General features: G+C 39.7%; 3 protein-coding genes and 1 long non-coding RNA gene across 11 annotated transcripts in view; all 4 read right to left on the bottom strand.

The window, feature by feature from the left end:
- Positions 1–24,690: 24,690 nt before the first annotated feature.
- LOC146333200 (uncharacterized) lies at positions 24,691–25,418 on the bottom strand. Its single transcript, XR_014770697.1, has 2 exons — positions 25,198–25,418; positions 24,691–24,879 (listed from the first exon to the last, which is right to left on the bottom strand). It is a non-coding gene; the product is annotated as an uncharacterized LOC146333200 (long non-coding RNA).
- A 1,676-nt stretch (positions 25,419–27,094) lies between these two features.
- LOC146333199 (retinoblastoma-like protein 2) lies at positions 27,095–39,036 on the bottom strand. The gene is made up of 14 exons (XM_084720743.1): positions 38,855–39,036; positions 33,779–33,901; positions 33,284–33,390; positions 32,808–32,911; positions 32,443–32,580; positions 31,784–31,948; positions 31,355–31,424; positions 31,132–31,241; positions 30,579–30,755; positions 29,780–29,851; positions 29,587–29,647; positions 28,848–29,008; positions 28,562–28,723; positions 27,095–27,880 (listed from the first exon to the last, which is right to left on the bottom strand). Exons 2-14 carry the CDS (start codon positions 33,850–33,852, stop codon positions 27,638–27,640), a joined length of 1,644 nt encoding a protein of 547 aa, XP_084576869.1. The 5' UTR covers positions 33,853–33,901; positions 38,855–39,036; the 3' UTR covers positions 27,095–27,637.
- Positions 39,037–40,940: 1,904 nt separating this feature from the next.
- Positions 40,941–136,609, bottom strand: chd9 (chromodomain helicase DNA binding protein 9). Of its 5 annotated transcripts, none has more exons than XM_084720696.1 (39): positions 136,457–136,609; positions 128,680–130,368; positions 99,102–99,511; positions 82,842–82,947; positions 78,941–79,087; positions 78,057–78,125; positions 77,522–77,577; positions 76,683–76,800; positions 76,244–76,330; positions 75,832–75,969; positions 74,378–74,499; positions 72,189–72,432; positions 69,944–70,120; positions 69,512–69,655; positions 67,392–67,647; positions 66,618–66,828; positions 64,534–64,729; positions 63,527–63,709; positions 62,127–62,312; positions 61,890–62,000; positions 61,573–61,772; positions 61,187–61,386; positions 60,887–61,046; positions 56,659–56,748; positions 55,681–55,784; positions 54,510–54,627; positions 54,326–54,383; positions 54,194–54,242; positions 53,734–53,980; positions 53,445–53,650; positions 51,013–51,888; positions 50,265–50,434; positions 49,289–49,519; positions 48,170–48,347; positions 47,205–47,353; positions 46,771–47,001; positions 46,410–46,559; positions 46,100–46,204; positions 40,941–44,977 (listed from the first exon to the last, which is right to left on the bottom strand). In XM_084720696.1, the coding sequence occupies exons 2-39, from the start codon at positions 130,258–130,260 to the stop codon at positions 43,976–43,978; spliced, it is 9,066 nt and encodes a 3,021-aa protein (XP_084576822.1). In that variant the 5' UTR covers positions 130,261–130,368; positions 136,457–136,609; the 3' UTR covers positions 40,941–43,975. The 5 variants fall into 5 exon arrangements, with proteins under 5 accessions (XP_084576822.1, XP_084576830.1, XP_084576839.1 ...); XM_084720704.1 differs by having other exon boundaries at positions 49,340–49,519; XM_084720713.1 differs by having other exon boundaries at positions 48,170–48,344; positions 49,340–49,519.
- A 1,582-nt stretch (positions 136,610–138,191) lies between these two features.
- The window catches only part of aktip (akt interacting protein), a 9,089-nt gene continuing 3,101 nt past the window's right edge, over positions 138,192–144,179 (bottom strand). For all 4 annotated transcript variants that reach the window (XM_084720655.1, XM_084720674.1, XM_084720664.1 and 1 more), the window contains exons 5-10: positions 143,783–143,883; positions 142,523–142,611; positions 140,822–140,920; positions 139,620–139,727; positions 139,406–139,466; positions 138,192–139,231 (exon numbers count right to left, since the gene is read on the bottom strand). In XM_084720655.1, the coding sequence (XP_084576781.1) occupies positions 139,124–139,231; positions 139,406–139,466; positions 139,620–139,727; positions 140,822–140,920; positions 142,523–142,611; positions 143,783–143,883 (566 nt within the window). In that variant the 3' untranslated portion in view covers positions 138,192–139,123. The remainder of the gene's footprint in view (positions 139,232–139,405; positions 139,467–139,619; positions 139,728–140,821; positions 140,921–142,522; positions 142,612–143,782; positions 143,884–144,179) is intronic.

The raw sequence follows: 144,179 nt of genomic DNA, 5'->3' as shown, positions 1-144,179 counted from the left end.
TGTACGGTACATCAACCTTCCACCCACACTTTGCAGATCTAAACAGACACTCCGCTTGTTGTTCGCCGTGTTGCCACAGCAATATTTCTATTTATCCTGTGAGACAGCTATACAAATAGATGAAGTGCAACAACATGACATTTTCTGTACTTCAATTACTTTGCGGGGCTGGGCCACGTGGGTTAAAAGCCAACAAACCATAACTTTCCCTGACATTTCCTCCCCCCACAGTGACCGTTGATGGATTCTCCCTGACAAAGCATTCATTATCGCGGAGAACAGAGAGTGCACTAAAATCTCTTCTCTTTTCTTCTCCCCTCCATCCTCTGCCTCCCTGTCCAAATCGAGATGAACTCAGCTGCAAGAAGCAGAATGGGCTCCACGCTCATCGTCAGAAGGGAAAAGCGTTGAGTCGCTGCAGGATATTCACTGGCAATCAAAAAGTATATCCTTATTGCGGGGCAGCCATTATGGTGCAGTGGGCAGAGGGGCATATCAAATGGAAACAACTGTTCTGTGCCAGCTCAGATTTGATCCTGCTACAATGAGAGGCTGCTATGGAAATGAGCTATGATGGCATGCCATTGAAGATTAGCTCCCTTTTATCATTTATCGCAGAGTTCAATGCACCGAGGCTCAGTGGTCCAAGATGCATCAAGTCACCTTATGTGGCAGGCATTGCCCCAACCCCAACCCCGCCTCAAAAGCCCTCTAGAAGGATGTAGCTAAAATGTAATATTCAGACAGCTCAATCAGTGCAACAGTTTGAACAGATAAGATGGAATATCAGGTAAAACCTGCGCCGCTTTTTAGATATCCGTTATGTGACTATTTAACCGGCAAGAATGCATAAGGGAACACTTTACATGCCACAGTTGGTGTCTTAATCACAGCTCTCTTACATGGATGCGAACACACAAGCCCACACCCACAAACATAGACAAACACACACACACAAGTCTTATCCACCCACAGGCAGGGGACTGATTGTCTGATAGCATTAGCATTCCTGTCCAACCCTGATAGAAGCAACACAGGAATCAGGCTCACTTCAAGGGGTTCACATCACAGACAGAAACACATCCATTCACTGTGGACAGGCTAATAAATAAAAGAGTAACCCTGTGGCAGTAACAAGCCTATAAAGTATAGCTATGTTTTACAAGTGAATGAGACGGACGGCCAAGAAAGATGGTTACCTTGCGAGAGCCGGGCGCTCCGTACTTTACAAGGCTGAGAGGAGTGTGTGACTCTATCCAATACTGCACTCTGCTGCAGATTGACTCTCTTCATCATGATATGAAAATCTCAGTGTGTCACGGCATGAGTTATCATGTTTACACTGCAGAGATGAAATACGTCTCTTCAGGTGATGTGCATTTTTCCAAAATATGAATTGGAGTAGAAATACATTGTGGTCTGAAAAACGCATTCAAACATCTTAATAAATCAGTTTTGTATCCACAGTCTACACACACAAGCACAGATTTACATTTTGTATGAAGGGTACACAGCAATATATGATATAAATTTCTCAGTTGGTTGAGAGATATAGATTGATTTCAATTATTTGCTTCAATGAGGACACAAAACTAGAAGTACAATGAGAAGATCACTTGATGAATTTAACTGTGGTTAATCATAGAGTTGAGCGATTGGAAGACTATATTGTCTATCGATGATGGGCTGAATCCATCACCGATTGCTTTTTTTGGCCGAGTTTTAGGGCGATATTTGTCATTTTATTTTGCTAATGTAATAGTCTGCAGAGTGACAGCCTCTGCTCTGCACCGCGCTTTCATCCAGCGGCGCAGTACACAACCATGAACTCAGAATGTGAATGGTCACAGAAAATACGTGTGAATACATGTCATTTCTAGACACTTTGTGAGTTTATTTTGTCTATTGGACGTAGTGGATGTATGCATGCATAACATAGTGACGGGGGCAATGATTTCGCCAATTTTGACGTATTGCTCAACTCTAGTTTAACGGTTCTGATACCGTGCGATTATTTTCTCAATAGATTCATCTGTAGTCAATAAAATATCAGAAAATAGTGAAAAATCTCAGAATTTCTCAGATTCCAAGTTCACATCTTTAAATAGTTTTTTTAATCAGACTATCTCATAGAAGACTAAAGCCAGCAGACTGTATTGATCTTAACCACCAAATTGGTCAACCACAACTAATTTTGAGATTGGGATGAATTTCTGCCTGATCAGTCGTTGTTTGACATTCAGATTGAGGGCTGTGACACCAAATTAATTGCCTGAATGATTACTGACCTTGAGCTAGGAAAATCACATGGATTTCTAGTAGCTATGAAATTTTTGTTGGCTGTCTTGCGGGTTTGAGCAGTTCTGTTTCCCACATGGCTGCTGTCCTGTGAACTTTTACAAACTGCAGAGAGCTTGTTTTAATAGTACTGGAGTCATATTTTAGTCATATGTTGTGGCTAAAACTGTAGTGGTGACACTGCTGTGATATTAAACAGAACTGAATTGCAGAATAGACAGATATTGTCCACATGTTCCAGCCATCTGCAGCTCCATGTTATATTTTTTTGTGTGACGCTAGCCTTCTCTCTTTTCAGTCTACATAGCTGAGGAGGCAGCCATCTTGTTTGTATAAACGTAGCTGGATTTGTCATCAGACAAAACAGACCAGGGGCCTGCATAGTAGGTGTTGCTGGTGTTACCCAGTGTTTGGACATATACAGATTACATTACTTACTCCCACCGTCTAAACTCATCATCGACATGCAGTTGGGTGACAAAACACAATTATAAACTGAAAGTTTCTTCTTTGTACAGCAGAAGCAGGGTTGCAGCACATAGTAGCAGAAATGAGATTTGCAAACCAAACGCTGTAGACTAATCACATCACAGCCTGAAGTTGCTTGACAACTGGATATGATTGTACAGACCGAAACCCACTAAAAGGGCAATTCTACATTACCATGTAGTCGTTAGCTGGTGTTGATTACGCTTAACTAAGGCTAACTTTGCTAAACCCAGTCAGCCTCGACAAGGAGCTAACATTACAACCAGCGTCTACTTTAGTGTTACTCTACATCTCATCTGTGAGATTTAGGGCCACCCTCTACGCAATGTTTTTGTTCAAAGAATGGGAAAAATTTTAAAGTCTTGCATTAAAGATCAAAGTAAGCACGCTAACACTCGTATAATGTCTGCTTTAATCATTACCAATACCAGTGTTGTCATGAGTTTGTTAACGGTGTGAGAATTCCCTCACCATGGCGTCATTACTGGGGGCTCACATCTGTGGGAGCTAAAAGTTTCAGGTTCTGGACACACAAGACGGCAGAATAAAACATGCAGTGTGAGTCAACACAACATACAAGATCAATAAAAAATGAACAGAGTTTAAGAAAAGCTGGACCAACAATATTGAACTAATTTTTTTAGTACAAGGAACTCATATCACACATTATCATACATTACACATTATACAACCATATATTGTGTATTAAATAGGATTTCAATTTATTTAATATACTGTCTTTGGCTCCAACTTGCTATTTGGACTGCCTTAATCACTTTTGCATGCACAATTACTCCATATTGCTCCTTTAATATGCATATTTTCTATATATCGGTCCCCGTAAATACTAACATATACTGTGCATACTGTAACAAACACATTGCCACAAAGACACAAGCGTACCCAGAAAATAACCAAACCAGAAGTGGGTAAAGGACAGCAGAGATTGCCGCGAGGCTCCAGCCTGGCTGTCATGCCACATCCACGCCTGGTGGACACAGCACTGCTGAATAAAATGACTCCATGTCGGCTCCAGCATATGCACGTCAAGTACTGGATCAAAAAACGCGTCTGGTGGACACAGGCCTTTATATTTACACAGCGTCTGTTTTACAAGAAGAAGCAAAAGCCAACCAATCAGAGCAGGCTATCTCAGCGGCCTCAATTACAGGGAACGTTTGAGCAGCCAAAACACTGGCCTCACCATGTCAGCGTTAGCCTTACTGCAGTCCACAGAGACTGCAATCAGCAGCACACAACACAAATATAAACACATTAGCTTTAATTAGATTGTGGCCAGCGCTTTGACTCCATCAAATCTAATACATATTATACTGGATGTAATCCAGCTGGTTGCTATGGTATTGTTGCTTCTGCTGTGGAGGGGGCTGGGAGAATATGTGCTGCTGGGGAAACAGCAATTTGTTTAACTGGAAATCAAGATGTAAGTGAGTCAGTCTCTGGTCTATGTGAGTGTGAATATATGTGCATAACAGTGTATTTATGTGTGAATATATGTGTGTTAGTGGTTATTTCCAGGTGGTTTAGAGACGGTGTGTATGTACGTTTGTGCGTGTGGTTAGGGAGGTAGGGGGCTGCTGTTTGTATAAATGCATGGCCACGTACATGTGTGTCGGTGCAACCATGTGTCACATCGAACATATGCTCCCCAGCAGCTCTACCTTTGGAGGGAGGCTGAGCTGTGGCACACAGCAGGACTCTGCCTGACATGATCCAGGGGGACAACATGGAGCATGGTCCCCGGGGCCACATAGCTCAGCCTGGAGCCTTAAGAAGGCTCGAGATCTGTTTGTGTCCATGCTGTCACTGTTAGTGTGCTTATGTGTACAGGGAGGCAGACTGCACCTCACATATGGACACATACAATCATAAATACATTCCAACATATTGAAATGTATACACATTACAGTATTTTGATACACATACACGAGTTAATATGTCCACATATTGATGTGTTGGACTGTTGGACTATAGGCTTTCATAATGTTACTTCCATAATGAAGGTTTTTAGGGTTAACACATTTTTAAAAAGAACGGTTTGATCTACTTTGACAGTCTCAAATATTTGATACTTAGCAGCTTAGAAGTTTATTTTCAGAAGGTGCATACAAACTACACACATGCACGCACAGTGAAACTACATGCGTTCCTACACACAAGCTTAACTGTTTGCAAATGCATATTAAGTCATGCTTACAGCCATGTTTACATACAAGCAAGCCTGTACATGCTCATGTTCTGTTCATACACAAATATATAAACATATATTCACCCTGATACATTGATGTATTAATCAGGTGATCGAAGGGGACAACATGCAGCAGTTGCCCACCATAGCTTCCTATCCCCCAAAATGACATTCAAATTACTGTGGTTTATCCAAACAGTAATTCAAAATACAAAGATATTCAGGATCCAGTCACAGGTGACAAAGAAATGATTCACTGGGTTGGTGTTAGGCTGACCAGATGTCCTGAAATATTTGGGACAATCCCAGTTTACAAGCAGCTTTCAGGAAGCACAAATCCCATCCTATTTGTCCCAGAAGTTAACCGTTAGCTTACAGTGATAGAACAAGCAAAAAAGACCTGTCAGTGTAATTCCTGGTTTTAGTTATTGAAAAATCTAATGTTAATTTTTGTAAAAATATTGATGTGTTTCCATTTGTGTATTGCACTGATTAGGCAATGATAACAAAATAGATTGTTGATATCTTTTAACCTGTTTTAAACCAAATGGCAGAGAGTGTAGCCACACTGTGGGAGGATGTGATAAAAATATCTAAAATGACAATCTTACCTCCTGAAAAGACATTTGAAATGACTGCGACACACCTGTAACCTGTGTGTAATGGTTCATGCGTCTTGTAAACACAGCCTTATCCCCAGACTTTTTAAACGATCTTAAATGATCTTAAATGATCTTAAATGATCTCAGATGATCGGAGTTAACATCTGACGTTACTATAAATTATTCTATACATTTAATCCTTTTGACATAACATGACACCCCAACCCCCAGCTCCCCGTTTCATTCTTATTTGATCCCCCTAATCAGGGTTAGCTGTGAAAGTATTGTCTTTCATAGCTCAAGCCATTTTTAAACATCCCTCATGGCATGTGGATTAAAACTGTGTAGCGATATTAAACAGCAACAATTCACCTCATTGGTGAGAGAACATCTTGCATCTGCCATTGTTAACTTTACATGACACTGGGCAGTCAAACAGCTCCAGAGTTACCAGTGCTGACACAGACCAGTGTCTCTCCAGCCTCCTAATGCCCCTACAGACATCTCAGTCCCCTCTGTCTACAATTTATTAAGACACCTCAGGCTGGCGTGTCCACAGCTCCGACCATCCTTCTTATCCATTAGGACCTCAGGGAAAAACTTGTGTCAGGTTTAAAGCTCCCTCAGTGCATTATGATGCCCTCACTGTCGCCACAGCTCTGATTTTGCTTACTTGGTGATTTAATGGGATGAAGCTTTAGTTATTTTTTCCACTTTGACATGTCCTTTGTTTTCAGTCTGTTATGCAGGGAGTCGAGTGTTTCCACTCGTATCGAATCACTGAAAGTGTGACAAGTAAAAAAAATCTTAACCTTTCGGTACTCAGAGAAAAAGTTAGAGAGTGAGAAAAATAAAAGTTAATATTGTTATTTTTAAAGAAAACCTGAGAAATATGAATATTGAGTTTCTTGCTGAGAGTTACATGAGAAGATCAATACCACTTTCATGTCTAATATGGAGTTAGAGCCAGCAGGTAGTTAGCTTAGCAGAAGGATCGGAAGCATGGGGAAATACTGTAGCTAGCCTTCCTTAAAGTCAAAAACATGCCGACCAACTCACTAAATCTCACTGATTACAAGATACAAGATAATCTAAACAGAAATTTAGAAAAACAACATGCAGTTTTATGGGGAGTGACATGCTCTATTTCTTGGCAGAGTGACCAAGCAAGCCTTGTCATCACTGTGAGGTTGTCAGGCAACCAGCACAAACTCAAACATTAGTTCCAGGCCATGTTCCTTCTCGGCAATACATTTTTACTATGTGACACCATATTATAAGCTTATCCAAAACACTTGTCAGACATAATATTGCTACATGACAGTATGCAAATCCCAAGATTATGTCCTCTGACAATGATTTTGGACACTGTGTTGAAAGTAGACCTATTGATTACAGCTATGCTGGCCCCACTCTACAGGAGTTTTGGGTTGATCAGGTTCAGTCATGATAATATCCTGCAGTGTGCCATTATTTTCAGATTTTGTAGTGTGTGGGGTTTTTGAGGTAAGAGAGAAGAGAATCTGCGAAGTTTCTCCTGGTGTGTGTGGTGTAACCAGCTTTAATATCTTTTAGGATTTTAAATCTCCTGTGGCGTGGGACCAGCATAAGGCAACAAAACACTAAGTTAAGGTGAAAGAAAAATAGATGTCACTATAGAAATGTAAAAAAAATACAAATGGGGTATGGGCAGAGCTTAGGTGGAGGGTATCACTTCCGTAAACATGTTAGCTAACACTCGCTACCAAGATTTGTTTGCTTCTTTCTTAACAATGGCTGATGAAAATGCAGTCTCTTCTAAATACGTATGGTCAGTCCCACTCCAGGACCATGTGTGTTAAAATTCACATTAACCAATGGGAGCAGGTTGGTTGATCCATACGTGCTCACTCAATGGATGAATGATCTTTCTTCAGTTGCCGTAGGGTTGGGTGATTGGATGAATATATTGACTATCAGTGATCAGCTCCGTCCATCGCTGCTTGTTTTTTGAGGCGATTTTTGTCATTTTTTAAGCTAATTTAATGGTCTGCATGAATGACTGGTACTGCTACACAACCAGGGGCCAGAGGCTGGTGCACTGAGCCAGAGGATGAGTGAATTAAGGATTTCGACCAGACTAGACTTATTTAGACTAGTTTTATTTTGTTTCTGTCTGTCAAGTTTAAATGAAATGCGTTTCACAGAGTTAATAAGGCAGTTAAGTTGGTCTAAGATTGGCTAAAGAGAATTAAGAAGGTGATAGGTTTTTCTGTTTAATAAGGTGAGAATATTTCCTATCTTGACATTTTGTGATTTTTCTTTTTTTTTTTTTTTTTTTCGTGGCTCACACATATCTCCCTGGCTTTCTCTTATCTCGTTTAACCATTGTTGTCTTTGTTTGTTTTGACTGTGGCAGTGGCAGCTGGTATGCAGTGAAACTTCAGTTTTGAGTCATCATCAGACAGTAAGATGACATTTTTGCTAGGAAATGTGGCCTAGTATTTTGAGGGAATTTGTCTTTGCTTGCAGTTTTTTCTGTTTTGTCTTCAGCTAACACTATGATGTAATGACATAAAGATAGTAAGAGTTTGAAAAATTAATGATGATGTAATTATACATTCCTTGAAGCATCCTAGTATGATCCACTATGTTACTTGAGGGGGTATTTATTTATTTAATTGGGAATGACTTGACAACTATTCCTTATTTATGCCCTTGTTACTCTGCTTATTTATAATCTTTTAACTTAATGCAATTCTTGAAAACAATCAGGCTGCACAGTAAGCAGTTTCAGGGTTTTAACTTGTGGTCATGAGGGGTAAGACTATAAGGCCTAAGATGATCTTTTTGCAGTGTGGAATAAACCCACACAGAGAGAACCCTCAAATGTCACAGCCGCAGCCTCAGCAGATCTCTGGCCAATGGACACAATGAGTGACGTACGGGGCTTTTGCTGCTGTAATGTGCAAACATCACTGTTTGAGCTGTTCTGGCTTCAGCCTGCACTAGTCTCTCTGCCTCTCCAAACTTGGAGAGCAGCACCCAAAGCTGTGTGCAGTTACACGTCTCTAATCCTGTAATTACTGGCCCATCAGCGCCTAGTAAAACCATAATTGGAACCAGCTGTCTATTTGTTTTGTCTTTTCCTCTCCCAAGCTGCACCATGACCAATTTGACATTTGCAAACGCATCTCTGGACCTCCAATAGAGCCTCTTTTTTAACAAGTGGGGACAGTTTGGTCCAGATTACATTTGTCCAGAACCACGGGCCAGAGAAGAGGGAGGCACCATCAAGTATGGCAACCTCGTATCAAATATCCCATAATTCCACAGGGCACGGCGGTGGTGTTTGGCAATGTATGAGTCAGCCATGAGGTCCAGCTGTACAACAAGCAAAACAACAGACCTGGCTGAAAAAAAACATGACATTAATTGTCAGGCAAGCGCACAAACTCATGGACATGGTTAAAGGGAGATATAAAGATTACTAAAGAAACAAACTTACAGTAAAGAAGAAAACAAGGAACTAAAACAGAGGTCTGACAGAGAGAGATTGGAGTTTTATTCATGCAAACATTTCTAAGAGGCAGCTATTCTCTAGGCAAAAAGAAGCACATTGGTTATTTACTTAGTATTTGTTTTATTAACAAATATGTGCCTTCATACCATCAACTATTAAAACCACAAAGAAATCTTTGCAGTGTAATTAATTTACACCTCAGCAATGTAATCCAGTTTGTCCTATATTTGACAAATATACAGTGTACTTCCTGGTTCTAGACAGGAGTTGGGTCTCTCCTCTGTAATGTTTTTGGCACAGCTTTTGTCCATACTCTGGGTTTTGTCCAGTATTTGTTTACTATTTAACTATGCCTTTGTTTGTGTACTTTGTCCTTTGCCCTATAAATATACAATTACATTTCTGTTGACCCGCACTGGGGATATTATCAAGTGGTGGAGAGAGCACTTTGAGAAGCTCCTGAACCTCACCAACACATCCTCTGAGGGCTCAGGGGAAGCCTCACCCAAATCCCTGGCAGAGGCCACGGTAGTAGTCAAGAAGCTCCTCAACAGCAAAGCACAATGAATGGTGAGATTCTCTCTGAGATGCTGAAGCTTTTGGACATTGTTGGGCTGTCTTGGCTGACACACCAGTCTTGGTTTACTGAGGGAAGTTTGGGTGAGTACCTGTTGAGTGGCAAAATGTGGTGGTGGTTCCCATTTTCAAGTTATCAGGGTATCACTGCTCAGCCTCTCTGGGAAAGTGTACTCCAAGTATTTGAGGTCTCGACTGATTACGTCCTGGCCGTGGAACGATGGATCAACTCTTAACCCTTGACGGGTTGCTAGGGTGGGTCATGGGAGTTTGACCAAGCAACCTAAATGTGTTTTGTGAATGACCATGTCCTGTGGGGGGGCACTGTGAAAGTACGGGGTACCGAGGTTGTTGCTGCAAGCCATCTATCCTTGTATATTCAAAGTGAGCGCTGTGTCTGTATGTCTGGCGCAAAGTCAAACATGCCTTCAGTGGCTGTTGGACTCCACTGACGTTGCCGCTTCTTTCCGATCCTGTTTGTGATACTCACAGACAGGATCTCACGGCGCAGCCAGGGTGAGGTTTTGGGAACTTCGGAATTATATTGTCACTTTTTGCAGATGACACGGTTCTGTTGACTTCATAAGACTGAGTTTCATTTGCCTGAACTTTTCAGTTCCATAACTATAGAGATGTCAAACAATGTTTACCTGAGTTGTGAATGGAAGGCGCTGACAAACATTGTATTGTGTAGGTATGAAGACCTGCTTTGTGCTGGAAGCACACAAATGAACCTGGTATTGATCAGTCTCTCAGACTGTGGGTTTGGATCAGTTCCCAGAATGGTGAAAATAGTCTACTGTCAAGGGTCAAGACTTTAAAACATATATACATGTAGGCATGGGGGATATAGTGAAAAGCCTGTCACTATAGTCACGTTTCATATCAGACAATATTGATAATTAGCAATCGTGTGAAACATAATTAACATGTTGTATATGGAAGGTATTCCTGCACAGTTTACCCACAATGGTGTTCTCATTATTGTCAATCCATCCATTCGTCCATCCATCTTGTTTCTTCCACTTCCCCACGGTTGGGTTGCAGTGGCTGCAGGCAGAGCATAACATCCCTCTTCTCAGCAAAACTTTTCAGCTCCCTCACCTCAGCTGGCACGACACGAAGACACGAAGAGGGAGTGGTTGTACCCTGAGCTCCTCTGGTTGTACACTTATTTTGCACAATGTTTCTGTTATGTTACGTGTCAGTTACGTTTGTTGTCTCAGATGTCACTCCATGCTGTTGTCTCTTATATCAGTGGGGCAACCGTACAACACAGCTATTAAAAGACTGGGTGTTTGCATGTCTTTCTTTGCACCTAGGGATATGATAGACAATTTATGAGCCAGGATGGAAACGCACAGAAATATTTTCTGTGAAATTATTAAGACTAAGATTATGTGCTTTCATGATGGTTTGCATTTAAAGCATTTAACTGAAACTTTCAAACATTGTGTCAATCTACTTTCTTGTTGCTGCTGATGACGTGTCAAATACCAATACATATGGCTATCGGTTTATTGCCCAGGCCTGTGACAAATATTGTATTGTGTAGGCATGAAGACTTGCTCTGCGCTTTAAGCACACTGATGAATCTGATATCAGTCTCTTAGATTGAGTTTTGGATCAGTTCCCAGAATAGTGAAAAAAAATCCTCTGTAGGGTAAAATTTAAATGACAGGGATTTCTTTATTTTGTTTTATTTTGACAACATAATGCTAACACAGGTTCTAGATGGCAATATGAGGAGACAAACAAAGTATAAAAATAAAAGTTCCTGGGCCACACAGTTATAGCAGTAATAATAAGTATAATAACTGTACCAACCCTTGATGTTTTGGCACTCATTCCCTGGCCATAGATGAGTGTTTGCTACTTCAGAAAAGATGTTCCACATTGCCACGCTAACCTTCATTGTCATTCTGTTTTCCTTGTGAAGGTCATTGTTTGCTTTCCTCTCTCTGTATACATTACATTTCACAGTCTGTTGCTTCATTCTCATCTAATGACTTGCAGGCTGCTCTGTCTGATTTGCCAGAAATGAAAGCAGACATGACAGACTAAATGACTTCAATTGTACTCCGGAGCAGAACTACATACCCTCAGTGAGAAACACATAGCAGATAAATAACAAATAGAGGAGCGGGCAGAACTATCAAGAAATACAATCATGATGCAATAAAGCTGCACAACAACAGAAAAGACATGATTAAAGTTGTTTATGGAATCAAAATGGAAGCAGTTATCTTATTTTTGAATTGTGCTTTTATAAAATTGCGTCCTCAAGTGCATTTTGTCAGAGACTGTACATGATTATGAAAAAACTCTCTCTGCAATGTTATCTCCTACAAATTATATTCAAATGCAAGTGTTTTGCATCGGCAAATTACATTTAGGAGGGAACATAATGCCACTCAAATTATGTTTGTTATTCTTTTCTTCACTGTATTAGACAGAACCTTCATACTGAACATAGTGTTTACCAGTTAGATTGACCTTCTGCAATATCTGATATCTGCAAGAGGCAACTAACTAACTTACTATTTAAAGCAGTGATTAAATAAAAAGAGAAGTGTGAAACAGACAGAATGCAAATTTCTTTGTTTCTTTGAAAAAAAATGTTATAAAGTTCTCCTTTTTCAAAGTGGAACAATTTCCCTTGGAAATATTGCATATTTCAAATCCTTTCCAGAGAAAAGACAGGAACAACCCTCTTATATAACTGAATCACGGCTCAAGATAAATGCTTTTCCATTTCTTTTTCTTGCCAAATAAAGTTATTTTGATTCCTATTTATGATCTTAAGGAGGAGGGTAAATTTAGCAATGGAGCGTTTCCCCTGTGATATAATATTTAAACATTTTTAAGCACCCACAAAGATGGAGTGCTGCTTTAATGCTCTATAAAACATTAATGTGAGATAATAGTATTACTTTATCTCAAATTCAATAATAACATCATGCTATAGAGTTTACAGGTTTTCTTCACGGTGTTTGATACTGTAGCTACCTTTAGCCAGCGTTGCCTCCGGGCTCATATTTGAAATGCTACAAATGCTGTAGCAACACAGGATAATTTAATAGGTTTCTGACTGCCAATCCCCAGGAGCCAACATGAGACAGGGAAAAAAGGCAGCTATTCTAATGTGTGCTTGGCTCTCTTCCTTGACTCGGCTGCAACTAGCACTGATAGGAATGATGGTTTTTATATGTATCGCTTTCTGAGTGGCGGCAGATGTTCCGCATTCTCCAGCAGCGCTCCGTTCCGGGGGGAAATCAGGGAAAACTACGCACTATAAAATTAAACCACTGACACTTCACCGGCCCTGAAACCAAATAGGGCCCGCAGCATCAGCAAGCTGGAGCGAATCCATCATTTCTCATTTTTAGAGGGTTCCATCTGTGCTAACTTTCATTAACACTGGCTGTATCTGCAGTGAACTGCCATATAATAGATAAACACCATACTACTTATTCACCAGGGCCCATTGTGTTTGATATAAACATACAGAGTGTGTAATGTAGGATTAGGGAAACCCCATATGGATAAAAAGCAAACATTGTCTGATTTCATTATGTGCAAAACAGCAATAATTATTTACATTAGTGTCTGCCACACTTACTTAGACTGTATGGACACATCTGAATTTCATAATAAACCCACTTTTCAGAAATCATTTACTGCTCTTTATAACAAGAGCTTTTGTTTTTGGATCTTGTTTTGTTGTGTTTTTCTTTTTTAATTCTGTTTTGTTTTTTGATCTTTGTGGCGGTGAACACTTGAGGCAACACATGTAATGGAGCCAGGATATTTTACAGTTTAACAATTATATCTGGGCACTGAAACTGTACATTTTCACTAGTATTTTTTCAGGATGCATAATATTTATTTTTTGCCTATATTTTCTGACTCAATTTGGCTGATTGCCGGTTCAGATACTGATATGTGCACATATATTTTTCCACCTAATGTCAGAGAACGTCAAGTCTCTCTTGTATTGGGATTAACATACTTTTCTGCCTACTCTTATCGTGGTGACCCACTGGCAGATGCAGACATAAAATACTTTGCTTTTTAAAATGTACATATTCACTGACTACTGCTGACATTTTTTTCTTTTTGTTCTTCACAGATTTGTTGTAATGATTGGGATGACGGCTCATGGATGGATGAATTAAATTTGTAGTGTTGAAGGAATGTGATTTTGCTCCTCCTCGCATGACCAGTGCTGAGCGGACACTGCAAATAGACACTTTGATATCATTTTCAATTTTATCAAAAACCTCATAACAGCAGAAATATCTGCATTTTGAGCCAGTGCTGATATTTCATTTGAAGGCTTTTATCTTCAATAGTGATTATGTGCTAATAATATCATGCATCCCTTGTATTTTTAATAATTATAAATAACTACAAATAAAACACACAAGTAGAGAAAAAAATGAATTAAGTAATAGATTAAATATTCATAAAATGCTGCCTATAAAGCGAAAACCAAAAATCAGAAACCATATTTTTCTGTTCAGAAGGTTTCAGATAGACATATATCAGATATGTTTGTCGATACAAATATAGACTGATATATTATCTGGCCAACAATATTAACCAACCGATATGTCCTTCAACATACTGTATGAGTAAAGGGAATTGTTTGCTTTTACTTTGAGGAAAAATTCAAGGTGAAAAATAAAAAGAAGAGAAATAGGATGCTTTTCATCCATCCACTGACCTCTCTGGGCATGTAAAAGGTTACTGAAAAGTGATTTTGTGTGGTTAGTGAATCCTTTTTTAGTTCAGTAACTGTATTCTGATCTCTTTTTTTGTATTTTGTAATCTGTTAGCCTCCACCAGTAGCCAGTCACACCCAGTTGAACCTGGATAAGGGGATTAGACCTCAGGCATTATGGAAATAGTAAAGATCAAAAGAGGACCAGCAACGGTCAGACTGTTCATGCAGGTAGACTGGTGGAACAAAGCCTTTTTAATTACCCTTTTAATTGCCCCTTTAACAGTATGAATTAGCATTTTAATGATGGGTATGTAATTAGGGTGGAAAAGGCTACGAGAGCTGCAGGCTGCTAATAATGCCTCTCAGCTCAGAGATCACAGCAACAGGAGACAAGAGCAGCTGCACCTGAGCGCCGACACACACTGCACCACTCAGCCAACAATGAACAGATGCTGCATGTACAAACGCATACAGAGAGGCACTTTCTGCACACAGACACACACACAGGAACACACACACATGGGCACATGTATGGGTGCATACACACAAAAATTCAGCAGTCACTGGGGTGAACAATTGGTGGACATCCAGGAAGAGAGAGAAAACGGTGACAAAAACAATTTTCATACACAAATCCACACGCACAGCCAAGCCTGTCCAAACGCCTGATTAAATCATTAAGCTGGTCATTAAAACCATTAAACATTAAAGTGATTGTATCCTCAGTCACCACTGTGTATTGGAACTCACATCTGATGATTTACTTTGTTTGTGGTGGAGACAATGGTGCTGTGGTGGAATCAATCACCATGCTAACAATATGGTACTGTTCACATTTGAGCCAATACAGTACCAGTACCTAGTATTTGGTACTGGTACGCATCGGTACCTGTTTTTGGTACTTTGCTCTCGCTGTAATAACAAGAATCTAATTTCAGTTGTAAAAAAATAAGTCCAGATTTCTCAATCTCAACATAGTTATTTATTTAGAACATTTTACACACCGCATGAAATAAAATATCACCCACTGTTTTAGTACTAAATAGGAATAGGAAAGGAATTTCAGATGTAGCTAGTGGGTGATTGTTGGCTAATGCTAGTAAAAATGGCTAATGCTAGTAAAAATGCAAAGTCAATGTCCACCAAGACAGTGAAAAGTAGCCCAGTCATTTCCAACAAGCTAATTAATGACCTGAAGATGTTGATGAAGTTGTTGGTGTCTCACTTGAAGTTGACAATTGAGGGTTTAACGTTGGTGCTGGCACCACACAACCACAGTTACGACCACTTTTGGCTCGCCATTGCCCTGACTCACTGTGACGTGTACAAGCTTTCACTTTCTCTCTCTCTCTCCTGTTTGAAGTGGGAAGTTGGAATTTTCACATTCCCTGTTGGAAATCTGAACTTCACCAACCCCAGCCTCAAAATCCAACATGGCCGCTCTGTGCATCAACAGCAGTGAAAGTAGTGTCTATTTGTACTTGTGTCTCAGTCGTACACACAATGCTATCTGTGGGCACATTTCTGTCGTGTTTTTATATGCAAACAACAGTGGAATGTGTTGTTATCAAAGACAAAAAAGTTTGATGTCATTTCCAGCTCCAACTTCCAAACTCCAAGGTAAATGGAAGGCACTATTACTGTCTCACGCAGATGCGCTTTCAGGTACTGTTTAATTTAACGTGCATTCGGTCGGTACCATTAAAAGTACAGAATTTGGTACCAAACCCTAGTTAACAACGAGAAGTCCTTCTATACATACAGATATCCACATGGAGAGAGATGCACATGCAAATGGACAGTTTACACACACTCTCATGAGCACAGACACACACATGTACTCTCAGACTATTTCGAGCATACAGCCTATCAGTGTAGCTGCCTCACAGAGGGAAGCTTTGAGGACCTTGGCAATTACAACATTTACAACAGGCTCCCCTATCAACTTGCATGTAGAGATTGAAGGATGGTAAAGGATGAGAGCGGTTTGGCTAAAGGCTTTCCAGCTAATTAAAAGACTAATGTAGCCTCCAAATGACCATTAGGATTCATTGGGCTCATATGCAAAACAGGCAGAGATGTATATCTCATCATGAAATGGGCACAAGATGAAAGCAAGCAACATCAAATATGCTCTTCATGTGTGCCAATCATTTGTTGTAACAGAAACCTTCACCTATGTTTACATGCGAAGCAAATTGTTCAACTGCACAAGCAACATCAAAGATGTTCTAGTAATGGTTTGTTCTCAAGGGGCGTGCAGTTTTTTTTTCTCATATGAATATATAATGCTTTAAATAGGCCTAAAGGAGACACAATGCAGGCAGTAATTATGTGACATAATGGCACCACATTAAAAACAACTGCGGCACATATCTCATTACTATCCAGTAATGATATCTGCAGTGCAATAATGGAAATCTTTTCTAATGTAGCTATAGAAAACCTCATATATTGTGAATTCAAAGCATTCTTTTCTTTTGTACGTGATCAAATACAAATGTTCTCCCTGACATTGACCCTAGCTTTATGCTTTATAACAGTCGTTCAGCAGCTTGGAGTATTTATTTATGACTGGACAGTAATAGCATGCTGCAACAATGAGCCACATCTTTATGAGCTGAAAAGAGATCAAACCTGACATGTAGCCTTTATTTCTGTGAAACCTGTAATCAGCCTTTTACATTCAGTCTGAAAACTGTCTTCTTCTGGCTAATCTTACTCTAATTGCAGCTGCCCTTTCACCAGACACAAACTTGGTTCTATTTAGCACCCACATTAAGATTATTTAGCCAGAGCCTAGACATAAATATCAAGGCAGGGGTAGTATCAAGAACAGAGGACTGTCTTTGTGCAGTGTTGCTTCTGGGAGACACAGAGGGGGTTTCTCAGTATGCTCTGGACGGCTGTCCTAATTATTTTTTCCCAGAGATGAGGTCACATTCCTCATGGCCCAATCATGGAGAGAGGAGAGCTTGTTAATAACAATCTGCAGACAAACAAACATGCTGGTTAAAAGGCATCCATTCAGCCCTTAGTTTTTTGTTTTGCTCTAGCTGTAATGATCAAATTCAAACAAACAAATGCAGAGACACAGTTAGGTAAACAAATAAAAAAAAATAATCTTAATAATTTGGCCATGAGAGTTTTAACTTGAAACAATAGAACAGATTTTTCTCTTTTCCCTTGAGGCATGCAGGACTATGGCATGATGACACAGCGGGCAATAATGCCATTAGCACACTATTACTGTTATTTGATGTGCGTTAAGCAACCCTTCTACAGATGGTTTAGTAATGTTCAGGGGTATTAGGCCTGTTGTCATGGTGAACATGAAGGCTCCAGCAAACTGTCCGGGAAAATTATTGTGATAATTAGACTTTCTTATCCTAATGGATTTGTTTCACACCAAGCCAAAAAAAAAAGACATGACAAACCAAACAGGCAAGCACATCCATTCAGATAAACATTTGCTTCAAGTTCCCCTTTGATATCTGTCAGACAAGCAATATGTATGATTGTTCATGTACAAAGGAACATTTTTCTCTTGCTCCTCTTGCTAGGGAGGTCAGAGGCTAGGTTCAGCTGTAGAGCTAGAGTCCTAGAGTTGGTGATTTTTTTTTTTCCCATGATGTCAAAGGCATGACCCACTCTACTCTGCCTCTGATTGGCTTACTCTGATATTCTTATCCTAACCCGGCCCAATCTCACTCCTAAGGCTTAAACCTAACTAACTCAACTGATTAGCCAATCAGAGTTGTGCAGGTCATGTCTTCCTCATCCTTGGGGGGAAAAAAGGCCTACATTTGGTAGGATTTCCTGTTGCCTGTCCTGTAGTCACTGGGCACTGCTGCTAACTGTGCTGTAGCTGCCATTAGCCAGTTTGCTCACTTAGTTGTCTTATCAGACTAGGACACAGCCTTAAAGACCGATAGAGGCCAGTTTGACAACAGGCAATACAGTATCATTACTGAGGTGACTGACAGGACTCTGACTTCGAGGATGATAAAGACACAGCAGGCTCAGGCAGGCTTTTTTTTCTATCTGTCATATTGTTGCTTTTATATTTTTTCGTATTTATTTTCAGTTTTTCATTCTCTTTCTTTATACTTCTTGTCTTGCAGTTGGCCTTTCATATTTATTTATATTTTCTTTTTCTATATGTTTTATTGTTAAGCACTTATATAACATGGCATTGTCCTTGTATGTGAAAACCTACTTGGCAATAAACCTTATCCATTATACTTCCTTACAGCTCATAAGCAAGATGAGCAAATGGTCAGTAAAAGCTATTTCTACTACTTTTGCCCTCTTTGCTGATTGCTTTGTCGGTGCTTCGGTTCTGAGCAAAGTGAGCGCTATTGTAGTTAAACGTGGTACCCATTAAAAGTTGAAAAAAAAAAAAAAAGACTGCACGTAGCGATTATCACTATATTCACAAAGGTTATCCAATGAACTAAAGCAAAGCAACAACACAGAATTCACAATAGTGTCCCTTCCATGTGTGCAGATAAGAGTCACATCTGAACCCGTACTGACCATACAGTGGCTACCATCGCAGGTTTGCTTTCACACCGACTTTTTTTCTTATCAAATTTGATATTTTACAGAGCCCACTCGTCCACGTTCACAATAGGAAGAGCTGATTCTGCTGAAGGTCATCCTGACATCCGAGCTGAATGAATGACATTTAGAGTACAATTTCCTATTTTTCACCATTTTCTTTGAAAGGCGTTACTCTACATGTACCCACCATGCACGCATGCACAAATTCACACACATCCACGTTTGTGCACACGACCATACAGCAGGCTTTCAGCTGCCAATAGGCTCCTGTATTTTACTGCCATGAGTATACAAACAGTAATGACTCGATGGGTCCCAGAGTTACTCCCTGCTCACTGTGGAATGTATTAGATACAGAGACACTGCCAGCTTGACCGACTCCTCAAACATTTATCTTTAATTTAAGGATGGATAGTTTTTATGGTAGTTAACCTGTTGTTAATTTAAAAAATGATATGGATTTACCAAGTACAGATATTTAATTTCTTAAATAATGTTAAATTACAGAAACATTTATCTCCCATATCGCGTGCGGTTTACAGCATCAGGATTCTTACATCATTCAGTACTTTCTTTTAGGAATTTACCAACTTATATAAATTTTCAGACATTTATAGCTGGCACTTTGGCTCCTGTTAATAGAAGATGGTATTTCTTCTAACCCTGTTGCAAAAGGACATGTCTCTTTGTGCTCCCATCCAGGATAATCAAGTCATCTTTGTCCACATGCCTCCCTGTATCTCTCCTCCAGCACCCTGACCTTTATCTTCAGCTAAATCTTATTTGCCTTCAGGACTTTATAGGGTTTTCCACTCGTTCATAATCTATTTGCAGTGTCCTACAGACTTTTCATTGCTATGACATTTGACAAAAAAACTTAATGGTAAGATATTTCAGTCCCTGTATTCATTTGCGGTCGACTTTGAGTGAATCCTTTTGGAAGCAGTGGGGAGATGGATTGTGAGCAGCTTTGCTCCAGGGACATTTTTTTCCATAGTTCAAGGAGATTACCTTTTTGGATGTGTGCTCCATTAAGCAGCTCCTCAAATCATAAAAATACTCCCACAAAAAAAACTTTGTGGAGTTGCTGTTGTTTACTGTCCACTAAAAGGAGAGTCTAATGGACTACATAACAGACTGATGAATCACCAGTGTTTCCTTTCTCTCTTTTCAACAAATGACATGATGACTATTTCTTCCTCACCATAGACACTGACTGACTGACACAAAATACAAATGATTTAAAAGGATAGTTTAGAATATTTGAAGTGGGCTTGTACGTAAGTACTTGTACAAGCACTTATTGATAGTCATTTTATTACCTACAGTAGATGCTGGTCGACACACCCCATTTTGGAGAGGAGAGAGAAGAACCGGCATGGAAGCTAAGAAATGAGGGTCAGCCATCTAAAAAAAATCAGTTAATACTATATTTATCATATTTTCACCACTTTACCTTGCTGTATTTTTCCTGTGGTGTTTTCCTCTAGTGCTTTAAAAGGTGAGTTTGGATTCACAGCATTTGCAGCTATAGACCAGTAACTCCTGTGGTTGAGTACAAAAGTGCAATTTTTGGCTTAGCCTATGTAACACTGGTCTCCTGATGGAAAATTAAAGCAGCAGGATATGAGTTCCTTGACTGTGTTGACCATAGTTGCTATCACAGGCTGTGGTAATTTAGTCAAGTATGTTGTAGTTTGATGTTTCTGTAGTGAAAATTTTTACTTTAACTGACAAATATGATGATCCAGGTTACTATTTTTTAGTGTTGTCTGCATTCTTCATAAACTGTCGCTAAAATATCAGATTTTTGCTTTGTTGACCAAGACGCTGATTCATAAATGTAACTTTTCAACAAGTATTTGTTTTAGCATTGAGATCAGAGTTAGTGGTGTTTTACTAGTTTACCTCAAGTCCCACCAAATAAGAACAAAACAATCAGTACAACACCATCTTTAAAGGGCCAGTTGACCCCAAAATTCTAAATACATATTTTTTCTCTGGCCTTTAGTGATGTTTATAATGAGACGTGTTGTTGTGAGTTGCAGAGTTTTGGAGCTATCAGCCATAGAAATGTCTGCTTTTTCTCCAGTATAACGGGACTACATGGCACTTGACTTGTGGTGCTAAAAGAAGAAAGTAGTTTATTAGATTATTATAGATTAGATTAGTAGATTATTTTTTGGGCTTTTTGCCTTTATTTTGGATAGGGACAGCTGAGGATATGACAGAAAGGAGGGTAGAGAGAGGGGGAATAACACACAGTAAATGGGTCACAGGCGGGAATCGAACCAGCAACCACTGCAGAGGACCAACGGGCAAACACTCTACCAACTGAGCTATGGGAACACCCCGGGGACACTGGTTTTGAATTATTCAAATTCAATTTTGTGGCACTTTGAGCACCACAAGCAGACTGCCATTTAGTCGCACAATACTGTCCTATCAATTATGTCGTCAGCATTAAATTTACACATTTCCAGCACTGTCTCCAAAACGGAACATTATGAGCTCTGCAAAGATATTTGTTATGGCAGGGCTCTTGTATTGAATTAACCTACATTTAATTGAACAGCTGTACCTAATAAAGTGGGCATATTAGAAAACCACAAATACCAAAACATTCTGATCAGTCATCCTGATTATTACAACAGCAAGATGGTGCTGTGTGGGTGGAGATGTGATCTAATTAGTGCCACTAGGTTAATAGTGGTCAATGTTTGTAAAACTGCCGTGGAACAAAGTCTGTAAATTTGTTTGAGCTCTGACAGTCCTTAACGCTGTATGTGTTATTGTAAAACTTGCAAGGTGATGACATCATTTCATTACAGATGGTCAATGGGGTAATCCATGGTATTTGTCTTGAAACTTATTATTATTATTGTTATTATTATTATTATTATTAATTATTATTATTATTATTATTATTATTATTATTATTATTATTATTATTATTATTATTATTATTGATAACAACAACAACAACAACAACAACAATAATAATAATAATAATAATAATAATAATAATAATAATAATAAATTATTATAATTAGTGGTAGTATTAGTAGTAGTATTGTTGTTGTGTAATATTCATGATATAAATATTTTTCCCAATCAGTGTCCTGAATAATTATTGTACTTAGCGATAATGATGATATGAGATTACATTGATCAGTATACCACTGTTATTATGCTATTAGACTCAGCATTACTGACTTTTTTTTTTTTTGGCTCAACTAGACTAAACTAAAGATCAAACTGTGAGCACATATGTTCATGAAAATAGTTCTGTTCCAGACATCAAGGAAACCAAAAATATATGACTACACCTAAAGTGACCAGCCTGCAGATCATCCCACAACAGAGAGAAGATGTCTGTGCACAAATTGCCCTGACATTGAAACACTTTGTCTTCCACAGAGGTCAAAAAACAAATTTAAAAGGGGGCTAGTTCATTGAGAGAGCCTTTGCTATTTGTGTTCAATCAACTGTTTATGAATCTGCACTCCAAAGGCCTCAGTCACACGTCAGGATCAGATTGTTGTCAGACATTTTTATGAATATCTGGTGATTTTTTTAAAAAATGTGTTTTAAAACTCAAAATAAAGAAACCCACACCGTTCTAAACAACCAGAGATGCGTTGCTGCACCGCAGTATGAATAGCATGGTCTCTGTAGCCCGCAGTGGTGATGGGGGTAGAGGAGCAAGAGGAGAGGGGGGATTGGAATCAGTGACATTCTTCAAGGCCAGTGTAAGATTAAAGACCGGGGCTGTCGTGCCTCTGATCATATATTCACAAAAGATACCCTGTGAAGAACACATCTTTAAAGAGAGGCTGGCTGAAAATAAGACCACTACTTGTGAATATTTGTGGCAGCCCATTATACATATCATATAAATGGTCCATTACTGAATAAGGAGATTACACCCCGGAGAGTTTTTTTTTAGTTACCCTTCTCATTTTCTGTTTGCCCTCTTTTTTTGGCACAATCCTGCGAGCAGCTGCCTCCAGTGGCACGAGTTTGTCCGCTGTGATGTTTTATGTGTGGAAGCATCATGGATCCTAGGTTTGGATATAGCCGCAAGAGTTCTATCTTTTCTTTTCTTTTCTTTCTTTTTTTTTTTTTTTTGATTGTACAGAATCACTCCAACATTATAGCATTGTGGCATTGAGCTCAAAGTGCACTGATAAAAAATATATATAAAAAAAACCTAACAGCCTTGGGCATAATGTGCAACCAGGAGCATTTATGCAGAAATGAAAAATGTCAATAGCGCTTCCTTCCATAATATTGCCCATTTCACTGGCACATAACACTGGCCTGTGACTCATGAACATAAATTCAGCGCACACAGTACAGTAAACCGAATAATGATTAATATAACTTTCATCTTGGGTTTGCTTCACTTGGTGTGGCCTTGGGTCCTTTAATAGTCATGGCACAGTGGAAAAATTTAATAGCTTGCTATTTTGCATGTCCTTCAAATAACATATATATATACACTGTATATATACATACACTGTATATATACTGCACCATAAGTCTTGCCCTTTTTGTATCTTTCATCAGAAAAAGTCTGATAGATCACAGGATTGCAGCCCCTGGAATGCGACAGCAAATGGCTAAGCTGCTGAGAAGTATTAATATAATAATCAAGTGTCTCAGGTTGCTCTTAATTCAATTGTCTCTCTTAACATTTCCCAGCTATGTCAATCAATGCGCCTGCCTTGTCTTTAAAGCAACAGAGAAATTATCCATTCTGGCACCATTAAAACATCAATGTCTCATTTCTGCTAAATGGCAGAGGAAAGATAATTGGCATGTGTGCATGCATATTAATTAACTGATAATGAGACGATAAGGCCCCCTCTCTATCTGCAGATGTGGAACCACTAATCAATTGGCAGTGAAATGGGGTAAAAATGCGCTTCTTTTATCCCACTACTGAAATTAAAAACCTATTTAGTACCACGTTTTCCAACAAAGTGCTTTTCATTTATCTTCTCCAGCACATTATTCAATCACACTTTCCATTTGTATAATGGTAATATTTTCATGTAATTTCCCACTGCCTCTGAGATGGGTATTTTTGATATGGCTTTGTGAAATGGCTATTCCATTCCAGCTCCATTCACTAGCTGGTAATAAACTTACAACCTATATTTCAGATTAAATGTCTTCAGCAAATGGAGCCAGCCTCAGATGTCTCATAGCAGCATGGAAAGATCACTTCTGCTCCCTGGTGGCGGCAGAGAGAACTGCTTCAGTGTTTGTCTGTGCCCCCTGGTGGCAAAGACCAGGAAGTGCCTGAACATCTTTGTAACCCAACTCTTGGCAGCATTTCATTATCTTCTATAAAGCACTCAGTGTCTCTGACTGTTCAAATGAGCAGCAGTGACGGTCTTCTGATATGCAGAGCATGCGATCTAGTTGGAGAGCTGCAAGGTATCTACAGCTGAAACATAAGCTGACTATCTTAAAGGGTTGCTGCTCTAGCCTGCAGCACAATTGGAAGCGTTTGAAAGAGTGTGTTGTAACTATCAGCCCTGACCAGAGGTGTGTGAGCGCTTCAGAGGAGGAGGAGAGGAGAATGAACATATAACCGCTGAGAAAACAAACAAAGGCGATGCAAAGTATGCCGCAGGGGGCTGTGCAGAGATCTAAATGAAGGCTGAAAAGAAATATGAAAGAAACACAGGTACGCAAGAACACAGCACAGTGTTTGAATCAGAAAATTTATCACAAAATAGTTTCTGGAATATGAACATAAGAGCTGGATCTCATCAGAAGTGTGTGTATTTGTGTGTATGTGTCTGGCCCAGATGACACAGAGGTTGATGGACAGTAGTGCAGCATCGCCTGCTCCTCCTGCTGACAGGCCCTCCTTCACCCCGGACAGGCCAATCTGTACACACGGCGACACAGACACACAGAGCCCATCTCAGTCACCACACAGCCCATTTGTCATGTCAAATAGCCTCAGAGAGACATGGCGGTCAAGTTATAGAGGTGATTGTATCAAAGTGACCCCAATGCGATGGTCATAAATTGCTTGCTTTATGGTGAGGTACTATATCCTTGTTCCATTGATCGAATTGAAAACAGCGAAAGGACAAAGTCAGCCGATAAGCAAAATTGGAAAACATTTTTCATGCAGACTGTGAATAGTTGATATTTTATGAGAAGGATTCATAGTTTTAAGGTAATTTATCGTATTTCTTACGTTGTGGGGTGTAAAGATGGCACTCAGCTGGAAGTCTCTGTTTTTTCATCCTTGTCTTTGTCTGCAGTCCCGTTGGTTTCCTCTGTAGACCCCTCCTTGGTGGAAGTGGCGGTCTTTGGCCTCTCGTCCGGCTTTTCAGAAGGGTCCACCACCGTCTCACCCCGGCTTGTGTTGCAACCCATGATTTGGCAAAATCTAACAGTCCGCAGTGTGCTGTTGAGCTGATGGGAGTCCAAAGGCGTATAGAGTGTTAAATCACCAGTCATAACCTTAAAACCTGTGTAAGTGTTGTGAGCTCAGGTGCTTTTGTTCTCTATGGCAACCTCGAGACTTCCTGTTGAGTTTGAGTGCCTGACTGTGTGTTGGTTTTATTTTACCAGCCTTTGTCTGCTGGTCATGCTACCTTTTTGTAATTGCCTCCTAAGCAACATTGGTTGAGCATTAACTCGGGAGCGTGCCAAAACATAGTTACTGATAAACACTGAAGGGGATTGTGTGTCAGTCACAGGGCAGCCATGGTTACCAGCTTGATGGTAGAATCTGCTTTCATTCAGTCAGAGGAATTTCTGAATTGTTTTTATCACCAGTCATAACAGATTCTTATTTACAAGTCTACTAGGTCTTAGGATACAGTAAAGGGAAAACAAAACCCGCAGATCATTAGTGTGGTAGTTACCCACCTTTGTATGTGGAGTGTGAGACTAATTTTATGATTAGTTAGATAATATTGTGATCGTTCTGTCAGATATTACAATGTGAATCACGATTAGTGGTAATGATCATTTTTGCATCACTTTTGCATTTCCATATTCACTGACAGAAACTATTAAAATCATGATGATGTGAAATTTGCTGCTGCTTTGTCACACATTTTTCCTTTATCAAAAACTTGCAGCTTCTGTGATTCAGATATTACACTTTGCCATATTATGGTTTTAATAATATTTTGATTAATAGTGCAGCATTAGTTCTTATTATGAGTTATGGAAGTGAGTCCCTTGCTGTTTTGTTACTAGATACAGTAGTACTGCTAAGTAAAAACTTACTGGTTGCTTCTCATTAGCTCTCTAAAAAGAGACAGCAGAGTGAGGATAGAAACCTGAGTGTAAACCAATTCTCTCCTAATTTTGACATTAAATAAAGAGAATGATTTAATGAACAAAAATATTGTAGAGACACACATTATCATTTTTATTGTCTATAGTGACACACAGAAGATGTAAGAATATATTGGAAATATTTCAAGTCAACAACTTCTTTTAAAAACATGTAAAAATTCCAGAGACGTGTTTTAGGACATATGAAAATACTCTGCTTTAAATAATAATTTGCATCTGATTCTTAGCAGAAAGAGAAGAATCTTTGAATATGAAAAAAACAAATTGAAAAGTTGAACTCTTTAACACATGATGTTTCCTTCTATGTTGTAAAGTGAATTCTCAGTCTGTTCAGCAGAGGTTTTGATGTTACCTCGCATTTGTGAAAGTTGTATATCGGTCCAAAATTGGCTTTTAAGCCAGTTGTGATGTCACAAAATCCTGTTTGTACGCATGTCTTGAATTCAAATTTAATATACATAAACTTAGTCCTTTCAGCTGGTGATTGTGAAAACAGCCTTCTGTCAAGGTGCACATACATCATTCTGCACAGTGAAGACCAAATACCTATCGACATACTTAAAGTGCACTTGATTAAAGTTTAATACTGCTGTAACTTCTGCACTTTCCTTTCATTCCTGTGAAGAAGTAAATAATCATGTTTCACTGTTTTCAACAGTCTCAACTTGAATATATTTAACATTTAAAGAGATAAGCTAAGAAAGCTTCATTACAGCATAAAAATGGATTAAAAATAGCTTTCGAGTGGCTTTCACTGATCACTTAGTATCATCCCTCAATCAGAATCTAGTCAGTTACAATCAAGTATTCATGAAGACCATAGACACTAGTGAAGCTAGACATATGCTTGCCGCCATGAGCTCTGTAAGAGGCAGACAGTCTTGTCCCACTGTTTTAACTGTAGTTCAGTTGGCACGGCAACATTCTCTCTGTCTAACCTTTATTTATCCAAGGAAAGTCAACGGAGCACTTTCAAGCGTCGCCCTATTTCAGATTCATACAACATCATACACTTCCACCAGGGAGCTGCCCAGGACGACCACAATCTTCTACCATTGGCCACTGAGCTGAGGGCCACGTACCTTATTCAAGGACAGTAGGTGTCAGAAATAGTGCAGAACAAAAGAGCAAAGAGGCATAATTTTAGCTTAGACTACAAGACAACTTTGAGGTGACAAAGAATCTGGCCCAGAGGATTTCTTACAGTATCAGATACCTGTAAGGGAAGACAAAGCTGCTCTGTGCTTTCTCCTCCGACACCTGACATTGTTGTTACAGTCTCAGAAACGGGAGCAGAGTGAGACCACATGCTCCTCTCTGTTCTAGTGCAGGTTAGACTTTGTAACTGGAGACTTTGGTTGGTCTTGGTCCCTTCTTGTCACGCGATCGTTCACCACATTCCTTAGCCGTCTCTGCAAGGCCGAGTCATCATCCAAATGGAGCCTCTTCGCTGAAGGACCATCTTCTCCCTCCTCCCCGTCCTCTTCTCTATCCAGTGATACTGCAAAGCTGCGCCTGTTAGGTGACCTGCCTGCCCTGATCATGTTATTGATCTCACGCAGAAGCTGTGGAACCGAGAGGAATATTTGTAGGACTGTTTAAATGTGACTTAATCACTCAATCATGATGAAATCAATAATTCAGTATACTGAGTACATACAGAAAATGTACATCCACTATCTTTGATATACACAGAACAAATACTATAATGTCACACTTTTTAACATGAAAAAGTTGAGAAGACTTCAAATTTCAAGGCAACTTAAGATTTGAGTTTTGAGTTCAACTCAAATATTTTCCCAAGTATTAATATTTTGTTGAGATAATTCACTTTTCTTAAATGAACTTGAATCTTTGATTTTCAAAACTCCAAAGAAATTTTGATTCAAAAAATGACGTAGGTTTTTTTGAAGTGAAAGTGAATAATATTTGCAGTTAAAACATTTAATTTTCAGGCACCCAATAATGACAAAAAAGGTTCATCGCCCACTCTGACCACTTTTTGAAGTGTTCCTAAATCTTCGATACAATTTTATCTAAAGAGGAAAAGTAAATTATTGTGACTAAAGATGATAGGTCAGCAAAGATTTTTTTAAAGGTTTAATGAATTAATTAAACTTTATTAATTAAAACTTAAGAGTTTGAGTTGGGCTAAAAAACTCAAATCAAATGCAGTAAGATGCCTTTTAATTTTGAGTTGTCTCAATCTGATCACCAAAATGGTTTCCAACATCATGTCCACAGACCTCTCGGGGGCTTGAGTTGAAGTAGTAGCAGAGTCCAGATGGACGGGGTGAAGTAGTTTCTGTGTTGTACGGTGAAATGTAGATGGAGTGGCTGCTGGACAGCCTGCGTCTGTGTGGAGACACTTTCCACTGTCGGGGGTATGGAGACAAAGGAGTGTCTCCCTAGACCAGAGTGACACAGCATATGGAGGAAAATCCCATTGTGTGCGGTGAAGTGATACAATATATTATTACATTTTACATGTCCATGAATTTGGGTTTCAGAGAGTTAGAATGGTTCACTTACCCCGTATCTTGGGGCAAACCGCTTGGCAAAGTGCTGCATCTTTGTGGAGTAGACCTGGTTGTAAAAGAGAATAAGATTGCCCCTCTCCTCCTGACAAGGTCCTGGATAATGTGTTGATGGAGTTTTGGGGGTCAGGAAACTGCTGCTGTGGTCTCCATTATCTGTAATCAACAATGTCATAAATGGCTGCTTCTCATTGTGGAAGAACAGTGTATTGGCTCCACTTACATTACTGATATAATGCAGGTAATAGCCTATATTGTGAGTTATTATTGTGACTTATTATAGTACCTTGATATAGGCATTGCTATAATGTAGCTCTCCAGCCACATACAGTAACACTCGACTTATGGCTGACCCTAGCTGTGCTGCCTAAAGGGGCTCAGTCAAAGGGAAATGGTTGCCATCCTGGCTTCACCACCAGCAACATGAGAAATTTGGCCCATGTACCTAGAACTTCTTAAACATGGTAATGGTGAGGCCGTCATATTGGTGAGTCCAGGTCTAGATGTATAGAGTTGATGCGATATTATTTATAGGCCATATCACCCAGCTCTAGTTTAGATGTATCAGTGTAAATCAACTGTCATTACACCTAACTGGATAATAATCTCATATCCCATATCAACCTTACACACTGATTCATCTCTGGGTAGTAAGAGCAAGTCGTAATTCATGCTAGTTCTCCTGCATGCAGATGAGTGCGTGTTTTTATATGTTGTTTTTTTTTTTTTCTTACTGTTGTTTCCAGTGAGAGATTTTTCTGTGACTTTTCCGGAAATAAGCACATTTTTACAGACCTGTGAACAGAAAAAGTATGCGTTCATAACTACTGACTAACGTACCCATAAATACCCATGAATTCTCCAAATTAAAACAAAAAAAGATCTGCTCAAATGATAGAAGAAATTATCTAAAAAATGACAACTTACACTTTTACTGGCAAGTGGCTGTGAGTTGTAGCACTTCATTATCTGTTTGAAGGATATATCCTCCTTTGTAATCTGTAAAAGTAATGAAAGTTACACAAATTAATAACTGACATAATGATTTTTAAGCATTAGTGTCACATCCAGATCAGTTATTTTATTAGCAGGTCTTCTGTCATAGTCAGAGTGGTGAGAGTAGAGACATGTGCATGTTGGCAGATTAAGACTCATAAGATGCCCTTTAATATGTACTAATGAAATATATTTAAAAATACAAAACGGTCACTGACCAGCAATGAATATTTTATAAGGGGTGACAGTGAAAAAGCAGAATGATTGAAAATGAATGTAATTGGTAATATCCTGTGCTTCTTATTCTTACAAGTAATTTAGTGTTAGTTAGTGTGACAGTTTTTAGTGTATTTCTAACCCACTGTCACATACATTATCTGTCAGCTATTTAATAATAATTATTATATTCATTTAATAATGAGGTTTTAATAAAGGACAGTGATCCAGTCTACTGCGGCCAACACACAACAGTACATTGCTTAGCTTCAGTGCTGGGAGATGTCAATCAAACGTGATCTACCTTGAGAAATCTTTAGAAATGACAGCAAATGATCTGTTTTTGAACTAACTTTTCTAATAGTTATGAACATTTATTTTCACTTAGATCTTTGTGTGTGCTTAATGTGAAATTAAACCTGATATCATATTGCATTGTTACCATTTAAAACCACATTTCCAGAGGCTTTAAAAGTGCTGAGACTTCTCTCAGATGCAGTATATGAAAACCCACTCTAGCCATGATGTAGATGGCACACAGGAGCAGCTGGTCCAGGTGACGGTCCACCATCAGGTCAGTGCAGTGGACCAGAGAGTGCTCAAAACAGGTCCAGATCTTCAACCTCAGCTCATCAGAAATGTGCAGAGTGGAACACAGCTCCCTCAGACGCCTTCCCATCAAGCTGTAAACCTACAGGAGGCAAAGAGTTTTCTCTTGACCAACCAATTATAGTGTCTATATCCCAGATGTGGAATATATACATCTAAAATTCTATGATACTCCAGAAATTACATAATGAAGAAGAAAAGTGGGGAAAAAATTCAGTTCAAGACGTAATGAGTATAAAAATAACAGAGGGATAATACATACAGCTGAATCAATTCATGTTAGCCAGGACCAATGTATGTCAGCAACATAAACACTCAGTACGATTGTTTGATGGCATGACTCTAGAGACTGCGTCTGAGCTAAACGGTGATTGTGATGATAACTGTTATTTGGAGCCACATGAGAGAATATCCTTTTACACAATAGGAAAATGCTTTGGTGCTGTAGATTGACTGACCTTGCGAGTGAACAGATGGAAAGAGTTGCTTCTCTGAGGTCTGTTTACAGCTGACATGGAAGATTGTTGGTCAGTGCTGCTGAACAGTTCAGCTCCCAGACTGGGACCTGCTGGCAAAAAGAACTAACCAGTCAATCCATAATAAGAATACCATGTATGGTGATGTATTAAATGAAATACTTTCATGTAATCAGAAATTAGTTTTAATAGACTGTATGTGTACCTCCGGACAGGTTTCCATCAGGTCGCAGGTCTGTTCTCTGTGGATCTTCCATCTGTGTCGGAAGCATCACCTGCATATGTCATTAAAGCCACATATGTGTGAATAAATACTGCAGTCATTTTGATGTTTTGATAAAGATCTATCATTCAGTCAGTAGAGAATAAAACATTTTAAAGAAGTGGCAGTTTTTATGCATTTAGTAAGAGGTGTCAGTATTAACACCAACATTATGTTTCATCACAGTACAGTAATCTAAAAACAGCTCAAAAAACAGGTTTAGGTGTGCAGTACCTCTCATTTATACTCATATTTCTCATTAAATCTTACTCAGATATTGTCGCCAGCGTCACCTTGAAAGAAACTTTATTATTAAATCTTAGATATCTTGTGGGTTGCATATTAAGTGTTTTCATGTGTTTTATTGCCAACCTGTTGGCAGGTAGGCAGATGTCCCTCGTTGGCTCTGATGTCTTCCCACAGCAGTGAGTCGCTGGTCCAGGCTAAACTCTCCAGAACTTTCTCTTCCATTTGGGCGAGGTGTCTGACCACAGAGCGTGGCGGGCCACCTTCATCCCGCAACACCAGCTCAATCACCTGTCAGAACACAGGAAGACAATATTCAGGACAGAAATGTCCTCAAAGTTAGAACTTAGAAGAAGCTGTTGTGGAGCTTCTCCCATAAATTAATTCTTAAAATTCTGTTTTAACCTTCTCCATCCCCAGTGCTCTTCATACAGGCAATTTGGATAAAAAACTGACTCTCCCAGAAGCAATGGTGCTGGAGGAGTGGGGCCACAGGGCCACCCCCACTACAGAAACGCTAAAAAATTTGATAACTTTGATTATTTTAAGTTACTTGAATATTTTTTTATTTATTATTTTACTATACAAATGTGCAATATGAACTGAACTTTATAGTGAAAGAGCAGCCTTATTGATTATGGTCGAAGCCTCTATACTGCAGGAAATGGCACTTTCAGATGTTAGCTAGATGCAAAGTTTCCACTCCTCTTTCGGTGAAGTTTGGAGTTGAATTGATTGACTTAAAAAACTTTGACACAGATTTGTTAACAAGCTTGGGAGCTCACCCTCCAGATGTGGTATGGTGCCAGTTTGAAGATGCGAAGGGTCAGAGGGAAGTCACACGGTAGATGGTTTAAGAATATGGTAATCTCCATACAACAAGCTACCAGACATGATTGGAAAAGTTCAGTCTCCATGATGACCTGCAACAAACACATGAACATCACAATCATGAGAGCTTTACTTAGAAAAGTGCAACATAAACAAGAGATCAAAGCTTTGACTTGATAAAGGCTCCAGCGGTACACAAACATGTAGTCTAGCAGATTCTTTGTCATCCGGTGGTCATACAGTGCTCCTAGTGTGCATAAAAGGCACTGCCTGTCTGACACTATTTCCAGGTGTGACCACAGGAGGGCAGTACACTCACTGAGATGTCACTGATGCCCAGCCTTTTCCTCTCTTGACTGGCATGGCTCTCCAGCATCCTGTAATACCAGATCCCAGCTTCACGGCAGCACTTTGCTGCCAACCCTGTGAACAATATCACAGGGATTATATGTGCCATGTATCAACAACAAGGGCTTCTTTCCAGAATATGATACCTGCCATTAAAAACCAACCAGCTCTTTAATCATGTTGGGATTTAAAATAGTGTAGGTGTGCAGACTGTGGTTTCCTGCTGTGTTCAAAGAGACTGTGTTGCCTCTGATAGGACCAGTTAATATTAAAAATGTGGTCTGTTGTGTCCCTAAAGACTAACAACATTCTGGGCTCTAAACCAGGAAACTCCGTGAGTGACATAATCGAGGCCTTTTATTTTGTTCACTAATAATTTCAATAATAGTTTTCCTCTTTAACATTCTTCCATTTGTTGTTTGAGGATCATTGAATATATTAGTATACCGTTGGTCTTGTCGTTTCCTTCATTGTCCCTGTGGTGTTGCAGAAATGTGAGCAGCATACGTCTGAGTCTGGCTTCAATCGCCACGGTTGGATCTCTGGAGCAGGCCCTGAATCAGATCAAGCAATACTATATAAGCTGTATTAAAGAATTTAAAGAGGGTGCACAAACTTCTTCAACTGAACATAATATTTAGACATAGTGAAAGAATCCTTAGTCTCAATTCAAGCCTGACTCTGTGAGCCTTTTACCAACATGCCAGATGTTAAGAGTCAAAACCAAATATGGTGATTTTGCAGTAATACTACAGAGATAGTGTTCTGTCTGTGACACTAAAATATTTAAGGTCTGTTGTGTTTTATTGCAACTATCAGTAACTTTGTTAAAACTTCTTATTGTATACTAACATAATGTGCACAGATAATCTCGTAATACTGAGGCTCCATGCAAACAACATGGCCGCTGTATGAGTAATACAGTGAGACGGTAGTGCTGACCTGAACATAGCGATCAAGCGGTCACTGGGGCCAAACCTTGGGTTTCGCGGGTTACCCTGAGGCTCAGTTGCCATGGTGATGTCCACACTCACACCGGATGAGAGTCAGAGTAGGAATGGGCACCTAAACAAGGAGCACATTCAAAACAAGGGAGAGACAATTAGGGCATATAAAAGCTTGCAGTGCAGAACAACCAGAGACCAAATTAAATCAATTAACCACTAAATAAATACAATGGTAACACTTATAAGAGCATCACTCTATTAGATGATAAATTGATAGTTAATTAAACTTAAATAAACATTCAAATGATGTTTATATATGCTTTATAAAACCATTTATTAAGCATTTGTAATGTTTTATAAACATCAATTGCAACCTTATAATAATCATCCACATTTATAAATAAGTTCTCACTTCAAGCAAAAAACCCAACAACAAACAAAAACAACTGCCCACATGTTATTTAAAATGAACAATGTTAACTAGATGAATTGTAAGTGAGGGAAGTAGCCTACAGTCAGTGTCGTGTTTTCAAAAACCCAAATACAATACAACACAATAATGATGCTGTAATGTTGCAAATAGAGGTTTTTGTTCAAATTCAATGTATCTGCAACAACACTACAGTTTGTGTTTGTTTATACAACAAGCTATAAGCAGGTGCCCAATTTTAACCCACTGCCAATAATGCAATGATCTTATAACTGCCAATAATGTAATAATTTTCGTTTTTAATGGAATAAAAGTGGCCATTGATAACTGGCCAATGTAATAAAATTTCTGAACTAATTACATAACTTAATAATAACTTTTTGCACATAATGTAATATTAAATTAATAGCTGCATTAAACAAAATCCTTAAAAATTTGTACCTTACTATTGCCTCTTTCAAATAGTTGCTCAAAAACGTGACTGACAAGTTCTCAGAGGTAGGACTCAGATTCAGGGGTCAGGTTCATTGTTAAAAGTAATGTAAAGTGGGCCTCAGACCAACAGTAAGACTAAGTGTCATGTGCAGCTAATAAATAAAAGTTAAACAAAGTGATATAAGTATAGTAGAGTATTGCATTATCTGCTCCAATTCTAACAGTTATAATGTTTTTTAAACCTGCTAATAATGTAGTAATGAGCATATAACATAATAACATATTACATTATGTGTAAAACGTTATTACATTATTGGTTCAGAAGATGTATTACATTATTGATAAATTATTGCATTATTGACTTTTTTTACAAGAACAAAAATATTACATTACTGTCAGTTATTACATTATTGACTGTCACACTGCACAGTGCAACTCAAAACAGCCCAACAGGGTGGAAAACCACCCAATCTGGCAACACTGAGAGTTTGGCCCGCTGTTGTCGTTGCTAGCCTCTTGTTTCCTGTTTGTATGCTAAGCTAAGCTAATGATCCGCAGGCTGTAGCTTCGCATTTATCATACAGAGAAGAGAGTAGTATCAATCCTCACATGTAACTCTCAGCAAGACAGTGAATATGGTGTTAAAAGTCAAACTTTTCCTTTACGTTTTTTGTTGAGTATTAAATCTGCTGAGTAACACATGTTACTGTACATCTCAGAGAAGATGGATGATCGCTCCACCCTGCCAGAGAGGAAACTGCACACGATTAGAATAATGAAACAAGCACAAACGCTAACGTGACAGTGCAGGTTTCGACAATGAGAGGACTTGGCAAACAAGGTGATTTTCGGTTTACCTGACAGTGGTTTCTTTGTCAGCTTCTATTTAGCGAGTTTTTGTCCCGGCCTGTATGATGTGAAAAAAGTGATAAGGCCACTAAGGCCATGCGTCACCTCCAGCACCACCTTCAACTTGTTTTACATTGTGCTAAGCCTATTGGCACTTTTAGTTTGTGTACTTCCTTCCACCTCAACCTTTTCATTTTACCTCTGTGTGTTTGTTCCGTCCTCAGTCCAGCCTGAATGAAGGCTCTGTTCCTTTAATCATTCCCACATGTGCTGTTTATCATTCTGTCCTCACTGTCCTCCCTGAGTCAGACAGACCTCGGTCTACACTGGTGCATACATACATGTGTGTGTGTGTGGGCGTGAGATAAAGGGAGGGAACCACAAGCTGAGAGACTGTTAGGAAGCTGAGACAAGTTGTCTGTACGGGCTGAGCGCAGTGTGAGCTGGACGCTTTGTGAATAAATCAATTATAATCACACTCAACAACTGTGATTGTGGTAAATTCCCTGACATGTCATCTCCATCTGGCAATTTTGAAACACATCAGTTGATCTGATTTAGTTTAAAAAGATGTTTCCAAATGAAATCTCTGTGCCAGTTACTTTCTTCCTTTAGGATAGAGTGTCAGACTGGCTGGCCAGCGGGGACTTTCTGGCCCTTTTTATCCAGCCCACAACATGATATTAAAAATGATATAATCCATCTTTCAAAATTATATTATTAAGTTGTTAATCTAGTTGTTTCATGCCAATTCATACTGCCACCTTAATTGAAAAAAAAAATTGAAATAAAAACACAATTCTTTTAAGAAAAAAAAGTAATTATGTACTTCTGAGGGATTGCATGTGGCCATTTGCTGCAAAACCGGCAACTATCAGCAAGCCATGTTCATCAGAGGTATTAATGACCAGTTCAAAGTGACAGAAGAGTTGCTGAATTTGTGTATATAGAAATGGTACAGCAACTGGTTTTCACATTTGTTGTTAAGTATGATGAAAATATGTTATTGATGGAAACTAAAAAGTCAATTTTCAGAAAACTTGCACTCTCTTGCAGTATTTGAAGTTTGAAGTGGCCCCTTTATGAGATGATCATCAGTAGCCCCAAACCAATTTAATTTGAAACCCCTGCTTTAGGAGATAGTTGTAAAAGTTAGTCTGTCTGTCTGTTGTAAATAACTTCCTGCACTTTTGCTATCTAAGTAACAACACACTTTCCAAATCACCCTGTTTTGTCTGAGGAGAAGAAGGCGTCACAGCTAATAGGTTTGATTAGAAACCATCTTTGTCTCAGTCTGAAACCGTCTGTCCCTCTGATGAGACACAGCTCCACTCTACTGCATTCAAAAGTCTCAGCAGCATAAATTGAGGGATTGATATTATTTGATTCTGACCTTTTGTCAAGATAAATGAATGAGTTAAGAGTGAACGACCGTCTTGCTTGAGCATTAACACATTTCCGAGATAAGGTCGCTTTTATCTACTTAAGATCTAAATTAAGTTGTTAATAGCAGTAATTCTTGATCATTATTATAGCTCATTTATCTGCTGCCACAGGCAAAGTTCAAGTTTGCACAGAATGGATTTTAAGAGTCTTCTCCCAGATCCACAGGTATGGAGGAAGAGTGGAGGGAGCAGATCCATGTCTTACTTTTTATTTTCATATTTGAACCATCTGGTGTCAAAAGATTTACCTTAAAGTGCTTCTGCTTTCCTTCTTTAATAAAATAAAATCAAAGTAACCAGCCATGACCCAAACATGTGCAAAAAATTAGCATGAATTGGCTGCACATGTTTGAATTAGGGCTGAAAATTGTAAGCACTCTCCTTATTTGATAATTGGTAAAATCAGTTAATCGATCAATTAATCAGTTGATCATAATTACAAAACCTTAAAGATTTTGGTTCTACCAAACAACCAAATCTGTTTTTCCCCATCAATCAGAGCTTTATTTCCTTTATTCTCTGACAGCATTACATAACCTGTGAAACACAGAAATGTTGAGTATACATCCATATGAATAATATATATCAGATCTTTGTTTGATAGAAGGTTGGTTAAATCTTATGTGATTGATTAAATTCTTAACGACTGATTCATCGATCGATTAATTATTATCATCCCTAGTTCGAGTTATTTATGTACAAGTGCAGAATAAAAATACTGCAGCAGTCCTATTATGAAATAAAATAAAAATGATCAAATACAATAATAAACCATATAATATCACAACTGATAGCATCATAATCTGGTACAGTATTGATCTTTGGTAGTGTGTACTCTGAACTCTTTGGAGTACACACCATGTTTGCTGAATACACACTGAAGTTTGTTTGCTCAACAGACCACCGACACTGAGAAAGAGAAGTTTGAGTAAAAAAGTAGAAAGTAAAGTGTTTTTACTTCCCAGTGTTTTCTTTTTTAAATATGCCTGCAGATGACCTTTAACTGTGATTTATTAGCTGGAACACACAACAGGACCACAGCATTTAGCCCTCCATAGTCCCAAGTTTAAACATGAACAATACTACAAAAAATGAATATTTACACATTTTTCTAAGGGTAAATCCTGACACTTTCTATAAATATGGCCATTTGCAGAACCCCCCCCCAAACTCCCCCGCTTTGGAGTAACTGCTGCATAAATACATTAGAGTACTTTTTATCCTTGTTTAAAACCAAACTGTGTCTATAGACTCAAAATAAGTGCAGTATTGCAGTTATGAAGTTCACAGCAGTAAAAACAGTGGAACTAGATTTTAAAAATTACTTCATTTCCCTGTTCTAGCATCAAATTACATATAAAAACTGCATTTTATTTTTTGGAAACTGTCATTGCGAACATAAAAAAGTGTTGCGTCATTATTTGACTCATTCTGTCTTTGAACAACTTGCCAGTGAAAAGAAACAGCCACATGTTTGTTTGGTGTCAGTAATAAACTAGAGATCAATTTACACTCTGAAATGCATAATCTGTTTTAAGTTTAAATGGGTTACACCCATTTCCTGTTTGCCTCCACGCAGGCCTTCACTGACAGAAGTTTCACCAAAACAGGCCGTACTTTCACTTTGACACACGTGCTTTAATATTTAAATGGCACTTCAATGAGCCATGAATTCATGGTTTTGTTTTATCCATAAAATGATATTGTTCAGTGCAACAAGGCCTGGCTGTCATAGAGCTATTTAAACTAGTCAATTATTAACATGAAATAGTTGTAAATCATGCAGAGATGGATGATTGCAGCTCAAAATGTCAGCTGACTTTTCATGTTATTTGTCAGTGATGTCGTCTAAGTTGAACTTCTAACGTGACCCAAGCAAACTGCAGTCGAAAACAAGCTCAAAGTTCCTCACCAGTCTCGATCACTCCTCTGAGTGTTTTCTTCTGAATCCTCCTGTATGTCTCTTACATCCGGCTGGTAGCAGTGCAGCAGTGCGGCATGGTTCAGAGCTGCTGCTTTGCAGACTGAGGAAGTTGTGATCACTGGCTTCTCTCAGCCACAGACAAGCCCCAACTTGTCATCTGTGTCTGGTTGCTATGATAAGCACTGTAGTTGTTCTGTAGAAGTGACTTTCACACAGAGGCCACTGAGCGCCACCAAGAGGAAGACTGCAGGACGTACAGTAGAGTGGAAAACAGTATTAACCCTTTGCTTCAACAAAGATGTTCAACATTGAGACTGTGTATGCACAAAACACTGAGCATTTAAACAGAAGGTTTACAAAACTTTGATGTAGGAGAGGGCAGTATAGATAAAATCAAATCCATATTTTACCTTGATAGTAACATTGAGGCAGTATTGTTGGGATGAATAATGCTGCTTTCAGAAAATATTAACACTGAGATTTCTGATAAATAATCATCTGTAATGTGGATATGAGGACAAATGGATAAAGGCAAACAATAGAACAGCTAGAACAATCTGGGAAGTTCAGAACATTGCACCACTTTACAGCAATGCAGGTTTAAAACAGGGAAAACAACACTTATGTCATATCATGATATAGAAATATTCAAAATCTCATGTCACAATATTAATATATTAATATTTTGCTTTGCCTGACTTTGCAGAATCCTGTAGTTCTTGGTTTCTCCACTTTGCACTCTTAATATTGATGTTGTGTTAGCAACCACAGTTTGATGATTTGTAACTCGAGCTCTTTGATAAGAAAATGAACTATTTCAACTTTTAAAAAGTAGTGAGGAAGGTACAAAAATGCTTATAAGGAGGTAACTGCACCCTTAACTGTAAGAAATATAGTTGATTTTCTGCCACTGTGGAGGTGGTTTTATACTAACAAAAGACTTTCTGTGTGTGTCCCACTGACCTGGACAGTGCTACTGAATCTGCTTTCTCAAGTAAATACCAGTGTGGAAAAGGAATGTAAGTGGAGCAGTAAGAGAGTGAGTGAGAGGAACCTGGGTCAGATGCATTAAACTCAGGGCTAAAACTGCATGTACACACACAGACAGAAATATGCATTCAAGTTATTTACATCGGATTATAAAACTGCACGTACATCTGGTTCTGTTTCATTAATCTCAGTCATTGTTGAACTGAGTTTACGTGTATGAGCTTCATTCCCATTGTCACAGTTAGACATAAATGAACATAGAAATACCGTTTGTACATTGATACTTGCAGAGTTAGTCTCAGTCGTCATTGTAAAATGCCAGAAGGATGATGAATTATACATTTATAGCACTCACTTAAACACACTTTACAAAGTGCTCCACAATTAAGGATAAAATGAAAAGGTTGTTTACAAAAGAAATGAGTGGCTCAAATAGGTAAAAAGACAGAGAGAAGATCAAATTCCCTGCTCTTAAGTCACTGACAGAACGCTGTGTGGGCAGCAAGAATAATAATAATGTTTTGCTGTAAGGTAAGGTCTCTCACCTTGTATTATAAGACATAATATGCAACATTTTTCTTAAAAGAATGTACCTGTATAGTCTCAAAGTGTCAGTTATCTTTTATGATCCACTAGGAGTGTGCAGTAGTGGCTGTAACTGCAGAGACCCTGCCCTTTGTTTGTATTTCCTTATTTTCTTGTTATTTTATTGCGCTCAGGACGCTTTACCAACACACACCATCAGTATTTGACATCCTGGGAATAAGACTCAACAATAACTTTCTTTCTGGTGCATTTATGAACAACTCAGACAAATCCCACGTATTCTACCTTTAATATTCTCCTCATCATATCGCCCACAGCGCGCTCTAGAAAACTGTGTATATGCCTGATCTGAGTAGGTGTGAGGTGTGCCCATTCTTATTTTATAAATGTCGGTTTACATGTGGGAAATGGCATATGCCAGTTTTTTGTGATTACATATCATTTATACACTTGGCCCCAGAAGAACTGAAAAGTTCTTGACATCAGTGTTTTCTTGAATAAGTCCCCCAGACAAAAGCAACAGGCAAAGGCACACTGATTTGATAGTCAGAAGAATATGTTTAATAAAAATAATTAAACCTCAATTTCCTCTATAGAACTTCATAGAAAGTAATCCAATAAATTACAAATGACTTTTAAGACGCGTTTTCCTGCACTACATAAAGAATTATTTTGACTACACAGACCACAACTTGCAAATATTACAACTGTCCAATGAAAAAAAAAAAAGACAAAAAACTGACCAGGGTGACATTTAGGATATTATCGAGCTTGAAACAAAAATTACAAAACCAGTGATGCTAGTTTTGTCATCTCAGTGATTACACGTATGAAACTGAAAGAAAACCTTCCTGTACAGCAGTAGTAGTGTGTTTTGTCATTCCTCTTGCATATTGGTCATGGTTTACTTGCGTCTGTGTTCAGATTCAACACTGCTTCTCTTATTAGAATAACAGTGCTTTGGGAGTCCTTATACAGTACAACCTAGAGAGAGAGAAAAAACTGAAAAGAAAAGCAAAATGAAAGCACAAAGTCCAATCATATGTCTACCATTTTTTCTTTTCCATTTATGTCCTAAAGAGGCTCAGCACAGTCATCAATCCATCAACCCATCGCTGTGGGGCAACAAAAAGTAGCAAAAGTCGTTCGATCAATCACCTACAGCAGAAGTAGCGATGGCTGGGTGTTTGCATAAGGGCACTACAAGTTTAAAGAGAGCAGAGGTGCAGATATACAAAATGACAGTGGCATGTTTAAGTTCATTGCTCAGACATAGAAAAATACTGTACTGTTAGTAATAATATAAAAAAAATGCAATTGCATTGCAAGCAAAACCCATGACGAGGTCTAATATACTGTATATATAACAGGCAGACAAGAAAACCACCTTAAAGCAACATTAGAAATCAGACGTGTCCTCAGCCGCTGGGCCGGTCATGGTTTCAACCATGACAGAACGATGCTACAGCAATACTTAAGAACTAAACAGACTGAGTTAATTCAGTGAGTGGGTGGGGGTTCTGTCTCCCCCAGTCCGAACAGAAACCTCACCACGGAAAATCAGTTTTTGAAACATGTATCTAACAGTCCACTGTGTAACAGCAGTCCTAGAGCGAGCACTGTTGTGCTAAGAGAAAATTACAAAAAGGTACTTCGGCTTGAGTGAACTCCAGTGTTTATATGTGTATCCTGGTTACGGCTGAACGTGGACGTGTGCAGAGATGACGAACAGAAATGAACGAGCATGGAGCACAGATCTGAGCAGTCAGTTTGTCAGACGAGAAGTTGAATGAAAGAAGTGAGGTACAGGATAAGGGCACTTCTACATCTAGCTGAAGCTCCATTCATCAAGGACAGTGAAGTGAATTACACACAATCAAGCTTGCAAACTCCCAGCAACACAAGCTCTTATTATTATTTAGCCTTTCCTGAAGCTGGCCCGACTGGCACTCTGTAAAATTTAGTACTCAATCACAGACGATGACACTTATTACAATCTTTAGCCAGGATTTGAACTATTTTGTGCTTCTGCCGAGTGTGTTTTGTAAGACTTTGGTAGACAGGTGGCCATGCAACATAGAACCCAAAGGACTTTCCTTTAAATTTTTAATGAGAGATGTGTTTTAAGGTCAAAAACACTCGGGAAATGTCTTTTCTACTGGTCGTAGCTTGCAAGGCCTCCCTCCTTAAGATACAACATTCAGACTGGAAAGTTATGGAAGCAGTGGAGAGATGCAGGTGAGACGAGCAGTCCAGCCAAACAACAGGACGACACAGTGGAAGCTCTCAGTAAAAAAAATGGCCTCTGACACACACACACACACACACACACATTCCAGCAGAGACTGAGACATGAAGTACACGGACAGCAAGAAAACACACCCATGCACATGTACATCTGCACAGTGAAGCCAATCCGTTTAGCACAGTTGAGGTAAGATGCAGTCAAATACACCGGGGTCGTAGTAATAATATCCATGTCCTGAATTTGTCCTCTATGCAGAGACCACAAAACTCTGTCAGGACCTCACAGGGTCGAAGGGCAGTTTTTTGGCACACAGTAAAAGGTTGTTTTCTGTCTCCACAGCTGGAGGAGTTTATTAGACTCTGAGTCAAAATCAATAGATGTGCAAGTGAACATGTTATGCCTACTGTGAGTAGCTAAAGTGCGCCTTGGACATGTTGTGACATGTTTGTAAGGTGATGGTGAAAATGAGGAGGTTCTAAAATTAGATATCCATGAAATAAAAGAAATCACAGCAGACAAATTATGATCCATTTTGAAGGATTTAAGCTTATGTGTTTGATTGAAACAAGTAATACTTCTGAATGTCTCCCCTATATCGAAGCCATGTTAAAGAGGGAGCGTCAGGTGACTCTGTTTCCAGCAACGACACAAGCAAATTGCAGAACTGAACTCTTGAACATGATATGAAGGTAAGTGAGGCTGCGTGACTTGTGCACTGGGGTGGAACATGGCAGACAGAGAATCTACAGCTTCAGTGACATTCATTAGCTGCCCAAGTTATTGCTGACATATCCAATGTATGATCTGCAAAGCATAAGTGTCAACGAACCTGTAAAATTACGGACTATTTACAAGAAAAACTAAAGTGTTTGTCAAGTGTCGTCCTCCCAACCCCCAAACAATCAAAATATATTAATAGTACAGCTCAACGAGCATGTTGATGTAGTTTCACTTTTTTTAATAAAATTAAATCCTGACATAATTACAATAATGCCTTTTTTTGTTGCAATTGTACATAATCGCGTGGTACAAGTTCACAGAGATCAGAAATCTACTAAAGTCTGACATGCAAAATGTCTCAAAACAAGACTGTACCTTGTGAACAAAAACTGAAATTTTATTTCAGTTCCTTTTAAGTCAGTTTTTCCTGTTTTTTTTTTTTTTTTTTTTAGGTTTTTGTCTTTATTACACAACATTTTAGTTAGTTCTTATATTTACATGTAAAGAAATTGCAACATAAGTGCTGGAAAATCCATATATATGTGAATATATGCATACATTTCTAGGCAATACATAAATAAATTTATAATTATATATTCATAGGATCAGTCCTCGTCACTGGAGTCTGAATCATCTGATGAGGAAGAAGAGCTCCCAGACTCTGATGAAGATGACTCCGCTTTCCCCGAACCTTCCGGACCGCTGTTTTCTTTTTGTTCTGCAGACTCCTCTTCTTCTTCTTCTTCGTCCAAAGCCTCTTCTAACTCCTCGTCGTCCTCCTCCTCTCCATCCTTCTCTGCCGCTGGCTGCTCTGTCTCCTGTGCCGATGACTGGGAGAGTGCAGACGGAGGAGGGGGAGGAGGAGTGAGGGTGGGGTCAGCGTTTGAGCTCTGCGGCTGTGTGGCAGACACAGGAAGGTTAAGGCCTGGAGTGAGAAGCATCCCTGGGTAAAGCATACTGGAGAGTAACAAGGGGTTAAGAGACAGTGGGTGACTGGAGGCTGCAGACGCAGCTGAAGCACTTTGTGGGCCGGTGGCAGAGGAAGAGGAGCTGGAAGTGGAGGAAGGAGTCGTGTTTGAGCCCTCTGTCCTTTCTCCTTTGGTGTCTGAGGTGTGAGGGGGGGCTTTAGAGGCAGACGGCTCTCCTGCTACACCGCTGGTTGTTCCCTTTGTCTTCTCTTCGGAGCCTCCTGCGGACTCCTGAGCAGGCTTCCCCAGCAAGCTGCTCATGCCGAGCAGGTTTGGCAACCCGGCCATACCAGAGAGCATCATGGGAAACATGGCAGCTAAGTTACTTGCAGCCAGGTTGCTGGCATCTGACGGCAGCCCCATCAGGCCCGCGGTGAGCTGCAGGGACTGTAGACTCTGGAGGTTCTGCTGGAAGGCCTGCAGGCTGGTCAGGTCCATTCCAGAGAGGAGGCCGTTGGCCAGCAGGGGGTTCAGACCCAGGGCGGAGCCTGCTGGATTGGGTGCAGCTGCTGCCGCCGCTGCTGCTGCAGCCGCTGCCTTGGCCAGAGGGTTCTTCGGTCGACGTCCACGCCGGCTCACCTCCTCGGGAACAATGGGTCCCGTCAGGATCCTGTCAAACATGCTCTCTGGGAGATAACCCTGGAAGATAAATGCAGGTATACAGTTAAACTCACAGAAACAAGAAAAGGATGATTGTTGATGACAAAGATCAGAGTACATGTAATTACAGTGGTTTACAGGATACAGCTTACTAAAAGTAGTCTAGTTGCCCTGCAACTAATCTTTCATTCATGAAGGTTATAATGCTCAGTTTTGTTTACTGTTAAGTCTTTCCTCAGCGGTTCCTACACATTTCAATTCTAATTCCAGCACTTTTCAGGTGTTTTCAATGTGCATTTTCAAGCTTTTCCAGCACCTCACAACTGCAGGTACACACACACACACACACACACACACACACACACACACACACACACACACACGCTTAAAATGATTAAGTCTATAAGTAGATTTGGATTTCTACATAACCTGCCTGAGTCAATATAAAACAATCACTCAAACAACTAACTTCAAATTCATTAAAGTCCTTTTCTTTTCTCCCTTTCTTTTATTTTAAAATGTCGTTTTCAAGCCATTGAAAAATACCTCCTGGCATGTTATCGTCTGTTAGCCTCCCACTCACTGTTCCATCAGAGGACATACTGTACGTCAACAAAGACTGACAAATCACACTGTAGCCCACTCTCTGACTTTTATTTCTTTATCTAAAAAGCGAGCAATTTAGTCAGGTGGTGATTTATTATGATTTCTTCTGAAAGTAATACAATTACTACAATTTCAAGTAGTTTAAGCACTTCATCCAAAATCCATTTTTCATACCTTGGAAACACTGGAATAAAATGTTGTGTTTTAATAAAAGGAGTCAAGGATTTCCAGCACCAATAAGAACCATTTCCCTCACTGATATACAGTAAATAGAGCATAGAAAATATTAAACAATTATCACTTTAACACAATACAATTTAACAGCACCACAGTCTCCACTGACCGTGGAGGTGATTCAGCATCTCTCTAAAACAGGTTATGACCCTCATCAAAGTATTTGTTGCTGGGCAGTAAAGTCAGATTGCATTTGTTTTGGCTGATGCACCTAATAAACTGAAAACTAACTGTATATCGCCACCATTCAAAACTGCCTTTCTTGAAGTGTCACAGTTCTAGTGAAAGTTTGGATGTGATATGTGTTACTTTGTGACTCACCGACTGTTTGACAACATCAGCCCACTCAGGTGGGACTCCGTACTCGGGGTTCTCCTGAAGGAACCGACACAGATCCTTCAGAGGAGGAGCAAAGGCTCCACCCACCTATAGGACAGATTACAGACGACATGAACCCAAGTGCACCACACACACGATACACATTTTACAAAGTATCCCTACCTTAACTATTTTTTTCATTCTAATAAAAGATTCCTTTATTTGGACATCCATGGTATAATTTGAGGAAATTAACATAACTTTTTAAAGATACTTTGATGTGTGATGTGTTTGAGGACATACTCAAACCCACCTTGCGAGCGTTTCTCCTGTTGATGATCTGGACCCTTTCCTCTCCGGTCAGACTGTTTACATCAATCTTGTTGGGGTTCCTGCAGCGATGCCTCTTCTGCTTGGGCCGACCATCCTGGAAGTGGAACTGCATTTGCATCTTATTTACCCCCTGGACACAAAATGGAAAATATTCATGTTGAAAGAAAATGAAAATGTGACTGTAGTCATTTTTTTTTACATAAACTAATTTTCAAACTGTGGCCCTCTGGGTGAATTTATTTAACAGCCTTTTCTGTACCTGTGTTAAACATCTGAAACCTTTTAGGCTACACAGTCACCACAAATCTGAAGAAGACGACAGACCAAAAACTTGAACTCACTGGGATGAAGGCTCCTGTGTCTGCCACAAAGCCTGGGTGCTCTTTGAGCCACTGTTCTAGATCTTTCCTCCTGGGAGCGTCTTCCCCAGCAAGCCGGGTGCCATCTTTGAGGTTGATAACAGGGACCCTGCTGTCATTGTCTGCAGGGACCTGGCTGGAACTCTGGCTGTAACCCGCCACAGGGGCCGCTGTCATGCCCACCTGGCCAATACCACCCCACCCTGGAGGCACCTGGAGATACATGAGCACAAAACAGTGTTTTATAGTAGCACTCAGGCAGAACAATACCTTTATTATTTGTACATTTTAATATATATACAAATATCAATCCAGTATTTCAATTTCAAAGCTGAGTGTTTGAGGCACTGTAAACCTGTATACTGGCACATGCACTGCTGCTTTTGCACAACTGGAAAGAAAAGACGACTGCATACCTGATCAGGAGCAGCAGGGACTCTACTCCTGTTCATGAAGAGGAGGTCCATCCCCTCCACATTCTTCCTCCTTCCCCTTCGCTTCTTAACCACTGGCTGGCCTTCAAGTACTCCATTCAGCCTCATCTGACCAGTAAGATCTTGAGCCGCTGCAGACAAACCAGCATGTTAGCACTGAACGACTGTGTCATTTTCTGCCCAATTTAAAGTGAAATTAAGCTTATAGAGACATGGAAATCAGACACATTTATTCCTGGACTTATGGTTGTTGAGGATTTTCACCTCAAGTTTTAAATGCAGCAGGACCACAGAAGATGATTTGTCTCCATGCAGTCTTTAAATCACCAAAACTGTACTTTGCTGCCATCTAGTGATTGTAATCAAAAACATTTAGTGGTGAAAAAACATTTTTACATTCACATTTTTAACTGAAATAAAAACTACACTTAGGAAAAAAGGGAAGCTGACTAAAAGAATACTTACTTAATACTTACAAAATTCAGTAAAATAAAAATATTAAGGAAATGTCTTTACTTTTACTCTTTGTCAGTTTGGTCAAATTTGTCAACACAACCAGCAAGAGGAGGCATTGTTGCATATATCTACTGAGACTGAGATGTCTTCATGACTGTGAGCCAACAGCCATCACAAAGTTCAGTTTGTATTATAATACACACACTGAACTTTTTTTAAATTATGCCCCTGACAAATACCCACAAATATTATAATATAAAACCCTAAAACTAATAATACTTGAAACTGAAGTTAATAAAAAATGAGCTAAAACAAAACATTTTTAAACAGTAAAAACTGAACTGAACCGAGCAAACCCATTCTGGAAACTAACTGAAACTAAATTGAACTGAAAACAAAATAAACTTAAGAGTTAATGACAAATGTAGAACTAACTAACTCTGCTGCAAGCAAAGGTCTTTAAGTATTTGAGGTATTTTAAAGGAACACACCAGTCTGGAAGCTGCACTGAGGCTTGGTGATGTCGGTCAGGCCTGTGTCTGAGGCGCTCTGCAGCTCCTGAAGCCGGGCCAGGTACTGCTGCTGGGCCTGGGGGCCCTCCTCTGACTCCAGCGGCCTCTTTAGAGGTAGACCTTGTTTCTGGAAGGTCAACTTCAGACCTCCCTCCTGCTGCACATATAAACAAAGATGTTAGATACATGTACAGACATGTATGATCACTGAGAAAACAAAGTTACAAACAAGGAGAAAGTTTTAATTATGTTTTTTTCATTCCTCCTCAGACTGTTTATTACTTGTGGGAGCTGTCTTTGCCTGTCTGTCCAGCAATTTAAGGATAATAAATTACGTATTCATTGTGTTATTATCCTGGTAGGTGTGCTGAATTTCAATTTATATAACAAATTATCATTTCACTTACAAGAATTTCTTACAATAATAGCAAATATTTCTTGTTAGTAGTTTTGGGACACACGGACACACAGTGGGTAGTGGCTAAAAGGGCAGCGGGTAAAGTCTGCTCATAATTTGGACTGTATTGGGAAGCCATGCCAAAGAGATAGCTGCTGTCAGCATCTAAAGACTTTACAGGTAACAAGCAGCAGGTGTTTGAGGGTCTGTGATGGTAAAAACTGTAGAATTTGGGGAAATATCTTTATCAAAAAGCAACACAAAAGCAAGGAATAACTGGATGCAAGTATGAAGCCTGCCAAGTTAATAGCCACGTTGCCTAGAAGCATATTAGAGAACACCCACAGCCAAGGTCTCCATTTCAATCAGATTATAAGCAAGACCTCTTCAGTATAGAGAGGCTTCAAACTGAACCTTATTATATTCTCATGACTGAGTGATTTGTGCTCATGTAATCACAGCCTCAGAGCCCAATTCAAATTGAGTGTGTGGGAAAAGGGAGGAAGGCTGCTATTAAATTAATCTCTCCTCCTGCCAGGCAGTCAAAACCACTAATCATACCCAGAGGAAAGAAGGAAGAAAAACCAGAGAAACATGCTGAACGCGGCAGCTATAGCACCGGTCATGGCAGCGGAAGTGGTAGGGTCCTACGATTAGGGCGAAGCGGAGGGAGGAGGGGAAGAAGGGAGAAATCAACATACATCGTTGAGTTTTACTGAGAACTCCTTGTTTTCTGCAACATGCTTGGTCACCTTTGACCCCTGTGGTGAGGCAGAGGGGTCCTCGCACAGGCTGTTGGCGTTATCCAGCAGCTTGGTGGTGTAGAAAGAGGCCACCGCGCCTCCAGGCTCATAGACCCGACGTGTTCCAGGCCATTTGCCCTTTAGCACTGCCTGGCAGATGCTGTCCAGGCGGTTGATAATGACACGATCCTGAATAAACAAAACCACAGATGATCAGCACATGTGAACTTCTATCAGTTTGATTTCCTTTCTCCCCACAACTATGCTGTAAGTTTTCATATTGACTCGTTTTCATGACTACAGTCATTAAAAGTAATTGCAATGTACTGTATGTAACTAGTTGTGATGTATGTAGACATTTGTTTGCAATGAAATTGTGGGAGAAAGTGAAAACTGCAACGATAAAACCACACTGTTCTGAGTGTTCCAAGTAACCTTACCAAAAAGGCCCAGAATTACAAAAATTCTAACAAATTATTTGTAAATGAAGAGGTGAACCTGGAGGGGTATTCCACAAAGAAGCAAAATTTCTTTGGCGCTCAAACTCAGTCAAGACAGCAAGCACAAAATAGAAGTGCACAGAACATTGATTAAGGTTAATGTGTTCTTTTCAGTACCTGTGAGAAAATAAAAATACAAAAGAAGTAAATCATCAAACATTCATTCCAATGAGATGAACATATGTGGCATTTGCACAAGGGACAGCTATGTTTGGTGGAAGCTCTGATGATTGGTCAAATTTGCACAAAAGTTACAATGATTGGACAAAATTGCACAGTTGTGGAAAATTCAGAGGGACTGGTTATGTTTGCATTGCAGTGTTGCAACTGGACATTGGAGAGACTGCTTAGAGTTAAAGATGCTTTGTGAGACATGCAGTGTTGTTTTGTGTCAATAACAGGGACTGGATTTGCACAAATGTAGAGTTGTTCACCTTTGGCCAGTAGGATGCAGCGAGCATGTATCCTCCTCCCTGGAAAGGATGTGAGGAGTTGTTGTTGATGCCATTCTCTGCCACATGGGTGTCTTGTGTTTCATCCTGTGTAGTGCTCAGAGACGCCACACTGTCCTCATCAAAGCCCTTTACACTTGTTGCTGCAGGCACTGAGAATGGGACAGGACACAGAGACAGACATTAGAAACACACTTACACCTTTCACACAATTCTTGGACACATTTTTATGTCATTAATTATTATTAAACACTGGCCAGAACAGCAGATTCAGATATAATAAGTATAATTCAGATATTATACTTAATTTGCTGGTGATAATATGCTAATGTTTGTAGTGGTTGCGGTTTTCAGTCATTAATGTCTGAATTGACATTGTAGTGGTTTGTCTGTCTATATGTTTTACTGTTTTGTGTTTTTGTTACTGTTTTTTTTATTTCTATTGTGCTTTTTTTTGCTGTGGCATCACAATGGGTATCGAGTATCGGTATTTTATACTAGTATTGCATTGTTTAAAATTCAAAGTTTAAAATTCTGACATCATGATAATTCTACCAGGGGGACAAGGACTGCAGAGTAACTATAGCTACAAGTCTTACATAATTGCTTCCCTGTCAAATAAATAAATAAACAAAATTAAAATTCATGTAAATAATCTAGCTAGTTAGTCAGTTAATAAATATGTCTTTGCTCCAAACAAAATATTAAACAGTTTTTGTCAGTTACACACCTTTCTTCTTCCCTTCCTCTCCTTCACTATCGCTGTCATCAGAAGAAGACGAGGAGGAGGATGATGATGACGAAGAGCCAGAGGAGCAAGACGAAGAAGAGGAGGAGGAGCTGGACCCAGAATGTGATGAGGAAGAAGAGGATGACGAAGAAGAGGAAGAGGAGCGAGATGAAGAGCTTGAGGAGGAGCCATCTGAGTCAGACTCTGAGCCACGCCTGGCCTCCCTGCGGCCCCTCTTGCTGGCCTTCTTGGGTTTCCTCTCAGAGGAGTTGGGCGTGAGGGGTTTGGTTCGTGCCGCCACCATCTGCCTCTCGCTGTCCCTCGTCTCAGAAGCAGGCTTCTCCTCCAGACCTGTGGGAGTAGCTGGTGCTTGAGGAGGGCTCCAACTGTCCCCCTGCTTCTCTTGGCCCTCCTCCCCCTCTGAGGCTGGTTCCACTTTGGGTACAACTCCACAGGGTTCTGTGTCTCTCTGGACGGGTGGAGGCAGTGGAGAGCCTGTCAACACTGAGCTGGTTGCCTGGCACTGAGGGTGTAGGAGTGGGGTGGATGTGCGCGATTGCTGCTGTGCGGCTTTTGTTTGACTGTAGTTGCGTTGGGCAGCCATGAAGCTGAGCTCAGGGTCTCTCAGAATGTGGTAGTCTGTGCGGCTGACGCCGTGCTTGGCAGCTCCAATTAGCAGGTCTCGGTCATGGGTACCAGCTTCCCACCAGACGGGTAAGTCAGAGCTCATCTGGCACAGTGACAGGCGCTCATAGAGTAACGAGTGGCGAAGAACTTGTTCTCTCACCTGGCGAAGCAGCTCTACTCTATACAGGGTACGAGACGCTCGCTCCTCTGTGATGGGCTGGATGTTCAGAGACGGGTCCACCGCAGAGTCTGGAACAAAGACAAAGAAGCAGGTGTGAGACAGAGAGCGTGAGAGGAAATAAAGGCTGCTCTCCAGGTACAACCCAAAGACCTGTTTGTGTCTGGAGTTTAAACATCACACTGTTTAACTTTCCACAAATGATTAACCTTATCAGCCCCTCTACCTCAGCACTGCAGACCCAGCTTGTTTACCCGGGTGCTACCGACCTCTCTGCAGAATAAAACCATTCACAGTCAGGAATGAGTGCAGTACAGACTGCAGCTGCTAAAACTATGTTCATAACACCATAATGAGAAAAGCGTAGATGTGACATCAGGGCATAGTACAGAGAAGGTGTGACCCTCGCCCCACGTCTACACCATCACGTCAGCATCACGCTTGCATGACGACAGCATTTACGCCACACTGAAACCTCTGTCTATACCAGTTCTGTCTTGTCCGTCCAAGCATCACCAGCAAATGAACAGCCAAACTTTTTAAGCAGTTTTCCAATGATATGGGTGAAAACTACTACTTCTGTATCAGCACAGTGCATATTTTTGTGGTATGAGCACAGCAGTGTGTGTGTGTATGTTGTGAGTGTGGTTGAAAAAGAGTGTTCTGGTGGTTGCGTTTAAGGCAGACAGGTGTTGGTGATCAGAGCAGAGGGGAAGTTTAGCAGTGAAGATGCCTAGTGGCAGTAAATGTACAGTAGAGATTACAGTTTGCACTAGTGCTGCAGAATTAATTGAAATATTATTGAAATCGCAATATGGCCAAATGTGCTATCCAAGTCACAGAAGCTACAATTATTCGATGAAAAAAAATGTTATAAAACAGCATTATAAATGTTTGTTGGATACAGACCACAGCAAATGTCATCCTTATGATTTTAACTGTTTTTTATTCCTGTGAAAATTAAAATAAGGATAAGGTCAATCAAAATGTCTGTTAAAGTAATCTTACTAAAGAATAAACCCTGCAGAAGAAGTGAAGAGAGAATCTGTGTGGTTTCAAACCAGAGCAGAGTGAGCTGCTCTCTGGAGCACACTCTGCTCTGCCTAGGTTGCAAAATTTAGATAAAAATAATTAGTGCCTTTTTATTGGGCATCGACCTCATGTTTACATGTGTTTGTTGAAAAAAAATAGACTTGAAGTGCAAATAAACGCTTCAGGTCACGCCCGTGAGACACAGCTGAGACACGAGCCTGCAGGAGCCGGTGCAGACAGCTGCATAGATTAAAATCAAAGTACTTCTGTTGTGTGAGACATTTGAGTGAAAAACACACCTGACACACTAGTGGTTGAGACAGGGGGTAAAGTATAAATAGATGATATAGCCTAATTTGACCCATTTCACAGGCACAAGCATGACACAATATCCCAAGTTATCTAACAAGTATAATTTCTTGCTGTGATCATAGGTAGAGGAGGGTAAAAGACTTTCTGTGGGCGACTGCTCAAAGTCAAAATGTTGATATGGTCCTTGATAGTGTCCAGACTTTAGGTGTGTACAAATTCAGACTGAAAGTTTGTCTGCATGCATGTGTGTGTTCATGTGTGAATAAGCCGGTAGACTTCTGACCTCCTTCTTTGGGTGGGAGGCGACACACCCGTCGGCACATGGCGGTAAAAGCACACAGGTATTTCTGCAGACTTTCGTCAGTCTTCTTGTGCAGCCGAGCCATTGCCCTGAACTTGGTCCAGTCGAACCGACTAAGGTTTGGGTCAAAAACGACACCAAAAGTGGAGACCACACGGTAGAAGTCGGCCTCTTCTCGCCTCGTCCATCTGAGAAAAATGACACATTGTTTCTCACTGATCAAACAACAACAGTCTATTTTATTTTGCAGTGATCTGCGCTGTGTTCTGACCTTTGTTGGCGTTCAATCTTAGCAGCCATTTTGGGGTTGATGGTGTCATTGAGTGTAGGGGGCAGTGGGCAGAGTGGAGCAGACAGTATCATGGTCTGCTGAGACTGGGACTGAGTCTGGTGGATTTGAAGGATCTGTCGGCTCTTGGTGAAGCGCTGAGAGGCTGTGATGAGACGCCTCAGCCTGGCTGTCAGGACCGAGGATGACGGCCAGTAGATGTTTTCACCCTCTGTCACTGGAACTGCATCTGGATTAGAGTAATATAGAGTATGAACCATAAGAACCTTCACTTTTTTAAAGTCTGAGGGCCATTATTTCCATTTTTGTTTGGTTTTGTTATGAAATAAGAGAAAGTATGTGGTGCATGTGTCTTTTTCATCCTAATTTCAAACTTCTTTTTATCAGATCTCTATTTGCAATCATAATAACCGGCTGTGGATTACCAGCATCTAATACTCACCTCCAGCACTATCAGTGACAACCAAGTCTCCAGGGGAAGAGGCATCATCCTGCATGAGAAGACAGTTTGTTTATGTCGGGACAAAACATGCTTTATTTAAAAAACCAACCTGCACCGTTCATGTGGCCTTACCTCCATATCGTCCTTCATAAGGGCTGGAGCAGGTTTGTACTCTGGATCATCCACATCCCTACACACACACACACACACACACACACATATAAAGTTTGTCATCTCTGCACCTGACCAACTTAACCCAAGCACATTAACACAAAGGCAACAGGACCAGTTTTCAGGACTAGTGTGATGCACGCACCCATCCATGAAATCATTGCCTCTCTGTTCAGCAGCGATGGCCTTTTCATCTGGTCGTCCCACACGCTCTATGAAGCACAGGGTAGGGTCTGCACGAATAGTGTTGTACTTCTCATAACCTGTGAGTGCACAGGAGGGCAAGCAAACACCAAGGTTAGCAAAGGATAATGCATGGAAACTCGTAGATAGGGACCAGGCAATATACACAAGCTGGAGGATTTCCCACAATCACCTGGTATCAAGGGACAACACACAGGCACTAAAAAGCCAAAATTGTCAGTTAAAATCATGTTTTAAAATACTAAGTCTTAGAGGAACTTTAACTATTGAGCTTGATCCATTATAGCTTGTTAATGTTTCATGTCAGGTACTGACCTTTACCCCTTCTGTCAAGTGACCACAGACACTTTGAAAATACAGCAGGCAAGACAGAAGACTAGTTGAGTTTAATTTTAACTCCAGAACACATGCTTTGCATTACCTTATGAAAGGAACATTATGTAGCAATTACACATCCAAAATGAGTACTGCAGCACAAATCATGAGTTGGAGACATAGACGGTACATTAAATAGGTTGAAATCCTATTTAATGTACCGTCTATGATTGAAGCAAGTTGTTTCGCCCTGCTCTCTCCTCCCTAGACTAGAGGAACCTCAGCAGGAACACTGCATGCAAGATGAGCGCAACATTGTAATTTGACAATAACAAGTACTCTACTGTAAGTTGATCAGCCATTTATAGGTGTCAATTGTCTGTTGATGTAAAGCAAAGCCAATTACCCTGAAAATAAGATTAAAAAAAGGGGCTCATGACTGCCTGCCTTCTGTTCACCATAGTCCATTAATATATTGCTTAATTTAACAGTTACAAACATCTGCTCCTTCTAAAAGATCACTATTGATTTCTTACAACTCATTCAGTGAATATTTGACATTAATGTGCACTCACTGATATACAAAGGCCGAACAACAACACAAGTAAGTACCAGAGTAGAAATTTCAAAGGACACCAGCTGTAGTGTTGCTGTCAGAGAAGTCAGTATTTCAGCTTAGCATGTTCCCTTAATCTCTGATGATATATCATGGTAATTTTATATTTTATTACAGTAAATGTATCACGAAATTTCACCTTTAAATAAAACAAGTCAGAGGAAAAAGTGACGTTTCTTACCATGCTTATAGACTCCCAGCAGTAGACACTTGTCAGCGATGGCATCCCACCACAAAGCTGGCAGCTCAGAGTGGTCAGGATCTGGCACCCAGATCTTTATCTCACTGAAGAGAAGGAGGAAATTTGTGTATTTACTTCATTTACTGATATCCAACATTCTGATAGTTTGGGTTTAGAGCAGTCCCTCTATTACAACACAGCGTGAGAACCAAGTAAGTCTATGCAAATGAACCATGGCAAGAAGCCCTACATCTCAGGACCCAGAGATTTTTATGTTTTTATTCAAGTCAGGAAAATATCAAATAATAAGTATTTAACTGACTTTGTCTGTGTTTTATTATACTGTATATTATATCATAATTTTAAACATAAGCCTGCTGTATTTTTTTTTTTAATCTGCTCCCATCTGCTGTATTAATTTGTTCTTAAAGCAACCACTTCTAACTGCTCCCCATAAAGGCTTTTATTGTTGAACAACAAAATGAGAATTAAGAAACAATAAAGGACTCCCTTTAACTTCAAACAGTGATTTCCTTTTTAACCATTTTCAACAGCGTTGTATGGTAGAAAACAGAAATAAACTGCCCGTCTTTGACCAGCAGGTGGAGCTCCAAAACCATCTAATACATTTGGCTGATCAGTTACTTCTTCCTTCAACAGGTTGTTACAGTATGCTAATGACCACACTCGCTACTCAAGGAGAAAAAATGTCTAAGGCAGATATTTCACCTCGATATGGAAATTTTACTGTTTCAAATAATGTTTTATTGAAGCTGCTAAATCCATCCGACCTGTGCGTATCATGAATAAAGTGATTCCATTTTCTGAGCAGACCAGAAATTATCCTATACTAGGCAGAGTGTTATAGGCACCATCTACTGTGTCATGGGAAATATTTGCTGGATAAAGTGATTGTGTTTCGAGATTCTCAAGCAGTAGAAAAGGAAGTGTATGTAAGGTAACGTCTGAGTAGCTCACCTGGAGTCCACGCCGTCCAGCACCTTCTGGGCCTGGCTTCCTATCACCTCTTGTTTCAGGTAGTAGAGCATTCTGACCCGGAGCAGCACCCTGCGCAGAGAAAACCCACTGGTCAAAACAAAGCCCTGACCATGCACAAACGCTGAGCGAGCAGAACCAACACACACACACATGCAGCAGCCTGTTGAACACAATGCAAATGAGCAAAATGTGTGACAATTCAGCTGTAACCCTAAAAGTTCACTGCTGTACACTGCAGCAACAGCATCAACTAATTAATTATGTATAATAAAGCTGTACTATAGGATTTTTGAGTGTGTTTAGTCATAAATCATTAGCTGTACGGGCCTTTCACAGAGCAGATCACACACTACAGAACTCAGACCTGTATACACACCAAGCCTGATCAATGAAGTGCGAATGATTGTTAACACTGAAGTGGATGTTACTGTATAGAGCTTGCAGGGAGTCCTGAGCAGCTCGGCGGCTACAGCTCTGAGGACTGAACGAGCAGCTGACAGCCTCCCTCCAGTCGTCATGTGGTCGTGCTCTGGCAGTAGATGAAGGCTGGGAAGCCGAGGCTGACAAGGTAGAGAGAGGCTGACTCACAGGGGAGACATTAGCTCTGTGATGCATGATCACACATCACAGCCAGCAGGCTTTGAGCGACAGTGAAGTGGTGGGAACCATGGTGCCAGGCTGTAATGTCTGGTACGCCTTGAGATTTTGCTTAATGTAGAAAGCTGTTCTGTGTAATCATTTTGTCTGAACACAAAATGATTCTCTAAGTTCCATCGTATAATGGTGTTGCTGTTGGAAAAATGCAGCACGGAGGGTTTTAAGGATTTCTGGCAAGAGATGGAAATTCTCAAATGGAGGATTTTAAATGCAATGGATTATTAGCTGTCTTGCAATTATTATTTACAGAATGGTTTCATCTCAGGGGATATAGTGTTCTCCTCTGACACTGTCAAATGAGCAGGAAAATTCAGGAAAATTGCCATATCTAGCTTTTCTGAATGAAGACACTTAACGCATCCACCACCAATTAAAGGACCAGTGCGTCAGGATTTAGTGGCATCTAAGAGTAAGATTGTAGTTGCAACCAGATGAATGTCACTCGCCTGACCCTCCCCTTCCAAGAGTTAAGAAGCTACAGTGTCTGCAAAAACTCACAAAAGACCCTTACTAGAGCCAGCGTTTGGTTTGTCTGTTCTGAACTACTGTAGAAACACGCCAGTTCAACATGGCTGCCTCCATGGAAGAGGACCCACACTCTCAAACCAATGGCCAATTGTGCAGCCCCCGAATGTGATATTAAATGCATGGATTATAATTTAATCATTCCATCTCAATACTTTCTCTTTCAATAACCTACATTTAATACATTACTCAACACTACACATTTAATTTAATACACTACACGGCAAAGTTTAATGTGGAATTCAGATGGAAATGGCACCATGGGAAAAACACTCTGGTTGAGAAAAGGAGGTTTCAGGTTTAGGGCTGTAAACTAATGACTATTTTAGTGATCCATTATCTGTCCATGATTTTCTGAATCAATCAATTAGTTGTTTGGTCCACACAGTGTTGGAAAATGGATTAAAAAAAAGATGAACAATGTTTCTCAAAGCCCAAGGTAACATCCTCAAATGTCCTGTTTTGTCCACAACCGAAAGATATTCAGTTTACTGTATTAGAAGAATAAAAAAAACTTTATTTGCATTTGAGAAGCTGAAAACAGAATTTTGACTTTTTTTCCCTTAAAATAAATAAATAAATACATAATAGATTATCGAAAAAGTCTGGGATTAACAGTTGATCAATTATTGCAGCTCTCAAGTAGATCAACTCTTACTTCACCTGACCCCTGGGGACAGATAAGTGATCTGGCTTGTGACCTGCTAACAGGAATTTGGTTGTCAAGGAATTTGATGTTTAACACTGTGATGAGACTAATCACAAATCTGACAACAGGTTTTCCTGTATGACCCTCAAGCATATGGTGGCTCCCTAAACTGGCATTCAGTCATCAAAACTTTGAGAACGTCTGTCCAAATGTAACAAAAACACAACGATTCTTATTTTCAGGTGATCATACACCAATGAAACATTTATATGAATATTATATTCCATTTTGCCAGATTCTACCTTTGAAGTTAACTATTTTTCAAGCAAAATTAACCAAAACTACATAAGAAAAATAATTTCATGAGTGCCTGTAAACATCTTACTCTCTCACAATTAGTAGCATTTAGTACAATTATCTTGCATTTGTTGTCAGACTACTGATGTCTTAACATTGTGATGGAAGTCTCCTGGTTCTCATTCTTGTGTATGAAACCTTCAAAAAAGTAGAGTGTGTGTCAGTTTATCTAGAGAGGTCTTTTTTCAGCCACCACTTTATAAAACAAATGATCACCAAGACTTCTATATTAATCTATCACTTGATGTAGCCTCCTCTCCTGCCAACGCTCCTCTACAGCGCTGTGCTTCTTTCAAGAGCACTGAGAGAGTTGTGGACTGTCGCTCTGAAATACAGCATACCAGGCATTCCATCTTTCTTATGCTGTAATTCAGCCAAATATTGTTATAAATGAGCCTAAAATCCTTCCGTGATTCACTGACAGGAGCAGGAAAAACTGCAGGGCTCCGAGGTCTGTCTGTCTGTCGGAGTGATGGATGTCTGCGGTGACCAGTCTGGACTTGTAGCTTTGGTAAATCAAAGTCTTGAACTTCCTCCCTCTCCCTCCTCCACCCTCCATCCTCCTGTGTGACTGGACCCGCCCAGGAGCAGCTGCTGCTTCCTCTGCATGTCAGCACAACCCTTCATCACTCTCCTTCCAAGCCTTTGTTAGTCTGTGTGTGTATGTGCATGTGTGTGTGCATGATGTGGTTCGCTCAGAGAGGCTGCAGAGGATTTCAGCACAGTCATACACAGTCTTTCAGAAGCAAATAAGCCAAGTATGCATGACATGAGTGGCATGCAAAGAATCCCTCATGGTCTGTTCACAGAAAACAATCCATCAAAAAGCATCGTAACAGGCAGATACTGACTCGCTGATATAATTCTGATTCAAAACACACAAACACTTTGAAATTTTAATGTGCTTTCTCAAAACTGTATCTTACATGCCAGACCAGATTTAGTGAGCACAGTTTCGTATCTTTACCACAGTGTGCAGTAAAGAATATGTGATGTTAGTGCAGTAAAAAGCACAGGCAAACTGTCCAAGGAACAAGAAATACACAACCTGTTGGTCTGTCAGACTTGATTTTTGGAAACAATCATTTTCCACTCCTTCCCATAGTTTGCCTACCATGCCTTTGTAGAAGCTCAGTCCTACATTTTCAGTCCGTTTAAGGAAGCTGGTGAAGGCCCCCATTCCCCACCCCCCCCCACCCGAGTAGTCACATTCCAGGTCCTCGGACAGAAAACACACAAGTCAGCAAACCCCGCTGACTGCGTGTCCCCGTTTGCCCGCCGTGTCACACATCAGACAATCCCTGGATTCAGCACAACTGGAGCAGGAAACAATGGAGAACTTTCTATGGAAGCTTCAGCACACTGTGTCCAAAGCCCTATGGACACAAGCCCCCCTTTTAAAAAGAAGCAGCCATCAATTTGGCTTTATATCTCAGCAGCCCATGTTTTGATAGCAGCCATCCTTTCCCCCCACTGTCTGTAAATAAGAGAGATCTATGACGGCCATTAGCTAGGCTGAAGTCTCGTTAAGAATCAAATCAGCGAGCTGGTCTTGATGTGATGCGCGTCCGTTAATGAATCAGTCGACTGTCGACTCCAATAGATGTTTTAGTGTCTCCTAATTACTGTGGCTTGGAGGTGCCACAGTTAAAATTTGAGCCACGTGCAAATTGTATTTTCGTACACTTAGGCTTCATTCTATTAAAAATAAACTGATACAATCTGTGCTAGAAGAGAATAATGACCACCTGCCAGTTGCTATAATAGCACAAAAGGTTTAAACACAGACACAAGAACACACACACAGTCTCACCCACAAGAGATAAAACAACCCAACCATAGACTATTAGTCACCATGTGCACTGTAAGCAAGTTAAAAGCTGAAACACATTAGATGTTACAGCTGCCTATAACATTAGAAACCGCTGGTTTCTTATACTGCACTGTTCTCATACTGATGTAAACTGTACTAGATTTAAATGTCAGCTATATTTTTAAGTGGGATGAGGAAACACCTACTTGTTGCAGTGGTGTTTGAGGTGTTTCTTGTAGCCGTCATCCTGAAGCATATGCTCTGGGTTGTGTTTCCTGAGCCACTCCGCTTTGTGGATGTCAAAAGAGCTGGACTGGGTCTTCATCTTCTTACCCTTTCGGCCTCGTGGGACTGGGGCAGACAGACCTAGTGGAACAAGAGGAGGTCAAGAATCAGTAGAGGAAATGCAATAGTTTCCTAAATCCTGCTAAGTCTAACCTCTTCATTCGGCACTCTCTCTTGTAACAAGTTCCAGTTACATGGAGGCTGTAAGTCCTGAGACTCACCCAGGTGATTCTGCAGCTCCTTGGTGCGTCCATCCTCAGTAGGAGCAATCAGGTCCCACATGAAGCTTTTGATTTTGTCATCCCCACGATAATGGACCAGGCAGTAAGACAGCAGGGCTCTGCAAATGGATTCCACATCCCACTCTGTCAGCTGCTTCTTAAAACGCCCATGGTTGAGAATATCCTTCCAACGACCCCACCTGGACAACAAAAGGGAAAAATGGCACTTTAAGAAAAAGTATCAGTTGTCAAGGTACACAATTTGTAGGAAACTTTTGTTGTGAAACTCCAACTGGTTTTGTTGTGAAAAACCAGTTCAGGCTCATCTGTGGACAAGATCAATGCATTTGAGTTAGATTTAATGGCTTAAATTTTAATCATCTCACCCATAAACAAGTAGGTTCTTCTCCACTCTGAAGCACTCTGTGCGTCCATAGCTGTTGAGACGGTCGTGGTTTCGCCTGAGCTTGGGTTTGGTCTCATCACTGTCGCTTTCACCCTCTGAAAGCTCTGCCAACTCATCCTTGGTGGCGCTGAATGGCCTTGTCTGCTTTCTGACCCGAGGAGTGTCGATCACCAGGCTGTTCTGAAGAGAGGAAATCGAAGGCAAACAAAAATTCAGCAATGTACTTTCCAAGTAACACAGATATAAGAAGGCTGCACTTTTCTCTGTATATTGTATAATTTGTGGTGGAGTACATACTCTGCCGTTGACCATATCCATGTCAATGTCAGCCTTTTTGGCCCATTTGTCCCAGAAGTTGGGGTCATCCAGTGAGATGTCTGTGCGGTTTCCAGACGCCACAAAACTAGCCTGAAAGCAGACATCGGAATTATATCAAACCATAATCGTATTTCATCATGAGCTGCTCCTGGTCAAAAACAGCCTGTGACCTGTATAAGTTGTGCTATAGCAGCTGGATTCATCCATTGCGTTTACCTTAGCGAAAGTGGATCCTCGTCCTTCCGACTCAATGGTGATGGTTTTTGTCCTGCGCTGAAGGATCTGGTCAATGTCCTCCTCACAGAATTTGGCCCCCTCGTCCTCTTCGTCCATGATGGCCCCGTATGCACCACGTCGCAACAGATCCTCAATCTCCTTCTTAGACAGCTGCTGCTGCACTGCCTGAGAGGTCAGGAGAAAGGGAGACAGATATTTAGGGTGAAGAAACTAAATACAACCACCAAATAAAAATAAATGATATTGACCAAACTATAAAATTATAAAATTGACTTGAGGTGCAAATACTACATAATGCACAAAACGAATATAACTTTACAATTGTCTCAAAGAAAAAAGTCCTGTCAAATACACACCAGACAGTCAGAAACACATACATGTTGGATTATTTAAAATCATAACATCAGCAGCCATGTATCTAACCCCAGTAGTGGTTTATTATGCAAATATGTTCAGTCAAACCAGATGTGGAAACCTGCTAATAGCTCATCCCCCTTATACTTCAGAGAATTCTCAGAGGACACCAACTGCAGATAAACATCCACCTACACACTTCACATGCTGTTGACACACTCCCTCACAAAGAGATTAGACTCTAATAGGATCGGTTACACTTCAAGTGGAAATTTTAAGGGTGAGCTCCAAGTTTTTTGGATTTGTGAGCAGTTCTTTTTCTCTGCTTGGCATCTTCTTGTTGTCTGCCATCTGTTACAGTTTTCCTCTGATGTCATTCAGGACTGATCATATTGGAAACCGATGATTTCTGTTATTGTTGGAAAGACAAGTGGAAGAAATCTTTTGTATTTTATTTTATAACTTCACTTACTCTCATACAATGACAACAGGAAATATTCAGTTAGTGAGTGAAACAGAAAACAGATTTATTTGGTTGTCTGATTTTCACAGTAATTGTATCATGACTGTCAAGTGAACGCTTTCCTTAAACTACACTCAAGTTTTATCTGCCTGAATTTTAAGATTTTAGCTGACTTAATGTGGTGCTAAACTGAGCAAGAGATTCGAGAGGATAGAGTAAACAAATAAAATAAACAAAAATAATTATTTTATGTGAGTTCAAAAAGAAAACAGGTAAAAAAGTATAACAACAAAAATGTTGTACAGTGCTCTATAATTATCCTAGTGCCACTCCAGGATTTTGCCGTTTCCCGCTCGTTTCTGTAATGGTCTGATGATGAGATAGTTGAACTGAAAGATTTCATGTCCAGCCAAGGTCAGCTTATGAAATGAATGGTATTCATCACAAGCACAGTCTAAAAACAAACACCTCTGTTTGAAAATCAACTGAACATAATATACATGTCTGAATGATTTAATTCCCCATTTCTATTCCAGACCATTTGGACAATTCTCAAACTTACCCCTCCCCCGGCACCTCCTCCCAGGCTGTTATCTCTGCCACTCATGCTCTGCAGCACTGCTTTGTCCAGGCCCAGCTTGAGACTAGCACGATCAAACATTTCGCGCTCGTACGAGTTCCTGGTGATCAGACGATACACCTTCACTGCCTTGTTCTGACCAATCCGATGGCAGCGAGCCTGGGCCTGTGAAGGGCAAAAAAAATGGAGTAAAGTGTACCATACGGACAGTTAGGAGCTTTTGTGTCCATATCTTCAGTTTGACCCAAATGTAACCTGATCTTAAATGATGGCAACTTTAAAAATTAAGTGACATTTGTGCGTATTCTTGACTGGACACAGTGTAAAGCCCTTCCCATGGTAAGGAGATGTGTTGGCAGGTGTTTACATGAGCAGATGCCACACGAGATGATTATCAGAGTGCCAACATTAACTAATGCTTCAACATTAATGGTACAAATCTACAGCAGTACGTTGCATCTGCTGCTAAGTGAATTCTGTAGGTTTTCTCACAACACCGTGGGGTAACTCATTGCCTCAGCTCATTTCAGTGAAGGGAAGACAGCAGAGGGAAGGCTGTTTCGATTACCGTGGCAAGGGTAAGAAGTGATTGGCACCCATGTGAACACAGATTTTGCGCCGCTGCTCAGTTCACTGTGCTGAACTTCTAGAATTAACCGTCGATCAAATAGAAGGGAGCGCAGAGATGCAGACATCACAGGTTGGAAAGACGTTAACAAGATGGTGTCTGAGTACCTAGAGCTGTACAATGCTAGTGACGTACAAGGAAAAACAATGCATTCTACTCTCAAATCATAGAACCAATGATTAAGAATATTTTCTTGTTGTGGAGCTTTGGGTGGGTTGTACCAATGCTAGGATGTTCACTAAAGCAGCTTTAGACCACAGTGGCAGCAGCCACTTTTTAAAACACTTGGATTTACGGGGGTTGCCAGAGTGGTTACATCACAGCAGTGTGAAAGGGACCTTTGTGTGCAGCTGTGTCGTACCTGCAGGTCGTTCTGCGGGTTCCAGTCAGAGTCAAAGATGATGCAGGTGTCTGCTGCTGTGAGGTTGATCCCCAGGCCACCAGCTCTCGTACACAGAAGGAAAACGAAGCGTTCTGAGTCTGGCTTACTGAAGCGGTCGATAGCTGCCTGCCGCAGATTCCCACGAACACGTCCATCTATCCGCTCATACAAGTACCTGCAACACAATAAATTACCCATGATACATGTAGAATGCAATGACCCATGTAGGATTCTTGCCTTGGGATTTAGGTAAAGGTCTATTTATACATTAAACATCTAAATTTTGGTCATGTTTGTGTTTTCATGAGGATATTCAGTGAATTAAACTTTTAGTAACATATTTTAACCTGTCATAATGCTGTCATAATAGTTACAGACCTGTCCTTTAAATTCACTCTACAACTCTACTTTTATTTTGCCTCCCTTCTACACCTGGGAAACAGTATCTTCAAAGATAAAATTGTTTCTACAAGGAGTGGTTACGCTCTTTCATCCCTGTGTCCATTCTCATCCCCTCCCACAATCCGACCTCGTGGCCTCCCCAGGGTAATCCACTTCCACTGAGGAGAAGCCTCACAGAAACTCCAGCTCGCCTAATGTGGTGGAGCCCTGAGGGCTTCTATAACCTGCTGCTGAACCCTGTCTGAGGTCTGCGCTGCGCAGCATCTCACATGTTTACAATAGTTTAGGGTTTTCTACAGCTGCTGGTGGGAAGCCAGAAGAAAGAGAGAGACAGAAACAGAGACATGAGAGCAACAAAAGAATATAGGGAGACAAAGATAAAAAAAAGTCAAGAAAGTGAAATTGAAAAGACTGAAGAGTGAGAGTCGGAGATTAGGAAATAAAAGTAACAACAAAGATGAGAATCAGAGACTCAAACTCTTATCTGTAATTATTAAATTCCTAAATGCTATTAAAGTCTAAATCTAATGGCCAGCTGTAAAGACTTCCGCATGATCGTCTGGCTAAATGTTCCTGACCGCTCAGCTTTTCAGCTTTTTATGTGACCCAAGACACTGCTGACACAGACAGCACCAGACACACACAGAGGGAAGCAAGATGAGATCTCATATTTCAATTCTCAAAGCACTGTTGTACTTTGGCAGAGCCTTAGATTGTGTATGGTGAATTTATGGACATGATTCAAGTCAAAATCATTGTCCATCATTTTTATCAGCTGCTCCTCTGTTCTGTTGACTCTCTTTTAAGTTACTCCATTATGGGTCTAAAAATAAGATACTTTGCACAGCAACAGAGAAAAGGTACAAGTCTGCAGTTATAAGTAAATACCTAAAATCTTGTGAACTTAAGGTTAGGTTAGGTAACTGAACACTTAAATTTACCCACAGGTGTGTGGATATAATGTATTAAATTGTTTTCTGGTATGTGTGTTGTACGTATGTCCACCACCTATTGTCCAGTGTATGCTGGGATATGCTACAGTCCCTTGTGACCTTGAACAAGATAAATAGATGAATGGGCAGGTGGATGGATGGTTGGATGGGTGTATGTGTTGTTTTGACTCATTTGTTGTGATACTCTTACTAGAAATTGGCTGTCATGTATTGATGGTAAAAGACACCACTATAGAAACAGACATATACTGTCCCAAACCCTTTGCACCCAGTTCATACAGATCTTATCCAACATGTGAAGCAGCTGGTGAGTATTCCCAGTATATTGTGCCACAATATCCTAACTGCCATGTGCACAGATTTGGTGCTTTGTTTGAATCATAACAAATCTAATAAAGCCAGGTAATATGTGAGAGTGACTTCACATTTTTTGAGCAGCAGCACCTTCCTAATACCTCCTATTAAGTGTAACTATATAGTTTACGATTCAAAATTACATTGTTATTCATTCCTGCAATTAAACTGTATTGTGTTTTATATGATGTAACCTGATTCTGACTGAATACGTTCCTGATTTTTTTTTCTTTCCTGCAATGCATGCCTCGAACAGATGAATATAATTAAAATCACTTTTTTTGACTTCTGAAATCTGAGCTACAACAACAAATCCTTCGTCACCTGTCACCTTCTCTGAATTCTCTGAATTACCTTCTCTGAATGAGGTAGTCTTCCAAGATGTCCAGGCAGCGAACCATTTGAGAGAAGATGAGCACCTTGTGGCCTCCGGCCTTCATCTTAGGCAGCAGCTTGTCAATAAGGACCAGTTTCCCGGCAGACTGCACCATGGCCTGCAAGTGAAAGTCGATGGCAGTGGGGCTATACACCTCCCTGAAGTCCTCTAGGATCTTCTCTTCTGCTCCTGACGTAGCAAAGACATGAATACATCAGTAACACTGTCTTTTATGCTTCTCATGTTTTGCTTGCATGCTTTACTCCTTTTTTTGATAATACAAGTGCATAAAAAATAACTTTTGAAGCACATCTGTAATGAATACTTTTCCTGCCAACATTTTAGGTGCCTGTGTGACATATAAAGTTTATAGTATAACTTAAAGAGTTCAAGATAAAAAAGGGAGCCTGACGATTTGCAACTGTGACATGGTGGTTTAATTAAAGGGGTAAAAAGCAAAACACCAGACAGATTTGGTGCATGTGCAAAATCTACTAAATCTGTTGAGATTTTCATTGCTTTCTTAAGGCAACATTACCAGTGTGCAGAGTCTTGTGTAACAATCACTTGAGGTATCAAATTATAGTGAGCACCTAACTCTTCTAAAATGAGCTAACAACAGCTCCTGAAGACTAAACAGGAAACTGTGGAATTATAGATCTGCTGCTTTGTCTGCAAAGATCACAACTATACATTAAAACTGTATTTAACTCAATTAACCTATATTTAAGGTTGAAAAGGTAGTGTCCTACCTTTGATGAGGTAGGGGTGGTTGCAGCACTTTCTCAGCTCCATCATGGTGTTGACCAGGTTGGGCATATTTGCTTGGCCGGCTCCTTTAGCCAGGAAAGAGAAGTTCTTCTCTAGGATGGCCCGGTAGTATTTCTTTTGAATGTTGGTGAGTTCAACCTCAATGATGGTTTCCTCTTTAGGAGCCAACTTCTTCTCCACGTCCTCCTTCAGTCGACGCAGCATCATGGGTTTCAGGATGCCCTGAAGCTTCTGTACCTGTGGGCCCAAACGTAAAAGGAGAGAGTTATCACATCACAGTTACTGCAGTGGCATAATATATACTACTTAGATATGGGGTTACACATGTTGTGTTTGTGCTGGTTCTGATTAAAACTGAAAACAGCAGTGTCATATATATCATTGCAAACATTTTTGTGTGCTCCAGTGAGTTTTCCATTACCAAGTTCAGAATAATTTATTGTATTCATTAATAAAAAAACATTTCAAATTCCCTTCCCATTTAAAAATTGACATGGTTGACCACATGTGGCGATGTGTGTTTTATGATTGTAAAGGAGAATGCAGATGCAAAGAACTATTAAGAGGATGCAAATGAAAGCTAACAGCAAGATGAACCCAACCACAGTTGCCTGTTTATTATTTTCATTTGCAGCCAAATAAGAGAAATGCCAAAAGACACTATCTGGTTACCATACACTTAGAATTTGCAATCAAAGTGGGAGGAACTAAACATTGAACAAAACCAGTCTGAACTATTTTTATTAAGTTTATTTAAAGCTAATAACAAGGAGTTTTTAACTGGTGATCAAACAATCTAAATTTATTACTGATGCCTCTATATAACATACACAGGTCGTGAGAAGATTGGCTATTTCTACAGTTGTTCTTAATGCCAGCCACTGGGTCAGATTATCCTTGAAATCAGATAGAACGGGCCTGTGTGTACATTTTTCCAGAAAAAGTTACAGTTAGTAGTTGAGATTGAGATTTTTATATAGATAATTTAGTTTTGGTTGTTATAGTTTGTGGTTATTGCAGTGGAAACATGGCCATTTTTGTCCACAAGGCCTTGTTCCTTGAAGTAGCTTTAGGTCTTATGACGTTATATTTTCTACATTGTTGATGTTTGGCTGTGAAATTATTATGTAAAATGTCTTTATTTTATAAGTATATACATGAAGTTTTAAAACAAGTGTTCAGATTTATTTATTTTGCATTTGATGCAGAACATATTCCCCAAATCAAGAGTTAGTAATTAAGCTATGATACTGTACTATTAATACAACTCGATCCCCAGGAGTGGGCCAGCTTTTTCTAACCAGTGTTCTTTTTCTATTACGCATCCAGGCCCTCATCTAATATCAGTTGTTCTCTGTTGAAAAAGTACCTCTCAACAGCACCAGCAACTTTCACTATGAAAAGGATTTCACATTTCCACTGGCACAAAGAGCTTCTGGATTTAGTACTGCATGTTGAGTACTAGCTGTTCCAAATATTTTAATGTTCAGCACGAGTGCCTCACTTCAAACATGTTTTAATGGTCATTCCTCGAGCATCTCTTTCGGGCCTCTGCCTAAAAATGAAATGTGACACAGCAATATGTGGAAGTAAAGGTGAAAAGCCTCTTCCTTGTGAGCAAGTGCGTCAATACATAGTTCAACAATAAGTAGCATAATACCCCATTATCTGTTCTCATTATCCACCATATGTTGGTGTGTGTGTGTGTGTGTGTGTGTGAGTGTGTGTGAGAGAGAGGGAGAGAGAGAGAGAGAGAGAGAGAGAGTACAAAATGTCACTGTGGCCTAGTTAGAAAAAGCCACACTTCAAGGGTTCCATCTGTACCAAAACGATCTTTATATCCGAGCAGCAGAGTGTTGAGGAGCTCTAAGAAACAATGATCTCACTGCCTTGTCATACAATTCACCAACCCTAAAAACTGTGTTTCCTTTAATCATTTGTAAACATTACGGTCACAAAAAACAATCAAAAGCTCAAATAACATTGTTTCTTGATTGTATGATATGGTTGCTCTGGCATGTATTGTGTATTATCAATTCAGAATATTTGTAAAATATAAAAATGTCATAATGTCATATTCTCTATGTATATGCAAACTCACCTGCTCCTCAGTCTTGAGGTCTCCAAACTCCTGCATAAATGTGTTTTCTGAGGGGAAGCGAGCTGGTTCCAGGAAGTGAAGGAGGCTGAAGAGCTCTTCCACCGTGTTCTGCAGAGGAGTGCCCGTCAGCAGGACCTTGTGCTCCTGAAAGAGGACAAGAGGCACGAGGAGAGTGCTTTAGTACTTACATTGAATCTCATTTGTCAAAAGTGCTCCCACATCAAACTGTTTAAAATGATTGCTTTAATAAGGATGCTGTCTAACATTTTATTTCATGGTATTCTGACATACCGTGGAGAACAACAGAATGTTTTGAACTATGCATTGCATATAGGTTGAATTTGCTTTTAAAGCAAACAGTGCAGCTTTAACACTGCACACATCTGAAATGAGCCGTTTCTGTATGTCTCTGTAAGTTGGTGGTATATGTACCAGGTTCATGAGCTTGAAGCCCTCTAGCAGCTTGCAGTTCTTGTTCTTGAGGCGGTGGGCCTCATCGATGATAACACAGCGCCACTCTATGGCGTTGAGTTCAGGACAGCCTCCCAGGATCATCTCAAACGTGGTGATAACAGCCTGGAACCTGTAGGCACCTCGTATCACACGGCCCTTCAGACAAAAAGGGCAGAGATGCAGAATAAATATTTAGCAAAATCGTTTAAAAAGCATTTATCAAACAATTTTAACATTTGTGTTTTCATGGAAAAGAAACCGTCTGTTCTTTCAAGTGCTAACCTGTTTTCTAAGAGAATAAAGTGAGTATGAACGACAGAAGATCCTGTGAACACATTCTTACATGCATATTTCTTCATTGCACCTCTTGGAGTTGCTCTTTTTACCTGTTTACAGCAGAAACCTACTAAATTTGCAGCCTCATACTGTTGACAGCAAACACATGGCTTCCTTTATTTTTTGATTTCAACGACAATCTCAAAACACACTTGGTGGGGAAGCTATGTACAGTGTAACCAGGACATGAGTGCACACCCGCTGGTGAGTCTTTATGCCGTTTGTTTATTTGTTTGTTTGTCTGTCTGGGGAGGCTTAGCTTCAGCCCGCCTCATCATTTGTATCTATTGCCTTGACAACAGTCCTCAAGGGATACTCAGTTATCCAGTAACCCCCTCCCACAGCCGGCCCAGCCAACAGACTGCTGTAGAGGAGCCTCTCTCTCTGATATGCCTGAGCAGCGCTGACAGAGAGCTCCCCTTGGGGGCTGCTATGACATCACAGGCTGCCTGGGAGACAGCCTAGTGGCGGCTCCGCTCTGTTCTGCTCTCGCTCGCTTTAATTCCTCCTACGGTTCTTCTGAATACTAAGAGCTACTAACTGCCTGTTGTGACACATCACATGGCCTGCCAACCACAGAAAGCAGCAGCCCAAGGCTCACTAACTACCTAGCAACCCACTTACTGTTGGGCACGTGCCCTTCTTTGAATCTTGTTACATGCTATGTTAGTACTATGAACTGCTTATTCATAAAAATATTCTCATGCCCAGCACGCAATCATTGGCTACATGAAAAGTTCGACTTCATCTCAAATTATGACAAGTTTTCTTCAGTTTTTTTAAATTTCTGTCACACGACCTAAAAGCTTTAGCTATTTAAATGTATAGAAGATGCTTTGTATAACATTTTGAATGAAACAAAGTCAAAAAGAATAATATATTTTCCACCATGTCTTCCACACATAACATTGACACATACCTTTCTTTATAGAAAACGTTTGTCATTCATTATCCTGTAACTGCTGCCTGCTTTATTTTCTTTTACAGGTGCCTCTGAAACACTGTGTTAGGTGAGTTTGCTGCATTGCTTCCAGAGTGCCAGTGTATCTTGGCTTTGTGTTACACATGGTAATCACGCTCTGCTTGGCTTTTCAATATCCGACTCCTATTGTTGTATCCTGTTTTCAAACATATCATTAGATTACTCACAGGACTTCATATTGCTGCTGTTTTCTGAAAAGCACTGTGATTATTTTAATCGAAGTGAACCACTGCTTTCCAGTCTGAAGGTAAGCCCAGCAATGTTGCTATCCACTTGTCTTTCTCTAAAAGGGGAAAATTAGGTATGTCAGGATGAACTAAAAGGCCTCTCAATCCTCAATATTCCATTTTACGTTAAGTATGTGAGACAAACTGGATGCCCGACTGTGTATCCATGACTGAGTCATGCCCAGCTAGAAAGGAAACAGCAATGGCTGCACTGCTATAACTACATCTGAAAACCTAAAATGTTTATAAGGTACAGAAGGTGTTTGCAATGCATGTAAATGTATATTGATCCTCAATGCATTCACTAGGGGCCACTAACAGGGCTGTAAACTTTGTTGTAGCTTTGAACACTTATTTGAAATTGATAGAAGAAGCTATTAATTGTAGAGCTGACATGATGGAATGATAGAAATTCACTGGCTACAGAGAGGCATGTGTCTCAAAATTAAATCTTTCCAATAAATCAAAGGGTACAAAGTTTTCTATTGGTATTTGATTTGATTTTCTAAAAGAATAACATACTGAGGACGATATGTAACACACAGCAAGTGATGATTTTGTGGGACTACAACATATGTATTTATACTACCAATTACTTTTATTTTTAACATTTTGATTACAAACATTTCCAGTAAAAATTAAAGAAAAAAATATCTCTGCGTGCTTCTTCGCCATTTACCTGTGCATCCCTGAAATACATCTCATACTGTTGGAGCATCTGCCGGCTGACCATGCTTCCATGGTAGACGATAACATTCAGATGGGTCCAAGTACGGAACTCACGCTCCCAATTGGCAATGGTGGAGAGGGGGGCTATAATGAGAAATGGCCCTTTAATGCCCACACGATGGATCTCCTCTAGGAATGTGATTGACTGGATGGTCTTTCCCAGGCCCATTTCATCTGCCAGGATGCAGTTTCGTCTGCCATGTTCAAATAACAAGGGTTAGAAGAGCAAAAAGTGGGGTAAGAATTGGGATGGGGCAAAGACAGCAGAAGAAAGCAAAGACAAAATGTGATGAACCATTTTATAAATCAACAGCACCTGTGTGAAAATGTAAAGATTATATCCCTGATGTGTGCAGCGAACAGTGTGTGTGGGGATGTGGATTTTTGAGGTTTGACTATATTGCTGCATGAAGTATTATCTCTCCATATCACCAACACAAAGTGGTGAACATTTCTGTCTAGGGCTGCAACTAATAATTATTTTCATTACTGATTAATCAGCTGGATATTTTCACAATTAATCATTTAATGTATAATTGTCAAAAAAGTGAAAACCTAGAGTCCAAAGTGACATCTTCAAATTGCAAAGACACTTATTGTCAAAAATGACCAGGACAAGCAGCAAATCCCCACACTGAAGAATCTTTGCTAAGTAAATGTTTGACATTTTTGCTTGACAAATGACTGAAATGATTAATCCATCAACAAAATAGTTGCCAATTAATTGTCTGTTGATCTACAAATCAATTAACTGATCAGTTGTTGCAGCTCTATTTCTATTGCATGTAACAATTCTTGTACAGGTTCAAAGTAAACAAAAAAAGTGTGTTGGGATAAAAATAATGGAGAAATAGAAGAAGAGGAAAGGGAGAGATGAGGAAAATGCAAAGATCCCATGATACTGAAAGAACAATGGAGGAGAAAACGACATCATCAGCAGTAATAACAGACCAAAGCGATGAGATACAACATAATGGCAAATGCAACTGCTCTGCTGCGTGGTGTACTCCAGCAAACCATTTATTCAGCTGTCCAGTGGGTGGGGGTATTATGTCTTGATGCTAATTGCAACGTGCACATATTCCCACTGGCCTCTTAAGCAGCTCTCTACTTTTGATGAATCTCTGTGCGTAGGCATACACAAAATCCTGCATGCTCACACATAAAGCCAATTCCCAGGGTTAATGGTAAGCACACTGACACCATGTACTCCGGATGTACTGTGCAGCGCTTCTTTTTGTGATCGTGGGCGAAGAAAAGCAATTGTTGTTGCAGCAGTGTGCACCCTGACAGGAAATTTGACTCTCCTCGAAGGCCCAACCAAATAATGTGAATACAGCCAAATCACAGCGTGGTCCACACACTCACACACAACAGGAAAAGTGATTCATTATTCATTATCTGCAGTCTCAATGCACCCAGAGGATTCCTCTTGAAATACAAAATGCCTACGTGAAATCTCTGAATCAATAAATATACTGTAGTATACTATCATCATGGGATTACAGAAGCTTTACAAGCAAATATAGTATATAAAGAGACATCATTTTGCTTGAGTTGAGTAAGACATATGCTAAATCTGCTATCTGTCTTTCCGGTAGAGAAGTGTGCTGAAGCTATTTAGGCCATCTTATCTATGCACAGTGGCAGCATGTCCGTGTCCCAAGGCATTTGCTTGAAAGGGATACTGTAATAATCTATGACATTGTGATTGAAATATTTATTGCATTATTTCCCCTTACTGTATTATATTGTATTTACTGAACTGGATAGCAGTTTATTATCTAGGTGCAATATAAGTTCAATCTTGTTTTGTTCAATTATAGAAGATTTCATTTATAGAATACTGGTATCAAATTTGATCACGGTCCAGATTTATAATATATAAATATAGCCACCAAGAGCTCTATATATTGTGTGTGGTTCATGACTGGGATGTTACTAAATTTACTTGAAAAACCAGACAGTGTGCTGGAGTTTTCATCTTTAACTCTCATTTTAACTTCCACACCCACAAAAACCTGGTCAAACTAGGGTTGCAGATATTCGTCAGATAACCCACAATAACACTTTTACACCAGTGGCTGTGAATAGGCTGTAGGTGTGTGCATGTATGCATATAGAGTATTTAAAACTGACCTGTTGTACCAGTTGAAGAGGAGCCAGTTCACCCCCTCTAGCTGGTAGTCCCTGAGGCTGTTGCCATTCCTGTATTCCCTCGACTGCTCCCTCTTCTTCCACAGATTGGCGGGGGGCCGCTCCTAAGTGACAGATTTTGGTGTTTTGAACTCTTACATTTACATTTTAGCTGAATTTAGTACAGAAAATACAGAAAACAGCAACTGAAACTTTTCAGGAACAACTCCCATCAAACAGTAGTCAAACAGTCATAAGCATCTGCATTTGTATTGACACTGTGAACCTACAGTCGAAAGAACAGATATGCAGCAACATGTGAACTTTCCTGGTGGACAGGGAGGTGAATATGACAAGAGGAAAGAAAACCTGAAACCAGAATTACTGCCTTGTGGTTGTACGCCTCCGCCAAACCATCAAGTTGCAGTTTGTAGTGAAGATTGTGAAAGAAGTTAATAAAATATATTGAGTGTATTTTTGGTCAAATCAAAAGTATCACTATTTTGACATGTATGAGTCCAGTGAATAATTTTCAGTGAGGAACATGCTGCCTTCATATAGAGTCATTTTTTTACAGAGGGATACAGAGGACTGATAGAAAGTTGAACATGATGTCACAGTGATGCTGACCTTTGACCTTTTTAGATATAAACTGTCATCACCTCATCATTTTATCCTTTTAGATATGTGTTTGAATGTTTGTAATAATTAGTGTATGAATTTATAATTAAAGTTATGGCCATAAACATGTTTTGTGAGGTCACAGTGATCTTGACCAAAATCTAATCAGACCATTTTTGAGTCCAAGCAGACATTTGAGCCAGCTTTCTCTGGCTGTTGGAGGCGCAGAGGCATAAAAAAAATCTTCAAATCACACTTCAAGGACTGTAAAAAGTACAAGACCTATCTGTGTTTAGTCTGATTTACTAAACTTTAAAAATAACTATGGTTTTTGCTTCATAGCACTGAACCTTTGAGTTACAGTTAAAAACATGGCTCCCTCCTATGTTTTAGCTCTAATGGGCGTTTACCAATTAAGTCTTAGCAAGAGAACCTCCTCTGATAAAAACAAAGTAATATTTTTACTTTTACAGCAGAGACATATTTCACTGCTCTTGAATGACTGACAGCAGGTGTTTGAGTCTCTGAAGTTTGCTGAATCTGCTGTGTGTGTTCTCTTTTTCTTTTTTTTTAAACAGCACTCGGCTAATGAGGCCCATTAGTTTCACTGTACAATATGTTAACTAGGTGTAGTGTAAACACATTCTCAACAACGATTCTACTACGATACATCTGCACAATTCAAAACAAACAGAATTTTTGGAAAAAGGGGGGAACTCCCTTATTAGCACCTCAAAATGCCAGCAACAAAAGAAAACAAATACATATACAGTATGACAGTGAGAAGAGAATGGAAATGTAGTGATAAGTGAGGAATGTCAGTGGGCATGGCTCACCACCCTGCGCGAGTCTGGCTTGACTGCCTGCAGCTGCTCAAACTCTTCAATCTTGCTCTGATCCACGTCGTCCTTTAGCTCCCAGGTGCTGTCCTCGTAAGGCAGAGAGCACCACTTCACCAGGTAGTACACCACCTCCTACAGTAGGCAGAGGAGAATTAGCACCGCAAAAGACTCGAGCGAGGCCAAGCTCTGCTTTTATAATATTAACAAAGGCTGCAAGGAAGCCCATTAGGATGGCCTTGGGCACTTCTGTGATACAAAGACATCACTGGAGTGGAGAATATACTGAACGGAACAAAAACCACAAAAAAATGAAAAAGAGTAAAGCATGCTCAGGCACGTAGACACAAATAAACACACGCACGCTGCGCATGGATATGATTAACAAATGAAAAAGGATTCACTTTACCTCTCCTGTGTCTTTGTCCTCACAATATGACACCTCCAGCACTCGGTCTACCTCTACATAGTCAGGGTTAAAGGGCTCCTCTTCCATCTAAGAGAGATGGGAAAAACGACAAGAGGCAAAGAAAGAGAGAGAAGAGGAGAGAATAAACCTAAGTGCCCACTCACCATCTGGAATCTGAGATAAGCATCGCGGCTGTATCAACTGAGCGAGTAAAGAGATTCAAATATATGCACACAGATGTGTGTGCCTACACAAACAAAGCACAGAAAGTAAATTACACATCAACACCCACAATATCTATATTCATGTGCACTACACATGCATATCCTAAGAGGTGCCAAATTGTGAAAACATACACCTGCTCACACCAAATGCCCAAATATGTGTATACACATAATGACAGTATACAGGGGGTCCACAGACAACCACACAGCCTTACATCTGCAAAGAAGAGTGCCCTCTGTGCTTGTTTCATCTTGAAACGTTTGATCTTCTGCTGAATCCTCTTGTCCTTCTCCAGCTGCTGCTCTGTGGCCCACTCACAGTGTAGGTAGGAGCTGACACCCGCACACACACAGACACACACACACAAACACACATTCAGACAAAGGTGAGAAACCCTGAAAAACACCTTCTTAACAGCATCTGGGGTAACCGCTGAGGCCACAAGGTGTGATCACATACTGCAGATGTGGTCACAGAAAAGTTACTTACACACAAGCTATTCAAAAAGTCAGCCTCCACAGTCATATTTGCTTTATAAAAATGTAAAACGCAACATTAATTTTTGTATTTGAAAACATAACAAACGTGAGCTGGCTGTTGACAGATTATCAGTCAAGTGAAAAGAAATTATTTCTCTGGAATTTTAAATCATGCCCCTGAGTTCATAGAAGAGAGATTAAATCACTGTTGCAAAATATGATGATAACAGGGCAATGGTAATACTGAAAGCTGTCCCATGGATGCCAGAGATGTGTGTATGCTTGTGTAATCACATACTTCTTATTCAGCATCCTTTCACAAAGCCTTCAGGACATCTGTTTTCTATTTTTATCTAATTTTTGTTGTTGAATTTTTTGTTATAATTAAGGAAACAGTAGTGTCTGAGACGGTATCTATAAACAGATCACACACTTACTTAAACTGAGATGATTACAGATATAATACACACAAATAATCATACAATATTCTTTCTAATATTTCCGTTACCATGTCATTCATAATTCATAATTCATATGCTAACCACAAAGAGACTACAATGAACAATGAACTTACTAGTTTTTGTATTTTACATAAAACTCCTCCACTTCAATCATCACTCCCGGAGAGACCTGCAGAGAGATGTAAAATAACACAATGATACACAATTACAGACAAACTGCAAATCAAGGTCACCTTTTATTTGTTTACTAGCTGCATTAAGTTATATCATAAATTAGTATTATTTAGGACCATGTTTAAGATTTTGACAAAAGACACAAATCAAAATAATAACAGGTAGTCTGTCCAATATATGCTAAAATACACCATGATAAACGCTTTTTTTGGCGGGGGATCTGTCTGTTTCTGATAAAGTTGTTGATTTTGTCTTTTGTTTCTTTCCAGTATTCTTTTTTTTTTGCATATTTGTACCTTGAGATGATAGCTTATGTTATTTTGTCTGTTAAATAGGAAATGTATCTATAAACAAAGTGTCGAAAAAATATGCTTTTAAAAAATATTTGTGGTGATAAATACTTCAGATCTCATTATTGCGGTAGTACTGGAGCTATTACAATCACTAAAAAGCAGAAAAAAAACAAATCATTACCTCCTTCTTGACAATATGAGAGGACATGATTTTGTCAACAACAGCAGCATCCTCTTCACTGGGATTTTCCTATGAATAAATGTGGACATGAAACATTTAATGTCAAGTGTTACTTCATATTCTCCCACAACAGAAATCTGCATATGCATCAGGACACTTCACAATAGAAAAGAACACACACAATAGTGTATGACTACAGTGTAATAAAAAAAAAAAATCTAAATTGCACAGTCTGCACACAATTCTGCTATTCCTGAGGTTTTTTTTGTGATCCTAAGGTTAGAGGCTGTTGTATTTTGTAGGACTATAAAGCCCTCTGGCAAATTTGTGATTCTGTATAACAAATAAACTGAGTTGTTGTTGCTAATCCACCTGTGCAGAGCAACTGAAGAAGTTACTGATTCAGACAATGGTGCAACCTGTGGGAAATATATTTGTATTCACACGTTTTTGAGCAGAGTTGTCGTCATTATACCCCCCTCCTGATTTCTCTGCTCTGCTCTAAATTATTAAAAATGGGCACTGAATATGTATCTTCCCTCTACGTACAGGCATACTGCAGGGGTCCTGGCTAGTACGTCACAGTGTGGTGGTGAAAAGAACAGGCTGTGCTGCACTTCACTGAGCATGAAGTGTTGTTGTCCTTTTACAAAATGTGCTTTTGTTTTTCAGTACATAAATAACACGATCTTCTCAACAATATTTGTGTGCACACCGCCACAAAAAAACAAAACAATCCTTTGATTGGATTGCTGTCTGTAATTTAAATAACTGTCATGTAATAAAAACAATTTGGCTCTAATCTGCTCTCTGTTATTCTAAAAAATAAATGAATTTACAATCAACTTCTTAGCTACGATGGAGTTGTAGGCAGAACTACTTACAACAAAGAGTTGAACAGCAGGCTCCTTGGGTGCTGCAGGGTTGGTTTTCTTGGCTTTGACAATAACCTTGACTTCATCATCTGACAACCTAGCCTCCAGCTCTTCAGCGTATTTCTTTCTCTTCACCTGGCGATTAGATCGCCTCTTCTAGAAAAGCAAGACGAGATGGAAAAGCACAATTACAAAAATATTCACAGATTACTTCATAGATAAATTTCACAACTGAAAAATTAAAACCTTATAAAAAGAAACTCACCAGAGAATATCCAAGAATTACATACATTTATTTATTTTCCATTTCCTACCTGAACAAATGGCTGTACTGAGTAAATAAGCATCAGTGTCACTACTTTACCACTGAAGCTACCAGAGCTCAGCAGTAAACCACACTGAACAAGTCTAGATAAAAATCCTGTATATGGCTAGACCGTGTGTGATTTATGTGCTAAATTGTGGCCAAATTGTTACACAGATAACATTAGTCTGTAATAGGATAATTTTTTCATTATTTATTAATGTGTTGATTATTTTCTATATTAATCAATTAGTTGTTTGGTCCATAAAATGTCAGAAAATGGTGAAAAATGTTAATCAGTGTTTTCCAAAGCCCAAGAAGACATCTGTAAATAACTTGTATCAGATATTTTTCCTAATAAAATGATTCAAGATAAGTAACTGATTTCCGAAATAGCTGCAGATCAGTTTAATAGTTGACAACTAATTGAACAATCAACAAATTGTTTCAGCTGTAGACTATAAAGTGGATTTGAGTAGTGTCCGTGTATCGCTGTAAAAGCCTCTTGAGGACTTAACTGAGGACTGTCCGGGCCTGTTCATTCTGAAAGAGCGACAGCCAATTGGGAAACTCCAACACTCGACCGACCAATGGTCTAACTTCATTTTTGTGTTTATGGGGCTGGCCCCACTTTGCTACGGCCCAGCCAAAAACCACACAGTACACACCAAACATACACACTCTAAATCAAGGCTCTGAGTGTGAGGCTCCCTCCCTGCTTAGCTAAGCTAAATTATCTTGCTCTTTCACATCTGTTGTTAATGTAAATCCAAGTAACTATGCTCACACAGTGGTCATTACTATTGATTAAACATTAAGGTGATATCCTATCTACATTCAAATATATTTTCTCCAATATCACAGAACATCTAAACACGAATCACAAAAACATTTAACAGTCAAACCATTATTGAAAAAGATGTTGACAAGTATAATATGGGTTCTCCATCCTCATGATGGCCATGAAGAAAATATAACCCATAAACGACCTAAATTTCAATAAACCCACAAATAAATTCAGGAAAATATGATGCTCTGTAAGTCTGAAAAAATCCTGCACACAAAACAAGAGCGCTTTAAAATCCAGCTCCTCTCTTTTCCTTCCTGTCAAGCCTTTATAATTATCATATGCGTGGGCTGCTGTATCCTGCATCAATACACGAGCCCCTCCTAATGATAATATGTAGTTAATTAGGAATAAATGCCACTGAGCCAAAGTTAATTAGGTGTGGAGTACAATATCCCCATGGAGTTATACTCTCACATCCCCACAGCCCGAGCTGACCAGAAGCTGGAAAGTCAAACCTGCCACATGCCATGACAATAGGGCTGAACCCCCGAGGTGGCCATGCTTCTATTGTAGCTGTTGGCCATGCTACCGTGACTTCTTCCACAGGATCATCCTAAATGAGTCATCAACAGACTGTTTTAATTAAGGCCAGGGGCACCATTTAACGAGCATAATTATATCATAGGCAATAGTCCGGATAGGACGCAAAAAGGAGAGAGGGGTGGTGGGGCGACAGAGGCGAAGGAGGAGACAGAGACACTTGTCATCCCCTCTCATTCAGACATGTCGCTCTTAACATAGCAGATATCTGTCATGACTGCAGTGACCAAAGCAACTCCGAATACGCAATTGCAGGAATGTAAGAATACCAAAAACTCACAGTACGATATTACCACAATAAAAAGTCCACGCCATGATATTTATCTTGATATTAAAAAACAAAGAAAAATGACAACTTGTAAAAATGTCCTTTATAAAATAGTAAATCTGATGTGTACAGCATTTTTTGCTTGTATAAAATGTGTTTTTCCCTTTAACTGAACGTGCTTGTTTTTCTTCTCAAAAGTAGCTAGCCATGACCAAAACATGAGCAAAGACTGACATGCATTGTCTTTGGCAATCAATGCTTTAAGTATTTGACACATTATAAAACAAATCAATGCAGTAGTTTATAAATGATTTTATAAAATAAAAATAATTAAATAAAATAAAATAATTAACCATGCAAAATAGCAGTAGATATGGTCACAGTCTGGTACGTTATTGAGCCATTTTTAATGTGATATTTAAAATTTTCTTACATTCCTACAGAATTGTGTTAAAACTAGAGATACACTCACATGTCACCATCTTCAACTGTCATTATTGATCACATAGAAAATAGCCATACTATTGCTGTTGGGGTATAGGAGGTTTATTGATCAATACCAGAAAGTAAATTTTTTATGTTCCACTGTATATGAATGTTATGATCATTTTTGAGTTTGGAATTATGTCAGTTTATGTCCAAGGCTAACTTTATAGGCAAACGAGGTCTATGGCCTAATACAATCATTACAGACAGGATTTCTTCACAAGACCTTCAAACAATTCTACTTGATCTATCTACAAGTGAAGTATTAGAATTTAAGTAATCCCACATTGATAATACATTGATAAGTAAAACAGCTGAATTTTAGACTAGATTGGGTCATTGCATCATTGAAAACAGATTTTGCGTAGCATTTTATATAACAGATATCATATTTTAACCCTATAACTGTTGCTTCAAAGTGATATGGACAAAATCAAACAGCATGACTATTGGTGCTTTCACAAAATATTAACAAAATGGGACTTTTGATGAATGATCATTAGTAATGTGGATATAATGACTAAGTGAGTAATGGAAAATAACAGAACAGCTAGAACACTCTGTTACGTTCAGTAATCTCAAATCATAATTTCTATATAATACTGATATACTGCCCAGCTCTAAAATACCTTATATCTTTTTAAACAATTCCTCCTTATCTACTGTCCACTGTACATCTTAGAGAATTTCATTAGGATGAACTGGATCCTTCCCTTTGGTATTTTTTGTAGCTTAAAAAATTCTTAACTTAAGGTGAGCAATCATTAATTTACCTTTTGCTTAGTGGAAAATAGAAAATGGCTATAATTACTCTGGATAGAAAAAAAAACACAATGTGATAATTCAATTTTGCTAAGTGTTATGTTATCACACTAACTAAAAAATCCTGGAGGATATTAATTTCACTGCTGCCGTGGCAACAATACGTCCTTTTAAATAAAAACAAAGGTGTGTGCATGCGAAGGTGCTATTGTTGTGTTGTGTGCTGTGTTGATGATGGCTCCATCATCAACACAGATATGAATGTGTGCTTGAGATAGCCACCCACTGCACGACCTCTACGTGAACCACACACTCAGTCCTCCCAGGCTCAAACTAAAACGGTGAAGCCTTCCTCTAGGCTCAGCAGCAGTGTGAACAGTCAGACCAGGGACACAACTTCACTCAGTGTCTTGTCCCAAAATGGCAACAGAAAAATTACACTGTTTTTTTTTGTGTGTGTGTTTTAGCCAGATAATAACATAATAACATCAAAACCACATTTGAATAAAGTTGGAAATTAAAACAGTCAAATGAAGGCAAATTCCAACCTAAAATTCACAGTTTAGGCTAAATTCAATTTGATAGTGAGTTGAAATACTCTCCAAGTGCTCCCAAGCATTACAGCCCCAGTTACAATAACAGTGATTTGTATGTCTGTTTGTGTTTGTTTGTGAGTGTGTGTGTATATGCTGGGACTTACAGAGTCTGAATCTTTAGAAGTGTGTCGAGGGGGAGGGTCATCATCCGACTCCTCTGACGACTCCGGCTTTCTCTTCTTCTTCTTCCCAATCTTGATGACAATTTTCCTGTGGGAGGTAAAACACACAACATGAACACAATGAGCTGAAGGCCAGAGCAACGAAAACCTGATCAAAGTACATACAGTGATGTTTACTGCGTTGTTGTTAATTATTGTTTTTTGACAAATGCCTTAAAGACAAAGAGACAGAGAGACTGAAATCAATTCACAATCAAAAATTTGGTATATGTAATCCCACTGTTTATGCATCTCACAAATAACAGAGGTTCTAAAATAAATTTGACAGTGACAAAAAAATCTTCAATCCAGTGAACCTGCAGTTCAGAGAGTGCAAGTGTCTGAAGACCTACAAAACACAGGATTGTATTTACAATGTCAATGTCGATCAGTGTCAAGTATCAGTGTAGTGCATGGGTAAATTCCTTTTTTTTCTGCCATTCTGCATGTATCAAATCAGGTATGGAAGCACAGAGAGGGTATTTTGTACTAAACTAAGAGTAACTTTTGAAAAACCTGGTGATCAGTCAGCTGACGCTTCATATTACAGCTGCAATGATCATTTGATTATGAATCGATTATTAAAGTAATCACCAACTATTTCGATAATAGATTAATCAGTCTGAGTATTTTGTTAAGAAACGAATAGTCACAATTATTTGACTCCTGCTTCTTAAACGTAAATATTTTCTGGTTTCTTTACTCCTTCATGACAGTTAAGTGTATATCTTTGGGTTGTAGGCAAAACAAGATGTCACCGCAGGCTTTGGGAAACACTGTTAAACATTTTTGACCATTTACAACTATCTGATGAATCAAGAAAACAACTGCAGATTGATTAATCAACAATGAAAATAATAATTATCGGCACGCCTTCTTCATATTGCAGTAGTATAGCTGAGCTTCAGAATGCATTTTACACAGCATGAGTACTGCTGACTTTGTCCCCATCACTTACATTGAAATCAGAAATAGATCTCTTTGTAGCCAGCAAGGACAGGAGGAACACAAGCCTACAGCTACCAATAATCCTTTTGATGTATATATGGGCATGTGAGCGCAGCTTTGAGACATATATATTTTTTAATGTGAACTTATCCTTTAAGAACAGGAGAGAAAACCAGAGAGACAACAAATCTTTTGATTGTTAACACCCTCTTTTACAAGTCTTCACAGTAAAAACCTTCAGGCAGAGAACTGGTATTTATTTCAGAATAAACACAGAAAGTATTCAGTTAATTTTGAACTCGATCTTCATTCAGACATTTTTACTGCGTTTTTTTAGTGAATGAACAGCTTGTGGTGAGGGGCCTGTCTTAAATGGATTATGAGAAAAGGATGAGCCTGTGTTGTCATACAGACATTAAAAAGAGGCTTACACTCAGAGACCATGGCAGACAAACACATTGTCAAGGTTGGACATGTCTTGCAGGACAAAAAAAAAAAAAAAAAAGGAGACGTCTGAAACCATTGACTAGGCCCCAGCAGATCCGCACAAGTATCCACAAGAGCTTGTGGATTTGCGTCTGCTGCACTGCAGTCTGTAAACAATAAATGCATTTGCAGCAGCAGCCTATATTTTATAAGAATGTCTCTCTGCATAGCTGTCAGCGTGCATTTTTCTGACCCCAACATACATTGAGCAGCAGCTTGGGGACCCGCTGAAGTGTGGTAGGAAATGCTTACACGTATTAACATGCTCACAACAGGAGCTGCCACAGTTTATGGAGAAAGGAATTCAGTGCTTTACTAAAGCTCCCACCATGCAGACCAGCATTATTTAGCCATAATTTGGCAAATATTTTTCCCTTTAAGCTACCATTTCCATTGTGTGAGTGTAGAAATTCTCACCAGGGCCTTATGTACAACTGCAGTACGAGGACAGACTGCAGGGATGTGATCATATCAGGAGCACAGATAGCAGCAGACTGCACAATGAATAGACGCAAGCTTATACTTTACGCCATTGCTTCCTACTCTAACTCTCTCCTCTCTCTTTCACACACAGTCACATATTATTTCTGTGACCTTTCCCCATATATTTTCTCACCACATATGCAGACACTTCCTATCTTGCGCCTCTCCACATGTATTATCTCTTGGAAGCCACAGGCGCCAAATCTCTGGCTTGGTGTGATGTTAAATGGGAAAAATAAAATAAAAACACTGCTATCATACTGATACACGATGGCAGCTTCCATTTCTCACACTCTCAAATGCGCTTGCATACACATAACAAATCCACACAGCCTTCCCACAAAGGCAAACATGCTCCGTACTCCACACACACAATCACAGGCCCACTCAGACAGACTGTTGCATGAGCAGGTATGTCTCTAGTGAAAAGGATGTCCCTGTGGGGTGTATTCATATGAGATTACATTAGAGACTCATATTGAGTGTGAACAAACATTCCCATGCTGGCCAATATCTATTCCTGTTAGCCAACAAGTCATTCTATGATAGAGCAAGCCAGTTCTTTAGAGACCAAGTGGGTCCACTAGACAGCAGGTCAGTTTGCAGAACATGTGCTGTAAATGATGTAGGGGACAGGAAGGCAACTCAAGATATTATCTTGTTTAACTGGTCAACCATTTAAGAGAAAGACTGTCTTTTTTTTTTTTTTTTTTTTAAATCGATACCTCATATAAGATGTAGGCAGTGTGCAAAATACCCAGTGGCAATCGGGGGTCCAGCCTACCAAGTGCTCCAGTGTTATACTGAAGTCTTAGCCTACACTGTCTCAATATACAAAATACAAGATTTCATGGATGCAAGCCAAGGCAATTAACTAGGCTAAATCCTAGTCTAAAAATCTAAAAAATGAAATTTGCTCTCTATCTGACATATTTTCTTGACTTGATGCATACTGAGTCTGTATTTGTAACCAAGTGTAACTATTATGTCAAAGCAGGAAAAACAATACTTTTAAGGTTGCACAGGGTAAGGTTTTCTCAAATAAAAAAAAATAAATAAAAAACTAAAATATCTGGATTGCCTACCATTTTCACCAGTGCCACACATGGAGGAAGACCTTACCAGAAACAACAGACTATTCCATGGCAACAGTATTTTTCTGTTTTCGTATTTGTAAATAAATGTTTTGCGATTTGAATAAGGAATATTTGACAAGTAAAGCATTTAAAAAAATATTTTCAATCACAATTGCAAGTCACAAGTTTTTTTTCCCGAGATTTTTCCAGATATCCTCCAAAATTTTGCTATTGTGACTTTCAGGAAGTCCCAAGTGTCAATCAAGAGGTCTTGGACTGCCCAACATCCACTGTATTTCAAACCATGGATGTAGGGGCAATGGGTAATGTCTCTGTAATTTTCCAAAGCTCATTTTGATTAGTGCTCTTAGCTGTAGCATCCTGGCTTATTTACATTATAGACTGTCACATCTGTTGACACTGTCATCAGCTCAGTTGTTTCGTTCCCCATTCAATAAAATAAAAAAAAAAACATAAAAAAGCTGTAAAGACCTGCACATGTTTATTGCTTCTCTACAGATTTCTGTTTTGAACACAAATACACCAGTTTTATGAATTCCAGAGTTACTGTAAATTTCAACATTTTAAATTTAAGAATTTTTAAGGACCTTTACAATTTGCAGAATTCCCTTAAAATTTTCATAGGCATACTTCAGAAAAGCTAAACTGCAATGATAGTCAACTATCTTGGTAATCGATTGATCTGTTTGAGTGATTTTTTTAAAGAAAAAAGCAAAAATGATCTAATTCCAGCATTTTAATCTGAATATTTTCTGTTGTTTTTACTCCTATGTGACAGTAATTTGAATGTCTTTTGGCTGTGGACAAAACAAGACATTGAAGAACATCATCTTTGGCTTTGGAAAACACTGATCACCATTTTTCACCATTTACTGACATTTTATAGACCAAACAACTATTCGATTAATCGAGGAAATGATGGACAGAATATTGTAATATGAGGTTACAATATATAAAAGCTTCCATCAAAAAAAAACAAAAAAAAACACAGCAAGCTGATATAGATGTGTGGTAATCTGTATCTGGCCACTGAAACACACACCTATTGTGATATGTGAAAGTAGAAAACAGCAGATTCTTTCTGTGCTAAAGAGACGTCCCTTCTTTCTCTGGTGTCCCTGCCCCCTCTGGATGATATTACATTTCACAAATCCTCTTGACAATGACACTTTATGGTTGCCATGCAACGTGCCCTTGGGAGTGTATTTAGCAATGTGGGTGGCAATGTTCATGGTGACATCACTTCCTGTGAAAAACAACACCAGAACATGTCCACTGACACTATGAATGGCTGAAAAAAATGTGCCAAGCCAGAGCGACACAATGAACGAAAAATTAACCAGCTGTGACAACCAGAAGAATAGAAAAACAAACATTATGAAGCAGCTGAATGGGACAAAACATAGTGTTCTTCCTCTACCAAATAAACGCTGGCTGGGATACGGGCCTTGCAGAATAACAGTGTCACATTACCAGGCAGCAGCTCAGCTGCTAACAGCATATAACAGGGCTAAAGCATCTCTCTGATCCCCATATGGGAAAACCTGAACTGTGAAACGAGATACTTGAGGGCTGTGAAATCATCAGTTCAGCCAGTACAGACAAGAGAACATTGATGGTGAGGGGGCTCCTTGGAGCTGCCTCATACTCTACGTAAGCATGACATAGCTATAACTTAATATGATGCAAAGTATATATTCTGCACTCACACACACACGCGCACACACACATACACACAAAGAGAGAAACACACAAAGCATGAGCCACATCTTGTTGATGGTTATAGCCTGTTCCACCCTGCTGTGGCTCATACACAGGACCACCCAGGGGTTCACTAACACACCACTGCTAACACACACGCTCCCTTCGACTGGATAGCCTCCTCATAAGCAGATATATTAACTCAAATGACAGGGGGGAAACACAGACTTTCAAATCAACCTGTTACTGAGAAAAAGAGATTTAAAAACAGTCAAATCTACTCTTGAGGGTCACAGTCAAGTCTGATGTGAATAACTGGACAAAAGCCATAGAAACCATATCTGCTGACTAGGGCTATAACTAACAATTATTTTCATAATCAATTATTCAGTTGAATATTTTCTCAATTAATCAATTCATACTTGTTTATTTTAAAATGTCAGAAATGGTAAAAAAAAAAAAAGTAAATCGGTGTTTCCAAAAGCCAGATATAACGCCCTCAAATGTGTTGTCTTACTCACAACCCAAAGATATTAACTTTTCTGTCATAGAGGATTAAAGAAACCAAAACATACTCACATTAAAAAGCTGACATTAGAGAAGTTTGACTTTTTTTCTTGAAAAATTACTGAAACCCATTAATTGATTATCAAAATAGTGGCCAATTAATTACATTTTCAATTAATAATTGATTATTCAATTAATCATTGCAGCTTTACTGCTGAACATAAATTAAAAGAGAAGAATGACTAAGAAGTGCCATACAAGTGTTTAAAGGTGGCTAATATGAGGACTGGGTGCCAAACTTCTATATTTTTATGGCGCTGCATCAGTGACCCTTTACATGTGCAGCACAAGCATGCTTGTACCAAGATCTAATGGTGGTAATGCTGGTGACTGGATAACCTGTTAGCTCATCAGCCATCAGTCCCTTCACCACATGATAAGAGATGGGAAGTTCGACTTTGACTGACTCAAGTTTGTATGAGTCACTCACTAAAGACATTCAGGTTTTGAAGTGACTCACATGACCAAGTCAGTAACCCAGAGCCTGGTGAATCCCCCGCCACCGCCAGTGCCCATGGTGCATAAGCACCAGAGACTTCCACCCACCGAGCTGGCTAACTTCAAGTCTAGCCCTCCGCTAACTTGAATGGGATAAAATAATTCAATGGTGCATCTCAGGGCTGGAAAACTGAGTGTTGAGTGAGTGAGTGATTTCGTGCAACCTGTGTCAGACCTTCAGCTCAAGGCAGGATGTGGGTTCCAGGCTGGAAGAGCAAGTAATGAGTTGAAACAAGCACCAAAGGGGTTGCTTTTTTCACAGAGTTAATACAGGAGCTAAACAATAGTGTGAGTTACACGTGGTCTCACTGACTAAGCTAACACTAACACTAGCTAATAGCAGGTAGGAGGGGCGAATTAGCAAACAAATTCCTGGAGATAACAACTTGTGACTCGAGTCTGTAAAAACATCTGTTTGTTTGGAACAATTCACTCATGACTTGCACTTAACTGACATTTTCTACTGGGATGGAAGACCTTCACCACTGCAGGGACGGATAACCTTGAGCCAAGGCGAAGTGTTTCTGATGGCAGGCACAGTGTTGCTTACAAACTGACAGGTAAATGAAGACAAATACATGAGCTGACATGGAGGATTTGGAGGTCTTATAGTATTTAGTATTTCCCCGGTACCACCCTTCTCCCTGTATTTTCCCAGTTAGTGGCTCTTTAGCACAGAAAACTAAGAGGTCTCATTCTGCCACTATTTTCCTGGTACTGCTGTTCTTCTGCTATTTGCCCCTGTACTGCTCTTCTTCCAGTATCCTATGACGTGTAAGGAGTGAAAACAGTTTCTCAAGCTGGTACATTGAAGTCAAGTTATCGTTTACTGATATTGAAATTTTTTTAATGATACCCAACCCTAGTTAATATGTGACAAACTCAAGAAAGAGAACTGAGATATTGACAAACAAACCGTATCCGTTTCCTTCACTGTATTTTCTATGTTGCAGAATGCAGAAACTGAAAATGAACTGAAACAAGTTCAAGTCTGATTCCAAGAAATCAGTTTCATTTATTTGAACATAGCTCACTTGCAGAAGGTATCTTCTCTTATAATCATATCCTCTGTTGTAGAAAGTCTGCCTTAAACAATGCAGTTAAGGCAGACCTGCTGGTCAACTAACTTCACTGTTGACTCACTTCAGTACAGTTTACTCAAGGCTGATCCTGGACTAACCGTGGCGCTTCAAGCCTCAAATGTTTTGCAGTACACTTTGACCAAGAAATTCACATCTACCAAGTTAAATGTTACTCAGCATTTCACTTCAGCAGTATCAAGAATGCTCAACAGGCTGGATATTTCATGCAAGCCAGCTTAAAAAAACTAGTTTTTGGGTACACCAAGGCACATTAGTAAATGCCAAAGCATTTGGCAGGGAGCATTACAACAACTGCCAGTGAAATTTTGTTGAATCAAAAGAATACAAAAAGAACAGAAATGTAATCAGTCAATTCTTTGTCATCAGAGAGAAACACTGTTACAGAAAGAAACACAACATATGTACTCAATGTAAATGTGTGAATAAGCCTACACCAGCGGTTTGCAACCCTGGGAGTGGGCCCACTGAGGGGGGCGTAGAGCCACTGCTGCAGGGGGTTGGGGTGGATGACCATGTGAAAAATAAAGAGTCAAACAAAGTTTAATGAATATAATTTACGTAGGGGAAATAAACAAGAGTTTGCTGGTGCTATCATGCTGACTTAAATTCACTAAAATAATAATAACTGTGGAGTGGGGGTTGGGATGGGGTGACCTTTTTTTGGCTCCTGAAGGGGAGGCATGCCAGAAGATGTTTAGGGACCACTGACCTATACAATTATGGTTGATCAACTAATTGATTACCTAAAATACAAAGCAACTATAATCCAGCTATGTGCTGATGATCAAATTAGTGATATTTGCAATATTCTACTATTAACAGTGAAAGAGCAGCCCTACTGCTCCTAACAGTGCCACGGTATTAAGCTTAAGTTTAAGCTTAAGCTTAATCACTTAGGTATTTTTTAAGGCTGAGTGAGACTTCTTGTTGACTCTTGGATTAGAAATCTTGTATCTGCAACAAAATACACTTTGTGAAAACAGATATTGAATGCTCATCTGAGTGAGGACATCCACAGTTGTCTTTTGTGATGACTGTTTTGTCTGACTTAAAGAAGCCATGAAATGCTTTCTTTTCTATAATTAAAACAGTAAATGACACAAGGTGAGTACAGAAAGCTCTTATCACTTGCACTAGATTTATATTTAATTATTTTGATACCAGAAATACAAATATTTCATTTCAAAGAGCAAGCCCAAAATATATTTAATTTCATTGTCATTTAAGTATTTTACAGTCCATTATTTTAATTATTTGCTCAATAAATGGCCATGACACAGACAAGATTAATGTCTTATCGTATACATAAAATTTCCATTGTTACAGATGCCATAACAAATATCATGTTTCAGCTCTCACTCCTCCTGGCATCTTTGGCCCAAGAAAGCCTATCTCCTCTTATTCCACTTGTATACCACCTTGTTTGTACATTTAGATGCATTTCCACCTAGATGGTTCTGGCTGCAGTAATGATTATTACTGATGGAGAGGAAAGTGATTTATCTGCCTCCCCACCAGGATTTAAAGAGGCCATACTCCAGACATAATCTTGCATCTCTAATTAGACTCCAGCTGCCCCCGATCTGACATTACAGAGTGATCCCCGATGATAGGCTACCACTAGCTTTTTCCTAAGAGTGATAGCCTAGTTGCTGTTCAAGGCTTGCTTGGCTCCCATCCTCCTATTGTGCCAAATAACCTCCATCCCTTGTCCCCCCAGTGTTGTCCTGCCCTACTTGGCATGCTGCCACTGGGTGTGTGTGTGTGTGTGAGAGAGAGAGAGGGTTTGATTTTAATAGAATCAAGATATGATAGTGCTTCACAGGCCAAGACAGCAATGTGGTGCTTCAGCATCTCAGAGAGACCTTCATCGCCTTTAAGTGTATCTACCTCAGAAATTCTGATTGTGTGTGACTGAGTCATCCTCAATACTGCTGTGTGTGTGTGTGTGTGTGTGTGTGTGTGTGTGTGTGTGTGTGTGTGTGTGTGTGTGTGTGTGTGTGTGTGTGTCTCATCCTGAGGGGCTTATTGAGACAGTTGTGCTGGTTCTTGTCAGGAAATCCCCCTTCTTATGAATGGAGGGGTATAATCTCAGTGCCACACAGCACACAACTGGAAACAGTAGTAACAGCACCATCAAGCCCCCTCTCAAAGACAAATACTGTATCAGCACAGTGCACATGGCCACACAGGGGATTTCTGCTTTATTCAGCAAACATTTTTAAAAAATGGGCAACACTCACAAGAACGTGTACATTTACATGACTTCCAACACACATACGTGCAGCACCGACCCACAACCATGTTTATATATTACACACAAACACACATGTGAACATGCACACATACGCACCCTGCAAGGGATTAACTAGGAAAACACTCAATTAAAAAACAGCTTTGGCTTTTCCTAATGAAAAAGTGAGGGGAAAAGAGATTAGACGGCTAGCAGGCAAGCACTGAAATATGAACAGCTATACGCTGCTGTATATACGCTAGACTTAAACCACCATTTTCTATCATGTAATTGATCTCACGAGCACCATTTTGTTTGATATTTTCCTGCTACCCTGCTGCTTTGTAGTATCGGAGCGTGTAGAGTATTAGAGCATGCCTGCTAACAGGAAACATTGGATGCACGGCTTTGAGCATGCTGGAAGAACCAAATTTATATTAGGGGAAAAAATGTAAAGGAGGAGGGGGGAGGGTAAAACAAAAAAGGGAATGAGCGGCACAGTGCTTTCATCTGATGATTATATGAGGTTATTTTGCAGCAGGTAGGCAGACTAGAAAAGCAAATTCCAGCCTGCAGAGAGCTGTGATCAGTCAAGCCTGACCTGTTAAATAACCCCTGCTTTGCCTAAGCCAAGAGGATATTTTGTTGGTAAATTTTGATAAACATGTACCTACAGAACAGGTTTCAATCTACCAATGCCTTTGTTTCTTGCTTAAGAATATTAGAATTTAATTTTTTTTTAAACTAAGAAATACTGGAATTTTCAGCAATACCTCCTTTGAAAATTAATTTCTCCATATGTTTTAGATCGCGCAGAGAAAGCAGGTGGTGGTGTGTTAAAACTCCCCAATAGCTGAGGGGACATTTGTAATACCCCTTTACAACAGATGCTTAATATGATGAATGTCAGTTTTCCTTTCAACGGAAAGAGGCTCTTAAATTAAAAATGAGCAGCGCAAGCAGAGTGCAGTTTAGTCCTGATATGTTCATCTCTATGGCCAATATCTCTAAAAACTCAGCAACTCACATCAGAACTATCTAGATGTTCAGAGGAGAATTTATTTATTTATTTCATTTTTGCTGTTGTTGTTGTTTTGTTTTGGGGGTGAACTGTCCCATCAAGCTGGAATAGAAGGGAGCCACCTGCACTTTTCCTGTTATGTCAGGTCAAAACGTCTGCTCTCACAAGGCCTGTAGTTCAGCAGGGATTTCAAACAGCTTTTCAGCTGCATTACAATAATCTACTATATAATGAATTTCACATGTAATTATCATTTATGAAATGACATTAACCACTTTTAAAATAAAATGCTGTAAATAAGTGATGTTGCAGGAGAGACACCTGCATTATTTTCTTAGCAGATGTTGAGCTATTCCCTGGAGTTATTCCCCCTTCCATCAGAAATGCACAGGAGCTTTCTTGTTGATATGTTTTGATTTGTTTGAAGGCTACTGGATCTTACAGTCTATATTTAAGCTTTGATAAAGATTCAGTACAGATTAAAGTCAATATAGTGATAAAAAAAAAATCATATTTAAAGCAGTTTGTACAATTCCATAGTAGCTGACTTTAATGTACTGTATTTATTTTAACTAAAACATCGGTTGGGACTTCAGTGATGGACATGTTTTATGTGGTTGCATTTCCCTCAAAGACCCCAGATTAGGAGCCCTACTTGATAATAAAGCTCTTCAGTAGCCAAGAAAAAGATCACTGACAAATGCATTACATATTTTCTTGGATATGTGTCATGTTGCTAGTCCACCTGTTATAGCGGCTGGTGCATCCATATTTTAATCAGCTGCTTTCATTTATGTTTCTCATCAGTCAGACAGATTTTCCATATGATGATATGACCCCGAAGTTGTTTGCCAAGCGGCTGGCGGAGTAAACTAGCAAAGTATTCCAGAAGGCACTTACTCACAATTAAGTGGAACTGATGATTCTAGTAGAAACCCAGGTAGTAATGACAGCACAGTGGTCTCAGAGAAACAGACCCTTAAGTATGCAGACAATTAGGATAATAGTCTTATCTCAGGCTCCATTCCCTGCTTAAAGAAGGGTCAGATGCAATGCAAGAGCGAGCACACGCTGGACACCAAATGCACGCACACAACCTCGAGCTTTCTGAACACAGGCCTGCACACACCCTCAACAGAGCGGAGGCTGAAGTAATGACTTTAGCGGAAGGTTAGTACCTCTGCAGCCGAGATGCATTAATATTTTATGAGGAGATCCTGGGTGGTGCATGCATATGAACAGGACTCTCCTTCAGCATGAAGCTGTCCCTGGAGCTTCTTGTCATCATGTACGCGGGCTGTCTCCATCACTCCACATTAGCAACAGAACAACTATCCCTCACTGAAGCTGTGCAGACACACATTCCAACAACATCTATGCAGACAAGCAAACATACCAGTTCTCACTAGGGCTGGGTATCAGTACTCGATACCTGTAAGGTACTGACTGAAATAACCCAGTACTAAGAAGTATCAAAACTTCTCTAGTCAAATTATACTTGCATTCAATCCTTTTTGTACCCAGACCTTCAAAAAAATGTCTATTTGTATGTTTTTGCACGTTGCCAATTACCACAAGTGTTCTTTGATTTAATGAGATGGGTGATTGCCACCAAAACATTAGAAAGTACAGCTATACAAATGTGATGTCTGATAAAAAAAAAATGAAGGCAGAAACTGCAGAGGGGTTATTTCATGAAAGCTTTCATTCATAGGAATTTAGATAAAGAAGAACAGAAATGTACAACAATGCCTAGTCCTAGTTCTCACTGTATTTTGTGGTTCAGGCCTGTACGTCAGTACTCTAGCTAAGGGGAAACTTCAGCATGTGCATGTCCAGTCAGTGCTGGATGGTAAAAGTTGTCAATGCAAGTAATAAATTCCTTAGTGTGTGCTATACTGACCAAGAAACCTAAGTTTTCCTGCTCACAGAGATGTGCAGCAGTGCCTACATGCATCAGGAGAAGACTCCCACACCCATGTTGCCATGTTATCACCACCCTAGCCTATAGGTATTACTATAACCTATAACTTGTAGTTCTTCCGGCATCCAGTGACACCACTAAATGCAGTAAGAACAACAGATTTTGCAGCAGATATTTTCCATTTTCTCTGTCAGTATAGCACACACTGACAAATTCATTGCTCTATTTGACTACATTTACAATCAATACTGACTGGACATCCGCATGAAAAGTGCCAAAGTTTCCATTTAATGATGACAGGGCATCAAAGATAAAGAGAACATGGAAGTGCAGTCCAAGGTAGAGTTTGAAACATAAAATGCTGCAGCCCACTCACAGCCTCGGTGCAAGTACACTGGGTCAAATCTTTCTGGACATTACATTTGACACACTGTCTGATAATCATTATAAATTCACAACAGCTTAGGTTCCCTTTTGACATGAGTGAGCTGCTGCAACACTTACTTGTTATAGCTCTTACACCCAAGTCAGTGTTATTTAATGGCTTTACCGTTTGCTCTGCTAGGGCTAGCAAGTGTCCTCCCGTCTGCTGTGTGCCCACATGCAGTCACTGCCAGAGTACTACTCCACAATTCGTCTAACCCATCTATCCTGAGGCTAACAGGAGATATCTGCTCTTTTATGCACTTGCTGAATTCTTATTTAAAAAGTGTCAAAACATTTTAATGATGTTAAAAAAGGTACATCTGCCTAGTCGTTTTACTTATTTTTTTCTTCTTTAATGCATCCATGAGCAAGTGTTGAAAAAGAGGGAGTATAATCAGGTCATCTGGTGTTCAGGCCAATATGGCAGTATTTATGTTTTAGTTCTCATGTTTACATTACAGTGCCATGAGCCCGTGACTGATCATGCTCTGACTCATGATTCAAGGCCTAGACCTGCCTGCCTCAGTGAAACTGTCCCTTAAAGAAGACAATACAAGTTGGTTTATACTCTGTTCTTTTTAATATAATTAATAATTTATAATAAAAGGGAAGTGGACCTTCCACTTCTCTTAGTATATTTTTTCAAAATTGTCATCAAGACATTGAGACAACAGTTCTTGCTGGTTATTGAGGCCTTAAGCTTCATCATTAAGTACGGCTTCATAGAAAACTCTCTACGTTGTCTGTTTTTTATTGTGCTGTTTCTAATTAGTAGAAAAAGTGGAAGCTCTATTAGCATGAGCATTCGCCAGCTATGAATCTTCACACCTCAGATGAAATATTCACACACTCCCACAAAGCTGTTCACATATACAGACAGAGCTATACATCACTGCCACATTTGCACTAAAGCCCTGTACATTTGAACTTTTTTTTTCCTCAATTAAAACAAAGAGAGAGGGACGTGGGCCAGGCACTACAACTGTACTGATCACTCTACTGATCACTACGGCCACATCATAAATTAAAGTGAAAAGATTCACCATCACACATAACCGGTGAATATTAAGTCACAGCATCACAAAATTCAGATTTCATTGGGCCGGACAAACTACAGGGCCAGACTGAGATTAGTCCTGATTCATTTCAAGCAGTTTTCAAGCACTGAAGCTCAGTCAAAATAATATACAGTGAATAGTGACCTTCCCTGTTTTCTTTACACTATGCAGACTTCTTAAGATTTTGAAATATTAGTTGCCATGGCAAAATTAGGGGTAATAATTGTGCTTTAAAAGGCTTGCAAAATGGCTTTTACCATTATCACTACACGCAAGACCTACTCTAAATTTATTTTACTTTAAGGAGGAGTATCTACAGCTGTGAATAGGTATTTAAACCACCATACACTGAAAGTCCAACATAAACCACACAATTTGTTACAAAATCAAATTCATCCTTTAGATTTTACTTCGCTTGAAAGATGCAAGTAAAAAAAAAAACAGAACAGTAGCATTAACACCAACTCCACAGACTGAAAGCATTTGGATGTGTTGAGAACTTCACTAGGATTGGTTTAGAAAATAAACACAGAAACAAAGCTATCAAACAAGCATGAAAGGTCAAATTTCCGTAAAATTGTGCCAGTCCGTCATTTGAATAGACTGAATGAGTCTGACGTTTCAAAATAGCTGGAATGTATGACGCTCCATAAGCAGCTGTGTTGCATGCACCCTTATCTGATGCTTTTTCTGCATGTAGGCCAAGTATGGTTACACTGAATAAAAATGGGCTACACAGCTCATTAACACATTAACTTAACTAACATTTGAATGTCCATCATGCCAATGCAGACCGATTGTCAGCTGCCCTTCAAGACTAACAGGTCGATGCGTTTGATTTAATGCTGATTGTTTAATCAACTGCGTCTCTGCGACCGCAAGGTGGTAAAGGTAGGAAAAAAAATCTGAGTGTGCACTGACTAACCAAGGTAAAGTTAAGCTTCCTGATCTCAAAAGTGCTTAAATTACACGATCAAACTAAGCTTTTATTTAATGATCAAAACTGAGCATGTTCAGAGATGCCAGCTAAAAGGCCTGAGTTCCTGTCAGCATCACCAGTACATCCTAGTGGGACTGTATCACAATGACTAACTCCTCCATCATCTCACTATTCTCCCAAACATCAGCACTGCCACAACTTCATCATTATCACACACGCAAACCACAAGCAAAATCCATTATCTCCTACAGCTTTTCTCCCTCTGCCTAGCTCATCTACTTATTAATCAACACAGCTGCCAGCCAGATATTATTGTTGACCATTGTCAGTCACTCTCACGCTAAGTCTAAAAACACACGCTTTCACAATCATGGTTAAAACTAATAAGGCTTGTTTTTTTAGCAGCACAATCCAATATTACCACGTCTAAATATTCCCCCTTTTCCTCCAGCTCCCTGCCTCAGCCCTCACATCTGCACCAGCTGATATTTCAATAGCTTGTGTTGGGTGTGGCTTATAGCTACACACTGTTTATGGCAGTTAAAACAGGGGGATGGGAGGCGGACCGTGGTATCTATACATCAGCACTACTTGCCTGAATATACTCAGCAGCACTGTCTCACATGTAAATGCAGCCTTTGTTTTGCTCCTCCCATGTCTATGCTGATGACTGAGCCTGGTTTATTGTTATGGCGTGCAGTAAATTCTGTTGAACTTTGAGCTTCCATCTTGGCAACCACAGGCAGAAAATGTACGCTAGTAAAACAATGTAGCAGCAAAATCAACCAGTGAATGAGTGGGCTAAATCAGTGAAAAAGGCAAAAACAGTGCAGGCCTCAGGTGTTAGAAAATCAATCCAAATGTACTGAAATGTATGTATTGTTTAATATGAGCATCCTCCAAAATAATAGTGCCTTAATTACCAAGATATAGAGCTTTGATTCTCAGCTCAAACCCAACAAACTCCAACTTAGACTCTTAACAAGAGAGATTTTTTTTATAGTTCTATCAATAGATCATGTGGAGAGAGATGACGTGTGAGATGCAATTCAGTAGCCTGTCAGACATAAATGAACAGCAGCAAATGTGGCCTCGTAAAAACAAGCATTTAAAACACCAACATTACGGCATCTTGCATAAAAAAAATCCATCTTGTTACCTTTAAATCCCCCAGGCTTAATGGGATCAGGATTTTATTGTTAGTTTTTTCCTCCTAAATCAGAACAACTGAAACAAACCACTGTGTGAACGTTCCACATCGACATATCTGGTTTTCCTAATACTTTGTAACATTTATCAGTTTGCCTTAGGTTATGCATATTAACTCGAAACATGGGTGCAGATGAAGTGAGGAGGCTCCAAGAGAATTTGCTTTGTCCTTATAAAAAGAAAATCTGCTGCAGTGACAGAATAATAGTGAAATTAGGCTGATTATTTGATATTCAGAAAATAAATCAACTGCTTTTCCTCCTTCACACTGATATGAATATCACTGTAAATTGAATACTTGTATTTTGTGTCCATCTGCTTATTCTATGATGTGCATTTGTCATTATTTTTGCCACACTATTGAGTAAAAAAATTAATATAAGAAAATTATCAATGAATTGCTTTGGGCAGGGTAAGACCTGATCAAAGCCCTGCTTACTGGATTATTTCAACAACATGCATTTCAGTAATTTACAGAACAGTATTGATGGCTGGCTGTGTGTACATACCCGATCTTGGCCTTCTGCTTGGTCTTGGAGGAGGGCACAATGCAGGCCTTCCTACAGGCCTTCTCTTTGAGCCGTGCCTTGCTGTTTCCTTTGTGCTCGCGGTCACGGTGGGTCTTGTACTGTGAGGAGGAGCTGGGGAAGCTCTCAGGGCTCATAACTCTGGGGATGTTCTTCTCTCCGCGCTGCCGGGCCTTAGCGATAGCTTCTGATATTATCCTATTGGCCTTCTCCTGCTTGTCCTGTGTATTTGACTCCATCTGGTGATGCATCCTCCGTGGTGTCCTCTTCTCCGATGAGGAGCTGGATGAGGATGAGGACGATGAGGAAGAGGAGGAGGATGATGAGCTGCTCTTCATTGGGGGACTGAGGACCTGGACCTGGCTTCCGGGACCATTAGCGTTTTTTCGAGGCTTAAGGAAAGAGAGAGAAAAATATAAAATTAAATTAAATTATTACGGGCATTTCAAATTATGATCCTTTTTGAAGCAAATATCTCAAACTGGGTCCTAAATTAGACCCAGACACCAGCCAAATACAAGTGGCTGGTAGTTTTGCTTCACTCACCAGCCAAATGCAAATGTCAGTGGTCAAAAGAGTTACTTTTGCACCCTGCTAAGTATTACAGATATGATGTCATCTATTATAGATGACAAAAACCTAAACTCAGATACTGTATGCTATAGTGAGACATATAACTATTAAGTTCACTACGAAAAAAAAAAGAACTTTTAAAGCAGAGTTGAGAGACTGATGCTGAAGTTGTACAAAGACAAATTTCAGAAAAGATTCTCTCACAAAAAAGGACAAAACAAAAAGATCAGATCAAGCACAGATAATGTAAGCACATTATATATTTTACAGCCAATCAGGTGCTATGTATAAGTCTTCAACCACATAATCACTGTATCAGTATGAAGTAGTGCATTTGATTCTTTTTGTATTTAAAAAAAATGTTTGGTTTTGCTTTCAGCCAAACACCACAAATATTCTGCAATTAAGAATTTGCACTGTGACTGGCCCGCTACTGCAACAACTACAACCCATACAGTCTGTGGTGTGGTGTGGTCAAGCATGGTGTATTTGATGGAGTTGGCAGATAAGCGTGCCCAGATGCTACCAAAAAATTCAAAAGTAGGGCTACAGGCCTCTGGTGAGTAAAGTTCAAAAAAAAAAAAAAAAACATATCAACATATCAACCACTTTTAAGGTACTGGTATTGTAATTTTTTAAATGGTACCACGTTCTAATCATTAAGCATTTCCCAACATATAGAGGTACCAAATAAGCTATTTTCTATCTGTGTTTGACATTAAATACAGCCAATTTCTAAGATTATGTGTCTAGTTGTATATCATGATATCAGAATAAAAAGCCATAATTAATAAGGCTGTTATTATGGCTGCAGTGAACACATGAGGCCATTACAGGCATACAGCTGTGCTAATAGGTGAGTAATACAAGAAAAGCTTTTCCTTTACAGAAAACAGTGTGCCAACACACTGAGATGACATTTCACTCTACAATAAGCAGACGGTGAATGTGATAATCAGATATGAAACATACGAAAGGCTTAGAGGAAACAGAGGCTTACGGGAAAATTACTGTAACAACCCCTCTGTGAAGTTACAACATACTCTGATGCTGTGATGTGACCACTGCAACTATCACTCATTCAGAAAAACCTCTCAGACAGCAGAGCTTGTTGCTGTCCACATCTCAGATGCTGGGGGCGGGGGGTGGACCTGTCTCACTCTGCATGAAGCTCACTTCAACTCTCAGCCTCCTGTGTCACTCTACCGGCAGACCTTCAGCATGAGAAAGGTTGGTGTTTCCCCGGGGAATTCAACTCATATGAGGTGGAGAGGACTGTGAAACTCTGAAACTATGTGGCGTGGAAACTCTCTGAGCCTGATACAAATAAAATTATTTGAGGTGGAGCACACGATGCGAAGGTGGGGTAAACACTGGCTCATTGTAGTGAGTTACAGTGAGCCTTGCAGACATAAATAATCCAGCCTGGTTGATACATGATAATATGTGAATAATAGATGGTGTGACGGCAGTTATGCCTACACAAGCGCCTTGTGGTGGTGGGCCTTAAGCCGAGCGGAGAGGGAACCCATAAATGGATGACCTAATCTAAAAATGTGGTGCGTATGCCTATATGGCCCAGGCGCGGCCTGGTTGCTTTTTTTCCACACTGCTTGCTAAATAAAGAGAATTAGCCTGAACCTCGCCAACAAAGTGGGGGAAGGGAGTTGAATAACTAGCGATTCATTTGGAGGGAAGGGGGAAAACACACACACACACACACACACACACACACACACACACACACACACACACACACAAGCTGCATTATGATTTTCACGTGTGCAATGCTGCTGAGGCTATTAGGGAGAAATTTACTGGATCATGCTGGAATGTTCTCATTCAAGTTAATGGTAAAAAAAGAGGAGGAGGGGTTGAAAGTAAAGCTTAGGAGCGGAAGAACATGAAAGAAGCAGCAAGAGGATGAAAAAATATGAAAACAGGTTTCTATCAGAGAGAAGCAGAGGGGGAGGGAGAGAAAAGATAAAATGCAGCAAAAGTGAGAGCACTGCAGCTGTGTAATACATCTATAAATAACTGAAATTACAGCCTGCCAGCACTGCAGTGATTTCAATCTCTCTAACAGCACGTAGTCCCACAAAAACAGCGAGGACCATTACAGCCCATGAAAAGGTAGAGTAAGCTCCAATTGGGCCGGCCAGCTTTCCCTCGCTCTCACCCCCTCGTTTCCACATGTAGTGAGCTCTCTGGTGACTGACAGGTTCAACACATGGAGGACGCACACACACATAAACGCACATGCACACACTCACACACACACACACACACACACACACACACACCAGTCACTGTACATAAACTACAGCACAGGGCAGCCTGGAGAGAGGACTTTAAAGGAGGATGGGAAAGAATGAACAGACAGTGGGGGTGGAGAAAACACTGTAAAACCAGCGTGCCTTGATAAGGTCTAGCACTGCAAAGCAAATGAGTAGAGAGGAAAGGAAAATAAAGCAGCAATGAGTTCAAGATGGCGGCAGTGCAGCATGAGCCAGTAGCAGAGGAGGTTGTTCAGTTCCTGCCGGGCCCCTCCTCCTCCTCCCCCCCTCGTCCCTCCTCCCTCCCAGCTCTCAGAGCAGCTCACTTACCCTTCCTCTTGGCCTCTTCACTGTAGACATGGTGGCTTTTTTTTTCCTTCTTCCTCTTTCCTCCCCCTCTCCAAACCGGCTAACAAAAGCCTTGCCCTTTCGCCGGGTTTTTTCTCGCTCACGCTTTCTCTTTACAAACACACTCAGTCTTTTTCCCTTTCAACAGTCGTTTTCTCTCACTCTTTCCTAGACTGTGTGCGCCCCCCCCTCCCCTCCCTCTCTCCCTCTCTCTCTCTCTCTCTCTCTCCTCGTTTGCCTCCCCTCCTCCTCCTCCTCCTCCTCCCCGGTCAGCTCTTCTCCTCAGGCAGTGCGAGAGAGAGCGCTGGAGCCGTTCGTCTCCTCCTCCCCCAGCGGGCAGGGCTCAAGAGGAGCGCATGGAAGCTCTCTCTCTTTCCCTCCTCTCCCTCCTCTCACCCTCCTCACCCTCGTTTGTCTCTTCACAGGGTGATGAGGGAGCAGCGCTGTGGGCGGTAGAGGAGGTGCGTGGCAGTCCAGGAAGCTCTCATTCTGCTGCTGCGTGCCGCTTCGCCGTCGTCCGGCTTCACCCGAGTCTCCCTCACTCTCTCTCTGTGTGCGTGTGTCAGAGTTGCCTTCCCCTGCCTCCTCTCTCCTCCCCTCTCATTGATTCCTCTTTCCGCCTGCCTTTCGTGTGTGCTCTCTGAGTCTTTTCCCTCTTTATTTCTCCCTCTTTCTTGCTCTTTTCCACTCTGCCGTTTTCCTTTTTTGCGCCTATCCGCTCCTCGTCTTCTCACCAGCCAAGATAAGGTAGGTTACTCCTTTTATTACGCACAAAAACGCTTTTGTGTTAGCTCGCTTGCTTGTTTTTTCCTCCTTTTCCCCCACTTGTCTTTTTCCTTGTCCTCCCTCGCTGCCCTCCCCTCTCCCAGGCTGGGGCGTGTGTGGCGAGCTCGAGACCCTGGCAGCAGGCAGAGCGGCGGAAAATGAAAGCACAAAGCAGCAAAATGCATCAGCATGAATATTAGAGATGTCGTTAAAACCCAGACTCGTTTTTCTCTCTCTCTCTCTCTCGCTCTCCCTCACTCTCTCACTCACTCGCTCTCACACTCTCTCTCTCTTTGTAAGGAAGTAGGCCAGCAGATGGTGCTAGCAGTTATTACATTAACTTTCACAACTTAACCCCCAAAGTACTGGATTTCGCCCACACCACAGACTGTCAACATCGTAGCTTTTTTTTGTCCCCATGTACGTTTCTGCCAATGATGTGCTGATTTATTTATGGAGCAGCATCATACAGAGAGGAAGATGAACAAACAGATAAACAAATTCCCAAAGGCTAAAAATATATTCTTGATACAAACCAGCACACAAACTTGCAGACATTAGGAAATGAACCCAGTAGTGTATAGCAGACTTTCTACTCCCAACCAGAGTCTCCAGTGCACTTGTGAGGTCAAGGCCAGGTCACTCTGCTATGACTCTCGGAAAAAAAAAAATCCAAGAGGGGAAACTGGGACGTGTCCAAGACATGCAGCTCTTCCTGTGCGCCTGCAGAGATCTTGGAGCCGGTCATTCAGGGGACTCCTGACAGCATGATTCAGGGGCCATGTGCACCGGCTTTCACATGTTATTGGGAATTATGCAGAGACAGAAGGCTGGCCTGAAGCCAGGTACAGTACACAACACTACTGGGTCAGGCCTGAGAGTTACTGACAGATACCCAATCAGCAATGAAATCTTTATTTACTGTGCAAAATCTGCTGAACAGGCTTCTTTCCCTGCCGACACCCTGTTCACTTTTCATGCAGCTGCACACACAGATATGTGTGAGTTGATCTAGGATGAATTTGGGACCACATCTGATTCCAAACATTACACAAACATAATGTGTCAATATGTATCTCCTTACAGGTGAAGCTGACAACAGGCTGTTGACTTAAAGAGATTAGTAAATACAACGCACAGTGAGACATCACCTCGGATCTTCCACAATATCTTAAAAAGTAAAGAAAGATCTTAATAAGCAAATATCTCCAAGGAACTCTGTTATTATGGGAGCCATAAAGTGTTATTTTGTATTATGTTTGTATAACTTATCATATTGTTCCATTCTGATCCCTCTCAGCACAAAGCAAACTACACATTACTTGTGAGTTTATTCTGAGTATGGTGTGAAATATGTGGGTGAGTGTGTGTAGGCTACAACACAATATGCCTTTTACATTGTATGTTGAACCTAAATAAAGTTGCAGCAACCGACCAACCGGAAAGGTGTGGACAGCCTCATTCAAAATGTGAATGTGTGAGTGCATGTGTGCATAAGAAGGTGGAGGTTATAAGATCAGTGTGATAATTACTGCCAACACACAGCAAGATGATAGTGGTATTCTCTTTCACTCTGTCTCTGTGGTTTGTGCAGTTTTACATTTTACAGCATTTTATCTCCTACAGAGACAGAGATGTCAGCCGTGTGTGCAAAACAGTGACTGTCCTTTCCAAGTGTGTGCAGCAGTAGGCATCAGATCTACCTGCCAGGCCAGGCCAGGCCTTGGAGTTTGGACTTTAAAGCAGACCACGTGCTTAATGAGAGCCGAGCAACAGTGTCCTCCCCAAGCTAAACAAATCCCCTCTCAGATAATGCCCACCAGTGTACAGAGCCTGAGGGTGAGCTTTGACTGCGCACACACATCAGCAGTGCAATGGGTGCTAAAACTCATACAGGCCCTTGGCCCTTTCACATGAAGGAAAAGCAGTCTCTACGTAGTCGCCACTAAACAGTCAAAATGAAAACAAAACTGTGTCCTTCATTACAATACAGCACATTAATTATGAAACCTCTTACACTGAATGACCCTCTCACTGTGAAGGTGGAAGAATGAACTATATTTAAAGAAACATCATATAAGAACTGCCATCTACAATCCAAATAAATCACTGCAACAGCTAACAGACTATCTGACAGGTAAAACAGACATTTAGAGAGTCTGATTAACCTTATTTAAAATAGAGAAAGACTTAATTACTATATGAAGCAGTTTGTGACAATTTAAAAAATATCTTCTTTACTATAAAGGTCTCTTTGTGTGTGTCAAAAAGAGAGCAAAATAAAGACAAGAGAAAGAGCTGACAACATACACATGCTTCAATGGTCACATGGCATGAAGCCACAGCTCCTTGGCAACTAAACGGTTAATATGCAAACAAGTCTGGCAGCTCTGTATGAGGGGGAGTGGCTTCCGTTAAGGACAGATGAGGGAGGGAAGAGGAAGAGGAGGGGAGGGGAGAAGAGGAAGGGGAGGGGAGTAGCAAAGCTGGTGAAAGGAAGCAAGACTCTGTGTGTGTGTGTGTGTATGTGTGTGTGTGTGTGTATGTGTGTGTGTGTGTGTGCGCGTATGCGTGTGTGCGTGTGTGCGCGCACGTGTGCATAGACAGAGGGAGGTAGGGTGGCTGTAGAGGCACAGGTGTCTGTCTCTGAACACTCCATTACTTCCTCATCAAAGGGACTGTATTAGTGCACCACTGCTCTCATTTCTTGCCTGTACCACCATGAGAGTCTCCACTAACTCACCATTAGGGAAATGAGAGCTGAGGGTGAGCACAGACTGAAAAGATGGCTAGCACCCGCCGCTGCTTCAGAATCTACAGCTAGCTACTACTACTCTAATATACAAGGACTGTAACCATAGCCAGCTGGAAGAAAATGTCACAGAATGTTAATGGCATCATTATCTATGGTGCAATGAATGAGAAAAAAGCCTTTTGATCTCCTATGCACATGCACCGTTGTAGATGATGCACATGTTTGATCTGGTTATGTGTTATTAAACTTTTAAATTTCCACAGTTAACAGGTAAACACTGCTTGGTTTAGGCTACATAATGCTTACGTTTTAAAATATGTCCCAAGTAATGGTAAATATGTGTTTGGAACAATGTCTTATTAACCACCCAGCCAAATTTGAATGATAAAAAAAAAATAATAATAAGCCATGAAACGCAAATTCCACTATGAAATGAAAATGGCCAGAGGACCGTGACCCACCCAAGAATCAACCTTCCTCTCATTCTGCAGCAGAATGTTTTTTTCCTGTCACTGTTGGGTTGTTGTGACTGAAATTAGCAGTAACTGCCAGGATAATTTGGACTGAAAAAGTTGTGTAAGAGACATTAGTAACTGACATCTGGGTGGTTGAGTCATTCATGAGTGGATCAGCTTATGGCAGGTGAAATGAACCAGGTTACTTCAAAGAACCGGTCTTTTCATCACTTGCACTGCTAATGCTAATATGCTATAGCTTGTATATTGTTAGGGGACATACGGTTGTGTCATCAAGCCATATTTCAGGTCCGCTTAAAAAATTCTTGACATTTCAGCAGTTCACAGTTTTTTAACATGTTTTCAGCAAGTATTATCTAACATGTATGTAATTATGTAACATGTTTATAAGAAAATCTCTGAATTTCCTTCACAGACTTTAATCATTTCAGAATGATATGAAAGGGATGCATGCAAATCCTCATAATTTCTATCAAAATCATCAGCAGTTGACTTTCTGTCATTTAACTAATAAATTAAGATCTCCTACAATGGCCATTTCCTCTTAAGTATTTTTTCTTATCTGCAAGACTGCTCATGAATGCTGCATTCTGGGAGGCATTTTGATCAATCTTTATTTTAAAACGCATTTCCCTCCAGACTCGTCAAAGGCGGAAACATTATATAAACAATTCTGTATATGGGAAAAAAAAGAAAATGTGATCAACAGATAAATGATCAAGTCTGAGTTTACTCCACATGAAAAGCTGCTCTCTTCAACTCTACCACAAAACATAAAAGATGAAATTGAAAAACAAAAAAATTAAAGTCTCATCACCCTCACCTCCAACCTTTCCTTTACTTTTCTCGCTTCCTTGAAAACATTTCTCAGGAATAGGCCTGACCTTTAGTGTTTCTCACAGAAACAAAAAAACATCAAAGATACCTCATCACCATCACCAGATACTGTAACAATGGCTTTTTAGTGAAACTTAGATTAATCATAGATCGTCCTATTAAGTCTAGGTGTGCAGAAGTAAAGAAAAGAAAAGAAAAAGATTACACCGTACTAATTAGGCCTACAGCTACCAGCCAGTTTGTAGCCACACTGGAGTGTGGGGCAGCACCAGAGTTGATAAATGAAAGGAGACATGATGCACAGCAATGCTTCCTCAACCAATTAAATACAGCACCATGCATTAATGATCCTTTATTCAGGGCCAAGAGTAACGGTAGCTGGGCTGAGCATGGTGCCCTCTAGAGAAGCTGCTCAAAATCTAACAGAGCATTATTACTTCAGTGTTGCTTGCTCCACTGTGACCAAACAGCCTTACAGAGCCCGATAGAAGAACTGTGAGGGGAGAAACTCGGCTCACAGAACAAAAATGCTGCACTCAAGCTGCAATACCGTGAGGAAACTAAATTATGTCATAATTAGAACTGCAACTAAAGAATATTTTCAAGGTTGATTAATCTGTTGTTTAGTTTCTTGATTAATCCATTAGTTGATTGGTCTTTAACATGTCAGAAAATAGTAAAACTGTTGTCAATTCTTCACAAAGTCCAATATGACATTCTCAAATGTATTGGTTTGTCAACAGCCAAGTCATTCAGTTTACTGTCCTGAAGTAAAGAAACCAGAAAAATTTTAAGAAGCTGAGAATCAGACTTTTTTTTACAATACTCAAACCACTTAATAAATTATCAAAGTAGTTGGCAATTAATTTAACAGTTGACAACTAACAGACACACTATAGCTACAGAGTACTATTGCTATTACGATTTTTTTAATTAATCATTTATAGTGGTGACTTACCTGAGGATTTCTGGCTCTATATTCATACAGAAACAACCTATCCTGCCTGGCTGCTCTCCATCATCCTCTACTAGGAGTGTAAATCATCACAGTACGATATTATACTAGTTGTTTGGACAACTATACAATATTTGCTGTTATCACAAAGTGTGCCACAAGACAGTTTTACATGATCTATATCAGATGATATCCATTTAACACATTGATTTACATTTATGTCAGCTCACAAAAAACAACTAAATTATGATTCAACAATTTAATTACTAAACTCGTCCAAACATTTGTGACACTGACATGCCATGGGAATTTCAAAATAAGGTGCATTGAAAAGATGACATTATAGATCGATATTTTCACTTTGCCTCAATCATATTGGATTGTTGAACGGTGAATTGATATATATCGATCCGGACTGATATATTGTTATATATATTGCACTCCTATCCTCTACTGGTGGCCAGTGAGTGGGATCTGGGAGGTAACTGCCCTGTTGGCACACTCAGGCACCTGGTCAGCAGATGTTGTGGAAGGTGAGCAGGTAGCTCATGCCCACACAAACTTTCAAACCAATCAAGGAATACATTCCAGCTTTAAGTAGTTTCTTGGATACAGTTACTAATTTAAATGAATTATTCATTCCAAACTAGACCTGCACAATTTAAACTTCCAATTTTGCACAGACTTATTTGGAAAATGCAATTTAAACCACCTACAAGCTACTAAAAATCATTTTCTTTCATTTCTAACAATAATGTGGCTCCTATAGTGACTATTAGACACATGGGAACTGTAAGCCTATTTCAACTTACTGTAAGCTCAAAATATATAGTATGATGCAGGCGTTGATATTGCTGCATCCTCTGGGTTATCAACGGAATAAGCCAGAAATGTAAAAAGAAGAAGTAAACAAAGTTCAAGTCTGACATCTGTATTGCTCACTGTTAGAATGTGCACGTCTGAGTGAGATGACACTAGGGCCCAACCAAAACTGGATTTTTAGGGCTTCGATATTGATATATCAGCCGATATTCTTTAGACAGAATATAAAACACAGAACATATAGAAGCACACATTTTTTGCAATGATCTTTCAAAAGTGGTTAAAACTTCTGACAAAAATATGTAATAGAGGCAGCATATTTTACAGTCTGACATCAAACGTTATTGCCAAAATTATGTCAGGGCACAAAACAGTAAACTTTAATTTTTATTAATTAAAAATAATTCTAAATAAAAAAAACACAAATAGAGAAAAATATGTGGCCTATATATTAAACCTGAATTAAGAAGAAGGATTAAATATACATAAAATGCTGTCTATGAAGCTAACAAAAGAAATAACTAAAAACATTCTGCACTGCATTCTGTTAAAACAAAAAACAAAACATATGCTGATATCCATATAGGCCAATATAGCTGTGACAGGCCAATATTGGGCAAATGATACTGGTCCACCTTGGTCAGGATCTAGCAAATACACATGGAACGGACAAACAGAAAGTATACACATGCAAGCACCCCGTTTCCTTCCCTCCTTCCTTTGACACACACAGACACTCACTGTAACATATACAATAATCTATACACCATATTAATTTTGGGCACATACAGCAATTAGCACACTGGATACAATTAACTAGCTGGTCGAGCTGTAGCAGGGTCTACAACCCTGCTGCAATCACATGAAACTCCAATCCAGCAGGCATGAACAAATACAGCCCTAACCCTCACTATTAAGTAGTCAGCTAATTGACTCCCTTATTTAATCAAGTTCAGCACATACAACCACTCCCATTGGTAATAAATAGGTTTATGAGAAGAGACAGATCCATGTGAAGTCTTACAACTACAGCAGGTTGTCCCCAGTCATCTGGCTAGGACAGAAGTGAACACTAGGGGGTGACTGTGAGGAGAGCGTGCAGAATCCATGGAGTGGTAAAGAGAGAAGACGTGCCATCACCTTTATGTGAATTACTGGTCTTAATCAGTCAAGCAAAAGTACCAGAATGCTCTCCTGCATTTGACTTGCATCAGGTAAACAGTGTAAAAAGTAAGAAACAAGCCACAACACTATGTGATAAGCTGTGGTATTAATATTAATCTAGCCTAATATCTGTTTTGTGTTTTGGTTTGGCTTCCTATGTTATGTTTACTTTCTCAGTAACCCCTGTTAAAAAAAAAAACAGCTGTGACTTGGATTTGACGGTTGTGCAGAATACAGAGTAAAGCCTGGCTGTGTGTCAATCAGGCCCAATGACTGAGAAGAGCCGGCAGTGATTCTAACTAGGGCATCTGCCCTTCTTGCATCTTTAAGTGTCAGCTCAGAGGGCAGCCGCTCAGCAAGATTTAAGATGATATTTTAAGGGCTAGCACTGTGTGCAAGCACTAGTGAGCATGAGCCAAAGTGAAAGCAAGAGGCCATCCATCCAAAGAGGGACACCCTTCATAATTAGTAGCTGACTCAAAAATGTTACACACCAGCAGTGCCATTGTGGATCGCTTCCAATTCAAACACAATTCACCACTCTACATGTAGGCCTCTTTCCTGTTAAAGAAAATATTAAACATGAATCTGTTCAGAGGTAGTCAAGGTGGTGGTAAGGTAACCTGTATAGCCATCACATACTGTCAGCCCTGTCTTGTCACCTCAGCAACACTGAATTCCAGCAAAATTAGTGACAAAAAACAAAAAACAAAACAAAACAAAAAAATATATCAATATTTGCATGTCACTTTCTCACAGAGGAGTGCTGACTTACTGTTCAGGCCTTTTGGAAAAGGTCTTGCAAGATAATTCTAGTTTATTACAACTTCTAGGGCTGCACAATTGGGTAAAAAATTATATTGCCATTAATGTGACAGATAATATGATTGTGATATAATTCACAATTAATGGGACTGATCAATTCTGCATCACCATTTTTATTTTTATTTATTTATTTATACAAAAAACAGACTATTAAAATCATGATGATGTGACATTTGTTGGGGTTAGTACCAAACAAACATGTTTTTACATTTTTACATTCTGACAAGATTTGTGTGCCAGGAAATCTCTGCAGCGCTACACACTTCATTATAATGCTATTTCGTCACACATTTTTCCATTCATCAAAAAATTGGAGCTTTTGTGATTTGGGAACTGCACTTTTGGCCATATTGTAATCTTGAAAACATGTTGATAATTGTGCAGCCCTATTTTCATTGATTTGGCAATCCTAATAGCAATGTAAACATTGTAGTCACCACGGGCTTTACTGAAAACTAGAAATACAGGGACACTAAAGTTTGACAGGATGCGAAACATGAGCACAAAGATGATCAAACAAGTTATAAAAACCCAACAGTTTAGCCAGATTATCTAAAGGTTAAACTCAAAGTGCTTCCACCAGCAGTGGTCCCACATTAAACAGGAAAACTGAGCCCAAACCTACAGCACATACAGAAGGTCAAAGTTGAACCAAGAGCTCAGGCCTATAAACTGTGATGGATGTTGATGGATGATTTTTTTTAAAAGCCTTGTTCCAAAATCTCAGCAATTATTTTGTTGAGTAGTTACCATGGAAACAACAGCTAAAACCTAAGGGCAGTGGTGGACAGTACCAAAGTACATTTACTTGAGTACTGTACTCAAATACACTTCTTGAGTATCTGTACTTTACTTGAGTATTTGTTTTTTTGGAAACTTATTACTTTCACTCCACTACATTTCAATGACAATATTCTGCCTTTAACTCCACTACATTTCTAGGAAAGTTGTTGTTACTTGTTATTTTTAGGCTTGGTAATGGCGACGACAGGAGAAATACAATATTAAATCTCAAGATGTTATTATAATTAGAAAAAGAGAAATAATTCCAGGTAGGCTTTTAATGTTGGATTGTTGAAAAACACCACATAATTAATGTATACACTGCCCCTGAGGCCAGAAAGAAATCTCAGTTATTTAACAGACTTGGAGAACTCCTTTCAGTTAGCATCAATCTGCTTTTATAATGTGATTTTAATACAGTTACATCAGAAAATGACAATAGCTGTCCTTTTTGTTTTTGATTTTATTTCTATGCTGAAGTTTTTATAGGTGTTTCTATAGGCTTTGTGTAGCAGAGTGGTTCTACAAGCAAGTCAGTGCATCATTAGATGGTTTCAGAGAGTTACAAGCTTCTGTAGATGCATCATGAAAACAATACAGCATGTATTGAAATTTGAAAACATACTTTAATTTGTACTTTTGAATACTTAAATATTTTTAAAAGGAAGTACTCTAGTACTTTAACTTGAGTAAAATTTTGACTGAGCAGCTTTCACTTGTAGTTGAGTAATATTTTAAACAACATATGGGGTCTCACTATTCAGAAATCTACACTAATGAAAATATACTTATTTAGCAGTATTTGATTGTTCCTTTGAAATGAAACTGTTCTCCCAGTAAGGTGGACTTGAAAGCAGCACAGGTGGCCTCCAAAGAAGTGACAATTTTGCAGATGCTGTATGATTCATCTACCCCAGAGGAATTCAGTGTTTTGCATATTGAACAGCTAAAGGTTTCTGCGTACTTCACATGCCGTGTTGCAAACAAAATCATGAACCTTCTTCTTTTTAAGGCTGTTTTTTTTTCTATGGTGGTTGTTCTGAGTAATGACGCGGTGCTCTCTGAATCAGAGACGACACAGCAGGTCAGACACCAAGCAGTAAAGTGAAGCTGAACTGTGCAAAACAAGCAAGCCAGATGATGCCATTCATTAATGGGAACATCGGTGCAAAGTGAAGAGTGAAGCTGAGAGGAGGTCCCTCAGGATGCAAAAGCGAGTCAGCCAGACAGAGAGAGAGGGGAGGAAAGAGGGAAGGATGAGGTGGAGGGGAATTCAGCAAGGGGCTTACTGCCAGACCTTTACAACTCCTTCATTATTGAAGCGGTGCAAAGTGAGAGCAGGGCCAAAGCCTGCGTAAAAAGGAACACACACAGAGGCAACTACGTACATCTGCACACAAGCAAGACAGAGAGGGTGCGTAGTCGGCCTGCGGCCTTCAGGATGTGATGAAGTAAGGATTTTTTTCCCCCTGCTCTGATTTCCACCTCCTGCTAAGTGTGAGGCAGGTGTCTGTGGAGTCAATCTCACTGGAACGGTAGAGGCCAAGCACACAGGCTTTCTCCAACCAAAAAAGAATATTATAAACAGGATTACTCTATCCTATTCACATCAGAAGAATTTTATAAAAGAATGAGAAAAATAAACATAGTTAAAGGGATAGATAGAATTATCTCACTGTAACCACAGTCACAGTGCTGGTTGCCACTTTGGAGAAACAGAGAGGGACAGGAGCACTGATGCTACATTATGAAATGCTGTGAACAGGGTCAGCAAGAAAACATATTTTAGCCACTTTAAGAAACGCTCACCTAAAATAATCTGCATCAGTTTAAGTGTATGCTACATTTTAAATATTTTCACTGCTTTATCTTGCCGTAAGCCACCGTTTTCTGATGGGAAACTGCCGAGGTGTAAACCAAATATCGCTCTGTCCAAACCAAAGCATTTCAATGGGCAGAATCAGTCATTCTATGCTGCAGAACACAGGAGCTGCAGGTCTACTGCTGCTTCGATTTGTCAGTTTGTTTGTGTTATGGTGTCCTTTTTCAAACACCGGAGTCACCTAGTAACACAAACTAATTAACAGATTGAGGCAGCAGTAGACCAGCAATTCCTGTGTTCTACAAGGTTACAGAATTCACCCATGGAGTCTGGTTGTTAAGGAGAGAGTGATATTTGGGTTGTATGGAAAAAAATTTCACATGGGAAAAGGTGAGGTAAAGCAGTGAAAATATTCTAATTTTAGTGTAAACTTTTATTTTACTGACTGTGTTAGGTGGACATTTTTAAAATATGTTTTGTTGCTGATCCCAATTTAAATTTTGTTTTCAGTTCAGTCAAAATAATAGAAAATTTTTTTTAAACAGAAATCCAGATAACAAGAAACTATATCATAAAATGCATCATACTCACCATTTGCCTTGGTTAATTTATTCCCAGTTACAAAAATCTTTTATTATTATGAATTAAGCCAATGAGTTTGCTCGTGTCCACTAAAATAATCAGATATAGACACACTGTTGTCTTGATCTGAGAGAGCAAGCTGTCAGAGAGGGACTGGGTTGTTTCAGTATCATCCAGTTGCGGCTGTAAATATTCATAATTCAACTCAGCACAACAATCATTGTGACAATCAAAAGCACTGCCAGGCTGCGAGTCAGAGCAGACTCAGAGCAGCAAGTGATGACAAAGAAACATAAAAATGAAGAAGAGTTCATACAGTTCATTATAGTAATTGTAAGCTACTTAAACTGTGACTAGAAAAAAAAACAGCTATTTTATATCAATGAATGGAAGAACTCAATTGATGACAGAAAGATCAGAGCCTGTGTCAACCTTGAAATATACATGGCACGGTATAAACCATTTTTTAATTATTATTTAATCTTAGATCTTCAGGAAATAACCACTTAAGTCATGAACATAAGGATAAACAAAGTTGTTTTATGTAAAACTACATCAAAGTGCCATCATTTGTTTTGTGTGATATTTAGCATGTGTTTTATGTTACTTTTTTTTTTTTTTTACAATAAACATTGTCAAAGGAAAAAGTTGGCTAAAATATTACCTTCTAGGGACAAAATAACCACAATGGCTTATTAATCATTATGTTTGGTTAAATAGTTTTTACTGGCCCTGGCTTTTCTTCAGACTGCACCTGCTGACACTCTTAACGTTAATAAAATTTTATCTCAACGGCTCTGCTCCATTAGGCCACATTAAAGGCTGTAGGGCTGCACATCTATCCATTTTAGACAATACGGTTATACAATTAAACACAAAAATGATGACTTTTCTTCTTCAAAGCTGTTTTAAGATTAAATTTCTCAGTTTTGATACAACGCGATGGCATACTTTTCAGTTGTACATCAATTAAAGTCTAATTTTCACTCACAGGTCCTCATGCTCCAGACACTAAATGGATAATAATCTCACAATTATGTCTGCTTCACCAACAATATTGCACAAGGGGTGTGATGATAGGGGTCAAATTTTGAGATATGTACACTCTTGTAAGATTTAATTGTTCATTTGATAAAGATTTTATTTAAAAATAAAAAAAGATTATAAATGTTAAAATTCTGTAGGCTTTCAATTTGTAAATCTAATGTGAGTACTTTCTCTAGCTAAATAGCTCAGTAAAATTACTGTCACAAACAATCAGCCACTTCTTTAATTTCTAATCATATCCCACTCAGCAAAGTGGAGGCACTTTGAACTGTGTACATGTTTGAACACATATATTAAAAAAGCTTCATCAAGGTAAAAGGGACTAAACTTGTTTTGGTTGAGGTGGTGGTGTGGCAACACTAATGATAGGTACAGGAGTCTAGCCACACTCGACTCCACCAAGCCAAGGAAACCTGAAAATTAACAGAAATACCCAGACAGGCTCCACACTAAATGACTGATATGACACTCATGTCATTCTCAAGATTAGAAATAACATAGGGATGCATGATAAATACTGGAGTCAACAAATAATCGGCCAATAATGGTAAATTTATATTAGTATTTATTATTCTGATAATGAAATTAGAGCTAATAAATGCTGGAAGAATAATAATATTTGGCAGATTATATCAAAGCATTTATTTTGAATTCTTAGACATAATGCTCTGTAAAAGTCCAAGTATGTTTGTGAACTTTTTGACAAACCTAACTACAAAACAATAAATGAACCTTTGAAGAGTCAGAACTGTTCTTTGTTTTTGCTGTTATAGTGATGTCAGTTAGATTTGGGTTGGTTAGAGATGTGGAATCTTAAATGATCCATCTTTGCTCACTATATCTCAGCCTTTCTTACACTCAGGTGTGCAAAAACTACAAGTTATATAAACTTTTTAAAATACAATATTGTGAACTTATCGGTCATCTTAACGGTATGTGCCATGAGAAGCAGGTAATTATCATTATTGGCTGAAAAAAAAATCTATATTGACCATCTAGGACCACTTTTGATAAAATGGGTAAACGACAAGATACCCCAGGACTCAACAATAGGGATTGTGCAGGGCGAGTAAAATGCTATGTCAGGCTAGTAAATCTAGCAACTCATTTGCTCGACCGTTAATTGATAAAGAACCTGGAAACAATTTAACTCTTTTCGTGATGATTCATTAAAGCAATTTTTCATTCTAAAATGGCATAAAATGCTGTTTTCAGCCTCTCAAATATGGAGATTTCCATTAATATGGAAACTTGGAGATTTCTTTTCTCCATTTATTATCATATTGAACTGAATGATTTGTGTTTTGGTCTGACAAAACAAGGCATCACATTGATAAGGACAGTTTTTACTATATGAGCTCTAACAGACATTGAAGACCTATATTTAACATGACAATTGCCTTCAGTCTTTGTTGGCCTTTGATAACAGCTAATAAACAAGCCAGTTAGTAAAAAATGTAAAGTAAAAAGTAAGTAGAAATTGACATCGGTAAGTAGATTTCTGACCAACTTTCCTGACGGGACAAGTAAAAACAAACATTAACATTTTAAAGTTTTTTGACCAGGCGTTTGAACATCTACAGCTGATATAATTTTCATCTTGGCTTCAATAAATTCATATTTTTGTGATGCTGTATAAAGATACACTAGCTTGACTCACTACACAATCAGTGATTAAAGATTAATGACACACCAGTTTAGACAGAGGACTGTTTTCTTCAAATTTTAACAGAAACAAGGGAGTCAATTGTCCTGTCAACAGAAATTTAGCGTTGTAAAACACTAGCATAACATTCAACAAACAGTGTCTCGACTTGCACAGGCGTCCATGGCAACTAGCTAATGACTTCCTACTGTCACAAACCTGTTTGCTGAACTTACAAATCAGTAACCAGTGAGCCAACCACCGTCTCTGTGGACAATGTGACCGACGTTAACTTCTGTCAAAGTCAAACTGTGGTAAAGAAAACCATGTATCCAGAGGAACACAAGGGCTGACTTAACTACTTAACTTTCATTAGCTTTAGTCTAGCTAACTTTGTGTAAGCTTTACTTCATATTAAGATGTTTTATTCCAAAATTTTCTCAGACAATGCCTCCCTCCTACCACAAGACGACAATCATTGTGTCAGCTATAAACACAAGGGCAAAGAGGTCATTACCCCTTCATGACTTTTCTAATTTCCTCTGTTGCACCATACTCTGAGGCTAATTTACAAGTGGTTTTCATGCCGTCTTCCTCAAGAGTCTAGTGCCTTTCTATACCCGGAGACACAGTGCTTGTCTAACCACCCGGCTTTCTTTCCTCTTTCCACCAGTCAAAGGTTAACACGAGTTCAAGGAGGCTGCCTCACGTCACAACCAAAACTTGCATTCCTGTCACATACACACACAAATACAAAAAAAAAACCCTGAACATTTGACCGCTGAGCAAACATTCACCCACCCATCACCCCTGAAAAATATTCAAAGCCATTTAATCCCTGGAGAAAGAGGCAAGAGAGAGAAGCAAAGCAAGAAAAGCAGAATAAAAGACCATACTTTAAATTCAGACCTACTGTGCACTTTGGGCTGGCAGCGTTCCCACATGCTCCTGACACACTCGATCCAAGTACAACTTCCTCCTCCCTCTTCTCTCCCAGCTCCTCCTCTGCCTGCTCCACTGAGCCCTCCCCTTCCGCCCACGGCAAGGACCGCCTGACTTCCTGTTTACCTCTGACCCTTAGCTATCCCCCGCCCCCACCCTTATCTGGCAGGCCTCCAAACAGACAGGCCAATGAGGCCGGATGCAAACAGTCAGAGCACTTGACAGAGGGAGCAAGCCAGAGAGAAAGACAGAGAGGGTGGGCTGTGTATGGATGTAGGGGGAGGTGATCAGAGAAAGTGTGTGAATGAGACAGCCTATGACCATGTGGCCACAGGAGCAGCAGGTTTCCCGGGTGTGTGTGTGTGTGTGTGTGTAAAATGTGCATGTGCCGCGTGTGGGTGGTAGGTTGAGGGCTGGGGTGATGCGTGGTGTCAAGTTTCAGGGCTGATTATGGAATTGCCTGCCCAGTCTGATCGGCTGGTTGGCTAGGAGTTATATAAACCTCAGAGAGGTCAGGAAGCAACAAAGCTAGCACATACATGCGCCAAGCTGACTCGCAAGCGCGCACACATGCCCTAAGTTGCTTACTCGCGATACAGCTCAGAGGCCAAGGAAAGGGGAGAGAGTGAGCTGTGATACCCAGTCAGATAATAAATCTAAACCAGCAACGCAGGCAGACAGGGGGAGGCACCTGCTCAGTGTCACTGCCGGGGGGCCTGTGGTGGCTACAGCAGCCCAGGCCATCAGTATCCATCAGTCTCCACTTCTATCTCTGTCTCTATTCAGCAACACACCGTTATATCTGAAGCCTTGGATCTGATGAGAATTACAAACAGCAGAGTGTAGAAGCAGGGCAAAAAATAAGAAGAATAAGAATAAGAATAAGAATAAGAATAAGAATACATGTGTCATGTCAAGAAAATAGACATACAAATTTACCAGAACAGATCAAGCCTAGTAATATTGTCACACAGGAAAAACCACACACTACAAGAGAAAGTGAGGCTAAATGGAACTATACAGTTGAAAAAAACTTGATGACCAGGGTCTGAAATTAAGTTTCTGTTTTTTGTTTGTTTTTTTTTTTGGGGGGGGGGTTCCCAGCATTTCTACCACCCACTCACTTTTTTTTTGCCAGCCACTTCTGAAATCTGTGTGGAACGCTTTAGAATTGTGAAAAAAAAAAAAATCAGATATTAATATATTGGCAAATATTCATTATACAGAATAGAAATTACATCATATTATATACATATATATATATATATGTGAACACATTTTTGCAATGATTCCTCAAATGTACTTATCAAACTGATTCAGACCAATGTAATTGTGATAAGTCAATATCGGGCCGATAATATCGGTCAACCACTCTATTGGCCAGGCTCTACATGACAGTAGAATATATATATATACATATATGTATATATATATATATATATATATATATATATATATATATATATATATATATATATATATACACATATATATATATATATATATATATATATATATATATATATACATATATACATACATCATGCATGTTTTTCTTTTACATGTTTATGTATATTTGATCATTTTTCTCAATTCAAACTTAATATTTGTCCTATTTGTCATTTGTGGGTTTTTGTTTTTAACATTTTTTTTTAGTTATTTATAATTATTACAAATACCAGTTTGAGTATCAGCTGGTCAGCCTTTTTTACTCCCTAATATCTGTATCGGCTTCAAAAATCCATTACTGGGGTATTTCTTGGAGAAATATGGAGGACATTATGTAACCTTATTCCCTGACTATTGTTAAGACTTGCTTTTTAAAAATAATGTTCATTAGTACAAGAAAGGTGACCTGAAATTTTTCAGGGCAACATTTACCCTGTACTTGGAAGGTGGCAGGTGCTAATTTCATTCCCTTTCGGACAACTGTTAATTTTTCCAGGTCTAGTCTCTGTTATTTATTTATCTGCAACATCACCAATACATTTAAAATATATCATTCTCATTTCAAAAACATGTAGTGAAGAAATTTAATGGTAGTCCAGCAGCACATAACACAGATTTTAGAGTAACCAGGTTATGGCATTTCCTTTAGACCTAATTCAACTTTGATTCCTTTGTGACCTGGTCTCTTGTGTGCACAGAAAGGTGGTGGTCAATGTCAGTTTTCAATTGAAATGATGGCTCCTTAGGTAGCAACTGGCACGACTGATACCAGGGTGGCAGTCTGAGTACACTGAGCATAGGTAATTTAAATGTGCTGTGGTTGTGATTAGATATTTACTACATCCAAAATAACATACAATAAATCAGGGTCACAATCAGGCTCTCCAACAATTTTTCACACTGCTGCATTGTGCAACATTTTAACAGTCTCAGTATATACATGGTAGGGATGGGAAATCTCTGCAATATGTAATACACAAGTATGACAGAGCACATTTTCTGGAAATCTGATTGGGAAACATTTACTGTACAGATTTGATGACCAGATGTAAAAATCTCATTTTCTTTTTTCTAATCCATGTTGGATTAACTAATTTAGTAATTAGTCAGTGACCTGACAAATCAAGACACTGGATCACTTGATTAAAAGGTCCAATGAGTCAGATTTATGCAGACGTATTGGTTTAATATGGCATGTATTATAACATTTATAAGTGTTAATAAGTATGTTTTCATCACTTGAACATCATCATCGGGCCTCATGCAAAAACATTTTCTCTTACTTTTGTTCATATAGTGGGTTCATACAAACATGTCACGTCAGATTCAGCAAATGCTCTTAACTTAAGATACCTGTGTAAATGATCCACCTGTGCATATCTGAGTTCACAGGCATGAGACTTGTAAATTACCATAATTAATACCCCAATAATATCATATAACGGTACAATTCCTGATCCATGTGTCAGGAAGAGTTCATTCATGAAAATGGCATCAAAGAGAAAAAAGAACTTTACAAGTTTGGAGACTGACGTTCTGCTTTCAGAGATCCATAAGGGACAATTGTCATTTTAACAGCGTCAGCAGTGGAATTTAAGGACCTGCTAAAGCAAAGAAATGGGAAAAGCAAGTGCTGTTAATGCACTAAGGGTCGGACTGTTGCCAAAATAAAGAAGAGATGTCTTGATATGACAATGACTTCAAAGTAAAAAAAAAAGCAAAATGATCAATGACTGCAGCAGGAGGAGGGGGTCAGAGGGAAGTTTCCATCATGGAGACAGAGGACAGAGTGAGGACGTTGCTTGAGGATGAACAGCAACTTCATAAACATAAAACGTATACAGCCAATACACCTGACAGAAGGTAATAATACAGCATTAAATTAATGATGATAGGCTTTATGCATAAATTTACAATTACATTAAAATTTGAAATGTAGTTAAACAGGATAATATCAACATAATTATGAAGTGTAATTTATTTTTCAAATTCAAAATTTGGATAACAGCAGACTGCACATTACTTGTACAACAGGTCTGGACCACTTGTAAATTGTGTTGTTTCTGAAAGAAAATTCAAAAAACACGACAAAATTGGTGAATGCGACAAGTTCTCCCAAATCACTAATACACATCACTTAAGAACAAATCTGTGCCTCTGAGTGGTTCTTGCATAAGGCCCATTGTTTTCTCATTACCTTAGAATAAACCCTTAATATATGCAGCAGAAGTGGGTCTCCTCCCACAGAGTCTAAAATGGACAAACCAAACACTAGGACTGGGATGATACATTTATCTCCCAGTTTGATACTATCAGGATGCTTGGGTGCTGATTTGATATGTATTGCAATTCTTAATTATTGCAGTTCTACTTTTGCAATTCTATATTAGATTTATTGTGCTTTCAAATGTTACCAAAGTATTTACAATGAAAATGCAGTTGCAGTAAAATATCTAATTTATATGTCAATCCTTGCATCAAGTTAATTTATTTAATAAGTTACAGCCCAAATTTCAAAAAAGTTGGGATGCTGTGTAAAATGCAAATATAAACAGAATGAAATGATTTGAACAACCTAGGCCAGTCTAGTAGCCTTTTACCATGAAGTCACGCTGTTGAAACACTTGCTGAAATAAGCAGGGACAACTTTAAAAAAGACATTGTCTGGATGGCAACATATGTTGCTCAAAAGCCTGTATGGGGCCTTCACAGATGTGACAGTTAGCCATGGCACAGGCTCTGACACACCCCCATTCCAGCACAGATGCTGGCTTTTGCAGTTACTCTTCAGGTCACAGCACACTTTTCCACTTTGCATCAATCCATCTAAGATGAGCTGGGACCCCAGAGATGCTGGCAGCGGTTCTGGATGATGTTCTTGTATGGCTTTCACTGTGCACTACAGAGTCTTAACTTATATTTGTATATGCAGCAACAAACTGTGTTTACCGACAAGGATTTTCAAAAGTGTTCCTGAGCCCATGCAGTATCCTTTATACCACCGATCCGTCACTACACACGGCCCTCCTTAGCTACTGTTGCTAAGCCTGCAAAGCCTTCCATTCTAACACTGCATTTATTAAGTTTACACTGATGGCAGCAACAGATTTAACATCGAAATTGGGAGTAATTATTGAAACATAAGGTCTGTGATTCCTTAGAGAAGTAAACAACAGCAGATTCTCATCTCTAGTTGATGACCATGGATTTTGTTGACTCAACCAATGACTCACAAGCAGATTTCATAAGCCTACCTGTCTGATGTAAGCTAATGCTACCTCAACTTAATTCAACTGAAAAGTCTCCAGCTGATGTTTTAATGTTTCTATCTGACATGTTTTAAAACAAGAATCCTGTGAAAGTGTGTATGTAAAGTTACCAAAAAGCTGTATACACGATATAGTGTTAATGCTAAAAGACTGAGGCTAAAACTAGCTTACATTACAGCAAACATTTGTCAGATGGTGAAATACGACAGGTATATCTACATGACAGAAAAAGGAAGTGCAGGGACTCAAATAGTGCAGTGGATCTTGAGATGGGTCACCGAGCCAGACCGCAATCACGGAAGGGAGCCAGGAAAAGAGCTAAGCTAACCCAGCTTAAACCTGAGACAGCAAGCCAGAGTGCGATGCATCATTGTCGAATCACTTTGATTCTGCATCAGCCCACATCCTCTTCCTCCTCCTCCTCAAACCCCCACAGAACAAATGCAGATGCAGTGGTATCTAATAAGTTTGTCTGGAGGTAAAGTTATCACAGCTAGTAACCTAGCATTAGTTAGCCAGTCATTCCGATGTTCACAACTTTAGCAGTTGAAGACAGAGTTTAATCCATTTCCCACATGTGCACTCTTGTGTTTCATGTTTATGAGAGACTACAAAAAAGATGGCACTGTCCAGACTCATGAAACACCAAATATCAATCTTGTCAGAGCCTTCAGCACACCGATTCAATATGTAGAGAAATGCAAAGCTTGATGGCCCTAGTTATGGTTACTAACTTATGATTGGACATGTACTGTTTGGAGGCAGGGTTTAGTGACAGGTCAATTCTGTGGATTTTTAATGCAGTGGTGCCTGAGGGGTCAAAGGTCACAGGTATTCAACTTTGGTTTTCGGCCCTTTACATGCAGAGATTTCTCTGGATTCTCTGACTTTTTTGTAAATGATACTACCGATTGTAGATGATGACATTTATTGCAGTTTTGTGTTGAGAAATGTTGTTCTTAAACTGTCTGTGAATGTTCTCATTTGTCCAGGTCATTGTAATCTCAAGAAAATATTAAATCCAGGGCAACTGGACTTGTTTATATGTCTTTGAAGACGTTTCGCCTCTCATCCAAGAAGCTTCATCAGTTCATGCGTGTCAGGCTAGTCTGAGCTAGTCTAACTAAATGGTGGGAAACCCAGATATTTAACCTCTGTGGATGTGTTCACCAGGCTATAGGTGTTAATAGTTCATTGGTGTGTAGGCTTTGGTAATGAGCAATAGATGGAGTCAACTTCATTAGTGCTCCATTCAGTTTTAACGACAGTTGTGTAGAGTCGTTAGTCATTGGGTGTCAACCGAAACCAAGTATGAGTGACAGTCGTTAGAGTCACATGACTGTGAACAACTGCTGTTTTTGGAGGCCAAGTTGTTGAATCTCCTGGGCAAGAATGAAATAACAGCATTGTAAATAGGAGAGAGGTTATGTCTCAGGCCTCCTCCTCTGTTGAGGGTGGGTTTCTCCACTTTAACATAGATGGCTTCCTTAACTCCTCTCTCAAACCATCCGTCCTCCCTGTCTACAATGTGAACATTGTTGTCCTCAAAGGAGTGTGCCTTTTCCTTAAGGTGTAAACAGACAGCTGAGTCTAGGCCTGAAGAATTAGCCCTCCTGTGTTGAACTATGTGTCTGCTCAGTAGTTGTTTGTTTTCTCCAATGTATAAGTCATCGCAGTCCTCGTTGCATTGGACAGCATACACTAGGTTACTTTTTGCGTATGTGGTGTGCAGTCTTTTGGATGTACCAGTTTCTGTCTGAGTGTGTTGCTGGGTTTGACGTATACTGGGATATGATGCTTGTTGAAAACCCTCCTGAGTTTCTCAGATATCCCAGCCACGCATGGGACCACTATGTTATTTCCCTTGGTTTTCTTTTCCTCATCACCCTCAGTGTTGGTGTTCTTTCTGGTACATGCAGCTGTTTTCACAAAGGCCCAACTGGGGTAGCCACAAGTTTTAAGGGCTTCCCTCAGGTGCTTGTGTTCTTTCTTGCGGGCCTGAGTGCTGGTTAGTACATTATCAGCCGAGTTCTGATAACACCTAACTTATGTTCCAGAGGGTGGTGTGAGTCAAAGAGCAGGTATTGGTCTGTGTGAGTGGGCTTCCTGTATACCCCAATGTGGAGGCTCCTGTCCTTACCAAAGTGAACTTTACAGTCCAAGAAAGGCAGGCAATTATCCTTGACATCTTCTCTAGTGAATTTGATGTTTTTATCCACTGAGTTGATGTGCTCAGTTAAAGTTTAGACTTCTTGGGTTTTGAATTCAACCCATGTGTCGTCCACGTGTCCTCCTTCACAAAGGGGTGAACGTAATCCCATTCATGCTTGTGAATGACTGAGACACTGTCACCTGAACCAGAATGTTCCCAAGAGGTTTTTTTTTTTTTTTTGAGCATTCAACAACTTTCCAATCTTTTGTTCCCCATCTCAACTTTTCTGAAACCTGTTGCTGGCGTCACATTCAGGATTAATGTATATTTACAAAAGATAATAAAATTAAATAAATTTTCTTTGTACCGTATTTGATTGAGTATAAGTCAAAAACTATTCTTCTTTTATTTACATTTTACACAACATCCCACCTTTTTGGGAATTTTATGTTGTAAGTTACGTCAATTAAAATTAAGCATTTCAACTATGAGTTATGGTCCTTTCAATGTGTATTCGTTTTATCTGATAAATAACATTAACATTAATATTTGTTTATTAACAGACCCTTACCGGGGGTTTCCACCAGACGCGGTTTTGTTCCGTCATATGCACGACTGCAGTTCCCACCAGCAGCATTTCAGAAGTGTTTCAGCAGTGGAGCATTTTGCCCGTCTGATTATATTTACTTGCTCTGATTTTGTTGATTAAGTCCTCTTTCCTTGCTCTTTGTGCTTCTACCATGGATAAGCAAGCTACATAGTTAAATAGTTTCTTTTCTGTCTGTCTATTTTGAAAATTAACTGGATTCTCCCCGCCTTTTCCATGTCTGACTTCCTACCCGTTTGACCTGCTCTGTGCTAACTGACGCGGCATCTGTCAAAATTAAACTCGGTGCATATTCTCCGTGGAGCGCAGCGCCAAGCCTCTTCTGGGAAGCATCTGAAACACACCGCGGTGCTTCTGGTGGAAACACAAGCATTGTCTAGAATGGCCGCAAATCACTCTGACTGGTGCGGTGCGGCCATAATGCGGCACGGCCATGCTTGGCGGAAATTGCGGGTAAGGCTCCTGTCATTTGGCAAAAAAAGAGTATCCCTGACCTACACATACTCTATCACACCATAATTTTGTCGGCCATTTTACCACGCACAGGCATCTCAAATGACATCAGTCTTGAGTTCTGGACTACACACAGAATAAAGACTGACTGCTGACTCACATGAGCACACATAAGCATTACAAACTGGCAGCCAGCTCAGAAGGGTCTCACTAGAGTTCTTGTTGTCTGTAAGTTTGAACTACCTCCTCAGAGAAAGCCCCTAGCAGTCCATAAACGTTGCTGAGAATGATTCATGAGTTAGGCTAGAGTTCAACACACATCTGTTCATTTGAATGTTGATCCACTGCAAAGGTGCCTAAGAGATCTATTTTTACACAATTTAATATTTAAATATGGCAACCTGCGACAACTATACAATCCTGAACCCTAGGTGCTCATCATAGCTGCAGCAAACCACTACAACCATTGGAAATCCTAATTAGCCACATTCACCGTGGGGGAGTGAAGAGTGGACAGCTATCCCCTGATGCCTTGCCTGTTCAGCAAACACACTATCAGCAGGCTCTTCACACATCAGTGCACATGAATAGCACAGTCAGCCTGTAAGCATCAACACAGGGCTGGGTGTTGACACAGACAGGGAGAGGCTCGTTCGTATGGCTGTGGTTCATGGCCCTGTTTCAATCAAGGACCTTTGCAGATGGCCAAATGGCCTGTATAGATGAGCTCTGGTTGGGCAGATCACCAGTTTTGTTGTCCCTGGCTGCCTGTTGAGGCATAGCTGAGGCAGTACTCAACACAGGTTGTGTTTTGGCTCATGGGCTTAGCTTTGGTTTCAGAAGTGGGGAGACATAATGGGTCTGCTGCCAGTAAGAGGACACTGATTAGAGACATTTAAATGAGTCACTCAAACGGTTACTGTAAAATTGAAATCATTCATGTGTTTACTACACCGGACTAAGTGCAGATACGGAAACAGTGGTGTTGGTAAGATAATTTCAAACCACACTTCTGGGTTGTCAGTAGCCATGAGAAAGGCTGTCATCAGTATTTGAGCCATGAAAAACTCAAGTGCTCTTTTAAAAATTTTGATCTGTTTCTGCTGCCCTCAACAAAATATGTTCATACTTCCATACAATAATAGTATAAAAAGCGCTAATCAATATCTCTTTTGATTGCACTGCAAAAAGAGTACTGGTGTCATAATTTCAATATTAAATCAAAACTCGATCGAAATAAGCTTTCAAAGTCAATAACTGAATCAAAAGGCAGAATCAGAAATTCTCACAGTATTTTTTTTTAATCACTAACCCAAACTACTTCCAGTCCGAAGTGAAAAAAAAAAAAAAAACGCAGATGACACAGCACAGCTTATTGGCCATTGTATAACACTTGATACCATATTAACTAGTTAAAGTTAAAAGAAAGTTAAAAGTTAAAGTTAAAGAGAAATTTGAAAATATGAATGACAAGTGACAGGGCATAAAACTAATAATGTATTGATCTTCAGAAATCAATACACTGTAGTCTATCAATGACATAATAAAATTGTTCTGAATCATGACCTTATAATAAAAAGTCACATTGAATTGTGGATCTGCAGAATCATGGCGCCCCAATAACAGAGAAAAAAGTCCTAGAATGCTTTTTTTTAAATTATCAACCTGCACACAAGCTGGTACAGAAAAGTCACTGCACATCGTTTTGCTGCAAGCCAAATTTCAAGTTGGACAATAAGGACTGAACTGAATTGAGGTCTTGAATAAGCACTTAGATCATTTTCATAGCTGTGGTACTTAAATGTTAGTATTACATTGTTTTTAAACAGGTAATGATACCTTGGTACACATGTTAGTTTTGTAATAACATTGCTAAAATCTAACAAATATTATCAGAAAGGAACATACAGATCTGTTAAAAGTCACATGTCCTTTTTTACATGTGCAGACCGTGATGAAACGTCTGTTGCTTTTGCTGCTGGTCATGTGTCACTTGTGAGCCAGGAGGCTGCGTGGATGCTGTTAAGTTACTAGCCAACTGAGGTCCAGGAACCGCCTGAAGCCTGTTACAGCCAGCTAATGCATTCTCCCAACCTCCCCCTCCGCTTCTCTTCTCCTTCTCATCTCTTCCTCTCTGTCTCCTTCTCTCCCTTTTTCCTCAGCTCTCCCTCTTTTTTCCATGAGCCACCGCTCTCTCCATCTCCCAAACCCCCTCCCCCCTCCCTCAAGTGCTAACCACTCTCCTCCACCACACTCTTTTCTTCCCGCCCGCTCTCTCACATGTGCACATGCACTCACACACTCACACACACAAACTGTGGCAGCTACCACAACAGCATGCAACCTCCCCCACACTCCAGCGAGGCAGTGTGCAAGTGCCTCTGGCTTGCCCTGACCCACATCTTGATATAGCCCTAAGTATGCTTACAGCTAAGTCCTGAAGACACTCCTGCCACTCTTAGCCTAATCAGGCCTGACCTGCTGTCGGCGCACTGGGCAGATAGACGGGCAAGGCTGGCCAGACCATTATCATTTTCAGAGGGCTTTTAGATGGCCGTAGGTACCGCCTCTCCACCTTCCCCCACTCCACCACTGATTGCAGGTTTCCTACTAGACAAGCACATGTTCTATCTGGAATAGTTAGTTAAACATTACATGACTGGGTAGATTTGTGCCATGCTACACTGAGAAGAAAACATCAAATCGTTTAATGTCAGCAAAGAAATGTTGTCCACTAGATATCCACAGATATGCAAATATAACATCTAATGTTTTAGAAAATATTTCAACTCATCAACCTCCAGTTCCCCTCATGAATCTGTATTGAGAAAAAATAGGGTAAAGCAGAGAGTGCATATGCTGTCGGGATATGAATTAGAGTAGGACGAAGAGAATATTACATGCAGGGTGTTGCTCTGCTGCCATGCATGAGCCTCAAAACATACAAATCATTTGCATTATATTTCTTAAAAAACAAAAATGAAAAATACTTAAGTTTGTAACACTGTATTACCTTCTCTTCCTTGTATTCAACAGGTGGTGGTTTCCTCTCCTGACTGGAATCGGCCCAGGAGCAGTTGGATTCATCCTGTTGGCTGAGAGCAGCCTCCAGCTGGGGCAGTAGGTCAGGCAGGAGGTCCGGAGGCTCCAGGCCCTCCAAGTCTCCGTCCTGAGACTCTGATGGAAGGAGATTGTCTCCCAGTGCTTGGTATCCATTAGTGTTGATGGCCCCGCAGCCCTGAGGCTGCTCAGAGGGCAGCTGGCTGGTCATGCTGGGGTAGCAGCACATAGATTCACCAAAAATTTCAGATGACTTGCTGTTTCCCCGCGATTCTCCAGAACAACGTAGGGCCTGGAAAGGACATTCCTCTGCCTGACTAACTGGGGCCCTAGTGTGCTGCTGACTCATACCTGCTGTGGATGGAAATGGACATACTGTCCCTGAGAGCTCAGGCACTGTAGAAGTGAGGGGTGCAGTGGTGGTGGTGGGCCTAGACACTGAGACTGACAACAAAGGCTGCTGACTGAGACTTGGTATTTCTGGCTCTCCGGGGTAGGCAGGGTACTGAGCTGGTTGGTAAGCGGCAGTGGCAGAGCTGACTGAGCACGTGGGCAGGGAGTGAACCATAGATGACGAATGCATGGGGAAGGGCAGGTTAGGGTCTTCTGGTCCTGATCCAGAGAAGGCTTGACCTCCCCTGGTCAACTGGTAGCTACCCTGCTGCTGCTGTGGTTGTAAGCAAGTCCCACTCAGAGAAGCATTCTGACTACCCATATAAGACTTGCTTGGCAGAGCCCTTGAATGGAATCTCGGCCCTCCTACAGTTAGCTGGTGCTGAACCTGCTGCTGAGTATGGTGAACCTGCTGCTGGCTCTGAGTTTGACCTCCCTGGTGAAAAGAGAAATTGTGATGCTGCTGTTGCTGCAGGGACAGAGTCTGTGTGTTAATTTGTTGGTGCTGGCGCTGGTTTAACAGCTGCTGCTGATGACTTTGCTGCTGTTGCAGCTGCTGCTGCTGCCGCATTCTGTGCTGCTGCTCCTGTTGTTGACGATGACACGGGTGGTGGTGTTGTTGCTGGGTTTGTTGTTGTCTGACATGAAGATGCTGGTTGTGTAGTTGCTGCTGCTGATGACAAAGCTGTTGTTGCTGATGTTGCTGCTGTTGAGAAATGGGGTGATACATATTCCCATTCTGGTCTTGGTTGCCCCACATGGGACTGCTACTATTGCAGAACAGCCCATTAGATTGTGGTACTTGGCTCATATTGTGGTACTGGCCATGTTGGTCTGCAATAATGCCACCACCTCCACCCCCTGTGCCCCCAGGACCAGAAAACGCCTGCCCAATCGGATTCTGCGCCTTAATGCCAATGTAGTGACCCATCTGCTCACTGTATGCAGGCATGGCTTGTTGGGTGGAAACTGGCGGCATCATGTCTTGGTGCTTCCCTGGGCCAAGAGGCTCCACCTGAAGGGGCTCAAAGTCAGCACTGAGGTTCAACTCATCCACAAGTGATGGCGCTGAAGGGAAGCCATCCTCATCCAGCCCATCCAATCCCCCAACAAATAGGTTGGGGTCATTAAAGAAGTCCATGGCAAAGCCCGGAAGATAACCGGAACCTTTGGAACTCCACTGGATCCAAGCTGGTCCCAATGAGCCTCACTGTCTACAGAGCTACAGCATGCCGATTATATTGTGTTCCTGTACAAAATACAAAGGATAACAAATATTAAAATACAATATTAATATGAGAAGATGAAAACGGTGTGTTTATACTAGAGCCCAACCAAAACTTGTTTGACTAATATTATCAGCTTGATGTTGGCCTATCCCAGCCACATTGTTCTACATCAGTATTGGCATATGTTGACTGATATGCGTCTTAATGAGAAATATTTATATATAGACCACAACATGTTTGTATTTGTTAGCTTTATAGCTAATATATCAATTTCAGAAATTTATTTACGCCCTAATATTGGTATCGGCCCCAACAATCCAGTATCTGTCGGACCATAGTTTATACTAAGAAATGTATGGTCCAGATGAACATCAGATCTCAGTTTGCAAACAAACTAGAAGCTACTCATTAAAATAATTAAGGAAAACCAAAAACACAAAAACATGCAAATGAAAAATTCACAGTCTGATATGTCATGACAACTCATCAAGTACATTTTTTTCACAGCCCATCTATTTTTATCATCCATTTCCTCATCAGTGAGACATGCTCCTAGGCAGGTAGAATTACACGTGCAGTGTCAGAAAAAAAAGCATTCAAATGGCAGGTAATGGCGAGGTCAGAAGGACTTGGGAGAAATTTGGTTCTGTCAATTAGCTATCAGCATTGCCTTTCATGTGTGTAGCAAAGCAGCTGGTGCAAACCAACTGCCAGCCATCAGCAGGTGCCTCTTCCTGTACCCCCCCACATACACACACACACACACACACACACACACACACACACACACACCTCAACCCCCCACCCCCGCAACCAGTGAAGCTGCTTGCCCTGCTACTGCAGAGTGTGTGGGAGGTGCAGACAGCTGATAGAATTTCAACAGCTAGGGACACAGGCAGATGAGGTCCTTTGAGCGTGTGTGTGTGTGTGTGTGTGTGTGTGCTCTGCAACCACAGAGCAGCGGAAGATGACAGAAGCTTACTCAGGTCAGTCATTACATGCTGACTTGCAAGGCACACAGTCACACAAAAGAACAAATAAGCACAGACATTCATACAGTATCAGTATCTTAGTGTAACTTGTGGAGATACTTTTTGTTTTCACTGGCTAATACTGTTTATTTCAGATGACAGTCAGCCTGACAGGTGATTAAACATATAGGAAAGTGGCACTTTCTGTATACCATTCTGGATGTTGGCTGTAATTTTTAGCAGCCTCAGATACTGCATGTGTGATTTGTAATAACATGCACAATAAATCACCAAAATGACTGACTTTAAAAATGTAATGAGCAAATAAATAACACTGGAAATGTGGACATAGTGCACACTTAGACTGTGAGATCAAAAATGTTGTGTTTTATTTATACAAGTGGCTAAATATCCTTAAAACCTAAATCACATCACCAGGCACATCATTAATGTATTTGTACAGTCTGCAAGTGAATTTGAAAAGACAAATATTGACGGGGTCTCATATCTGACAAACATAAGCAACATGCCTGCGCTGTTACACTAAAATGTGATTATAATTTCCAACTTTTCAACATTGAGGCTATGCTGCTTAAAGGTAAATTTTCCTAGATGAACTGCTCGGATATTAAACTAAAACACCCACATGAACTATCTGTATCACTATTGGTTCGTGGGGCTGAAGCCTTTCCCAGTTGACACTGAGTGAGCAGTAGCGTAAATCCTGGACAGGTCGCCAACAACCATTCGTGCTTGTATTCATGCCTACGCACAATTCTTGAGTCACCAATAAACCCAACCTGCATGAGTTTGGACTGTGAGAGTGAGCCACAGGGAAGCACCTGGAGAAAATCCACACAGGCCCAGGGAGAACATTCAAACTGTACACAGGGGCCACAGCCTGCCAGCAGGTCAGGACCCAAAACCTTCTGCTGACTGGAATGCATCACCTACCATACGGTCCAGTTATCGTTTTGTTCTTTCATTCTGTCACTGATTCACATCTTGTGAGTAGGTTCATGATGTTCATGTGAAATAATTCCTGATTTTTATCACAAATATACCTTTTTCACAGCAGCCATTAGACATGAAATAGTGGGTTAAACGCAGGTGTGACCAATGATTTTAGTTACGGTTCCATTCCATTTAGGTAACGGAGTCAGGGTGCTGCTATTGAGTATGTTGGCTCTCTAATTAGTGTAATTGGTAACATCTTTATTTACTCTACTATTTGATTTCAATATGGCTGCCATGAAAAAGGTCTATTGTGCTTAAATTTCTGAGCTCTGTCACAATTTCCTCTCTTTAATTCTTCTTCCAGCAGTACTGTCTCTTCTCACATGCCTCTTGTTTTGCTTCTTGCCAGTGTGATACAAATCATCAATATGTTGCCTATCAATATAGGCATCTATTGAAGCTTTAAAAAAACATTACATGTGGGAATGTCACTTTTCAGGACAGTCCCATGATTCTCCAATAATTGTCCAATTGCTAACACCTGTGTTTACCCTACTATTTCATGTCAATAGGACTGCCGTGACTGCCGTCTGTCGGACACTAATCATAACTTGTCACATCTGTGGTTGTTCCAGTGTCATATCACTTCTCTGATAAGCAAATAGGCGTTGTACACCAGTTGACCTGTTATTTGACTATACAAGTTTCCTTTATTCAGCCCCATAATTTATACCACAACTTATTTTTCATATTTTAAAGGCAGAATATTAAACCAGAATAAATTATATCCTGTTATTACTGGAGCTGTCACAATACCAGAATGTTAAACTTCAATACAATACTAATATTAAAAAAAAAAAAAAAAAAAAAAAAGCATAGACTAGTATACCTGTATAGTAGTACTACATGCTAGTATAGTAGTGTAGTAGTACTATATAGAATACCTTTTCTTCAAATGAACAGCCTGCACACAGCATTGGTACAGAAAAAGTCACTGAACACTGGTTTTGCTGAAGGACAATAACAACTGAACTGAACTAAGCTCTGAATGGGCAATTAGACCATTTCTTTAGGAGCTTCAGAACTTTTGATACTATAATACACAGTTATTTTAAAAACATGGTATTCAAAAAGTATCAAAGTATCAATACTTGTGACAACCTTAGTTCTTACCAGAAATTTTGTCATGCCAGGCTATTTAATGCTTCTGGATAAAACCAAGTGCTGCACTTCACACTAAATTCACAACTGATATTAATCAATTTATTAGCACTAGGATTTAGTTCTAGCAGACCACTCAAATTCAGAAGCCTAAACCAAACTTAAATCATAGAACAAACACAGGTAGAAAAGTTCACTCTCCCCACCAACCACTGTCAACAGGTCCCAATAAAAAAATCTGTCCACGTTCATGAAGCTGTTCCTGTTTTCAGCTTGGGTTGCGCTTCCAACTCACTCTAGTGCAATTTTTACTGTTTACTGGGGAAGCACGGGACTGTCCTGAAATGTGACACATACCCAACTGTATTTTTTTTAGCTTCTTCAGATTCCTTTATTTATAGGCAAAATACTGATCATTTGTCTCACACAAGCAAAACATGAGATGTGAAATCGCTGCCAAAGAGACAATACTGCTTGAAGAAGAATTAAGCAGAGAAATTGTCACATCTCTTTTTCACATTAGCCATATTGATGTGAAATAATAGGGCAAACAACACGTGTTACCAATGAAGGTCCTATTCCATTTCGTGTAGTGTAGCCTTTCCAGTGAGCCAACCTGTGAAAAAGCAGCATGCTGACTCTATTTGACCTGAATATAACAGAACCTTAATTGGTGTCCTTGGGAACAACTGTGTTTTTACTGCTATTTCATATCAATATGGCTGTTGTGACAGACGTCTATAGAAAGTTGCAACTCAACTTTCCCAGTCACATAAATACTCCATCTCTCTAACCCTAATAAAGTGATTTTAATGTCTAAAGACCTTTTCTATGTGCTCCTCTTTCTAATGATTATGTCAGTCATTTGAGATGTGCACTAATTATTTGGAATGACACCACTAGGTTTGTGCTAAACAAAAAACAATGTGTTAAATGCTTGTGTCCTTGCATTTAATGAGCACAGAAAATGTATGCAATGAAAACTCAAATGTGGGGATGAGAGAAATATAAATAAACATATCCCTATAAATTAAAAACATTATCCCTATAAATAATAGGGATAAATATCGGGACCAATACATTACCGGCTGATATTGGCCTATTCAGCTATATAGGTCTATATCAATATTAGTTTAAACTGGATGATAAATATCAGCTAAACTAATATCTGACTTGACAGATTGTCAAAGCATGTAATTTGAAGTCTGTGGCAAAATGCTCTATAAAAGCCAAAGAATGTTACATTTTCTCTTTACTACAAAAAGTGAGTGTACATTTTAAGGGTAATACTGATGTCAGCTGGATTTGGTTTGGTCAGAGCTGGAATATTACATCATTCACCTTTGCTCACTAGGACTTAACCTTTCTTAACTTAAGGTGTGCATGAACTGCAGGTTATATCAGCTTCTTTCTAAAATTAAATACAAAATTATCATCTTACTGTGTCAGCCATGAGAAGCAGGTAATTATCGGTTGCCAGTATTGACTGAAAAAAATCCATACCGTGAACATCTATTCAATTGTATGACTAAATTATTTCAAGCAGATATTCTCTTGTTGGTGACATTCAGAATAAGTCTGAGACACAGCTGCAACGAGGTTGAAAGCTGAGGTTAAGTAAGGAGTCCGCTCAAGCTGGATTTACAACAGTAAACTGGAGTTACAGCAGTATGTGTCATTTGAAATTTAAGTGTAGTGTCTTTTTATATCACCTTTCCCATGTGCCATGAATCAATGCCGCATATTCCCGAGCCCGCTCGCCAAGAAACTGCTAACCTTTAAACCATCCCCCAATCTGGGCCTGAGGCTCACACCAGTCCCCAGAGCCCGTGTCGCCTTCCAGCTGTTTCCTTCATAATCATGACGCTGTAAGGACCAACCAGGCACGTGCAACTCATGCCTAATGTCAACAAGAAGTGTGTGCGTAACTGCCCCGAGGTCACCATTCAATCATGAGACTGATGACATGCAAATGGACACTTCTGCGCACCTCAAACTGCATCAAACCGGTATCATACCAACAAGTTGTAACTAGATCGTGAGGTGAAGATAGCCATGCAAAGTTCTGGATAAAAAAGTAATCAATGTGTTACTGTGACTGAAAGAGCGTTTAATTTAGTGACTCTTTGATTTTTCGCTGTTGTTACAATGTGAGTCTTTATCACTCTCCGGCGCGGTCGTCGTGCTTTCATCAATTAAACAGACCCCTGGCTCACCTCTGAAGTCAGCAGCATCCTCTTCATCTTCAACCCAGCAATGGCTTCAGCTCCTGCGAGCGCGGTGTTTGATAAGCCAGCGAGGCGGTAATGTGTTGCGCTACTTTAAGCGCAAACTGCTCGCCAAGTGAAGACAAAACGCGTGCAGTCGGGACGGCTGGGTTTTTAGATTTAAAATGTTAACCCCGAGGTTGTTGAGACCACCGGCAGCACGTGCTCCCGGCCAAAGCTCCACTTTGGAAGCGACAGGATTCAAGAGGTGTCGTGACGCTTCTTCAGTGAGGAAGAGGAGGAGGAGGAGGGGGAGGAGGAGGCCGGAGATGGAGAGGTCGACAGTGATGGTGTCCATGATAATTCAACTAGTTTGTTATCCTCGACCGAGTTTCGTTTTCATTTCGTTTCATTCTTCCTACACATTGGCACCGCGTCCTCAAACAAGTACGGGGCTGGGTGAACACGGCTGGTCGCTGTCAGTTCAGGACCACCATGACCAAGAACCACGGAGGGCTACTTAACGGACACGGACATTCACATTTACCCGGCAAACTGCGAGAAAGTACCCTGACATTTGCGGTTTTATATGCGAACTTACTAGGAACAAGTGTTCAGACAAGTTTGGCAAGTGAGCAGTCTTATTTCAGCCGGGAAGATACCCACTCAGCAAGGCGGTGTGTCATCAGACAGCTGAGGCGAGCCCCACTGACTGACTGTCAGAAATTTGACAGCTTCATTCCTGAATGAAACAGAGACCCCCGTGTTCGAAACACCTCTTAAAAATGTACCAAAGACGTGTTATTTCTTACCTGAAAAGAAGCCAAAAGTGCAACTCCAGGCGTCAATGTAGGGAGAGTGTTATCGGCGAAGTTGTGACTGTGTTGTTAGTTGTACTCCTGCTGGCGACCACGGCGCAGCGGCTCTACCGCTGCTGCTGACGTGACTGCGATAACACCGCATTTGCATATTAGTGACCTGCTCTCTGATTGGACCGCCGACAATTTGGCACAGTTTCCCCTTTCCGGGTAAAATTTAAATCCGGACCATCCAGTGCAAGTGCTTTCGGTGTGGTGCTGCGCCCAGTCAGCAGCGGAGAGCGGCAGATAAAACCACGGTTTCATATCTAAAGTCCTTATGTTGATAGAGTGCATAAGATGGCCGCGTACACGCCAGAGCCAATCCAGAGAGGTTTTACTTTCGCACACGCACCGGAGACTCTCCTCAATGCAAACATGACAGGAGTGGGAGACTCGCTCTCCACCGTGGGTACATGTCGACCTCTGGTGGATAACTGGGCGACATACTGCTCTGAATAAAGTTATTCCAATTTGGATGGTATATCTGACTATTTGTCACTGGTCAAATCAAAATTTATGCCATGCAAGTAAAATAAAACACTGATTTTGACACATTTGACTCCTGATATATATATTTTTCAAGACATATACTTACTCAGGTTCTGGTCCATTCGGATCAAACAGTGTCAGGCTCTGCTATACTAAATGGACGGGACCTTAATTAGTATCATTGGGAACACCTATGTTTACCCTACCATTTCATATCAATAATGCTGCTGTGAAAAAGGTCTATTCAGTATAGGTATAATTAAAGATAGTGTAAAAATAAAATAATGAAATAACATAAAAATGACAAGCAGAATATCTGTCTGTGTAGTGACTTTGCACAATGTATGACAGAGTATGTAAGTGGTCTTCAGTATCTCAATGTGGAATGTGGATAAACTTGACCGTATTTACCAGTAAGAACCAGCAACTCACATAAAAAGGTTTGTGAAACTTTGCTCCCATGTAGACCCAATACTACATGTACCTAGAGAGTAATTAATAGTCTTGTTTTCCCCCTTGCTCTAGTTGAAACAGGCCCAAGTCAACTGTACATAAACAGCATCTAACTTGGGAACAGAGAAATCATGAGGGGAAAAAAAAGACAATGTTTGGTGAAACTTCAATCAATCTCACTTCAGAAAACTCTGTATGTAGTCTGTGCTCTGTGTATCAGGTGATTCAAATCAGTCAAACCATTTATAGCAATTCCACCAGGTTTGGAAAATAAAAAAAATACAATTATGACTTCAGTTTTGGTCTTTTTATTGATTTCAGAGAACAGCATTTAAATCTCATTCATCTATTCAGTAATGTCACAAACTGGAGCAGGAAAGGGCTCATACAGAACACATTAAAACCCACGTCTGAAGATGCCGACAGCTGAAATTGCCGTGTGTGAAGCACACTGAGATTTTGTTCCGTCGTTGCCTTTCACAGCTGCTAGAAATAGATCTAACAGGTGTCAGCACCATATACTCATTTCATTCTGGGGTTTCCACACATTCAAAAAACTCCATCCTTTTTCCAACATGCTATGTTTGACATATTTGCATACTGAAAACTGAAGGGCAATATTACTATCAATTAAGCCAGAGTCCTCTACAGATGAAGAGATCACATATAGTGACATTTATCTAGCACTCTGGAAAATTGTTGTAGCTGACTGAAACTCCATTTTGTGCTGCTCTGAAACTAGTTACTAACTAAATCTTATCAAAATTAATTTCTCATTTTCCTTCAGCCCTATGTAAGAATCTTGCGCCAACTTCTTTGACTTGTGAACAAAAGATGTGTAAAGAAACTTAAGTAACAATTTCAAAGATGAAGACACCTCTCTCTTACAGTCAAACCTTTGCACAGAATCCATTATTTACACATCAAACCTTTAATAACCAATGGTACATAAAACATTCAAAATGATTTAAAAATCAGACAATAAAATAAATGAGCTTACTTATTTAGCATTTAAAACCATACGTGCCTGCTCTGCTTCATATATATATATATATACACATATATATATATTAGGAACTATGTAAGACAATAGTTTACACAGTGGAATTTAAAATAAATCATTATCCAATAAGAAACAAATATAAAACATATCATGCCAATCAAAATCAGGTAATGGGAGGAGGTCGATTAGGATGTTTCAATCACAAAACTGTGACCGACAACATTCCAAGTCTGACAAATGAACAGTCCTGAGCCAAATTCAACAAGTGGTATAGATCATGTTGTCCACTACACTTACCATATGAACGTTATTTGCTTTGCTCATACATTTCAGCTCCTTTTGGGACAGTACGTTATATCACCTAGCCCAACGTGTGCATGGATCCGAAAATCTAAATGAGAAAGCTCTTTGATTGCAACACAGCCTAAATGATGTTGCTGAGACATCCATTTGTCATCGTCGATTTACATATGATACAAACTTTCCTTATTCTAAAGCTGTTTGAGGAGATGCCTACAAAGCTTTTAAAGCTGAGCAATAACATGGAGATTTATTATAACGTTCTCCCAACTGTTTCAAGGATCCAGTTCACATAACCAAGCTGAGGCAAGCCAGTGGTGTGGCATCGTATGCGTGTGCCTCCCTCTAGTGGCAGCTACTGTGACACTGCAGCTTCAGCTCTGGGGAGAACTGTCATCTTTACTGAAGGGCTGCGTCGATCCCGGCTTCACCCAAGACAACCCTGACACCTGCGTTCCCTTGTGGTGATCTTCAGGCCGTCTCTAAAGCAACAAAGGCAAATTAGCAGTTGCATAACAGGGACAGCTCGACCAATCAAAGTGCTCACACACTGGCTTCACAAAACCTTTTGGGTTTTAATTCTAGGAGGAGAGATGTATTAGACCTGTACGCTCCTACTCATATATAAAGATAATAAGATGTTTCTTTTTACTTACTTTGTATGTGAACATTCGCTCTTTTGCTTCCTCATGGACAGCTGGGTTCCATGGAGAAAAGCTATCAAATGGATAAGAATGGCAAAGCGTGTAAGAGACAGCATCGACTTTTTCCTCCTCAGGGTTTCATCACAAACACGCACACACAATTACAGGGTGTTTTCTTATAGTGGTGAGAGTTGAGGAATGTTAAAAATGGAGACAGTTCACCAACCTTATTGCGTAGGGATCGTCTATCTTGGGCTGGTCAAAAAGATGACTGTTGCATAGTTTTACACTATCCACCACTTTGCTTTTGAACAAATGTACATCCTTTTCATATCTGAAAGTAAAAAAAAAAGAAGCTTGTTTTATGACAAAAGCCTAAAACAGAACCAAGCATTTTTGTTGTGAGGGAGGTTAAAAGATGTGCATATGGTTCTGCAATGTGAAGTGCCAAGAAAAAAAAAAAAAGAGCTACATCATACAAAGCTGCTAGCAGCTGGAAAGAAACATGTTCCTAGTCCTGTTTTATAGATTTCAAATGCGTCTTTTTTTTAGAATTGTGAGCAAAAGTTCGACACACATCTAGTTTACTTCCACTTCTACAGAGTGCTGCAGGGATTACAGATTTTTGTAGGCCAACCTGTGAGCTACTGTCGCTCTGGTTCCTTCGACAAAAAGCCTATGGGATTTTTTTTTCATTGAATTTTGGATTAGTGCAGAATATAATATATGTGGCAAACAAAAGTTTATGATACTTAGGCTACACATTTTGTTCAGCATTGATCAGCTTCACATATGAATGCCACTTTTATGATTCTTGAAGCATAAATAGAACTTCTGTAGTTTAATTTATTCAGTTGTTAGCAACTACCTTTTTTAAGACACATAAAAGCCTCAAAAATCAGCAGTGAGTTGTTCACTGACTTATTCTATGTCATAGAATAAAACGTGAAAATCTCTTAAGCTTGTGTTAACCACCTTACCTTAGGAATTAAACTAAAAACTCATTCAAAAACCCTGTTTAAAACCCTGATCAAACTGAATAATCCAGGTTATTAGTTACACCTGTAATGTTCCAGCAAGGTTATGTTGTTCAGATTTTGTTTAAACTGTTTTAGAGAGGTGCTGATTCATATTTATGGTCATTTCAGAGGCAGCAGTTTGTCTTAAATAAACAGCTCTCTGCATCTAAATTTGCATTTTAATCTATTCAGGTTACAACATGCTAAAATACATAAAAATTCTCAACAACAGTCAAAGATAAAGTGGCAACTTAAAAGGCTTTTTAATGTGTATTTGTGTTGTGATTATAAAAGTCATCTTGAAAGTTTTTGACAATATCACACTGTATTTTAAAGTGTCATCGTTTCACGGTTCATCTCCTACTTCAGGATAAAAACAACTGAAAGGTTGGGAGGCTCAGGAACTCACAGCACAGCAGCCTCTGGATTGAGTGGTTCCGTCGTATTGATCTTGTAGAAAATCGTACGTGCGTACATCAGAACTTGCCAGATGTGATTATGATTCCGTCTGTAACAGCAAAAGACATTCAACTTTTTTGGATGCATGAAATCATTAGATGGTGTCGAAAACTATGAAGACTCAAAGTGTAAAACATTCTTTACTCCTGATCACCACTAAAAGTAAAGAAACGACTATCACTGAATGGAGGTTACATTCATAACCTTGTCATGAGTGATGATATGTTAGAAGAACTTACATGGATGTTCTAAGATGTTCTAACTTCAATCTGAATTCCGTACTGAAATTTGTTTTCACAACTTTGTTTTTCTTAAAAAGCAGTTTCTTCCCAGACTCATCTTGATCCAAACAATGACTTTGCAGACAATGGGCCTCATTCAAGAACCACTTGTTCTTAAGTGGTGTGTAGGAGTGATTTAGGAGAACTTGTTGCATTCATCAGTTTTCTCATACTTTGAATTTTCTTTCAGATATGAATAAAATTTCCAGACCTGTCGTAGAAGTCATGTGCAGTCAGTCTGCTGTCAAACCGAAGTTTTCCAGTAATTACTGTATATTTCATTTGTGTGCAGACATTTTGGGTTTGAAAAATAAATTAGACTTCATAATTATGTTGATATCATCCTGTTTGACCACATTTCTAATTATAATACACTTGTAAATTTACATTTCAAGCCTCTTGTAATTAATTTATGAATGTATTTTAACATTTGCAGAGTACTTATATGTGTTAAGTGTCAGTTTAAGTGTAAGTAAAAGTGATTCAATGTCATGTCCATGCTGGAGTCAACTCTGAGGAGAAGTAATACATTATAGTGTGCAACTGTGTGGCCCAATAACACCACAGAAAATTTGGGAATTTGTGTCCCCCCCTGTCATATGGTACATATAATAATGACAGATGCAACCGGTGTTTTCTATAATTCCAAATAAAATTCAGACATGATTTCCTTGATTTAGAAAAATAAGATACTAGCAAGAGTAGAGGTATATTTTGAAACAAGCACATTAGCTTTGGAAAGATATTCATTTTAATCATATTTATTCGCCCTATTAAAGAAACAGGCATATTAGACTATCTTTCTATTGATTTATAAATTGACTCTATTGTCACTGCTGCGCTGTTAACATGACAGATTTTCCTTCATGGATCTCTGAAAGCAGGATGTCAAACTCCAAAGTTATATTATTCACTCACTGATGCCATCTTCATGAATGAACACTTTCTGACATATGGGGCAGGAAGCGTAGCCTTCTAATGGTATTATTGTGATTAGGCTAATTCACAAATCTTATGCATGTGCACCGAAACATGCACAGGTGGATCATTTACAGTTATCTGAAGTTGAGAGTTTATGGAATCTGACGTGGCAAGTAAGAGAAATTTAAGAATACAAAAAATGTTTCTGCATGAGGCCCAATGTCCTGCTAAATAAACTGTCCAAGAGGAACACTGACCAAGCTGGACTGACTGGGGTGAAACTCTGTGTGTGTGTGTGTGTGTGTGTGTGTGTGTGTGTGTGTGTGTGTGTGTGTGTGTGTGTGTGTGTGTGTGTCTAAGAGTGAACAATTTAGTTTTAACTTAAATATTCATGTTTGGAAAAGACACTAGAAAAAAAAAGGGGGAGTAAATTTCACAAACATGCATACCTCCATTTAGTGAAAGCTCTTCTGACATCAAGCTCTCCAGACACGGGGTCAACAAGAGGATGGAAGACTGGGATGTCAAAAACTAGTTTCTGCAAAGAAACATAAGGAAGAGATTTTTTTTTATAACCGTTCCATTAAAGTGTAGTTTCCAAGATCATTGCAAAGCCATTACTTGTTATGGCTCTCAAAACTCCACTTTCATTTTACCCACAATAGACCTTTTCCACAGCAGCCATTTTGACCTGAAATAGTAGCGTAAACACAGGCGTTACCAATGATAATAATAACAGTTCCATTCACGTCAGGGTGCTGCTATTGTGCATATTGGCTCACTGGGAAGGCTCTGCAACACCAGTGCCTTGTTCAGACTGCCAGCCCAAACTAGTTTCTTGGCAGTTTTGATTTTAGAAAGTCTGGATAGCAGAAAAACATATGAAATTAGTGTTTTTGCAAAACTGATTCAAGTCATATTAGAAGGTAGTGCGAAATGTGGTTTCAATCACATTTCTAGAGATGTCCCAGTCTTGATGCTCAAACCTGATTTCAAGGTTTCTTTTGCATCAGTCGCAACATGACAGGAGTGCAACAGAGCGGCTGAGCAGAATCCATCCTGCTACTAGCACAGCAGAATGGAGGACAACACAGAACTACAGTCCATGCACAGACACTGAAATTAATTGTCTGCAACTTTGGCAGTGTCACCAGCGTATGCAGTTACTGACGCCTACATCATCACCACAGCAACCCAGTGCAGAGAGGTTGGTAATGTCTGAGCAAGAATATGATCTGATCACTTGCAAATAACAGTGCAGACAGTCCATCCTAGAAACAAATCTGATTTGCTAGCAGTCTGAAAAAAAGCCCAAATGGAATAGAGCCTTAATTAGTAAACTGCTTACAAATGTGTCTAACCTACCATTTCATATCAAAATGGCTGCTGTGAAAAGGCCTATAGTCACCATGAAAGCATGAGTAGTTTAAATACAATGAAAATGTTTCAAAATGAAAGTTTAAGATGTTTCAAGACATGCATCTTTTTCCCTAAATCTTTGCAGACCTGAAAACATTATTATACATTTTAGGATTTTTTTTATTTTGATTGTGCCCTTACAAACTCTGATCATACGCATAAATACTATATAACTGGTTGCACACAAGCTTTTCCTTCTAGAAAATACATTCCAAGCTTGTTTTTTTTTTTGTAAACAGTAAAAAAAAACAAAAAACATTTTAACTCTCAAATAAGGACACTATACTTACAGGACACTCTCCATCTGGATAGTTATCTGGAATATACACGGTGAATTTGAATACTCCATCCTGGTACAGGCCATGTCTGATGAATATGACCCCAAACCACACTAAACAGTAGAAACATAAGGTTTTTCAGAATGTTTACTTATATCAATACAGATATGAATCATGCAGTGGAAATGTCCATAAAGTTTAATGACAGTGCACAGCAAAAATAAGTTTTCTGCAGAATATAGTGACACGTTATACAAGGATGGTGGGATCTTACAGAAAAAAGCTACAACACATGATGCTATATAAATATTTATGATTTAGTTCTACATTTTTTGCAAAGCAGATGAATAATCAAGAAGGAATCCATGAGTAACCACATTTTATTAGTCCATAAATGAAACATGCATTA

This window comes from Lutjanus erythropterus, chromosome 1 (genome assembly GCF_056507025.1).
Source record: "Lutjanus erythropterus isolate fLutEry1 chromosome 1, fLutEry1.hap2, whole genome shotgun sequence".
Lineage (NCBI taxonomy): Eukaryota > Metazoa > Chordata > Actinopteri > Lutjaniformes > Lutjanidae > Lutjanus > Lutjanus erythropterus.
This window is presented reverse-complemented; position numbering and strand designations above follow the sequence as displayed.

What these genes read in the sequence shown, in the direction of transcription:
- LOC146333199 (XM_084720743.1), bottom strand. Translation starts at nt 33,852, where the DNA reads ATGGCAACTGAGCCTCAGGGTAACCCGCGAAACCCAAGGTTTGGCCCC. An exon ending in AGGAAACGACAAGACCAACG is followed by an intron (nt 32,912 to 33,283) that starts GTATACTAATAT and finishes TATTGTTCACAG; the next exon opens with GGTTGGCAGCAAAGTGCTGC. An exon ending in TGATGGAAACCTGTCCGGAG is followed by an intron (nt 31,242 to 31,354) that starts GTACACATACAG and finishes TCTTTTTGCCAG; the next exon opens with CAGGTCCCAGTCTGGGAGCT.
- chd9 (XM_084720696.1), bottom strand. Translation starts at nt 130,260, where the DNA reads ATGGACTTCTTTAATGACCCCAACCTATTTGTTGGGGGATTGGATGGG. An exon ending in CTCTTCAACTGGTACAACAG is followed by an intron (nt 72,433 to 74,377) that starts GTCAGTTTTAAA and finishes TGAACATGGCAG; the next exon opens with ACGAAACTGCATCCTGGCAG. An exon ending in TGTCACTGATAGTGCTGGAG is followed by an intron (nt 53,981 to 54,193) that starts GTGAGTATTAGA and finishes ACTCTAATCCAG; the next exon opens with ATGCAGTTCCAGTGACAGAG.